This window comes from Manihot esculenta, chromosome 18, assembly GCF_001659605.2.
Source record: "Manihot esculenta cultivar AM560-2 chromosome 18, M.esculenta_v8, whole genome shotgun sequence".
NCBI classification, from domain to species: Eukaryota; Viridiplantae; Streptophyta; class Magnoliopsida; order Malpighiales; family Euphorbiaceae; genus Manihot; species Manihot esculenta.
The window spans coordinates 7008392-7149757 of NC_035178.2; the positions used below are offsets into that span (position 1 = coordinate 7008392).

The 141366-nt window shown below is 32.6% G+C and overlaps 16 protein-coding genes, 1 non-coding gene and 2 pseudogenes across 22 annotated transcripts; 8 read left to right on the forward strand and 11 right to left on the reverse strand.

Annotated features, from left to right (window-relative positions):
• The first annotated feature begins 1682 nt into the window (after positions 1–1682).
• Positions 1683–8516, forward strand: LOC110606748 (small glutamine-rich tetratricopeptide repeat-containing protein). The gene is made up of 11 exons (XM_021745724.2): positions 1683–1965; positions 2389–2645; positions 4202–4235; positions 4495–4631; positions 5027–5093; positions 5381–5480; positions 6916–7079; positions 7380–7426; positions 7518–7568; positions 7842–8234; positions 8356–8516. The coding sequence occupies exons 1-10, from the start codon at positions 1893–1895 to the stop codon at positions 8211–8213; spliced, it is 1302 nt and encodes a 433-aa protein (XP_021601416.2). The 5' UTR covers positions 1683–1892; the 3' UTR covers positions 8214–8234; positions 8356–8516.
• Positions 8517–9731: 1215 nt separating this feature from the next.
• LOC110606154 (long chain acyl-CoA synthetase 9, chloroplastic) lies at positions 9732–17049 on the forward strand. Of its 2 annotated transcripts, none has more exons than XM_043953653.1 (12): positions 9732–9935; positions 10024–10503; positions 10701–10781; positions 11575–11841; positions 12597–12728; positions 12893–13066; positions 13259–13488; positions 14461–14578; positions 15725–15856; positions 15956–16090; positions 16161–16367; positions 16632–17049. In XM_043953653.1, exons 2-12 carry the CDS (start codon positions 10054–10056, stop codon positions 16797–16799), a joined length of 2094 nt encoding a protein of 697 aa, XP_043809588.1. In that variant the 5' UTR covers positions 9732–9935; positions 10024–10053; the 3' UTR covers positions 16800–17049. The 2 variants fall into 2 exon arrangements, with proteins under 2 accessions (XP_043809588.1, XP_043809589.1); XM_043953654.1 differs by having other exon boundaries at positions 9733–9935; positions 10033–10503.
• Positions 17050–19346: 2297 nt separating this feature from the next.
• LOC110606155 lies at positions 19347–20742 on the forward strand. The gene is made up of 2 exons (XM_021744918.2): positions 19347–19723; positions 20275–20742. The coding sequence occupies exons 1-2, from the start codon at positions 19444–19446 to the stop codon at positions 20619–20621; spliced, it is 627 nt and encodes a 208-aa protein (XP_021600610.2). The 5' UTR covers positions 19347–19443; the 3' UTR covers positions 20622–20742.
• Positions 20743–24097: 3355 nt separating this feature from the next.
• On the reverse strand, positions 24098–30772 carry LOC122722360 (annotated as a pseudogene).
• Positions 30773–38071: 7299 nt separating this feature from the next.
• Positions 38072–40422, reverse strand: LOC122722373 (esterase-like). 2 transcript variants are annotated; one of them, XM_043953003.1, is made up of 6 exons: positions 39950–40422; positions 39427–39584; positions 39119–39328; positions 38832–39001; positions 38468–38729; positions 38072–38391 (listed from the first exon to the last, which is right to left on the reverse strand). In XM_043953003.1, exons 2-6 carry the CDS (start codon positions 39527–39529, stop codon positions 38120–38122), a joined length of 1017 nt encoding a protein of 338 aa, XP_043808938.1. In that variant the 5' UTR covers positions 39530–39584; positions 39950–40422; the 3' UTR covers positions 38072–38119. The 2 variants fall into 2 exon arrangements, with proteins under 2 accessions (XP_043808938.1, XP_043808937.1); XM_043953002.1 differs by lacking the exon at positions 39950–40422 and having other exon boundaries at positions 39427–39894.
• Positions 40423–42110: 1688 nt separating this feature from the next.
• LOC122722354 (esterase-like) lies at positions 42111–43844 on the reverse strand. Of its 2 annotated transcripts, none has more exons than XM_043952882.1 (5): positions 43471–43844; positions 43165–43392; positions 42871–43040; positions 42507–42768; positions 42111–42430 (listed from the first exon to the last, which is right to left on the reverse strand). In XM_043952882.1, exons 1-5 carry the CDS (start codon positions 43712–43714, stop codon positions 42159–42161), a joined length of 1176 nt encoding a protein of 391 aa, XP_043808817.1. In that variant the 5' UTR covers positions 43715–43844; the 3' UTR covers positions 42111–42158. The 2 variants fall into 2 exon arrangements, with proteins under 2 accessions (XP_043808817.1, XP_043808818.1); XM_043952883.1 differs by having other exon boundaries at positions 43165–43374; positions 43471–43755.
• A 248-nt stretch (positions 43845–44092) lies between these two features.
• On the forward strand, positions 44093–45604 carry LOC122722388 (putative F-box protein PP2-B12). Its single transcript, XM_043953078.1, has 4 exons — positions 44093–44099; positions 44317–44744; positions 44836–44954; positions 45044–45604. Exons 1-4 carry the CDS (start codon positions 44093–44095, stop codon positions 45507–45509), a joined length of 1020 nt encoding a protein of 339 aa, XP_043809013.1. The 3' UTR covers positions 45510–45604.
• An 889-nt stretch (positions 45605–46493) lies between these two features.
• Positions 46494–47647, forward strand: LOC110606936 (putative F-box protein PP2-B12). Its single transcript, XM_021745951.2, has 3 exons — positions 46494–46889; positions 46981–47099; positions 47175–47647. The coding sequence occupies exons 1-3, from the start codon at positions 46602–46604 to the stop codon at positions 47584–47586; spliced, it is 819 nt and encodes a 272-aa protein (XP_021601643.1). The 5' UTR covers positions 46494–46601; the 3' UTR covers positions 47587–47647.
• A 3821-nt stretch (positions 47648–51468) lies between these two features.
• LOC122722356 (uncharacterized protein At4g08330, chloroplastic-like) lies at positions 51469–53774 on the reverse strand. Its single transcript, XM_043952907.1, has 2 exons — positions 53272–53774; positions 51469–52130 (listed from the first exon to the last, which is right to left on the reverse strand). Exons 1-2 carry the CDS (start codon positions 53757–53759, stop codon positions 51737–51739), a joined length of 882 nt encoding a protein of 293 aa, XP_043808842.1. The 5' UTR covers positions 53760–53774; the 3' UTR covers positions 51469–51736.
• Positions 53775–54782: 1008 nt separating this feature from the next.
• LOC122722350 (photosystem II 22 kDa protein, chloroplastic) lies at positions 54783–56807 on the reverse strand. Its single transcript, XM_043952864.1, has 4 exons — positions 56349–56807; positions 56091–56204; positions 55392–55635; positions 54783–55296 (listed from the first exon to the last, which is right to left on the reverse strand). The coding sequence occupies exons 1-4, from the start codon at positions 56562–56564 to the stop codon at positions 55049–55051; spliced, it is 822 nt and encodes a 273-aa protein (XP_043808799.1). The 5' UTR covers positions 56565–56807; the 3' UTR covers positions 54783–55048.
• Positions 56808–62036: 5229 nt separating this feature from the next.
• LOC110606725 (filament-like plant protein) lies at positions 62037–66899 on the forward strand. 3 transcript variants are annotated; one of them, XM_043953429.1, is made up of 5 exons: positions 62037–62344; positions 63038–63192; positions 64315–64516; positions 64839–66223; positions 66303–66899. In XM_043953429.1, the coding sequence occupies exons 2-5, from the start codon at positions 63082–63084 to the stop codon at positions 66708–66710; spliced, it is 2106 nt and encodes a 701-aa protein (XP_043809364.1). In that variant the 5' UTR covers positions 62037–62344; positions 63038–63081; the 3' UTR covers positions 66711–66899. The 3 variants fall into 3 exon arrangements, with proteins under 3 accessions (XP_043809364.1, XP_043809366.1, XP_043809365.1); XM_043953431.1 differs by having other exon boundaries at positions 64318–64516; XM_043953430.1 differs by lacking the exon at positions 62037–62344 and adding an exon at positions 62535–62957.
• A 762-nt stretch (positions 66900–67661) lies between these two features.
• TRNAQ-UUG lies at positions 67662–67733 on the forward strand. The gene has a single exon. It is a non-coding gene; the product is annotated as a tRNA-Gln (tRNA).
• Positions 67734–68555: 822 nt separating this feature from the next.
• LOC110605898 (TLC domain-containing protein 2) lies at positions 68556–73768 on the reverse strand. The gene is made up of 3 exons (XM_021744576.2): positions 73331–73768; positions 70179–70456; positions 68556–69020 (listed from the first exon to the last, which is right to left on the reverse strand). Exons 1-3 carry the CDS (start codon positions 73584–73586, stop codon positions 68706–68708), a joined length of 849 nt encoding a protein of 282 aa, XP_021600268.2. The 5' UTR covers positions 73587–73768; the 3' UTR covers positions 68556–68705.
• Positions 73769–75679: 1911 nt separating this feature from the next.
• LOC110606528 lies at positions 75680–80876 on the forward strand (annotated as a pseudogene).
• Positions 80099–80542, reverse strand: LOC110606529. Its single transcript, XM_021745377.2, has one exon. The coding sequence runs from the start codon at positions 80540–80542 to the stop codon at positions 80213–80215; it is 330 nt and encodes a 109-aa protein (XP_021601069.2). The 3' UTR covers positions 80099–80212.
• A 1308-nt stretch (positions 80877–82184) lies between the features above and the next one.
• LOC110606314 (defensin-like protein) lies at positions 82185–82712 on the reverse strand. The gene is made up of 2 exons (XM_021745067.2): positions 82616–82712; positions 82185–82526 (listed from the first exon to the last, which is right to left on the reverse strand). The coding sequence occupies exons 1-2, from the start codon at positions 82677–82679 to the stop codon at positions 82357–82359; spliced, it is 234 nt and encodes a 77-aa protein (XP_021600759.2). The 5' UTR covers positions 82680–82712; the 3' UTR covers positions 82185–82356.
• Positions 82713–87982: 5270 nt separating this feature from the next.
• LOC110606313 (defensin Ec-AMP-D2) lies at positions 87983–88724 on the reverse strand. Its single transcript, XM_021745066.2, has 2 exons — positions 88560–88724; positions 87983–88356 (listed from the first exon to the last, which is right to left on the reverse strand). The coding sequence occupies exons 1-2, from the start codon at positions 88624–88626 to the stop codon at positions 88184–88186; spliced, it is 240 nt and encodes a 79-aa protein (XP_021600758.2). The 5' UTR covers positions 88627–88724; the 3' UTR covers positions 87983–88183.
• Positions 88725–97505: 8781 nt separating this feature from the next.
• LOC110606472 (BTB/POZ domain-containing protein At1g21780) lies at positions 97506–99853 on the reverse strand. Its single transcript, XM_021745276.2, has 4 exons — positions 99522–99853; positions 99278–99423; positions 98562–98677; positions 97506–98320 (listed from the first exon to the last, which is right to left on the reverse strand). The coding sequence occupies exons 1-4, from the start codon at positions 99749–99751 to the stop codon at positions 97703–97705; spliced, it is 1110 nt and encodes a 369-aa protein (XP_021600968.2). The 5' UTR covers positions 99752–99853; the 3' UTR covers positions 97506–97702.
• A 7496-nt stretch (positions 99854–107349) lies between these two features.
• Positions 107350–109835, reverse strand: LOC110606420 (BTB/POZ domain-containing protein At1g21780). The gene is made up of 4 exons (XM_021745219.2): positions 109570–109835; positions 109322–109467; positions 108607–108722; positions 107350–108366 (listed from the first exon to the last, which is right to left on the reverse strand). Exons 1-4 carry the CDS (start codon positions 109794–109796, stop codon positions 107749–107751), a joined length of 1107 nt encoding a protein of 368 aa, XP_021600911.2. The 5' UTR covers positions 109797–109835; the 3' UTR covers positions 107350–107748.
• Positions 109836–141366: the final 31531 nt, after the last annotated feature.

Below are 141366 nucleotides of genomic sequence, written 5' to 3' on the forward strand. Positions count from 1 at the left end.
GGGTTTTTAGGGTTATAATCGTTGGGCTTTAGTACTAGTTATTTAGGCCTCAAATTGTCTTTTTATCTGTAAAATTATTTTTACAAGTGATGAACTTTGTATTTTTCCATTAATTTAATGAAGTGGTTCTTTCTTTTGGAAAAAAAAAAACTTGGAGTTTTAATATTCAAAGATACATAATTCTAAATACTTTAATTTTATGTAATATAATTAATTATTTTATTATGTATTCATATATTATCTAAATGTACATAAGTAATAATATTATATTTTATTAAATTATAATATATAATTTTATTTTCGTATTGGTTTCTTTATTTTTTATAATAACTATAACCACTATTTTTTTTGAAAATAATAAGTCCAACCACTTAATTGCTTTTAATAAATCATTTAATTATGTATAATAAAATGATAATTATAATTTTTTTTAATTTAATACAATTACAACTTATATATTATTAAGAAAATAAAAATGAAATTTATTATAAATTTCTTCTCTATTCCTTTTCAAAAAAAAAAAATCTTCTCTATTTTCTTAATAAATTTTAATGACAAATGTATTAAATTATGAAAAATGAGGACCTTGAGCCGATGCATTGCTTTAACCTGATGAACATTCTTAATCACTTAATGGCAAAAAATTCTAAAGTCACCAAATGAATTTTCATTATATTTAAATAAGCAGTACAGACCTAGAAGACTATAATGAACATAAAGAAGCCCAAGGCACAAAGCACCGTATCATTCAAATCCAAGTTTTTTTTTTTTAAACCTAAATTCAAGTACCTGTAAAGCCTCTATATATATATAGAACTAAGAAATAAAAAAACATGCGAAATCTAAGTCTTTCAACCTGCCAATCAAATTTAAAAACTAGAAAAAAACAACAACAAATAGTAATAGAAAATCCTCTCCTTAAACTAGATTGTCTTCAAAATAAAAGAAAATATAAGAAATAAGAAAAAATATTAACAAATAATCTAATCCGATTATGAGAAGGGTAATCCATACTAATAAATTGAGTGGTGGTTAAAAAAATGAGAGAATTCTCTCTATAGAAAAAGAGAAGTTGAAATAAAAACTCATGCAATGGTTCACGTAAAAATTTTAAAAGATTTTAAAATAAGGTATGATTTTTTAAAATATAAATTTATGAGAATAAATTTCTTTAGTTAAACGAAAAGTTTGATGATTATAAATATTTAAAATTCTTTTTTTAATTCATTAAATTAGTAACTAGAAAATTTTCTTTTATATGTTATTTTAATTTACTTTAAAATTTTTCATAAGTACATATTATAAGGACTATAAATTTTCTATTCCTAATTATTGTTGATAGCCATATAGAATCTACGAAATTATATATTTTTATATAATCTAATTAAGATAAAATTTAATTTCATTTTTAAATATTGTTTATTTTGAAGTCTTTTACTTAAAAAACGTATGAGTAATGTGTTTAATAAAGTTGATTCCTTCATTTTATATACTTATTAAAATATTCTTAAATTTTAAATTCATTAAATACTATTCATTTCATTCTTATAGATATTAATATTTTTTAAAAAATTACTAAAACTCTTTTAATTTATTTTAAAAATGAATAGATGAAAATATTGATAATGATAAAATTTACAAACTAAATCAATACTGATTTATTTATGCATGTTTTTATTTTCTTAAAATCATCTGGAAGAGGTGCGGCGTCAACCCTGTGGCCAAACACAGTCTTCACTGGCTTTGAAGGAAAAGGCGCTTCTTCTCGATCAACCCTGTTGCAATCTTCCCTGGTTCCTCATCGCTGCGTTTCTGCTAGAAATAACCTCTTCTCATGCGCCCTTAGCTCTTTCTTCTTCTCGCAGAAACCGCTTTTTGTTCTTTCTCTCGCAATGGCTAACTTGAGAACCGATTCTCCTCTCTCCCGTCGAATCGTTCGCGCCTTCCTCGATTTCCTCGACTCCGGTAATCCCCCCTCTCTCTCTGTGTATTCTTCATATATATGTTGGTATGACATTGTTGATCACTGTATTTTGATTGTATCCTTTCTTGCAATGATGTTAGTCGGGCATTGGTTTAATTCGCCTGATATACTTTATTCTCTAATATTTAGTGGGCACTAGTTAATTGTCTTCTTTAACTTATTGTTCTCGAGGTTTTGTGATCATAATTATCAAGTATTTTCTTACTTCAAAGCTTAAATTCTTGAAATTTCCTGCTTAATTTTGACTAGGGTTTGAGGGTTTTATTTTTTTTTTTTAATATCTAATTGATGTGGTATAGTTCTTTACGTAGTGGTTTATTATTTATTATGCAAGCATTGATCTTTGTTTTCTTTCTTTCTTTTTTATTATATTTGATGTTTTTTTTTTCCTCCATGTGTTTTAGTTGAGCCTGCTCCAGGGGTTGATCTTGAAGGTCTAGAGGTTGTGAGGGAATGTTTGACGGAGGTTTTTAACATTGATTCATCTCCTACGGAGGATTGCATACAACCTGGTTTAGTGGTTGACTTATTTCGTTCACTTGCGGTAAATGAGCCTCGGAAAGTCAATTTGAGTCATGGAGACACTCCAGCAAATACTTTTAGCTCATCCCATGCCGAGAATGCTGTTGATGCTAGTCACTCAGAGACTTCTAGGACTCAGGTTTTTGCCTTTTGTATCGCATTATTTTCTTGCATTCTTTTATCTCCCTTCAGGATGCATGTTAACTTTACCAGTATCACATTGTTTGTCTTTTATATTTTCTAGAACATGTTATTTTCAGATCTTCATGAATACCATCATTGTGCTTCACAATTCATTCCCTTCTATCTCTAAGGAGAAGGCTGATTCTTTCATAATATAACTGGTGGTTATTGTGCCGAGTATGCATTTGTGGTTTCATGTTGCTGTAGGGGGTTAATTCTTTGGCATCAGTGAGGACCTATTTGGGATCTTGTATATCATTGTTGGGTTTAAAGAAATTTATGGGTATTGATGCTGCACCAGCTCCTTCTTTGGATTTCGGGTTCAGATCTACAAAACAAGAAGAGCACCGGGTGGCTTGGTTTTAAGTCAGTAAAGGTTCAAGGGTGTATTAAGTGGAAAGGGTTAATAATGAGATGATCTTACGTACCTGGAGGTTGCCTATATATATATAACTTGTTGGAAATACTATCCTAATAGGATTTGGAGCATGTTATAGAGTTTTGGTAGGACAAAAATTTCGCATTTCACTCTTATTTAGTATTCTATTCATGGCCCTCTTTTATTCGGGCTTTCTGGTTTCCGGGTCCATTCCTTAATGATATGGATATTTTATCAGGTATCATTGTTTAAAATGTATTTAAACAATACTTGCATGTATGAGGTTGAGGTTCTTCATTTATAAATTTATTTGAGAAATGAACTTAAATACAAGAAACAAAAATAAATATCATGAAACATTATATACTACAGTCGTCTGCAGATTATAGATTACAGTGGCTACAGCAGCAATCATACTAAGAATAAAAAATATGGTTAGGATATTTTGTTTTTGGTGATGGAGCATATGAGCATAAAAGAAATATAACCAGTAATCTCATCCAGTTATCTGTTAAGAACTTCCATTGAAAATTGGAAATCCAACACTTCCGTTGCTTGATGTGGTGTGCCATCTTTCCAAATAATTCACTGCTATTCCCCCTACTGATATTCATAACCTTCACCTATCTAAACAAAGTTAGTTCCCTTCCAAGTTGTTCTCCATGTTACCACTATAGTCTCAATTACTTCGTCATCTGCTCCTTGTAAACAAGTAATGTCTTGTTTTTTGCTGTTTGCATTCATAATAAGTTAATAACTGTCATGCTTATGGATCAAATTTTATCAAATACGCATGTATGTTGTGAACTTTTATTCGTGAGGAGCAATTATGGATTATCAAATGGTAAGATAATTAATAATAAAACCGAAATTAGACATTATGATGCTGATAAATAAATTGGCACTTCTGTTGGTGTCTTGTTGTTGGAAATATTTGTAGTTGCCTTTTTATTACTTATTAGGAATTTAGTTTCTATTGATTATTGAATTGTGTTGCTGCACTTTGTTTAAATTGATGGTTAAATTTAAACTGAAATTGCATGTGCACATAGATGCCTTACTTGGTTAAATTTATAATTATGAACTATTATTGTTGGTTTTTAGTTTTAACCATCTTATTTTATTCTAATCAGGGTGATGAATGGACACTACCATCTCATGCAATGGGTAGGCTTATATTCTTTCTTCTCTTGGCACTGCACATGATTATACATTGATTCTTGTTTATCACATGTGCTTTTTGTAAATTAAGATTTGGAAAAGGTATGGCCAATACTATGCTACTCTCATTAATTGCTTAAAGGCTTTTGTGTATGTGTCATTCCTTGAATGGGGTTGAATTTGAGTTCTATCTTCATGATTTGACTGTATAAACCTTTTTAAGTTTGTAATTCATATGTTAATTCATTCTCAATTTTATTGCCAGGTGTATCCAGAGATGAACTCTTTGGGAAATTCTTTGCTGCCCTTGAGAAAATAAACTTTTTCAAGACAACACATGATGGGAACGATGATCCTATCCAACTGGATAAAGCAACAAGTTTGTTTCATGATGCTCTAAATGTAATTTAGATTTCCATGTATACTAGGTGCATTAGAAAGAAAATAATCTATCTATATATATACATATATTCAAGAGAGTGGCTTCAGTATAACAGTAAAGTTACTCCATTTGCAACCTAAGGCACTGATTTGAGCCAGGAAAACAGCCTCTCTACAAAGTAGGGGTAAGGCTGCTTACATTAATCTTCCCAGAGCCTACAAGTATGGGATGCTTCAAGCACTAGATCACTTTTTTGTTAAGAAAATATCCATTATTATTGATGGGTTTTATACCATCATACCTGTCCCTTTGATTTAGCTCAAAGTTTGATATGTTATAAATGTGCCAACTTGTCCTTTTCTTATTCCACTGTAAAGCTTGATTGATGAAAAAAACATATGATATGCCGTATCAGGATATGGAAAAAGCTGGATGCCAATCATTTAACCAGAACAGCCTGGCAGAGACATTGAAGTCACAAGGTGCATATGAGTTTGTAAGCCTTTATGCAAGGAGATGGTTTTGATTTAGAACTTTTGTACGAAGTGTGTGTTATCAATATCTCTAAGCGATGTTTATGGCATCATACATTCTTTAAATGCTTCTACATTTCATTATTCATTGTACTGAGTGGCAACACCAAAGTGGAAGACCAGAGAGTTGTGTTGTCTTGCATCAATACAGTTGCAGTTTAATCGAACTGATTAAATTGTGCTATATCGTCTTCAATGTTTAGCTGATTGTATTGTGATATTGTCTTTGCTTTTAGGTAACAGGGCCATGCAGTCAAAGATGTACGCTGATGCAATTGAGTTGTATTCTTGTGCCATTTCGCTTAGTGAAAATAATGCTGTTTACTACTGTAACAGGTGCAATTAAACAGTTGTTAAAAATTTTGTATTCAAATATCTGCTGTTGCTTCTGTTTTAACAAATTTTGGTTTCATGTTCTTCATGTTGAAATCAGTTCATTGCTTAACACTTTAGTAATTTTCTTCTTTTTATCTGAATACTTATGAATGGTGAAATTTGAACCTCAGTGCTCATGTTAGAGAGTGACAAATACCACTGGACTAGTTAAGAATGTATAACATGTTAGATATTAGATGTTCTGCATTTTCTTTGAACATTTTCTTGCAAGAAGAATAATTACACAAAACGACCATGTGATTTAATGCATTTTCAAGTAGGGTCTTTACTTTAAGTTGTAACAAAAAGGGTCCTATAGTTTTATTCCGTTAGCAAAGTGAGGTTTTTCCTGTAATACCTTGTAAATTTTAATTTACTCTTAATATTTAGTGAAAACTATATTTTAATTCCTGTATTTTTAAATTTAGACCATTAAGTTTTGTTTGACAAACAAAATAATTTCTTAATTTGAACTTTATATTTTTAATTAAAAGTAATCCTTATATTTTATAGATCAGTATTTAATTATTGTAATTACTAAGAAGTCTTTGTATTTATAAGTTAATCTCCTTGTTTATTAAATTTTAATATCTTATATGTGAAAAATAATGAAATAAAAATTAAATAAAAAATCTAATATCTCCTTTTTGTCCTAGTTAAATAAAAAAATCATTGAGAAGGGAAAAGTTAAATGAGAACGAATTCTTTGGACTTGAATTTAGACACATATTATGCTAAGATTCTTGATTTAATTTTTATTTTATTAATTTATTTGACTATAAGATATTAAATTTAATAAATATGTGAAATTAATTAGTAAAAAAATATAAGTACTTATTTGTAAATAATTATAATATTTATGGACTAATATGTAAGAATATAGGAATGAATTATAACTAAAGGGACTATTTTATTATAAAATAAAACTTTATAACTAAATTTAATAAATATATGAACCAAATTATATGTTTTATAAAACTTTAAGGATTAAAATGTAATTTATCCTAATTAAAAAATTATTTTTAATTAATTTTTAAATGCCACATTAGCATTTATTAACGGACTTAAAAAAAGTCTCACTTTGCTAACGGAGTGAAATCACATGATTCTTCTTATTACAAATTAAATTATAGGGCTCACTTGAAAAAGACACCAAACAACAAGATAGTTTTTTGTAATTACTCCTTTTTTCATTTATCAGACAATGATTGAATTTTTTTTGTTTATTTCTTATTTCTAGATCTTCCTTAATGATAAGGTCTTATTCTTGCAGCTTCTGTTGAAGCTATTACTTTATACAGAAATTCTGAAAGATGAAAGCTGTTTCTATTGTGTGTGCGTTTGTGTTTGTACATATTCAAATTTCAAATTGATTAGTATGATGTTTGCATATCAGGGCAGCTGCATATACTCAGATCCAGAAAAACGATGAAGCAATCAGAGACTGTCTTAAATCCATTGAAATTGACCCAAATTACAGTAAGGCATACAGTCGTCTTGGACTAGCATATTATGCACAAGGGAACTACAGAGATGCTATTGAAAAAGGATTTAGGAAAGGTTGGTGACATTGATGCTTAAGAATCCTTGGTACTGCAAACTATTGATTTTTTACTTGACTTGAAACTTTGGATTTTAGTTAATTCAAGTTAAAGCTAAGATGGACAATGTACATACTGGGTGCACAGCTTATATGTGGACTTTAAAAGTTACTATTATGTATGATATCATAGAATATGGCGGAAAATTTATCAGACTAGTGATTCTATTTAGGAATGTTGTTGAAGTTCATTACCTTTAACTTTACCATGCAATACATTAAATAATCTGATATCCTATTTCACATATCCTTCTCTTCAGCATTACTGCTAGATCCTCATAATGAATCAGTCAAAGAAAATATTCAGGTTTAATTCCTTGCTCCAGGCTTCTTTATTTTCTCTTTCTATTCCTCCTATTCTTTAATTTTTAATGTCACTTATTGCCCTTGAAACATAGGTCGCTGAGCAAAAATTGAAAGAAGAGCAGAAACGGGCAGGACGGGATCAGGTATATATATATGCATGTAAATAGTCCATTTGAGAATTCGCTTGTTAGGTCAGTATAACTGTGAGAACAATTCTTTAGTAATTAATAGAGAAGTCAATACTAGCTACTAGCTCAAATCAATAGCTTACACTAACAAGTAAAATTTTTTTGTTATGGAAATCCCTCACTTGTCGGTGGAAAACTGTGGACAAGTTTAAAATTCAGCTTCAGTCGTCATAGTATTCTGAATCTTTTGCTTTGTCTGTAAACCTATCGTCAATCCACACTGTGCAGAATATGAATTCATCCAGCCGTGATAGTCAAGAATTTAATAGCCAGATACCCATGTTTACATCAATGCCATTCAACAGTAATGCCATTCCTGCTGATTTTGCGAACATGTTGCGAAACATGGCGACTCAAGTATACCCAGGGGAGCACCCTCAAGGCAGGCAAGGAGAAGATAGGAATGTTAGTGGATCTGGTGAACCAGAAATAAGAGTAGGTGGAAACATCAATATGAATCTTGGAGAAAACATTCCAGAAGAACTAAGAGGGGCATTGAGATCCATGATGGGAATGTTCTCAGGGGCAGCACCACCATCTCCAACCCAAGGAACTCCTCAAGATACAAATCCAACCGCCGGAAGATCACCCACAAACTAAGTTGTTGCTTCCCAGTGAAAGGTAAAATTCGTTAAACGTTGCAAGAAAGAGAATAATATTACATAGATAATAGTGGTTTCTTACGTGAGTTTTTGCTTTTTGGAAACCTAATAAAATTTGTGGGTTATTGTACACATTGTAGAGTGGTATATTTGAAGGAGGGTGGAAGCATTGCAGAAGGTTTTTCACCATTGAAATGGGATTGGTACAGTGGGGTCTACCGAACAATACAAACAAACAAACAATGTGAAAACTGAATGTTTACAAAGTTGTTCAATATTGCCTTTTATCATTTGTCACGTATATGCCTTTTTTCTTTAATACTTTGAATTGAAATTACGTGGTAAAGCATGGGTTAAATTTGTCACTAATGGTAAAAAATATTAAATTTTATTTTTCGATATCATCTGAAAATATTTTTAAATTATTATTAAAATATTAAATATATTCAACTTTTAGGTTTTGATGAGAAATGATTTTAAGGATAAATTTAAATAAAGAATAAAATTTAATATTTTTTATTTTTTAAAGTTGGCCATGAAATTTTAAATTTAAAAAAATATGCACTATTCCGAACTTTTTCCTTTAATGCTATTCTGGGCGAAGAAAAAAGCGCATGACAATAAGATCCTCAAAAGGGCTAATATGTGTTTTTGTAATATCACAATGATTGTCAAAAGCTATTTTTAATTAAATGTTTAAACTAATTAATTTTTAAAATAATTTATCAAGCAATGTTTCTACTTATTTTAAGATGAATTTACAGTTAAAAGTATATTGTAAATTAAACATCAAATATTAAATTAAACACCTACTCAATCTTGAAATTGCATTAGCACCTTTTAAGTTTTATTCTAGCATTTACAATTGAACAAATTAAATAACTTTATTTGCTTTTCTTTTTGTCCTATCAAACCTAACCATTATTTAATACATCATTTATGTCAAGCATAAATCTTTAAAAAGATAAATAATTATGAATCCAACAAGAAAAATAAAAATTCTGATTTTTTTTTTTATAATTGAGATATAATCATTAAAGAGACAAGTATAAATTTTTTGAGGCAACTTGACTTTTTATTCCTACAAAATAATTGTTTTTTAATAGAAACAAAATGAAGTCACCCACTCAACGTATGCATCATGAAAAAAGAAATTGTTTAAACAATGCAATTTTTAGAATAATCCTTTCCACACTTCTTTCACGCTTTATTTATTTATGTTTTTTGCTCAAACAATGCTATTTTTTACAAACAAATTTCATATGTGGTCCCACTCAAAACCAAATCCTCACAACAAAACAAAATTGACGGATACGATTGGAACAGCAAAGTTCAGCAACTGTTCAGTTGCCATCTGGACCGCCAACACCACATCATCACTCTCCGTCACTCGATTGGACGGCTGAGATCTAACCAAAACTCACGGTGAACTCTACGTGTATGGCCCACTAACAGCCAATTGTTTTGCGCGTGACGAGAACCCCAAAAAAAAAAAAAAAAAAAAAAAAAACAGAAACCACTGAAAAGGAGTTGAAGTTCCTGAAACTCCAACTTCTGTACTCTCGATCTCTCCGCCTGCCACTCCAACTTCACTCTTTAACCCTACCGCTTAATCCTCAAGAGAAATTTTCTCTTTATGTTTCGATCCTATTCAATGCCTTTTCCCTGATTCTTGATTTTCTTTCTAGCTTCAGGATCCTTGGCTGAGAAAAAAACTAAGGTAGATCTTTTTGTTTTTTTTTGGTGGTGATCTCGTGTTCTCATGTTGAACTAACTAGATCTTTGTTGTTTACGGATTTCATTGCTAGATTTTTCAGGGATTATCTAATTGTCGAAGCATGAGTGCTTATATAGTTGGCGTTATCGTTCCTCTTGCCGTCACTCTTTTCTTCCGGAATTCCAAGAGAAGTGCGAAGAAACGTGGCGTGCCGGTCGATGTGGGAGCTGAACCTGGGTATGCTATTCGGAACGCTAGGTTTCCAACTCAGTTAGAAACTGCTTGGGAGGGCGTCTTTACCCTTGCTGCGCTTTTTGAGTTTGCCTGTAAGAGCCACGGAGATAAATTCTTGCTAGGAACACGTAGGTTGATCGCGAGGGAGAACGAAGTGACCCCGGATGGGAGGACTTTTGAAAAGGTTCATTTGGGCGAGTACGAGTGGCTCACTTATGACAAGGTGTTTGAAAAAGTTTGTAACTTTGCTTCTGGGTTGGCTCATATTGGGCATGGAAGGGAAGAACGCGTTGCCATATTTGCTGATACCAGAGCAGAATGGTTTATTTCCCTGCAGGTGCTTATTTATAAACATTGTCCCTGTTTAGCCCCGTCTTCTGGAAAGTGTATTATGAGATTGTTCTAGTTATGCAGCTAGAGGGAGAAAAAAAAATTCTACTTTTTTAGATTTCAGTTAATGCTTTTTATTGGGCTAAATCTTCTCTACTCCTTTGTGTAATTACGTAAGATGGTTAATGGGTTTTCTTGTCTCAGGGTTGCTTTAGGCGCAATGTTACTGTGGTTACCATCTATGCATCTTTAGGAGAGGATGCTCTGTGTCACTCATTAAACGAGGTTCCCTCTCTCTCTCTCTGTTGTAATGGTTGTAGTAGAATGACGTCAGGTGAAATGGCCTTCTAGATGGTAGATGCCTTTTTTTGCTGCTTCTATCCATGTTATTATTATTATTATTATTATTATTATTTATTCAGTACTCGAGAGAACAAATGTAAATATACTGGCTTTATGCACAATGTTAACGTTTATTGCGTGCATCCTATAATAGTGTAATTTAAGTCCAACATGTGAAATTTATAATTTGGGAGGGTAGTGTGCTTCAAACACAGAACTTGCTGCTATGATGCTTCTGTCAATTGGAGCTTTACTGCCTTAGTTCTCTACGGTCAGTTATTTTTCTGAAGCAACATTTTTCAGTTCTTTCTCGTGATATGCTTTAGAGATTGGTGAAGATAAACTTTCAATTTTTACGTGGGAAACTTTCATGTCTAAGTTACATCTGTGATTTTGATATGCTGAGATACAAGTCTACTCTATTACTTTTGACATTTAAAATTCCTTCTTTGGTAATGGCTTCCTAGATAAGGAGAAATAGTAATCTGTATATCTGGTCCATGGTCTGTAAGTTTTTAACTAGTGACTATTTAAAAAAATTAGTTTGGTGATATCTAAAATTGCTGGTCAGTATTATGTTTTGTGAGTTTGATGATTCCCATAAACTGATGCATCCTGCTATTTGGGCATATTTGATGTAAATCTCAATGAATGGCTGCTATTACCATAATTACACTATATTTCCTTCTAATGTGATGTATTATTCATTGTTAATGATATATGTTTTACTTTTCAGACAGAGGTTACAACTGTCATATGCGGGAATAAAGAACTGAAAAAACTTGTGGACATAAGTGGACAACTTCACACAGTGAAACGGTTGATTTGCATGGATGATGAAATTCCTTCTAGTGCATCAGATGAGCAGAGTGGTCGCTGGACAATAACTTCACTTTCTAATGTGGAGAAACTTGGTCAAGAAAACCCTGTTGAACCTGATTTACCTCAATCGACTGATATTGCTGTAATAATGTACACAAGTGGAAGTACTGGGTTGCCTAAGGTTTGGAGCATCTGTTATATGTTATAGATCTACTTTATTATAAGCTTGTGCATGTTCACCTGATTAAAGCCATTGCTTCTCATTGGTTTGTTGTTGAAGGGGAGTAAGTTGGGCCATTATGTGATTTTTGAATGTACGGTTGTATGATGTTTCTATAGGTACCACATCCACGTGTTGTGATTTTGGGCTCTACAAACTTATCATTAGATGTTACCATCTTGTTTTCCCAATCCTCCTTCCTGCTCTTGGCTGTTAACTTTCTCGGAAAACTAATTGGTGCAAAAATCTAATGTGGGTGCAAAGAAAGTACTTTTATGTGCTGCATCTTCCCTTTTAATCATCTTCACGAATTGCCATTTAAAGTTATGTTCATTCTGGAGGGACAAACCTGAATTATAGTTTGTTGTTGCCATTTACACAAAGTGTTTCAAATTTCATGAGCTGCTGAAGTGCACATTCCAGTCATTTGCTTTCATCATCTATCAAAGTTAGGTAGTCTTCCTTATGTAGTGCCCTCCCCATCAGCATCTTAGCTGTGCATGTTGATTTTGTGTAAAGTATGTGGTGTGAGGATTGAAGATAAATATCTCTCTTTTTAAAAAAAAATTCAAGCTATATTGCAAAATAGTTTTATTTTTCCCTTGAACTTATCTGCTTAGAACCTGTCTACGGCTAATTTGGAATTTTAATTAGTTAGTCAAGCTGTATCAGAGTTTACATAATATTTATTTGCTTGCATTCACAACCTTGTACAGGGTGTAATGATGACACATGCAAATGTCCTAGCTGTAGTTTCTTCAGTGAGGACAATTGTTCCTGGTCTAGAGAGCAAGGACGTGTATCTGGCATACCTACCATTGGCTCATATCCTTGAATTAGCTGCTGAGGTATGGAGATATTATTATATAGTTTAATAACAACCGCTGCTTCACATCTACATTCTTTCCCCTTTGAACATTAGAGTGTAATAATCCACACAAGCATGAATAAATATATATAGTTCCCTTATGGCTTCTGCTTCTTTTGACAAATCTCACTACTAATAACGCAGAATATAGTAGCAGGTGTTGGAAGTGCTATAGGATATGGATCCCCTTTGACACTGACTGATACATCAAACAAGATCAAAAAAGGGACAAAGGGGGATGCGTCTGTCCTGAGGCCAACTGTGATGGCAGCTGTCCCAGCAATTCTTGATCGTGTTCGGGACGGAGTGCGCAAGAAGGTTAGGGAATTTTAGAATGCACTCTCTCTCCCTCATATGCGCACTTGTTTACACACACATGCACGCACACACGCATATACGGGTGTGTTCATGTGTGCAAACATATGCATGCAACCATGCAAGAAACGTGTTTTTTGAGTGACAACTTTTATATAGGAACGTGAACTATTTTTTTTCCTTTTAACACCTCAGGTGGATGCAACAGGTGGCCTAAGTAAGAAACTGTTTGACTTGGCATATGCCCGTCGATTGTCTGCACTGAATGGTAGTTGGTTTGGAGCTTGGGGCCTAGAAATGCTGTTTTGGAACTTCCTTGTGTTTAGAAAGGTTCGAGCAGTTTTGGGAGGTCGTATCCGTTTTTTGCTTTCGGGAGGTGCTCCTCTTTCCGGTGACACTCAAAGATTTATCAACATTTGCCTTGGGTTAGTATGGCCTGTACAAAATTTAGCTGAGGGAAAACTGCTGGAGCTTTCCATGTTATCATGCTGCATTCGTACTTTGATATTTTTATCCATGGCTATTATTCAGGTCAAACCAGGGGAAAATAAACTCGATTAAAATTATAAATTAAAGCTAATAGATGGTTTGCACCATAGATTTTTAAAATTATGATTCTGTAAACTCTTAACTTGCTCATGTCATGCCCTTCACTCACTGTGTATTTATGTGCTTGTGTATCTGCAAATGGAAAATAGCGTAGAGTTGTGAAATTTCATTCATTGTTTTTTTCCAACACCTTTTCCCTGATGGTGTGTCAATTTGGATCTTGAGCACCTAACTATTTTATTTAAAAATTTTCAGGATTTAAAAAAGGGTTGGCTTCTTGTAAAGAAGAGCATTTATCAAGTACCTCGGCTTTCAAACTAGTGTTATGTCTTTAAATCTGAAACATAAAGCTATAATTGATGCATGCAACGCACCATTAATTTCTTTGGCAATGTATTGGTTTTCAATGGAGGAGTTTCGACTCTTTCACATTAGAAGGATAGAAGAGATGAGCCAAAAGAATTGACAATTAAAGAGATTCTTCTTAAGTGGTCTTTTATGCTTTACATGGAGGACCTTTTCTAATGCATGCAAAGAAAAGAAAATATAAGTTGGCTTCTTATTGAGACAAAGCCAAAGCTACTGGAGGTTTTGGAGAAATTGATCCACAGTTTTAAATTAAAGAGACTCAAAAGATTTTTTGAAATTCCTTAATTACATCATTAAGATGCTAAATTTATGTTCCAATAAACAAGGAAAAAAGCCATGTATACATAAGTAGATAAAATTGTCCCCATTGGTACAATGAATGCAATAAAGGCGAAGAAACCCATGTTTATCTTCCACTTTTCTTTTGGTTTAGTGTTTTTCCTTTTCCCTGCCTCTGAGTAGTGGTGAATATCATACAGGGCTCCAATAGGCCAAGGCTATGGCCTTACTGAGACTTGTGCTGGTGGGACCTTTTCTGAGTTTGATGATACATCTGTTGGTCGAGTTGGTAACCCAGTCCCTTCTTCATTTATTAAGGTGAGAAACACATAAATTCAGTTAAGTCTGCAATTGGCATGACAATTATACCATTTCATATGCTTCTCATTAGGTGTATATATACACATAAAATAATCACAATAGGTATTCAAGAGGAGTTTATGTATTTTAATTCCCATAGGTATTCACAAGAGGTATTCAATACTCTTCGCCTTTTAGTCTGTCTTTTTAATTTGAAAAAGCAATGGGTGAGGAGTAACAGCAGCTGTCCAAATAGTTTTATGGATTCATGTGTCTTTTTTTCCCCATTTATTTCTTTGTTCTAAATTGTTCTTTTGAGTTCAAACTCTTTGGTCTCATCCATGTGATGCCAAGTTTTGAGCCATAGAGGATGGGATGAGGCTACTTAATTACTTGGAACTTTTATAGGTACGGTAAATACTTTATATGCATAGTCTATAGCGTTAGTAGATTTAGCCGAGTGATAGATGCATTATTAGAAAGTTCTGAAAGTATTACGCAGTGGTGTTTGAAGGAGGATTTTTCTGGTGATTGAAGAAGTTTCAGAATGATGTAAAACTTTGCTATTTGCATAATATTCAGTTTTGGTCTTATTATTCTGAAATTTGAATTTTTCTGAAATGCATATTGTTGCCTAAAGCATTCCTGTCAGTTAATAGCTGTGTATCTCCATCTTCAGTGCTTGAACTTGATGAAGAGAGGGCTCAGCTTCCATTGTAGGGGTTTTGGGTTTTTTTCCCCCTTTCCATTTGGGTATAGCTTTAATTGTGTTTGAGCTTTATGAATCCTCCTTATGACTTGATTTTGTGCATTGTAGATGATAATTCTGATTCTCACATTGCTAATACAATCTCAATTTTATTAGGGAAAAATTAATCATTTTGCAATTGTAATCCTTTCTCTCTATCTTCTATGGCTACCCTATTCTCCCTCTCTCTGAGTCATGTAACATTACTTGATTTAACTTGCAGATTATTAATACTATCAATATGAAGTCTTGTCATGTGATGCTTTCTGCGCAAGATTTTACCTTAGTGGATTATACTTTTGTTTTTGATAACCTTGTATCATAGTTATTGCAATCAGCTTGTAGGATTACATATTTTCAATATTATGTATGCTGATGTTTGTGTATTTATTCCCATGTGTTTTTATTTTTCACAGTTAATAGATTGGCCTGAAGGCGGATATTTAGTTAGTGATTTGCCAATGCCTCGTGGAGAAATAGTCATTGGTGGTCCTAATGTAACAGTTGGCTATTTCAAGAATGAAAAGAAGACAATGGAAGTGTACAAGGTAAAATTTTGAAGTTTCATGGAAGTGTATATTTTGTGTGCCACATGCCTAGGAAAATGTTGTCGTCTGTTGATTATGCCTTTTTCTTCGTGAAAAAAGGTTGATGAGAGAGGAATGAGGTGGTTCTACACGGGTGACATTGGGCGGTTTCATCCTGATGGTTGCCTTGAGATAATTGACCGTAAAAAGGACATTGTCAAACTTCAGCATGGTGAATATGTGTCATTAGGAAAGGTATGAATGTTTGAAGATCGACTGAAACTTTTACCTCGAATTTTCCTTTGGACTAAGGTTTTTCCTACAGGTTGAGGCTGTCCTTAACGTGAGCCCCTATGTTGACAACCTGATGCTGCATGCTGATCCATTTCACAGTTACTGTGTGGCCCTTGTGGTTCCTTCACAACATGCCTTGGAAGAGTGGGCTTCAAAACTGGGAATTGCCTTTTCAGATTTTGCAGACCTGTGTGAGAAACAAGAAACAGTAAAGGAAGTTCAAGCATCCTTCGTCAAGGTATGCTTTCCAATAATCGTTGAGTTCAGCCTTCAGATTTGATTAGGGTACCTGTCAATGCTTGCCGAAATTATTTCCTTCCACTTAACAGTATGAATTCCTAAAATCAAATATTGGAGAGCAACATGCAAGCCTGAGTGTATTAAATTCATCAAACTGGAAAACTGCATTTTTTTAACAGTTAAACTTGGACCAAAATATAGTAAAGATATGATTGGATTAACTTTTCGGATCTGCTAAGTAATTCAATTCTATCATTTGCAGGAAGCAAAGAAATCACGTTTGGAGAAGTTTGAGATCCCTGCAAAAATTAAATTGCTCTCTAATCCATGGACTCCTGAATCTGGCCTTGTCACTGCAGCTCTGAAGATCAAGAGAGAGGCCATTAGGAAGGCCTTCTCTGAAGAGCTATCCAAGTTATATGAATCATGAGCTACGAGAACCTTTCTTTCTTTTTGGATTGGGCAAACCTTCAAAGACAAGTGACTTGTCATTTTTCCTCCTGTTTTCTTTCTTTGTTTGATATCCCCACTTCGTTTGTGCCCTAAATTTTTGTTGCGTTAATCTTAGAGCTTTTCTTTCCCCTTCTCCTCAGGTTGTTTAGACAGCCTTTTTTTGACATGCTGGTGTACTGTTCTCTCAATTTTTAAATAAATTTCATCCACAAGAGCTATAACTTGTACGACTGCTGTATATATAATATATAAGGAAAAGTAAAAAAAAAAATATATATATATATATATATATTGTAGTTTTATCAAATTTTTATTTCAAGATTTATGATTTAATTTGTGTTAAAATAATATATCGTAGTATTATAGCTTTCGTAAAAAGTAATAAATTATAATATAATATTTAGTAAATTTTTATTTTAGAATTTATAATTTAATTTTTATTAAAATAATATCTCATTACTTTTTTAATATAAATTTATGTAATTTATTAATAGTATGATACTATGAAATATTATTTTATTTTAGTATGAATTGAATTAGATTTTAAAGTAAAAATAATTTTTTATATCTTTTTGGTATATATATATATATATAAAGAAAAAACAATACATTCTGCATACTGAAAACCTCTCTATGGGGCCAAATTTCATGGAGTTTACAAAATTCTTGTAGCCTGGTTTTCAAATTTCTCATTTGAGGAATTTGTCAAAATTCATAGGTTCTATATTCCTTGTAGGCGAGGAAGAAAGAAATAGGTGGTGGAATTTGGCATGATATTGTAGAGAAAGAGAGAACTCCGTTATTCTACTTAGGTTGCAATTTATGTAGGGAACCATAATTTAGTTGAAAGCTCAAAACAAGAACCGGGACTGTTTAATTTAATTTAGGTTGAAACTCCTACTCTCTAATTCACTTGTTTGTAGAGAATAATTGCGGCTCATTGTCCAAATTTATCCTCCAACTCTATATTGATGGTCAAATATATTAAATTTTCATTTTCATTTTAAATTGACCTCTAAATTATAATTAAAAAATTAAATAAAATTATCATTTATCATAATTTTAAAAAATCAATAGTGAATAAAAATGATGAGATGAAAAGGTATTATATAATTGAAGAGAAATTTTACAAACCCTATAGGTTTGTGTCACCATCATCAATTTCGTAGCTTGGGCTAACCATTATAAAGAGAGAGAGAGACAGAGAACTCTTTGGCGTTTGCCCCTTGTGGGTTTTCAAAGATGGTTGCACCTAACCCCATTAATGAACAAATTTTTAATTTGGATCCAACCATCCAAAATAGGAGTTAATCACCCTAAATCCCTAAAAATCATTTAATTTCATCAAGAAAAGTACTGGGTCCAAATGATTTATTATTATAGAAGAAAAGAATACTAGGAAAGAGAACGGAGATCTTAAAGTGTGGGAACTGTTGGTTGGGAGAGCCAAAAAAAAAAAAAAAAGAAAAGAAAAGAAAAGAAAAGCTGAGCTTGCAGCAAAGGGTATGGGGTGAAGAAGAAGAAGGAGACCCACAAATAATTCCCACAGCCAAAGGTTTGGTCCAATTGATGGGAACTTGACTTGAAGCCAACCAATACAGAAACACCCCTCCCTTCTCCCCATGTGACCATTAGTTTCCTTGTTTCCATCACTTTTTAAACACCTCCTTTCCAAAGCCTTTTCTTTTTTTTTTTTCCTTCTCCTTTGCTCTCTTTGTATATTCATACATTTCTATATATACCATGTCTCCATAAGAGTGCTCTTGTAGTGCCTTCCTTTCTGTGTAGCACACTGTTTTCTGCAAAAGTGAAGAGAAAACTAATTCAAGTGGCAAACACATTTGTCAATTGGAAATGAAAATTTTCATTTGTTAAATTGCAAGTGTTCATGTTATCATATATACCATTTTGCCTTTTAAGTTAGCAATAAAAAGAAAATTTAAGTTATCAATTAAAAATTTTATATTTACACTCAGAAATTAAAAATAAATGCAATACAATGTAAATATGGTAATTTGTAACTTGTAAGAAATCAGTTTCAATCAAAGTACCAATAAGGCAATAACTTTTTGTAGTTTCAAAATCAATTGGGAGCTGCAAATTTTGACTTCAGCCTTAAGACCCATTCCAAAGTTAATGCCTTTTCAAATTTCACAATATATTTAAAAAAAAAAAAAAACAAATATTTCATTTCTTGGAATTTCTTTTGTCCTTTTCCCATTCAGAATTACTTGCCTTTTTAAAAACTTTGTAGATATCCTTTCTTTTAATTTTAAGGAACATTTAATCCACCATTACCATAAATCTACAGTCATTAAATGTATAATTAATCATAATTAGAATTAATTGTTCCTATTTTCTTATTCAGAAAGTTACCCTAATCCATACCCATTTTGGATAAATGTTAAAATCAAATGAAAAGAGAGGTAATCACATTGTCCAAATTAATAAAAATTGGTGGGCCATACTCATGATAATCTACACTTACATATGATTATATATATATAAAAAAATCTCTACAGCATATATAGACACATGTATATATTTCTCCATTATAGCAACAATTTTTCTCTCCCTTGAAGGTTTAGTCTCTTCTTTAATTCTCTGTGGAACTGCAAGCCATGAATGGGTATAGAGAAGACAATTGCTGCTGCTATTTCCATCCTAAAGAGTCTGTTATAGGAGTTTGTCCTCTATGCTTAAATGAGAAGCTTCTTGTATTGGCTGCAAAGCAAGGCCAAGTTTCATCATCAAGATCACACCAAGCTTTTTCTACCAGGAAGCCTTCCATCAGCCTCTCTAAGATCTTTGCTTTAGGTTCTCTCCTCAACCGCCTCGAATTTCGCCATTGGAAGTCTGATAATAACTCTGATAAATCTGATGCCTCCACCAGCCCTGAAGGTATGTGTTGCTGCTTCTTGCTTTAATAATTTGCAAGACTTCTGCAGTTCTTGTCTGCAGAATTATTGTTTGTGTAATGACAAAAGTAGAGTCAAACTTCTGCTTCTCTCTGCAGAACCAAAGGTGCATATGGCAGATGGAGATGAAAGAATCTTATTCTCTCTTCTCTTTCTTTTTTTTCTTTTCCTTCTTAGTTAATTAAGAAACTTCAACTTAGCAGGTAATTTAGATCATGAAACTAGCAATTTGGGGACTAATTCCTACATGGGTTAATTATCATTTCTTCATAAAATGCAAGTGTAATTACTAGTAATGCATTATTGTCATGGAGAAAGACTTTAAAATTTGAAATTTGAATTAAGGAGGTTAAGATGAGTGGTTCAATATTTTTCTATAAGTTCCAGTGGTCATATTTCTACTGATTCGGTGCGAATTGAATTTAGGTTTGAATTCGATAGATATGATTATATTAATTAATAAATTAATTAAACATGTTAATGACTTTAATTTGTTTGATAATCTGATATTAAGACTATATTATTCATTTGCAGAGTCCTTTATATCAATAAAGTTTGAAGAGAATGGAGCAGCCTCATGGGAAAAGGGCAATAAGGTCAGTGTAGAGCAAAGCAGCAAGTCTTGGAACCATGATTTGAATAGAGAAAACAAGGATGCCAAACAAGGCAAAGACACTAAGGAGACAATGAGCGTGATAGAGCATTCAAAGCCGCGTGGGTCGCTTAGGTGGAGAAAAAGGATTGGTCATCTATTCCAAGTCATCAGATGGAAGAGGTCTAACAGAGGAAACAATGTGTGCCACGTGGGAACCAAGGTGGAAGGAGTCAAGGTGAGGAAAGGGTGGATAAGGACACTGACAAAGAGAAGGACCAAAGAATAAAAGAAAGAAGAAAAGAATTTGCGGAGAAAATGACATTATCATTTTCCTCCCTCTCTCTCGCTTTGGACTGTAAAGTTCTGTATTATTGTGATATACAAGTCAAATTGCTTTACTTCTTTCATTATCACTCTCTACTTCCTACCTACAAAAGAGCTTGCCTTTCAGATTTTTCATTTTCTTTCTTCTCATGAGAATTAAGACAAAAATTTTAACATCTCATATTTATAAAAATATAATTATTTAGAGACTCTCCTAGCCTTTAAGAAATAGTGATAAAACTGCAGAAGCCCATGTTAGGTGCACATTAAAAGTGGGAAACAATGCTGCATAATGAACAAAGGGCCCTAATGCACAGTGTTGGGAACTTGTCTTATAGTTGTCTTGTCTATGTAGGAACATAATATCTCTTGCTTCTTCTTCTAATGGGATTGTAAACTTCCATCAAATTGTAGATTACATGTTTGATGAAATGACAAAATAAGGCTTCATTTTTATTATCAACGTAAGGCCCTTTTCTTTTACTGTTTTGTTGTTTAGTGCCCTTCACTAGTATATATGTAAGGTAGTGCCCCATTTGAAAGCTAGCTAGCCCTTGAGCCTCAGGACCATTTTTTTCTATAGGACCACAGTGAATATTGTTAAGAAAAAGGCTCATATAGAGTAGGCGAAAATGACAAGACATTAATCTTTCTATCTAACTCCATCAATAACAGTACAAGAAGAAGATGGTGCAGATCTAATATTTGTAACTAAGAATATATGCCCTGCAGAAAATTGCTATTTCCACTTCTCCATTTGAATGTCACATTCATCAATTGTTTATTTCATAATATAAATAAAAATATCAATTGGGTATTGATTGGCACAAGTAACTAATTAGCATGATGCAAATTTGAAAGTTGGGGTAATGTGAGCATGTGAATGTAAATGGGGTTTGAGTATAAAAGAAGTTGAGAATGAGAAAAGGAGTAAGGACCCCTAACTCTGTCATCCACCAAAAAAGGAGGGAAAGGAAAGCTTTAATTTCTTTAGTTTTAAGATAAAAGGGATTGTAGGTTATAGGAGATGTGCAAAATTAAGTCAAACAACTTTTGGGAGACACATTGCTTTGTCACTCACAAGTCACAACTCATAAAGATGGCAAAACTCCTATCCACATATCAAAAGTATTCCATTAATAATGGCATTTTAGACTATGGACACTTTGATGGGCACACCCCCCACAACAGAGCATTTGCCCTCTCTGATTTCACACATGAAACCTACCTTTTCTACCCGAATCCACATCAATTGAAGTTAAAATTTAGATGAGGATGTAGTTCTAACCTACTCTTATTTATTCTTATATACCCTGCAGTTCGCTTTTTTAATTTCTTTCTAGTAAACTTTTAAGCTAAACAATTTACATTATTATTTTCTCTTATAGTTATCACTTAGTCTTAATTGATAAATTACACAATGAAATTTTTTTATTTTTTCTAAAAAGTAGAACATATCCCATTAAAAAGATCAAGTTTAGAAAATAAATTTTGAATCCCATAAAACTTAGAAAACCAAAATAACGCCCAAGGCCAAGCCCAGCTTATGGAAAGGAGAAGCCAGTAGAAACTATTGTTGCTCCCTCCATCGTTTTCACTATTCGGTGAGCACCACCTATTCAAATGCCACGACTGAAAAAAAAACATACTAAAAAATCAAAAAACAAAAGGGATAAAAAATGACGGCCTAAAAAATATCAACAACTCCATCCATAAGGAACAAAGAACCTCCAATCGAAGTAAAAACCTCACTAGTAAATATTACAACACGAATGAAGCCCAAAAGCTAGAGCATCTACCATTAAGGCAGCAGATCCGGATGGAAAAATAACATGAAATAACTAGTGTTAAATTTTACAATAGATTTAGACCAAATTTAACTTTTATTATCAACGTCCGATACGATAACTTTTCAGAAAGTAAATTTTGAAACACACCACTTTTTAAAAATGTGATGAGAGTCGCAAATCTATTACAAAGTTTGATATGAAAATTTTATCATTTAGATAGTTAATTTTGCATTTTAATTATTTTTTTAAATATTTTGGATATTTTTATAATTTTATATATTAAAATTTTGTTTTTATTATAAATAGTCTCTCTTGATACTCACTTTTCAATTTTTGAGAAATTTCAATAAAATTTTTCATTTTCTATCATGTTTTTTCTCTTATTTCGTCATAATCAAACGGTAAAATGTGGAATCTTTACAGATTATAAGAGTTTGCAGTACATCTTGAATAAAAAAAAATTGAATCTGAGGCAAAAAAGATGATAGCAACTCGTAGCAAGTCTACTATGCATCCTGTGTACTGATAAAATCCTATACATGAACATATATTTTCATAAAAATTTTAAACTTATCTTATACCAAGCTCGACCTGAATCCTAACGCTAGTAGCGGTCCAGTTTCGGGATCGTTACACAAACGATATTAATTAAAATTTCTAACGGAGTCTAAATAATTTTTTTATCAAAAAAGGTACATACAATTATAAACTTTGGACAAGGGAAAAAGAAAATTAAGTCAGCCTGAATAAAGCAGCCCTATATATGTTGAGCCTCGCCTCACTTGCAATCAAACTCAAAAAATTTAAAACCTAAATATTTTTAAAATAAGTTGATACAGAATTTTAAACTTAATATTTCATCCGTTTTCATTTTGAAAATACAAGAATATTCATTATATTATTGCGAAATTAACTAAAACATGATGTTGCTTTGTATTATATGTCAAAAATTTGTGCATAATTGACATATGAAGAAGGTATTAGTGTATATATATATATATATATATATAAATATATTTTAAGTAAAGGAAACTTGTTTTTAGCTTCTTCAACTCATTAATTGATGTGACCTCTGCTTCTCGAAGCAAAAAAGAAATTATGATAAAAATTGCTACATAGTGTTACAGACATGAACTACATGTGAAGAAGAAGAAGAAGAAGAGGAGAAGTGGGATTGTCGGTAGCAAAGTTATAGGTAGTTGAATCGCTATCGTTGGACAATTCCTAGTTTGTAGGGATGTGATAAAAAAAATTCTCCATGCATTCAGGTCTGTAATTTTATTTTATTTTTTTTTAAATATTTCCTTTTAGCATAATGGATTTTATACATAAGGAGACAGAGAGAGAGAATAGGGGTTCCGGGGGACACTATAAAACCTTCTGCATGTGAAAATTGATCCGATTAGACATTTTTCTTTATTATCTGCTGACTAAAACTCTTCTCTCTTCACACTCTGTCATAGAAAAGCTGAGGCATTATCTGCCATAATTATCTATGGATATATATTCCGTTGTTATTATTATTATTATAATTGTAAGTAAATTTCAATAATTTTAAGAAAATTATACAGAAATTAATTTCCTTGTTTATTAAATTTATACTTTGGCATCAATGAATTTTAAAATTTGATAAACTATGCTAATAAAATTAACTCAACAGGAAAAACAGAAATTGTATTTCTGACCAGAAATGATGTCAAAATGCAATATTATTAAACCTCATACATGACATACTTAAAGGAACAGGTGGTTGAGAAAATGCTCCACTTGAAATTTGATCAAACACAAACTTGTTGGCTGCCTCAGTATAATGAATCCCATCCCAATTGACTCGAACCCATGGCCGATCACACGACCCCACAACTACTTCACTTCCATTCACCACAATTTTAGCTCCACATCCTGCATTATTGCTGTAGTTGTACATTCCTCCGTACCCACAACATGCCATTAATGGAAGCTCAAACCCTACATTTCAAACCCAAATTAATCTAATTTAATCCCAAATAATTAAGATTAATATTTCATGTTTTTGGGTTTTTACCATATTTTATGGGTGTGGTGTATAAAGAATACTTGACAGAATAGACATCGACGTATATGAATGCAGCCCAAGGATAATTCTTCCTGAGATGAACTATGGACTCATTCAGCTTTGCATTAAAGTATTGAGCTAATTCATTGTAAGGTTTTGCACAGCCTGCATCGTCCTTTTCTGATGGAAAATTAGCTAAAATATAAGGAAGACAGCCAATTGGTCCTGTGTTGTGAATCCAAAATGTTCTGCCTCCCAAGTTGTAGATACTCTTCATCAAACACCCACCATTAATAATATAATCTCAATTAAAAAAACTTAATTATCAATCTAATAAGTAGAAGAATAAAATTAAATTTTCAGTATATAATACCTGGATGTTTTCTGAGAACCTGTTCACAACATCTGGAACAGATGCATTCACTTCCTCAATTGTCAAATTGCTCAACAATGCATTTCCAATATCATTTTGACCAATATCAAACGTGTACAAAGCCTTGGGAAAAATTTCTTCCTTGGGCATCAATGTTGCAAACACACCACCTTATTAAAGATAAAGACTAACTATAACAGTTTTATCTATTTGTAACTTGAGTTATAGCTGTATACTTATCTTGTATTTAGTTAGTGATAAGGGTTAGAGTTGTGATAAGGTTTAGAGTTATGATAAGGTTTATAGTTGTTTGAGATAATATTTGTTATTCATATAATCTGTATCAAACTCAACCACTGGTATATACTATATAAATGTATTCTATACAGAAATACAAATACATAGAATTCTCAATATCATAAATCTTCTATATGGTATCAGAGCCGCAATTTGCTCTCACGAGTTTTCTGATCCAATTTTCTTTTAATTAATGGCTTCGTCATCCAATACCGTCATTCAATTAAATGCTCCAACGCATTTTCCAATTAAACTTACTCCGGAGAATTTTCCTGTTTGGAGAAAACAGATCCAATCAACCTTAATTGGTCTTGATTTACTTGATTTTATTGATGGTTCACGGGTTGCACCATCACAATTTCTTTCTGAAAAAGACAAAACAGCCAACCCAGCTTTCGCCTTATGGTTTCGACAAGATCAAATTTTGATCAGTGCTCTTTTAGGAAGTTGTTCCGATACTATTCAACCCTTGATTTCTTCAGCCAATACTGCCAAAGAAGCATGGGATCGGCTTCACCAGAGTTTTGCTAATGTTTCTCGTTCTAGAATTCTGTCCTTAAAAACTAAATTAGCACAGAACTCTAAGGGAACCAAACCGATTGCTATTTTTCTCAATGAGATGAGGGCTATTGCAGATGAGCTTGCTCTTACCCAGAATTCGGTGAGTGATGATGACTTAATTGTTTATATTATCACGCGATTGGGAGATGATTACAGTCCCATAGTTGCTGCGTTAAAAGTTCGTGAAACCCCAATAACCTTTTCTGATCTCTTTGAAAAACTTACTGATCATGAACGATCCCTACAAGAAAAAGATTCCACAACTGTTTCAGCTACGTCACAAGTGATTGCTACTGTCAATTACACTCAACGTTCTGGAGGGCGTTCACACAATCAGAATGGCAATTATAATCGATCTCCACAAAACTCCAATTATTCTGGAAATCGACGTGGTGGTCGTGGTTTTTACTCTAGTGGTCTTGGTCGAGGTTCTTATCGACCTGATGTGGTATGTCAATTTTGTGAATATACTGGGCATACTACTGCTGAATGTCGCAAATTGGCTCGCTTTCTTAAGGAGAATAATATGTCTTTGAAGACTGATACCTCGCATTCTTCAGCACCGATACCTGCAGTTAATGTTACTTCTTCTATGGCTGCTTCTTCTCCACAACAATGGTTGTTTGATAGCGGAGCTTCTCATCATGTTGTGTCGAATCCAGCTTCTTTGCAAAGCTATTCTGACTATGGAGGTCCTGAGGAAGTACAACTTGGTGATGGTAAAACGCTTGCTGTATCACATACTGGTTTTGTGCAAATTTCTACTTACTCTAAGAATTTATCATTGCCTAATGTGTTATGCGTGCCTAATCTGCGCAAGAATTTGGTCTCAATTGCTAAGTTATGTCGCACTAATCATGTTTCTGTGGAATTTTTTCCATCTTATTTTGTTGTGAAGGATCTGTACATGGGGGCGTCTCTACTACGGGGAGAGAACATTGATGATATCTACTGTGCAAATTTTTCCAGAGTTAATTCTCAACGTTCTCAGCTGAATGTTACTACTCGGTGTCTGTCTTTGCTTTCTGAATGGCATCACAAGCTTGGTCATCCCAACAATAAAGTCCTTTTGTTAGTACTTCGAAATATTGGTCTTCAGTCTATGTCTAAATATGTTTCTAGTTTTCATTGTACTTCCTGCTCTATGAGCAAGAGTCATAAATTACCGTTTTTTGAGAATTCTCTTGTTAGTAATAAGCCTTTGCAACTTGTTTATTCCGATGTTTGGGGTCCTACACAAAAATCTATTGATGGCTATGCATATTACGTTACATTTATTGATCACTATTCTAAGTATGTTTGGCTATATCCCATGAAGCAGAAATCTGATACTCATGATTTGTTTATCCACTTTCAGCAATTGGTTGAAAATTATTTTCACACTAGAATTGTTTCTGTGTTCTCTGATAATGGTGGGGAGTATCAAAAGCTTAAGAATCATTTTTTGTCTTGTGGTATTTCACATTATACAACACCTCCACATACGCCAGAGCATAATGGTACTGCTGAACGTCGTCATCGCTCAATAGTTGAAACAGGTCTTGCTATGTTACAATTTTCGTCTTTACCTTCTAATTATTGGTCTCATGCTTTTCAGGCTGCTGTTTATTTGCTCAATCGGTTGTCTTCGTCCGCTATTTCGTTTCAAACACCTTTCTCTAGATTGTTTGGTATGCCTCATAGTTTTAAGAGATTGAAATCTTTTGGTTGCCTTTGTTTTCCATGGCTAAGGCCATATAATAATTCTAAACTTCAGTGTCGTTCATTGCCTTGTATTTTTCTTGGATATTCTCCAACTCAATCTGCATACAAATGTTACGATCCAAAGGCTAATCGTTTGTATTTGTCTCGTCATGTTCAATTTGTTGAGCATATTTTTCCATCTGAAACTTGCACTAGTTCTCATCAATTTACAGATTATTTTCGAGATGCTTCTTGTACAGGTTCGGCACAACAACCAAATCCATCACCTGTTGCACCAACTGCAGTTGCTTCGGTTCCATTGGCAATTTCTATTCCAAGTGATTCTGATTTGTTGGTTTCAAGTACTGGTTCCGAATCTATTACAGCATTATCAGCAGAATCTGATCAATCTACCATGCCATTAATTAGTACTGAGACTCAACAAGTTGACCCTTTGATGACTGAATCTTCTACTACTGATTTAGATTTGCCACTACCGATTGTTTCACAAGACTCAGTTCCAGCTCTTGTACAACGGCAGCAGCGACAAAGGAAGCCTAACTCAAAGTATTTTAATTCTTCTTTTGTTAATCTTACAACTAAATATCCTTTACCGGATACACTCGAGCCAAGAACAGTGAAACAAGCTATGGCCAGTTCACTTTGGCGGCAGGCGATGGATTCAGAGTACAATGCTCTTTTGAAAAATAAAACTTGGGAGCTGGTTCCGAGAGACAAACATCATCTTATTAGTTGCAAATGGGAGTTTCGGATTAAGCGTAAACCGGATGGTACTATTGATAAGTACAAGGCACGTTTGGTTGCCAAAGGATTTCTTCAGGAACCTGGGCGTGATTATTTTGAGACATTTAGTCCGGTTACAAAACCGGTTACAATTCGGGTAGTTCTTACTCTTGCAATTTCTAAAGGATGGCAGTTAAGGCAATTGGATGTAAATAATGCCTTTTTACATGGCACACTTTATGAAGATGTCTACATGCAGCAACCTCCAGGATATGTGCAACCTGAGTTTCCTGATTATGTTTGCAAACTGAAGAAGTCTCTTTATGGTTTGAAACAGGCTCCACGAGCTTGGTATCTTGAACTTACTTCTTTTTTGCTCAAACTTGGTTTTCGCAAATCAAATGCTGATGCGTCCTTGTTTATTTTTTCCTCCAATGGGATTATTGCATATTTTCTAGTATATGTTGACGATATTGTACTTACAGGTAATAACAATCATTTTCTGCATACCTGTGTACAGAAGCTATCTGCTCAGTTCTCTGTCAAAGATTTGGGAATATTAAATTATTTTTTGGGGGTTGAAGTGATTTCTACAGCTGCAGGATTATTTCTTTCGCAACATCGACATATTGCTGATTTGTTAGACCGATTTGATATGGCTGGAGCTAAAGAGGTGAATACTCCTATGTCTACAGGAGACAAGCTCATCTTAAATGATGGTTCTAGTTCGACTGATTCCACCGTATATCGCCAAATTGTTGGATCTCTTCAATATTTGGCAATTACGCGTCCTGATGTTTCTTTTGCAGTGAATCGGCTGTCACAATTTATGCATGCACCGACGCAAACTCATCTTCAAGCACTGAAACGTGTTTTGCGATATCTTAAAGGAACCATACATTATGGCTTATTTCTCAATCAAAATTCCACTCATACTCTGTCTGCCTTCTCTGATTCTGATTGGGGTGGTGTCCTTGATAATGGGCGGTCTACAACAGCTTATGTTCTATATCTTGGTTCTAATATTATATCCTGGAAATCTAGTCGCCAAAAGACTGTCTCCCGATCTTCTACAGAGGCTGAGTACAAAGCCTTAGCCAATGCTGCAGCAGAGGTATTTTGGGTTCAAAGTTTATTACAAGATTTGGGAGTACCAATATCACAACCACCAGTCCTTCATTGTGATAATCTTGGTGCGACTTACTTCTGCGCCAATCCAATCTATCATACTAGGATGAAGCATCTTGCATTGGATTACCATTTTGTTCGCGAGAAAATTAATGCTGGACAGTTAAGGGTTCTTCACATAAGTTCAAAAGATCAAGTTGCTGATGTGCTTACAAAGGCTTTGGGAAGAACTCAGTTTTGTTACTTTAGAACCAAGATTGGAGTCTCCGATGGCGCCTCAATCTTGCGGGGGCGTATTAAAGATAAAGACTAACTATAACAGTTTTATCTATTTGTAACTTGAGTTATAGCTGTATACTTATCTTGTATTTAGTTAGTGATAAGGGTTAGAGTTGTGATAAGGTTTAGAGTTATGATAAGGTTTATAGTTGGTTGAGATAATATTTGTTATTCATATAATCTGTATCAAACTCAACCACTGGTATATACTATATAAATGTATTCTATACAGAAATACAAATACATAGAATTCTCAATATCATAAATCTTCTATACACCTTTCATGCAAATAATTTGAAGCTTTATCAGAAAAACTTACATAAACCAGATTGATCATGGACTTCCACCGCCAAATGAAGTTTAGACTTAGAAACTAGGAAATAATGATTATGTACCTTGCTTCCTTATCAATTGTGATTTGAGTTTGAATTGCAAGAATTGCAGAAGCTGCACGTCTAGAGAGAATGGACTAGATATCCCATGAGGTATAATGCTAGTTGGTATTCTGATTGTGGATCCTCCTGCTGCAAAATTCGCACCATGGCTGAAGTTTGTCCCCATGGAATTAAGATATGCACTCAGATAGGGATGATTCAAACTCTAGGCTGATGGTTTATTCAAAACTTCAATTTCTCAGTAAGTGAAAATCACGTACACTCAATCATAATAATAAATAATTAATTAAAAATAATAATAAAATTACCCGTAAAATCTATAATCAGTCTTCCATCAGAATACCTCTCTGGAGTCATCTGAGCATAAGTCTCTCCATAAGGAGGGTTAGGGGGAAGGAAGGCAGCCGGCATTGCACCGGTATCGGAATTCGAGTCACCGAAGTTAAAGATGGCCGGAAACTCACAGCTTTTCAGAGCAAAAATAGGGTTCAAAATGGTAGCAAAAGCGATAAAAAGAAAGCAAAAAGAGAGATTAGTGCCAGAAAACTCCATTCTAATTAGCAAAATTGAGATAATGAAAGTGGTGGTGAAGGATATGTTTGATTTATATTCACACTCGATGCTTAACCGCTAAGAATTAGCACCAAAGTATCACGCATTTTAAAAGAAACAAATTATTATTATTATTATTATTTAATTTTGGTAAACAGAAATAACTTCATTCTTAAGCTTTACCCAACAGGCCCACTCCTTATCTTTATATACAAGGGACTGGTTTTCCCTTTTACTCGACATCTCAAAAATCGCCGCACCATACCAAAAATATCTCACCACTCAAATTCAGCTGTCAATGGACGCCAGTCGAGAAGCTGACATCTCTGTGTTGCCTGAAGGTTGCATATCAGACGTGCTGTCGTTTACGACTCCTGGCGACGCCTGCACTTTGTCCACCGTCTCTTCTCTGTTCAACAATGCCGCCTGTAAAGTTTAGCTAAGATTGAGATGAAAAATGTAGAGTATATGTTATTTAGATCTGATAAAAGTCATGTATATATACACATCTGGAAAACTAATTCCTAACAAACTGATCTTTCTAGAGTTTTCTTGAATTTCCTGGACTTTCTGGAGTAAATTACAACAGGTTATGAAACGGCGCCGTTTTGGCTTTTTCTATACGGCGCCGTTTTTGCTTCTGAATTAATTCTGTCTTTGGCTGTGCTTGATTCTCCTCTGCGACGTCGTTTGGGGCAGTACATCGTTTGGGGCAGTACATAATATCTCTTCACGCCCCCCGCAAGATAGAGTTGCCCTAATTTTTAGGGAAACTCATCTTGGATAGAAGAGTCTGGAACTGCGACGCTCCTAAGGGTTTCGTGAAGAGATCGGCGATCTGTTGCCGTGAGGGTACGTGCACCGTGGAAATGAGGCCTCTGGTGATCTGCTCGCGGACGATATGGCAGTCGATGTCCAGGTGCTTCGTGCGTTCATGAAAAACCGGGTTGGCCGCGATATGCTGAGCCGCTTGGTTGTCGCAGTGAAGCGGTATAGGAAGTTGTGGATCGGCGTGAAATTCTTTCATCAGGTAAGTGATCCACTTGAGCTCGCACACTGTGAGAGCCATGCTTCTGTACTCAGCTTCTGCTGAGGACTTGCTAACCGTGGTCTGTTTTTTTGTTTTCCAGGATATTAAGGATGGTCCGAGGAATATGCAGAACCCGGTGAGAGATTTCCGGGTCATCGGACAAGAAGCCCAGTCAGCATCGGAGAAAGCTCGGAGCTTGAGATCGTTCTGAGCTGGGAAAAATAACCCTCTTGTTGGACAACTCTTCAGATAGCGAAGCACGTGAAGTGCGGCGTTCCAGTGTGGTTGACGCGGCTGTTGCATGAACTGGCTGAGGTGCTGTGTCGCGTAGGAGATGTCTGGCCTGGTAACTCCGAGGTAGAGTAACCTACCTATTAACCTCCTGTATTTATCTGGTTCAGTCAAAAGAGGTCCTGTTGTGTTGTCAAGTTTGAGTCGTTGTGGTAGTGGGTTGTCAGAAAATTTGGCTTGCATATAACCTGTGTCTTGTATAATGTCTAATAGATATTTCTTTTGGTGAAGAAATAATCCAGTCTCAGAACATGCGATCTGTAATCCCAGAAAGTATTTGACATGTCCCAGATCTTTGATTGTGAAAGCTTTATCAAGGTGAGATTTCATTTCTGTTATATCTTTTTCTGATTGACCTGCTAGAAGAATATCATCAACGTAAACTAACAATGTTAAAAATCTGCCTTCCTTTGTTCTTGTGAACAGGCAGTGATCAAAGGGTGATTGTTTGAAACCAAATTGGTTTAAGCACTGGGTAAGCTCCTTATTCCACATTCTTCCTGCTTGTTTTAGCCCGTAAATGCTTTTTATGAGTTTGCACACTTGTCCTGGTTGAGCTTTGTCATAGCCTTCCGGGGGCATCATGTATAAATCTTCTTCTATATGCCCATGTAGGTATGCATTATTTACATCAAGTTGATGTATAGGCCAGTTCTTGGCAGTAGCAATTGCCATGAACATTCTTACAGTAACCAATTTGGCTACTGGAGAAAAATTATCAGTATAATCAATTCCAAGTAATTGATTAAATCCCTTGGCCACTAGCCTGGCCTTGAATCTGTCAACTGAGCCGTCTGGCTTGTATTTTATTCTGAAAACCCATTTGGAAGCAATGGCTCTTTTTCCTTTGGGCAGAGTTGTTAAATACCAAGTATTATTGGTATCTAAGGCTGTTAGTTCATCTTGCATGGCTTGCACCCAATTGCTATCCTCCTTGGCTTGTGAATAGGACTTAGGTTCACAGTTTATAGACACATTTGCCACAAAACGCAAATAATGGGGGGTAAAAATAGGTTCAGAGGTAAAACAGGGGTAGTTATAGGGAGAATTACCTGTGGTGTTGTTGGGGAATGCACCAGGATTGATAGGACATATAGAGGTTGCCACAAAGTCATTTAGCCATCTTGGTCTTGTAGGTAGCCTTGTGCTTCTCCTTGTGTGTGTAGAAGCTCCTTCTTCTGAAATTTCTGGGGCTGGTTCAAGATTGTCAGGAATTTCTCCTTCATCTTCAGTAGATATTTCTCTTCTGTCTTCAGTTGCAGAATCCTCAGTGTACTGTTCAGTCTCTTCTGTTATTCTTAAAGATTCATGGGGAGGGTTAATATCTGTATGAGGTGACATTGGCATGGTTGGACTTGAGTCAGATTCGGGTATTGTATTTGGTAATACTGTTTTATGTGGGTCATGGGTGTCAGGTTGTGATCTGAATGGGAATATGTCTTCATGGAAGATCACATCTCTGGAAACAATGATTTTGTTTAGGTCTATGGCATAGATTTTGTAGGCCTTCATTCCTGGAACATATCCAAGGAATACTCCTTTAAAGGCTCTTTCTTCAAATTTTGTCTTGTGGGGTAAAGTATTGGTTGCAAAGCATAGGCATCCAAAGGTTTTGAGAAAGTTTATATTGGGTTTTTCCTTGTGCAAACTAGCATAAGGTGTTTCCCAATTAAGTACAGGGCTTGGTAATCTGTTGATGATATAGGTGGCAGTGAGTATGGATTCTCCCCAGAATCTTTTTGGTAGTTTTGACTGAAACATTAGAGCTCTTGCAACTTGTAATAGGTGTTTGTGCTTTCTTTCAACTACCCCATTCTGTTGTGGGGTGTATGGGCATGATTTCTGATGAATAATGCCCTTTTCCTTCAGCCACTTGCTACAATCTTGGTTCACAAACTCTGTCCCATTGTCTGATCTTAAGTTCTTGACTGACTTATGAAATTGATTGTTCACCATAGCTATGAATTCCTTTAACACAGCAGATACTGATTGTTTTTGCTGTAGTAAATATGTCCATGTAGCTCTAGTGTAATCGTCAACTATGGTTAATACATATCTTGCATTTGATACTGAAACTATTGAATATGGGCCCCAGAGATCCACATGAATTAGCTCAAATTGCGATGTAGATGTAATCTTGCTCTTATTAAAACTCAATCTTTGTTGTTTTGCAATAGGGCAGATGGTGCATACATGAGAATCACATTCATTGGCTTTTATTACATTTAGATGCAACAATTTGCTTTTTGATGCATGACCTAATCTTCTGTGCCATACTTCGTAGTTGCTTTGAAGTTGTTGAGATGCCAATGCTGTGCCAATTGTCTTTATTCTGCTGTCTTGATGGCTAAATGATTCTTTATTTAGTCTATATAATCCTTGGTGCATTCTCCCAACAGCCAATGGGTGTTTAGTCACTAGGTCCTGCAAGATGCATTGATTATGGTAGAATTGTACAGATATTTTGTTAGTTTGGGTGATTTGGCTAACAGACAATAAATTGTATTTAAATGTGGGCATATATAGCACATCTAGCAATTGCATATTCTGGTTTAAAGGCACTGTACCAATTTTGGTGATATTTTTCATGCTACCATCGGGTAGGGTCACTACACTAGGTTTATTTAGAGTTCTGTGGTTTGAAAAAAGAGATAGGTCATTGCACATGTGAGCTGTGGCACCTGTATCTATAATCCACTCTCCTATAGTTCTATTTTCATAAACCTTAAAGTAGCAAGAAGATGTCATACCTGCAAACCCAGTATAGTTCACACAATTTGCATCATTGCTGCCGGCTGTGCTCTGGCCATGATTCTTCATGTATTTGATCATCTCCTGCATCAGTGACTCTATGTTCCAATCAACTTTGCCTTGAGTGTAATCATCATTGCTTTCTAGAGGTGTTTCAAACACATGAGCTGCAACATTTTCTTTTCCTTTGTTTTTCTTCAATTTGAGTTCATTGAACCAATCTGGATATCCATTGAGCTTGAAACATGTTTCCCTCACATGGCCTGTAGTTTTGCAGTAAGAACAGGTTCTGTCATCCCTTTTTTTGAATTGATTTTTCCATGTTTTGCCTTTGTTGATCCCTGAAGTGTTTGCTGTCATTGCACTGTTCCCAGCTTCATCATTTTGTGTCTCCCTCTGTTTTTCAATTCTCAAAATCATAGAATATGCTTTGTTTACACTAGGCAGTGGCTCCATTATGAGAATTTGATTTCTCACATGGTCATAAGACTCATTTAAGCCCATCAAGAATTGCATTAATTTGTGTTTGCCTTCTATCTCAGCAAATAACTTTGCTACACCACATTCACATACTAGAATTGGCTCTAAACATGCATATTCATCCCATAATTTTTTTAATTTTGTGTAATACATCATAATGTTGTTGTTTGCTTGACTGGCATTGCTAATTTCTTTCATTAATTGGTACATCAGGGGGCCATTACTGTCTCCAAATCTTTCTTTTAATTTTTCCCATAATTCATAAGCATTTATGGCATATAGAAAAGCCTCAGCCAATTCTTTTGAAAGAGCATTCAAGATCCAGGACATTACCATATTATCTGCTTTCTGCCATTCCTCATAGTTTCTGTCATCTTGATCTGGCATCTTGCATTTGCCATTTATGAATCCTAGTTTGTCCTTTGCTTTCAAAGCAATGACCATTGATCTGCTCCATGTCAGGTAGTTGTTGCCATTTAATGGAGAGCTGACGAGGATCATGCTGGGAGAATCAGAGTTCAGCAACTTCATCATCTTGTCGTCTTTCTCTTCTTTTCCTGGTGTGTTTCCCTCAGTGATTTCTGTCATTATGCTTGTTGAACAGGCTGTGTGGCTTGAGAAAGTAAGAGGAAAATTTCTCAGATCGAGATCTGAGTTTGTTGAGGTAGTTTACACAGGGCAGTAGTTTGCTCTGATACCATGTAAAGTTTAGCTAAGATTGAGATGAAAAATGTAGAGCATATGTTATTTAGATCTGATAAAAGTCATGTATATATACACATCTGGAAAACTAATTCCTAACAAACTGATCTTTCTAGAGTTTTCTTGAATTTCCTGGACTTTCTGGAGTAAATTATAACAGGTTATGAAACGGCGCCGTTTTGGCTTTTTCTATACGGCGCCGTTTTTGCTTCTGAATTAATTCTGTCTTTGGCTGTGCTTGATTCTCCTCTGCGACGTCGTTTGGGGCAGTACATCGTTTGGGGCAGTACATAATATCTCTTCACCGCCCAATCCGACACCGTCTAGGAGAGGTTCCTGCCTGCTGATTTTCGCTCTATTATCAAGTTTAGAAAATAAATTTTGAGTCCCATAAAACTTAACGCCCAAGGCCAAGCCCAGCTTATGGAAAGGAGAAGCCAGTAGAAACTATTGTTGCTCCCTCCATCGTTTTCACTATTCGGTGAGCACCACCTATTCAAATGCCACGACTGAAAAAAAAACATACTAAAAAATCAAAAAACAAAAGGGATAAAAAATGACGGCCTAAAAAATATCAACAACTCCATCCATAAGGAACAAAGAACCTCCAATCAAAGTAAAAACCTCACTAGTAAATATTACAACACGAATGAAGCCCAAAAGCTAGAGCATCTACCATTAAGGCAGCAGATCCGGATGGAAAAATAACATGAAATAACTAGTGTTAAATTTTACAATAGATTTAGACCAAATTTAACTTTTATTATCAACGTCTGATAGAGACTCACGATAACTTTTCAGAAAGTAAATTTTGAAACACACGACTTTTTAAAAATGTGATGAGAGTCCGCAAATCTATTACAAAGTTTGATATGAAAATTTTATCATTTAGATAGTTAATTTTGCATTTTAATTATTTTTTAAATATTTTGGATATTTTTATAATTTTATATATTAAAATTTTATTTTTATTATAAATAGTCTCTCTTGATACTCACTTTTCAATTTTTGAGAAATTTCAATAAAATTTTTCATTTTCTATCATATTTTTTCTCTTATTTCGTCATAATCAAACGGTAAAATGTGGAATCTTTACAGATTATAAGAGTTTGCAGTACATCTCGAATAAAAAAAAATTGAATCTGAGGCAAAAAAGATGGATAGCAACTCGTAGCAAGTCTACTATGCATCCTGTGTACTGATAAAATCCTATACATGAACATATATTTTCATAAAAATTTTAAACTTATCTTATACCAAGCTCGACCTGAATCCTAACGCTAGTAGCGGTCCAGTTTCGGGATCGTTACACAAACGATATTAATTAAAATTTCTAACGGAGTCTAAATAATTTTTTTATCAAAAAAGGTACATACAATTATAAACTTTGGACAAGGGAAAAAGGAGATTAAGTCAGCCTGAATAAAGCAGCCCTATATATGTTGAGCCTCGCCTCACTTGCAATCAAACTCAAAAAATTTAAAACCTAAATATTTTTAAAATAAGTTGATACAAAATTTTAAACTTAATATTTCATCCGTTTTCATTTTGAAAATACAAGAATATTCATTATATTATTCCGAAATTAACTAAAACATGATGTTGCTTTGTATTATATGTCAAAAATTTGTGCATAATTGACATATGAAGAAGGTATTAGTGTATATATATATATATATATATAAATATATTTTAAGTAAAGGAAACTTGTTTTTAGCTTCTTCAACTCATTAATTGATGTGACCTCTGCTTCTCGAAGCAAAAAAGAAATTATGATAAAAATTGCTACATAGTGTTACAGACATGAACTACATGTGAAGAAGAAGAAGAAGAGGAGAAGTGGGATTGTCGGTAGCAAATTTATAGGTAGTTGAATCGCTATCGTGGGACAATTCCTAGTTTGTAGGGATGTGATAAAAAAAAGTCTCCATGCATTCAGGTATGTAATTTTATTTTATTTTTTTTTAAATATTTCCTTTTAGCATAATGGATTTTATACATAAGGAGACATAGAGAGAGAGAATAGGGGTTCCGGAGGACACTATAAAACCTTCTGCATGTGAAAATTGATCCGATTAGACATTTTTCTTTATTATCTGCTGACTAAAACTCTTCTCTCTTCACACTCTGTCATAGACAAGCTGAGGCATTATCTGCCATAATTATCTATGGATATATATTCCGTTGTTATTATTATTATTATAATTGTAAGTAAATTTCAATAATTTTAAGAAAATTATACAGAAATTAATTTCCTTGTTTATTAAATTTATACTTTGGCATCAATGAATTTTAAAATTTGATAAACTATGCTAATAAAATTAACTCAACAGGAAAAACAGAAATTGTATTTCTGACCAGAAATGATGTCAAAATGCAATATTATTAAACCTCATACATGACATACTTAAAGGAACAGGTGGTTGAGAAAATGCTCCACTTGAAATTTGATCAAACACAAACTTGTTGGCTGCCTCAGTATAATGAATCCCATCCCAATTGACTCGAACCCATGGCCGATCACACGACCCCACAACTACTTCACTTCCATTCACCACAATTTTAGCTCCACATCCTGCATTATTGCTGTAGTTGTACATTCCTCCGTACCCACAACATGCCATTAATGGAAGCTCAAACCCTACATTTCAAACCCAAATTAATCTAATTTAATCCCAAATAATTAAGATTAATATTTCATGTTTTTGGGTTTTTACCATATTTTATGGGTGTGGTGTATAAAGAATACTTGACAGAATAGACATCGACGTATATGAATGCAGCCCAAGGATAATTCTTCCTGAGATGAACTATGGACTCATTCAGCTTTGCATTAAAGTATTGAGCTAATTCATTGTAAGGTTTTGCACAGCCTGCATCGTCCTTTTCTGATGGAAAATTAGCTAAAATATAAGGAAGACAGCCAATTGGTCCTGTGTTGTGAATCCAAAATGTTCTGCCTCCCAAGTTGTAGATACTCTTCATCAAACACCCACCATTAATAATATAATCTCAATTAAAAAAACTTAATTATCAATCTAATAAGTAGAAGAATAAAATTAAATTTTCAGTATATAATACCTGGATGTTTTCTGAGAACCTGTTCACAACATCTGGAACAGATGCATTCACTTCCTCAATTGTCAAACTGCTCAACAATGCATTTCCAATATCATTTTGACCAATATCAAACGTGTACAAAGCCTTGGGAAAAATTTCTTCCTTGGGCATCAATGTTGCAAACACACCACCTTTCATGCAAATAATTTGAAGCTTTATCAGAAAAACTTACATAAACCAGATTGATCATGGACTTCCACCGCCAAATGAAGTTTAGACTTAGAAACTAGGAAATAATGATCATGTACCTTGCTTCCTTATCAATTGTGATTTGAGTTTGAATTGCAAGAATTGCAGAAGCTGCACGTCTAGAGAGAATGGACTAGATATCCCATGAGGTATAATGCTAGTTGGTATTCTGATTGTGGATCCTCCTGCTGCAAAATTCGCACCATGGCTGAAGTTTGTCCCCATGGAATTAAGATATGCACTCAGATAGGGATGATTCAAACTCTGGGCTGATGGTTTATTCAAAACTTCAATTTCTCAGTAAGTGAAAATCACGTACACTCAATCATAATAATAAATAATTAATTAAAAATAATAATAAAATTACCCGTAAAATCTATAATCAGTCTTCCATCAGAATACCTCTCTGGAGTCATCTGAACATAAGTCTTTCCATAAGGAGGGTTAGGGGGAAGGAAGGCAGCCGGCATTGCACCGGTATCGGAATTCGAGTCACCGAAGTTAAAGATGGCCGGAAACTCACAGCTTTTCAGAGCAAAAATAGGGTTCAAAATGGTAGCAAAAGCGATAAAAAGAAAGCAAAAAGAGAGATTAGTGCCAGAAAACTCCATTCTAATTAGCAAAATTGAGATAATGAAAGTGGTGGTGAAGGATATGTTTGATTTATATTCACACTCGATGCTTAACCGCTAAGAATTAGCACCAAAGTATCACGCATTTTAAAAGAAACAAATTATTATTATTATTATTATTTAATTTTGGTAAACAGAAATAACTTCATTCTTAAGCTTTACCCAACAGGCCCACTCCTTATCTTTATATACAAGGGACTGGTTTTCCCTTTTACTCGACATCTCAAAAATCGCCGCACCATACCAAAAATATCTCACCACTCAAATTCAGCTGTCAATGGACGCTAGTCGAGAAGCTGACATCTCTGTGTTGCCTGAAGGTTGCATATCAGACGTGCTGTCGTTTACGACTCCTGGCGATGCCTGCACTTTGTCCACCGTCTCTTCTCTGTTCAACAATGCCGCCCAATCCGACACCGTCTGGGAGAGGTTCCTGCCTGCTGATTTTCGCTCTATTATCAAGTTTAGAAAATAAATTTTGAGTCCCATAAAACTTAACGCCCAAGGCCAAGCCCAGCTTATGGAAAGGAGAAGCCAGTAGAAACTATTGTTGCTCCCTCCATCGTTTTCACTATTCGGTGAGCACCACCTATTCAAATGCCACGACTGAAAAAAAAACATACTAAAAAATCAAAAAACAAAAGGGATAAAAAATGACGGCCTAAAAAATATCAACAACTCCATCCATAAGGAACAAAGAACCTCCAATCGAAGTAAAAACCTCACTAGTAAATATTACAACACGAATGAAGCCCAAAAGCTAGAGCATCTACCATTAAGGCAGCAGATCCGGATGGAAAAATAACATGAAATAACTAGTGTTAAATTTTACAATAGATTTAGACCAAATTTAACTTTTATTATCAACGTCCGATACGATAACTTTTCAGAAAGTAAATTTTGAAACACACCACTTTTTAAAAATGTGATGAGAGTCGCAAATCTATTACAAAGTTTGATATGAAAATTTTATCATTTAGATAGTTAATTTTGCATTTTAATTATTTTTTTAAATATTTTGGATATTTTTATAATTTTATATATTAAAATTTTGTTTTTATTATAAATAGTCTCTCTTGATACTCACTTTTCAATTTTTGAGAAATTTCAATAAAATTTTTCATTTTCTATCATGTTTTTTCTCTTATTTCGTCATAATCAAACGGTAAAATGTGGAATCTTTACAGATTATAAGAGTTTGCAGTACATCTTGAATAAAAAAAAATTGAATCTGAGGCAAAAAAGATGATAGCAACTCGTAGCAAGTCTACTATGCATCCTGTGTACTGATAAAATCCTATACATGAACATATATTTTCATAAAAATTTTAAACTTATCTTATAACAAGCTCGACCTGAATCCTAACGCTAGTAGCGGTCCAGTTTCGGGATCGTTACACAAACGATATTAATTAAAATTTCTAACGGAGTCTAAATAATTTTTTTATCAAAAAAGGTACATACAATTATAAACTTTGGACAAGGGAAAAAGGAGATTAAGTCAGCCTGAATAAAGCAGCCCTATATATGTTGAGCCTCGCCTCACTTGCAATCAAGCTCAAAAAATTTAAAACCTAAATATTTTTAAAATAAGTTGATACAGAATTTTAAACTTAATATTTCATCCGTTTTCATTTTGAAAATACAAGAATATTCATTATATTATTCCGAAATTAACTAAAACATGATGTTGCTTTGTATTATATGTCAAAAATTTGTGCATAATTGACATATGAAGAAGGTATTAGTGTATATATATATATATATATATATATATATAAATATATTTTAAGTAAAGGAAACTTGTTTTTAGCTTCTTCAACTCATTAATTGATGTGACCTCTGCTTCTCGAAGCAAAAAAGAAATTATGATAAAAATTGCTACATAGTGTTACAGACATGAACTACATGTGAAGAAGAAGAAGAAGAAGAGGAGAAGTGGGATTGTCGGTAGCAAAGTTATAGGTAGTTGAATCGCTATCGTTGGACAATTCCTAGTTTGTAGGGATGTGATAAAAAAAAGTCTCCATGCATTCAGGTCTGTAATTTTATTTTATTTTTTTTTTAAATATTTCCTTTTAGCATAATGGATTTTATACATAAGGAGACAGAGAGAGAGAATAGGGGTTCCGGGAGACACTATAAAACCTTCTGCATGTGAAAATTGATCCGATTAGACATTTTTCTTTATTATCTGCTGACTAAAACTCTTCTCTCTTCACACTCTGTCATAGACAAGCTGAGGTATTATCTGCCATAATTATCTATGGATATATATTCCGTTGTTATTATTATTATTATAATTGTAAGTAAATTTCAATAATTTTAAGAAAATTATACAGAAATTAATTTCCTTGTTTATTAAATTTATACTTTGGCATCAATGAATTTTAAAATTTGATAAACTATGCTAATAAAATTAACTCAACAGGAAAAACAGAAATTGTATTTCTGACCAGAAATGATGTCAAAATGCAATATTATTAAACCTCATACATGACATACTTAAAGGAACAGGTGGTTGAGAAAATGCTCCACTTGAAATTTGATCAAACACAAACTTGTTGGCTGCCTCAGTATAATGAATCCCATCCCAATTGACTCGAACCCATGGCCGATCACACGACCCCACAACTACTTCACTTCCATTCACCACAATTTTAGCTCCACATCCTGCATTATTGCTGTAGTTGTACATTCCTCCGTACCCACAACATGCCATTAATGGAAGCTCAAACCCTACATTTCAAACCCAAATTAATCTAATTTAATCCCAAATAATTAAGATTAATATTTCATGTTTTTGGGTTTTTACCATATTTTATGGGTGTGGTGTATAAAGAATACTTGACAGAATAGACATCGACGTATATGAATGCAGCCCAAGGATAATTCTTCCTGAGATGAACTATGGACTCATTCAGCTTTGCATTAAAGTATTGAGCTAATTCATTGTAAGGTTTTGCACAGCCTGCATCGTCCTTTTCTGATGGAAAATTAGCTAAAATATAAGGAAGACAGCCAATTGGTCCTGTGTTGTGAATCCAAAATGTTCTGCCTCCCAAGTTGTAGATACTCTTCATCAAACACCCACCATTAATAATATAATCTCAATTAAAAAAACTTAATTATCAATCTAATAAGTAGAAGAATAAAATTAAATTTTCAGTATATAATACCTGGATGTTTGCTGAGAACCTGTTCACAACATCTGGAACAGATGCATTCACTTCCTCAATTGTCAATTTGCTCAACAATGCATCTCCAATATCATTTTGACCAATATCAAACGTGTACAAAGCCTTGGGAAAAAGTTCTTCCTTTGGCATCAATGTTGCAAACACACCACCTTTCATGCAAATAATTTGAAGCTTTATTGCTCAATAGAAAAACTTTCATAAACCAGATTGATCATGGACTTCCACCGCCAAATCAAGTTTAGACTTAGAAAATAGGAAATAATGATTATGTACCTTGCTTCCTTATCAATTGTGATTTGAGTTTGAATTGCAAGAATTGCTGGAGCTGCACGTCTAGAGAGAATGGACTAGATATCCCATGAGGTATAATGCTAGTTGGTATTCTGATTGTGGATCCTGCTGCTGCAAAATTCGCACCACGGCTGAAGTTTGTCCCCATGGAATTAAGATATGCACTCAGATAGGGATGATTCAAACTCTGGGCTGACAGTTTATTCAAAACTTCAATTTCTCAGTAGGTGAAAATCACGTACACTCAATCATAAATAAATAAATAATTAAAAATAATAATAAAATTACCCGTAAAATCTATAATCAGTCTTCCATCAGAATACCTCTCTGGAGTCATCTGAACATAAGTCTTTCCATAAGGAGGGTTAGGGGGAAGGAAGGCAGCCGGCATTGCACCGGTATCGGAATTCGAGTCACCGAAGTTAAAGATGGCCGGAAACTCACAGCTTTTCAGAGCAAAAATAGGGTTCAAAATGGTAGCAAAAGCGATAAAAAGAAAGCAAAAAGAGAGATTAGTGCCAGAAAACTCCATTCTAATTAGCAAAATTGAGATGATGAAAGTGGTGGTGAAGGATATGTTTGATTTATACTCACATATTAGTAAAATGATAAAGGGATTTTGTCCTGAATCTCTTGATCATGTAGCGTTAAGATTTTGTGCTAATTTTTAATGTGCAGATTCTGCATTTCTTGTCCGAACAATCTTTCATTTGAGTTAGAAAACAATATATAATACAAAAAATCCCAAGTCTTCTAAATTGATTTAAACAACTTTGCAAAAAAAAAACGATTGACACCAACTAATTTAAAATTAGAGCTTAATTATATCTTGGTATATTGATTTAATAGGTGGTTACCAACTAGCTAATCACAATTACTAAACTAAAGGTTTAGCTAATCATAATAAGATATGTATAGTACATAATATAAAGATACAGCTTAAACGACATCGTCCAAAAGAAGTTTATGCTACCGATTCAATTTTGAGTTTGATTTGGAGCAGGGTCGAACCGACTCTTTATCGGGTCTAAATTTGATCGAACCACTCGATGCTTAACCGCTAAGAATTAGCACAAAAGTATCACGCATTTTAAAAGAAACAAATTATTATTATTATTTTATTTTGGTAAACAGAAATAACTTCATTCTTAAGCTTTACCCAACAGGCCCACTCCTTATCTTTATGTACAAAGGACTGGTTTTCCCTTTTACTCGATATCTCAAAAATCGCCGCACCATACCAAAAATATCTCACCACTCAAATTCAGCTGTCAATGGACGCTAGCCGAGAAGCTGACATCTCTGTGTTGCCTGAAGGTTGCATATCAGACGTGCTGTCGTTTACGACTCCTCGCGATGCCTGCACTTTGTCCACCGTCTCTTCTCTGTTCAACAATGCCGCCCAATCCGACGCAGTCTGGGAGAGGTTCCTGCCTGCTGATTTTCGCTCGATTATCTGTCGCTCCGGCGATCATCATTCTCTTTTGGCTTCCTCCTCTTCAAAGAAACACCTCTTCTTCAGACTCTGCCAAAACCCAATCCTCATCGACGACGGCAGAAGGGTAATCTTCGTTTTTTTTTTTCTTTTTCCTTCTTTACAACTTCAACCTTTGGTTCTGAGACTGATTTAATTTTAATATACCTGTGGATTAGAGTTTTGTGTTGGATAAATGGACTGGGAAGAAATGTTATATGCTGTCTGCAAGAGACCTCGCAATTGTCTGGAGCGATACTCCCGATTATTGGAGATGGGTACCCGACCCGGGTTCCAGGTTCCCCCCCCCCCTCTCTCTCTCTCTCTCCCCCTCTGTGTTTTGCTGCTCCCATCTATTTTTGTAATTTCTGAAACTGCCGCAAACAGATTTGCAGAAGTGGCTGAGCTTATCGGAGTATGTTGGCTTGAAATCAATGGCAGAATTAATACACAAATGTTGTCCCCAGCAACAATGTATACAGCTTACTTGGTGTTCAAATTAGCAACAGGAGCTTCTGGGTTTCGATCCCAGAATGCAGAGGTCAGTGTGGGACTTGCAGGAAGTACTTTCAGCTTTAAGCGTAGTGTTCTTTTGGACGCAAGAATAGGACGGGGGCGTAATTTGCTTCTCGACAACTGGTTCGGGTCGAAAGCATATGTGCCTGCTGGAGGAGGCGATGGCAGATACCCTGAAGTGAGAAAAGATGGATGGCTGGAGATTAAATTGGGGGAGTTTTTGAACAAGGAAAGCGAAGATGGGGAATTGGAGATGAGTATTACGGAGGTGAAAGGTGGTCACTGGAAACATGGCCTTGTCGTTCAAGGAATAGAGATTAGGCCAAAAATAGAGTAATTAGGGATAATCTTGTAGGTTTATTTTAATTAATTAATAAGAACCATTGTAATCTTTTCGTTAATTTATGATTATACCTAAATGTTTTAATTTTGGATTACAAAACTTTTTTTTTAATGATCATATTATAACTCTTAATATTGAGAGTGATTGTAACTAAATATCCAAATTACTTCAGAAATAATTATAAATTTATCATATAATAATATAAATTATCAATCATTGTATAAAAAGTAATTTTATTATTAAAATTAAATTTAAAATTCTATGTCTGGATATTTCTATTGATAGATTTACATGGGTAAATTATTAATAATAAAATAATATACTATATAAATATTACTCAACATTTAACTTTTAGTACTTCAGGATTGGGATTGTAGTTTTTATTAAAATTAATTCAAATAGTTAATTTATAAATATTAAATTTATAATTTTATCAAGGATATTTTTAGACGTTTATAAATTCTTTTTTTTACTTATATATTTATATATGTGATAGATTTATTTTTAATAATTTGTCAAAACAACATAAAAAACAGTAACAAAAACAAAAGAAAATTTTCATGAAAAATAAATAGAGGGTGAAAATGCAAAAAAGAAAAAAAGAAGAGATGAGAAAAAAAAAACAATAAATATTACATTCATCTCATAATTATTTTTTATTATTTATTTTTTAATTATTTTAAAATTATTAATTAATTTTTTTATATTATAATAATATGTAAATTAATTATTATAATTTCATTTTATTTTAAAAAAATACTTTTTAATATTTAATAAAATTTAATAGTTTAAAAATATATATAATTAAAAAATTAATAAAAAATTTATATTTAATAAAATAAAATGAATAAAAATTATAGATCAAAATTAGTAATAATTAATATAAATTTATAGATATTTTGTACATTATAGACAACTTAATAGTTAAGGTTTTCCATAAAAGTTAAAAAAAAAAAATGTTAAGGTTTCCCCAACAAGCCTACACTTGTCTTTATATACGAAGACTGATTTTTCCTTCTACCTCTCATTCCAATCCAACGGCGGAGATCATACCACTATTCCATCACCCATCCAATTCAGACGTCTATGGACGGCAACGAAGGAACACAGATCTCGGCGTTGCCTGAAGGTTGCATATCAAACGTTCTGTCGTTTACAAGTCCTCGCGATGCCTGCACTTTGTCCACCGTCTCTTCCTTGTTCAAGAATGCCGCTGAATCTGACACCGTGTGGGAGAGATTCTTTCCAAAGGATTTTCAGTCTATTATCGCGCGCGCCGACGATCATCATTCTCTGTTGGCTTCTTCCCCTACTAAAAAGCACCTCTTTCTCAGACTATGCCAAAACCCTATCCTCATCGACGACGGCAAAAAGGTAAGTTTTCTTCTTTTTTTTTTTTTTTCCCAATTCTTCAATCTTTGGTTCTGAGATCTGTAATTTAATTTTGAAATCCGTTTGGTTTTAGAGTTTTGCACTTGACAAATGGACTGGGAAGAAATGTTATATGCTTTCTGCAAGGGACCTTACTATCGTCTGGAGCGACACTCCGGTTTATTGGAGATGGGTATCCGACCCGGATTCCAGGTCCCTCTCTCTCTCTCTGTCTCTCTTCGTTTTCCGATTTCTTTTTCATCTATTTCTGAAACTGTATGCAAACAGATTTGAAGAAGTGGCTGAGCTAATCGATGTATGTTGGCTTGAAATCCACGGCAAAATTGAAACCCAAATGTTGTCCCCAGCGACAATGTATACAGCTTACTTAGTGTTCAAATTAGCAAGAGAAGCTTATGGGTGGCATGCGCCGCCTGCAGAGGTCAGTGTAGGACTTGCTGGAAGTGAAAGCACTAAGAGTCGTGTTTGTTTGGACACAGGAAGAGGACGGAGACTCCACTTGCCAATCGGATACCCTAAAGAGAGAGAAGATGGGTGGCTGGAAGTCAAATTGGGGGAGTTTTTCAACAAGGAAGGGGAGGATGGGGAACTGGAGATGAGTTTTCTAGAGGTGAAAGGTGGTCATTGGAAACGTGGTCTCGTTGTTCAAGGGATAGAGATCAGGCCGGCCAGCGAGTAAATCGTCCGTAGAATTTTATTTAAATTTTCTCTAATGGGATGCACTTGTTTGTGTTTTTGTATCTTGAATTTGCCGTGAAAGTTTTTTCCATGAAAAGCCATTCGGTTCGGCTTAGAAAGTAATGGATAATTAACAAGAGCTACACAAAAATAGCATTCGGCCCATCGGTATAAAATAAATAAAAATTAAAATTTTAATAATTATGAAAATTAAATTAAATTGATTTTAAATAAAAATTATTTTAAATTGAATCGATTTTGAGTTTAGTTTAGTTAAATTTGATTTTTTAGATTTTTGAATAAATTTTTTATTTTTTAGTCTTTATTTTTATTATTTTAAAATTTAATTAAAGTATTTTAATTTTTTATATTATTAAAAATAATATATTATTATATATTAATCCTTTAGATTCGATTTTATAAAATTAAAATTTTAAATTAATTTAATTTGATAAATTAAAAACTGTTTTTTTTATTATCAAAGATGTTGATTTATTGATATAATTAATATGTTACGTAAGGATAAGTAAAACATCTACAATTCATGTACACATGTTATAAGCTCTTAGATCCAAGAGATTAAAAACAAATAAAATACATAAGCTCACAAATAAGTAGAGGTTATAAATTTTTAGACCCAAAAGATTAAAAACAAATAAAACACATAAAGTTCAGAAACAACAAATCCTGAAAATTCAATACAAAAAGACTCGTTAACTTGATGGAGGACGGAGAAGCCCCACTCCAATTTGTTGGATGTGTTGGTCGCCGGAAAAAAAAAAAAAAAACAAGCTGAAGCTCCTACTGCTATAACTGAAGCCCAAAGAGCAAAGGATCATGAATAAGATAAATTGAAACTTTCCTAAAAGGAAAGCCAAAGACAAAAAGAAATATGCAACCACCATATTCATATGATGGATTAGAGAAATCGCACATATCAAATAACGTAAGCCAAGGTGATAGAAGTGTTTTCTTGGCGACTATTCATGTTTACCGAGCTTTGCTCCATGCGTCATCATCAAACTCTTTCACCGGACTAACTCGATAATACTTCAATATCACTATGTGATATTCCAATCTACATATAAAAGAGCATTAGAGAGCAAACCAAAAAGGACAGTAAAAGAAAAGAAGGAGAAGAAGCAAATAAAAAATTCTCCTTCAAAACCACAAATCTGTTTTAAATAATTCAAAGAAAAGCAAGAAAAAAAAATACAAAACACCACTCGGAGGTGAGAAGGGGAAATTTACTCTTCGAGTAGAAGAGATGAAGAAACGTTCTACTACCCAAACGAGGTAGAAGGAACCAATGAACGATAAAGGATAGAAACGATACTCTTAGACTAGTTCTCATACCTTAAGAGAAGAAAATATATCTCTTTAAAATTTCAGAGAGATAGAGTTTTTTAAAAAGCTATTATCCTTTGAAAAATCGATCCAATCCAATATAAAAGAACCGACCAAAGAAAAATCCAATGACCAAAGGTTAAAACTCAAATAATACATAAAAAATAAGAAATTTTAACTTCCAAAGGACACTATTTTTTAACAAAGTCAATAATCATTAAGGAAATCTTCACTAACTTTTACTTAAATAAAATCCTTTTTTTCTCTAATTTAATTCTTAATGAATTTATAAAGATAAGCTAAATTTCCATGATACAAGTGTAAATAATATGAGCTCAAATAAATAAAGTATTCCATTTCATGCATTGCTCATGCATCATGCTAACTTTTATGTTATATAACTATATCATTATGTTTGAAACGTATTCACGCAGATTCAATTTTAGGTGAGTATTTTATTAAAATAATGAATAGTATTATAATTTTTTTTTTTTTATAGTTCATAATTTTCTTTTTTCTTTTTATTTGAACATGTATAAATTGTATTAGAAATTTTTAGACAAAAATTATAAAAATTGGTCTATTTGATTTAAAATCAAATCGAATTGAATAAACTAAAAATTAAAATTTTAGTATTTATAAAAATCAAATTAAATCGATTTTGATAAAAAATTGAATCAAAATGAATCGATTTGATTCAGTTCGATTTGATCAGTTTGAATTTTTAATAAATTTTTTATTTTTTACCGATTATTTTTAATATTTTAAAATTTAATTAAAATATTTTAATTTTAATATGATTTAATCTCTCTATATTATTGAAAATAATATACTATTATCACTAATCGATTCGATTTGATTTTTTAATCAAAATCGAATCGAACTGAAATTATAAAAAATTTTAAAATTAAAAATCAAATCGAACCGAAATAAATAAAAAGTTGAATTGAATTTTTAAATTAATTAATTCAGTCAATTTCTTTGATTTAAACTAAATACTGCTCGCCTAAATTTTATCAATATTTAAGTCAGCTTAGTTTACTTCACAGTTTTCATATGCAAATTCACATAATATTTTTATTTTTTTGAATTAAAAAAAAAAAGAAAATTTTGGAATAACGCTTCTACAAACATAAATTCATTAACGAAACATGTTCTTAAAAAAGGGAAAAAACTTACATGTTTGGTTGTCGAGAAAAAAAAAAACAAAAAGAAGACAAAGATATTAAGACTTCAAATCACATTTTTCAATTTTACATTCATATCCAAACCAAAATAACTAACATTTTATTATTTTTAGATCCAAACACTCATCAATAAAAATAAAAATTCCAAAGTCCCTTCTAAAAATCAGATAAAAATTTTGTATATTCAAACTTCATGTAACGTCCAACATTTTAACAAGCACCAAAACAGAAAACCCATTTTCAAATAATGCTGAAATTTCAAAAATGGAAAGCAAGAAATTTAAAAGGGAATCTCGATCTGCAACTCTCGAACATGATTGATGCTAATAGAGCTTTTCAACAACGTGACTAATAAGAGAAATAATTTCAAATAGTAGTTGTTATGAAGTTACTATTTTTGGTAAAGAAATATATAGAGACCATCTCCTTAAACTTTGTAATGACCGTTTTCATATTTGCACCACTAATTTCTGTAACCTCAGATGAAGTTAGGGCAAGCACATGCTGTTATGAAGATTAGCTTTTTATCCGTTGATTATGTATTGGGATAAATGCATTTAATTAAAAAAAATAATATTTTTCACGAAAACTATTCTGTAAAGATAAGAATAAATTTGGTAATGGGTATGCTTTATTGGGCTAGTGCTGTCCAGCTGATTGAAACAATTCCGTAGTGTGCTGGTCGGAAGAAAAGACATGAAGAAGACAGAGAGCTGATAGAAAAGGAAAAAAGGGTAAAAGAAAGGAACCATTTTTCCCCAGAAAAAGGAAAATTGTGGATCCACACAGCCAAGGTGGTTGTGGATTCAGCATCTCCTTTTAGATTAGGCATCATTGCTGCAAAAAGTAGGACTACATGGGTATCTACTTTGCTTTATTGTGAAAATAAAGATCAGTTTCTGGCATTGCTGCCTTGGCACAGCATAAGACTTCTCTAGCTGATACCTGGAGAAATTTCATTGGTGTTTAGGCCCAACAGCGGCGAGGTAGCTTGTGGGGATGGCTATTGAGATGGAAGAGCTTTCACATTAGGTTGTTCAGCTGAAAGCTATTTTTATGTTAAGAGAATAAAACCATATCCACCTCAACTACAAATCTGTTGACAGCTCAGAGCCACATCACCAAGTCACTCTGACCTGCTAATCCTCCAGCACCAACTTGAAATTATACCATTAAGAATTCATTTCCATATATAATTGAACATTTTCAAGCATCATATTAACAAGAGAACATGAAAGCATGAAACAAGCAGATGTTTCACAATTGTTCTTGACCACAAAAATAAAGAAAGGGAGAGGAACAAAAAGAATTAGCAGCAGAAATGCTAAAGCTTCTCCAACATATACTCATTTAGAAAAATTCCAGAATCACACTATTATTATACAATAAAATCACAGACTGCACACTTGCTTTCTTTTTAGTTCATTTCCAATTCGGCTCTGTACAAGTACCAACTAAACATCTAAAAAACGAGGGTAATTGTAGAAACAAAAATGAAAAGAGGACTCAAAACATGTATACACGAATATATAACAAGAGACTTTCGCTATAGTTATTTAGTCATAGACATAATTCAACTTCAGTTAATATGAATTATTCAAAAACTGCTGGAAAACATTATGCAGAAAGTGGAATGCCAGACCGATCAACAGAAGAAGGCTGTAATGCACGGATTTTAACATCATATTTTCGACTTTTTGATTCATTAACTGAGGATGAATCTGAACCATCTGATACGAGTGGATAAGCTGAGGTTTCATCTTCATAAGCAATTCCAATATTATTACCACATTTACGACAAAGAAGTTTGGTTCTCCGGCGAAACAAACCCCAGGAGTTTTTTGAAAAATGGGGAACGCATTGGAATTCTTCAGCCTGAGTAAATCTGCTCTCATCAATGTCAAAGAATGATATTATCCCTCGTTTTATGGATTTTCCATATTTAGAGCCTATAGTTGAGGTGTTTCGATTGGAGGAGCTTAAGTTCAACTCATATCCACAAGTGCCACAGCTGTATCAAAGATATTCACTATTCAGGCTCCAGAAAAATGACCCATTTTAAAACCAAAAAATCACAACAATCCAACAAAAAGCATTCAAACATTATCATAAATGCATATACACACCAGTTTGTCAATGTTATTTAACAAGGGCAAGTTTATTAGTCTCTCTTGGCATTCCTTCATCACTCTATTTGTCAGTCAAAACAGGGAGCAAACGAGGATAACAAATTGACGTGAGACTTATTTTGCAACCATTTCTACACCAGAGACAAATTGTAGAGAACTTTCATATGGATCATAATGGTTCAAGCACAATCAAATTCTAATGGGTCTAAAAATCGAATTGCAATTCATCATAATTTACTACAATCATAAAAAACCACAAGTATTCAATGATTCGAGAGGCCAGATATATGCTTTCCTCCCACTTCCTTAATCAGATGGCTTTGTGTAATCAATGTGTTCGATCAGTCTGCCATAAACACTAACGGGACAAAGGAGCTAAAATTACAGAGACAATGGTTTTCATACTACCTAACCACTACAACAAAATAATTGCCAACCATCACAAACTACCAGAAAACATGAAGGATAATGAAACTACACTTGACTTTCAAGATGTATGGCTTTATAACAGGAGTAATTGTATGAATCAACAAATTCAGTGCCACATGTACCAGACAGGGCCAGCTCATTCATTTTGGGTCCTCCAGAGAGTTTGCAAAATACAGTGCGCCACAAGAACATATTGCATAACTGAAATTACAAACTTTTACGAATTTCAAGCTCTCTATCACCAACCCAGAAATTTTATGACTCCACATAAACTTGGAGATACTTCTCACTATCAATTTTAGAATTTAATATAAAAGTTATTCAAACCTATCAGATAAGAAAAAGGCTTTATCAACATTCAAATACTCCAAACAAGCCCGAATAAGATCAGCAAGTGAATATAATCCATTATTCCTATACGTAATAGATACCAAATTCAGATCAACTAATTTGAAATCTACCAAAAAAAAAAAACCACATAGAGAATCAATTTCTTTTAAACCAATTAAATTACTTACCGAAAATCCAGCAATAAAAACTATTTACTAAAAAAAGATCCTTATTTTCACTTAGGAAAAGAGAGAGGAAGAATACCTGTAGTTTACGTGTCTAAGAGAAGCAGAGGAGGAAGAAAAAGAGTCAAATTGATTCCCGTTGAGGTAATTTTCCTGAACATCCGCCGATTTCTCCATTGAAGTACCTTGATCAACGGCTACAATCGCTGTTTTGACAGTGACAGGCAACACGAATGTCGAATACTCGCCGACAGCTAATCGAGGAAGAATTTCAAAAGCCGCAAGTAGGTTGCCAGCAAGAGCGTCCCGCCAGAGGAGGGTGAAGCAACCGCAGTTCACGGCAAGTAGCTCCTGACGAGATAATAGATAAAAGGGTTTCACACAGTGCAAAGGCGGAGGAGAAGACGAAGAAGAATCAAAGCAACGAAGAAAGTGATGGTGGTGGCTCCTAGGCTGTCCTTTTCTTTGTAAATGACTCGTTTTAAAACGGAAACTATTTGAGATTTTAATTAAGGATTTATTTCTAATTAAATATTTAATGAAGTAATTAGTATTAATACAGCTCATTTATTTAATTAAAACAAATTATATGCTTGATGGTTTGCCATTTCGTTCCACATGGATAGATGACGTGTTAACCTATACTTTAATATAAAACTCAACTTTAATTATATTAGCTTTTTTAATTCACGTATTTTAGATGATGAGGATTTTTTAGTAAATAAATGGTGATGAGATGGAAAAGTTAAAAACTTTTTTTTTTTTTTTTGAAATGGGAAAAGTTAACAACTTTATATTTTTCACGATTATAATATATATTTTAATTTTGAATAATAAAATTTATTATTTTAATTTTATATATTTATTGTTAAATATTTAATTAAAAATTCCTTCGATTAACTCATAATTTATCACTTGCTAATCTTTTAGCTGATAATTTGTCCCAATATAAGGATGATAATTGATTTAAACAAAATTAATTTAAATATATGGTTATAAATAATAAAATTAAAAGAATAATATTTATTGTATAAAATTAAAAAGTTCAACTATTTGATAGTTAATTTTTTTAATTATTTTATTTAAAATATATCATATTAAATGAAGAATTAAAAAATTATTAAACCACTTATTTTAATATTTTATTGTTTATTTTTAATTAATAATAATAAATATGATTTTTAATTATAATTTATTTTTTGTAAAATATTATAAAACCCTTAACCATGAATAAATTTAGATAACAAAGTAAAAAACATTAATGTATGTCGGCAAATATAAGGCAAAGTACACCGACAATTTTGTGTTCGACCGATCAATTTTCATCATTCATTTGATCTCCATCATCGTTGTCGTCTCAACTCATTGTTTTTTAATTTTTTTTTTTTTTAGGAAGTCAACTCGTAGTTAATATATTAATCTTTGTTATTCTTTCTGCGCAAATATGGTAAAAAATATTTTATCATTGCTTACTTATACCGTAAATTTGTGATAAAAATAATAAATGAGTAATAATGCATTTTATTTTTTTTACCTTAAAATTTTTTTATTGCAAAAAAAATTAATTTTTTTTTTCTTGTCGAAATGATCTACCAAACAAATTGAATTTAAATAACAATTTCATGCTATAACCTCCCACTATTTGGGGCCAGTGTTTCTTTAAGTTGTTTGGGCTGGATTCTGGCTTGAGCCTTGAGCCCAAATCAATTAACCCTTTAAAAGAATTTCGATCAAGCAAGAGAAACAAGAAAGAGATTCAACTCTTAAGAGTGAAGAGTGTTTTTGTTGAATAAATTACAAAGACAGTGTTTTTTTTTTTTTTTTTTTTTTCTACAAGCATATATCAAATTCATCTTCTACTCATCTTCATCTTCATCGGTTACAAACTTGCCAGTTCCAGGATTCAAAGCAGCAACGAAGAAGAAGAGAACGTTGAACAAGACAAGTGGTTCAATTTCACTGACAGGAATTCCAGTCTCTATGTTGAGTTGTGCTAAAGCTCCCTTCCCTGTTATGATTTCTCCAATTAAAGAGAAAGCAATTCCAAGCTGAGCCAATCTTCCCACAAACAGCTCATTCGCTTTTGTGAATCCAAACAGAGGACCTTCAAATACCAACAAAGAAATTGTTAATTTCTTGTATTCAATTGTCAAATGTGTTTGGAATCATAGAAATTGCACAAGCCATTGGTTACATTACCTCCTTCTTTGAGACCCAATGCTGACCTGAAACTTTTTCCAGGAGGGATGACTGCCCCTTCAAGACCAGTCGGTGGGTCGTCGACAAATTTGCCACGATCGCCCAATGCTCCAATGGCTCCAAGCAGAGTGAAGAGGATGAAGAAAAGAAGAAGTGGCTCTGCTTCATAAATTGGTATTCCTGTCTCTAAATTCAACTGTGATAATATTCCTTTCCCTGTTATTGCTTCACCCAACAAGGATGCCTGCAATTTTATATATTTGTTTCCATTCACCATTAAAATATAAAATACATATTAACAATCTCTTTCTTTTTTTCCTCATTTTGTATTTTTCTCAAATGGCTGATGTGCACCAACTCCTACCTCAAAATCAGAGTAGATTCATTATATTTTTTGTTGTCGTTTTTGTTGCATATCAACTTCCAAAGATGAGAAGACTTTTCTTTTTCTATTTTTTTTGGGGGTAACAATCTCTTATCTCTCTTGATTATCCATGATTTTCTCCTTTTTGGTTAAACAAAAGTTTATTGCCTACACAACATGTTTCTGTTCTTCTGCCTTCTACAGTAGAAGACTTGATATAATTCAACTGGCTTTAACACAATATATACAAATTAAAACTTCTGAATTAAAAGCTTACTGCAGTTTCTGAAATATATTGTGGAAAAAAATGAGAAAGAAGAAGAAGAAGAACTCACAGCAAAACCAAGCATAGCAACACGTCCCACAAACAGCTCATTCTGCTTAGTGAAACCGATTCCACCAGAGGTCCCAAAAATACCATCTTCAACCTTGGGCTTTGGTTCAGCAACCTACATATATTAATCAAGAAAAATTAAAACTAAACTTCATCAACCAATTGCAATATATACATACACATCCTGCTAGTTCTAATGGCAAGAAATTGAAAAAAAATAAATAAATAAAGAAAAGAGAAGAAATTTCGGAGTATATACCTTCTTAACAGGGGCCTTGGTTTTTGACCTGAAGAGAGCAACTGTAGTGAATGTTTTAGAGGAGGAAGCAGAGCAGGAAGGAAGGGGATTGTAGAAGATAGGAGACAAGGGTTTAGGCCTTAGTCTCTCAACTTGAAATTGGAGTAAAGGGTCTCTCTTCAAATTCACCACATGTTTCGTAGAAACACCAGACATGAACATTGTGGTTTGAGCCATTAATGCTTAATCCTCTTCTTGAAATTTTTTCTTAAACTGAAAAAGAAAATCTTCTCAACTCTCTTGATGATGGTGATGAAGTAGAAATGAAAACCTACTTCATTTAGTTTCTCAGTTTGACATGAATCGTTTTAAAGGATTGAATGAGTGAGTGAGTAGTAAAGAGATAGATATTTTGTGCATGAGAATGTGGATATGGTGAGAGATGTAATGACGGGCTGCTAGAGTGACCACGTCGCTGTGTACACTCTCTTTTCTGTCGTAATATTTTTTACATATTACACTCAGAAATAAAAATAAAAAACTTATATTGGTGGCTGTAAAAAACACATTATAGTTTGTGTGAGACGATAATGAAAGAGGCGATGGTGGGGAATGAATATGCACATATGAGAGAATTCTCTATCGACAAAGTAATTTAAACAACAAAAATCCACACAGTTGTTGGAGATGCTAACCACACAGTTACAAGCTCATCACGCCACAAGTTAACGCCACCTGGCTTTTGTAACAAAGGACTCTTAAGCCACTCATGATTTGACAACATGGCCAAGTACAACAGTATCATGTCGGATCTACTTGGAATCAAAACTGAAAGTTTAAAAAGGATATGACCTATTAAAGCCCATGGCCTTGAAAACATCAATAGATTCTCGTAAACCCAAAAACCCAACTCCAAGTCCAGCAGACCTGTAACAAAAAATCCTAGAGGATAAGCAAGCTGATGCTGTTTGGGCTGTATGGCCTAGTCACTTTACTTAAAAGTTTAATACCAGTTTTACTGTATAAAAAAAAATATTTTTAAAAAATTGAGTCTAATGAACAAGACGATTTTGATCAACAGAAGTTAACAGCTTTTCAAATCGAACCTTATTATATGAATTAATCTCATCTGCACAATTAGGTAGAATATCGTATGAACAATTTAACGTCGAATCCCACATAATACGGCAAAAATTAAGGACGTAAAACAATTAAAAAAAATAATTAGAATTTGATTTGTGAATGTCAAATGATGTAATCGCACAAATAGCCTATGATGCTTTTTTCATTTTTGTCAATCCAGTAATAATTGGTCATAGTGGCATCCCATTATATATCATTATCATTGCCAAATAATTTATCATATTCTTTACTTTTAACAAATATTCCTCAAATATATATTATATATTATTTTATAATTGATATTGTTATATCATAATTTTTTGAATATAAATTTATAAAAAAAAAACACTAAATGGATTGATTTGGTAGTTTATTCAAATCACTAATAGATGTTGACTATCGGAAAAAATAATATACTAATATTTTATTGTGATTATAATTCTTGACTATGGGAGATAATAACATATTAATATTTTGCTGTGATTATAATTCCATCATTTTAATAGAAGTTGACTATCGGAGAGAATAGCATACTAATATCTTGTTGTGATTATAATTTTATCATTTTATTTGAAATCACGTGTATTTAAATAATTAATTTAATTTAAATTAATGAAAATTAAATTTAATATATTTTAATATTAATTATATTAAGAGAGATTTATTATTTCATATATAATGTTATCATCCGTCTATATTCATCGTTAATTAATGGAGAAAAAGCTAAATTACTCTTCTCAACAACTCTTTTTAACCTTTTTATTCTCTCCCCCGTTTCTACTATAAGCATCCATGTTTTATTTCTTTACACGATCTCTTTGTCACTCTTTCAATCACCTTTTTTTTTTTTCTTTACGGGTGTTTATTTTTACAAGTCATTGCAATTGTTGGTGTCCCCTCTATAGTGGGAGCCACATCAATAGTAGCTCCTTCAGTCTTCGATCGTTGTCTGAGATCTGCATGCGGGCTCCTTCAATTTCATTCTTCTTTTACATTGTTTCATCAACAGTGAATAGCCATTGCGAAATCTCATCCTCCTTCAATATCATCTTTTTTCTCTCTTCTCTGGTGACCCTCCTAATTTAATGTGAGGATATTACTTTTAAGATTATTGATTTTCTTGATTTTAATGTTTTACTCAAAGATGAGACTGCGGAGTGTAGATGTATAATATTGATAGCACTGTATTTAATACGATTGAGATTTTATTATTTTATTATATTTTTTTAATAATAAAGAGAAGCAGCCATATCCAGCGAAGAGAATATGCGGCGCATCTCTTTGTGAAAAATTTTAGGCCACTGGCTGAAATGAGAATAATTTTAAGTTTTAAAAATTTTCTCTAATTTTTCATTTGTTTTAAATGAAAAAAGAATGAAAGATTTTGATTATTAAAGGTTTAATTATACAAGAATATTTTAATATATTTTTTAAAATTAAAATATTAATTTGATAACAATGATAAAAGTCAAAGGTTAAATAATAAATATTTTTTATATTAATAATAAAATTATTTTATGTTAGAATAAAATAACTCTTAAACTAAAAAAGTATTTGAAATTAAACGAGTCAATTTAGCAAAATAATATATGGTCAGTTTATTAATTAGAGATGAGTATTTTATAAAGTTGAATATTTTAAATTAATTAAAAGTAATTTCTAAATATAAATACTTAAAGGGAGATTTATAATTTAGTCCCTGAATATTGCTATTATTAACAAGTCAGTCCCTGTATTTTTAAAAATCTATTAAAACGTCCTTATATTTTCTTTCTGTCAACGAAATAGTCCTTCCGTCATTTTTTCCATTAAAATTAGATAAAGGAGGAGAGAGAAAATTTTTAAAATCCAATTTTACCCTCAAATAAAATCTCTTATTTAGTCCTTGGATATTGCCATTATTAACAAGTTAGTCCCTACATTTTCAGAAATCTATTAAAACGTCCTTATCTTTTCTCACATCTATTAAAATGTCCTTATTGTTTCTTTCCGTCAATAAAATAGTCCCTCCTCCTCCTCCTCCTCCTCCTCCTCCTCCTCCTCCTCCTCCTCCTCCTCCTCCTCCTCCAAAAAGAAGAAGATGATGATGATGAAGGAGAAGGAGAAGAAGAAGATGATGATGATGAAGAAGAAGAAGAAGAAGAAGAAGGAGGAGAAGGAGAAGGAGAAGAGGAAGAAGAAGAAGGAGGAGGATGAGGAGAAGGAGAAGAAGAAGAAGAAGAAGAAAAAAAAGAAAAAAAAGAAGAAGAAGAAGAAGAAGGAGAAAAAGAAGAAGAAGAAGGAGAAGAAGAAGAAGAAGAAGAAAAAAAAGAAAAAAAAGAAGAAGAAGAAGAAGAAGGAGAAAAAGAAGAAGAAGAAGGAGAAGAAGAAGAAGCAGAAGAAAAAGAAGAAGAAGAAAAAGCAGAAGCAAAAGAAGCAAGAAGAAGAAAAGAAAGGAGGAGGAGGAAAAAAAAAGAGGATAATTTGGTTTTTTACTATTTTTTAAAAGCAAAAATAGATAGAAGGACTATTTCGTTAATGGAGAGAAAAGATAAGGACGTTTTAATAGATTTCTAAAAATAGATATCCCTTGCTTAAAATGCGGTAATAGAAGTATATTTGTCGGTGAAATTACTGGTCAAACCCATTTTCTAAATCAACTCTCCAACGAATATATGCGGAGTCCTGTGGCTGTCCATATTCAACTCATATCCCCAATTTACTGATTAAAATAAAAGAAAAGAAATTGATATGATTTTGAGCCCATCAATTAATTATAATTTAATAATATTAAATCATTTTAAAATTATACAAAGATTTAAGTATCATCTTCTACTATTATCATGTAACTTTTTAAGACTTTATTTTATAAATTGATAATTCAATTCTTTTTTTTAACATAGAAATATATATAAGAATCCATATTAAAATATACGAAAAAAATTCCTCAACTTTTAATTGTTCTTCGATTTTAATTTTTTGACACAAAAATTTTTAAAATAAAATCAAAATGGATTAAGATACATCACATATGAAACCGTTTGAAAAATAATTAACAATAAAAATAAAATAATATTTTCAATCTTTTATCGAAAAAATAGGAAATAACAAATTTTTAATAAGATAAATTGGTCCTTATTTTAAATAATTTAAAATGAATCAGATGTAGAATTTTGAACTAATTAACTATAAAATTTGAAGAATTATATAATTATAATTTATTATCTGATTCTATTATGAACATTTTATAAAAATTAAATTAAATTAAAATTAAAAAAAATGTAATGATATGAATGAAAGTTGCGAAAAAATATTAATTATATGACTTTTTAAATTTAAATTATAAATGCATTCACATATTTAGTCTGGTGGTAAATATATTTGAATAGATCTGAAAAATTTAATATTTTACTCTCTTAATTTTTAATCTCTATTTAAAAAAATAATAAATTTAATTAATTTTTAAACATCAGTTAATACAATTTAATTAATAAAATTAGTTTATTAATAAAAGTTATGTGTGAAGCATATAAAATAAAAGTTATTATAAAAAATTTAATATGAAGCATACAAAAACTTGGAAGCATAGGATAAGAGTAGACATTAGATAGGAAGAAAATCAAAGGGGGCCCTCATGCATGATTTATGCATTATATTATTATGGGTTTTTCCTCAACTTTGGACACTCATCATGTGACTAAAAAAGGTTTTATGTTGGACTTTTAAGTCTCTTCAATACCTATTAATGCTACAATAGAATAATTTATAACATACAAATTTAAAAAATTAATAAAAAATAAAATAAATATAAATATAAATTTATATTTTTTTAATTTTTAAAATACACATATCGAAATATAAATGAAATGTGTTAGAAAATTCTAGTTAATATCATAAAAATATTCTATAATTTCTCAAATATTGAGAAATTTTAATTTTATGCCTTAATATTTTGTTCACTCGTCACCACAATTTTCCTAGATACTATACCAATAATTTTATCACATATTCACTTATTACTCTTTTTTTTTATGAAAAAAATGTGTGAACATATAAATTATTTTTTTAAAAAAAATTTAAAATTATTTTATATTTAATAATTTTTTTTGTTACGAAATAAAATCATAATTGGGATCTAAAGAGACCAATTCAAAATCAGTGATAAAATAACACAAAAAAAAATCATTAAAAATATTTTCAAGTCAAAGCTGAATTTTTTTACAAGCCAAAACTACCCATTTTGTATTATGATTTAAATTTATATTTTTTTAAAATTATGATTTTATATATATTATAATTTAATTTTTATAATTTAGTAAAATTGATAGTGTTTATGAAAGCGGATTATTTAGTTATTATAATTTAAAATTTTAATAAATTATTTCTTATATAGTAGATTTTTTTTTATTTTGTTCATAATTTAATTCTAGTAAATTATTATAATTTTGTTCAATTTCTTTTTTTTTTTTAAATCTTGATGAAAAATTTAGGTATTTTAAAGTTTGTTTAATTAGAATATATTGAATTAAATTGAAAATTTATTTTTAATAATAGCAATTAACATGTTTACAAAACTACTTTCACCCTCTTCCCTTCACAGCTTCACATTCACAGTCGCATCTCGCATGCCTTTTTTCCAATTTCTTTTCCCTTTTTCATAAATTATATAAATTCAGTGAAAAAAACAAGAAATAGAAACCCACATCATCTGCTGCCATTGCAAGCAGTCGTTGTTGTTGGTCTATCTGGATATTTATATTTCCACTAACATTCCGCAGATTTTTGCAGGGCCTTTGTTTTCAAAAGTTTTTATTTATTTATTGTGTTTCTTCAATCTTGAATCCATATTTTCTTTCACATTTGCAACTCAACTGGTTCCCATCTGATCTCGTGGGTTTCTTGGGCTTCCAGTCAAGGTATTTCATCTGGGTTTTTATTCCTATAAGCTGTATTATATTAAATTTTATATATTTTGAAGTAATTTGAAAGGATTTTTGGCTTTAAATTTTTGACGAATTGCTGGGTTTTCTGTTTTTTTTTTTTTTTTAATCTCATATTTTATGAATAGCTCCTGTTTCATTGTTGCTGATTTCAGCATCTCTACTCTGGGGCATCTTTTTTTTTTTTTTTTTTGTGGGGGAGATTTGAATTGTTTTGATTAGTTGGATTGTTCCCATTTGTGATTAACAAAATGGGTTCCTGCTGATTTCACTGTTCAATGTAGTTCAAAATCATTCATTTTCCTTAATGGGTGTTGCTGGAGCTAACATTCTCTCTATCTTCTAGATACGAGCTTGCTAGTGATTTTCGTTTTTTCCCCTTTATCTTCAGCTATTTGTAACTGTAATCTTTTTCATTTTTTAAAGTTTTTTGGGGGTTGGAAGGTTATGGGGTGAATTTGAAGCAAAGCTGATAAACTGAGAAGACAAGTCATCTTCTTGTTTAATGTTTGATAGAGGATACAGTCTTTCTGGTTATTAAGACGCTTGCTTCCTGCACCCACCATACGCAATAGAAATTTGTTTCTGGGTAACAACTATTGTGCACTGTGTGAGAGAGCTTGTGGATTTGTGGTTTATTTCATTTTAATTGCGTGCAATTATTTGCAGATAAATATTCTTTGATGAGATAAAGCTGGATCCCAGATTTTGTGATGGAAAAGAGGAAATGGCCTTGGAAGAGGAAGTCTTCGGAGAGGAGCCCTGGTGAAACAGAGAGTTCAGGATCAATTTCTTCCCACTCTGAGAGATTCTCTGATGACCAAGTAGGTGGCTGTCACACAAGAACCACCTCAATTAGGATTTTAACACTGGCTTTTAGCTGTAGTATTCTTCTATTCGGGGCTCTCATACAAGCTTTTAAGTTTTCACTGAAATTTGAAAGATTGATGAATTTGACATCTATCTGTTCCTTCTTACTATATCAGTAATTTTGGTTAGTAAACTCTCTTCAAAATTTCTCACTAGTTATCCCCAATTCATTCATAAAAGGTATTTCAAATAGGAATGTTATTGCAGATAACTGTTAAGAGTCATTTCTTCATTGGCTGTCCTTGAGTTGATTTCTTTCATAATTTCATTATAAGTTGATCTATATTTTCAAGCCTTGCTGTAGGCACCATAGGGTTCTGAAGCACAGCCTTTCAAATTTAGTTTGATGTCAGCACATGTTTAAGCAAGTATCACAGTTTGTACTTGAACATTGTCGTGAAGGGTAATCTAAAAACTTTTATTATATTACAAGCTGAAGAAAACTGAGCTTGGATTAGAGACACAGATTTGATGTACTGTGATAGATACTTTGAGTAGGCATCCAAAACCTCACAAATTATTTATATATTTGTATTTCAGAATTAGTACCGAGTCTTCTTGATGACAAGCTTTGATTTCTTCGTGATTCTAGCTGTAAGTCTCGTAGGAAAACATGCATTGACAAATCCTTCACTGCATCGGTGACAACTTTTTGTGTCCGGATAATGAGGCAATTTACTCCAAGAAAAGAGCGACGATATACTATTAAGTTATGTTGAAGAGTTAAAGCAGTGGAAACTATCCTTGAAAGGTGTATTGCTAAAAGGGAATTAGAAAGACTCAAAGTTTCCTAGGAAAAAAGTTGCCTTGGTCATACTAAAAACATTATAAGTTTTGGGATATCAAATTGTCAAAGGGACCATCATTGATTGAGTATGTACATAATTAGCAGAAAATTGATGACTCGTCCTGTGTTTCTTAGAATCTAACGGGGTGATGTTTGTGTTCATGCTTCACTAAGGATCATTACAGTTTAGTTGGTTGGCTACTGCTTGAGATGGCGCTAGTTTTATCTTGTTAATTGCCAATCTTGTCTCTGTTTGTGTTGTCGATTTCACTTGTTCTCATAATTGAAGCAGGACGCCTTGAAGGCATCCCCAAATATTGATGCTCAACTTCAATCTCCTGAAGTCACATCAAAAACTTCTGTTGAGGATGAAGAAGTCAATGATAGTGTTAAGATTTTAACAGAGAGATTATCAGCTGCTCTTGTGAACGTTAGTGCCAAAGATGACTTGGTAAAGCAGCATTCTAAAGTTGCTGAAGAAGCCGTTGCAGGTAGTTTAATTTATTTTTGGTTATTTATTTAATTAAATTCTAATGTTGAGGATGCACTTCCTACCACATGTTTGTGTATTTTCACAGCAAACTAAAACAATGTGCTCTGTCTTACTCTACTCTGTATGTGTACATAATTTTGCCAAAAGAATCATGTGGAAATGAATTGTCATAACTCTTTGTAAGTTCAATTCTGAAAGATGGCGTTTTTTTTTTACCTTTTTGGGTCGAATTCTACATGATGAGTTTTCTCCATCAGATATGCAGTTTTTTACTTTATTTTGAACTTATGGATATGGAAATTTCATCAATAAAATTTTAGGATGGGAAAAGGCTGAAAGTGAAGTAGCTGCTCTTAAGAAACAACTTGAAGCTGCCCTTCAGCAGAACTCTGCACAGGAAGATCGGGTGAACCATCTTGATGGGGCCCTCAAGGAATGTGTTAGGCAGCTAAGACAAGCAAGAGAGGAGCAGGAAGAAAAGGTCTATGCAGCTGTGGCAAAGAAAACACGTGAATGGGAATCCACTAAAATTGAACTTGAGGACCAGCTTGTTGAGCTGAAGGCAAAGGCAGAAGCTGCTAAGTCAGAATCTCCGCCTAAAATTGATCCAGAAATATACTATAAGCTTGAGTATTTGGAGAAAGATAATGCATCCTTGAAGCTTGAGCTCCTATCTCTATCTGAGGAGTTAGAAGTCAGAATAATTGAAAGGGACTTGAGTACCCAAGCAGCTGAAGCAGCAAGTAAGCAACACTTGGAGAGCATAAAGAAAGTAGCAAAGCTTGAGGCTGAATGTCGTAGGCTAAAAGCCCTGGCTTGCAAATCAACATCACATAATGATCGTAAAATTTCTACTGCTTCTTCAATTTATGTTGAATCTCTCACTACTAATAGTCAATCAGACAGTGGGGAGAGGCTTAATGCAGTGGAGCTGGATACTCGCAAAATGAGTTGCTCAGAGCTATACAAAGCTGAGACAAGTTGTTCAGACTCATGGGCATCTGCTTTGATTGCTGAACTTGATCAATTCAAGAATGAGAAACCTGTTAATCGAGGTCTTCCATCCTCGGCAAATGAAATCGATCTCATGGATGATTTTCTTGAAATGGAACGACTTGCAGCTTTGCCTCAGACTAAAAATGGAGCTAATCAGTCTGAACTAGAAGCTGTTGGGAAACAATCTACGGATGCAGAAAGCTCATTAAGAGTTGAACTTGAAACAATGATTCATCGAACAGCTGAATTGGAAGAGAAGCTACAGAAAGTGGAAGTAGAAAAAGTTGAATTGGAAGAGAAACTGCAGAAGATGGAAGTAGAAAAGGTTGAATTGGAAGAAAAGCTAGAGAAAATACAAGTGGAGAGAACTGAATTGGAGATGGTTCTCACCTTAAGTCAGGAAAAGAATGAAGAATTTCAAACTCAGCTGAAGGAGGCTGAGCTAAAGTCAGCAGAACTGCAACAGAAGTTATCAATGGCAAATGAATCAAAGCAGCACATTGAATCTCAACTTGTAAGCATGGAAGCAGAGGCTCGGACAATGGCTTCAAAGGTTAATTCATTAGAAGAAGAGGTTGAGAAAGAGAGGGTTCTGTCAGCAGAAATTGCAGTCAAATATCAAGCATTGGAAGAAGAGCTATCTCAAAAGAATAAGGAAGTTGAACTCCAGAAATCTGCAAGCTCAAATAATGAACTGAAGATAAAGCAGGTTAATATCTAAATTACTGTCATTATCTGCTAGTAGGCACTCCATGTCCTTTTTATAATGAGTGAAATTTGTCTGACAGGAAGATTTAGCTGCAGCTGCTGGAAAACTCGCTGAATGCCAGAAAACAATAGCATCTCTAGGGAAGCAACTGAAATCTTTAGCAACCCTAGAGGACTTCTTAATCGACACTGCAATCCTTCCAGACGGCAGTGCAGGAGGATCCCTGATGCCTACAGCCAGTGAAGAACCTTGGAAGTTACATTCTGGTGACACATTCTCACCTAAAAAGGATCCCATCTCTTCAAGAACAGCCAGTGAGAATTCTGACCCTTCTGCAAATAAATTTGAAGGGCACTCCCCCCCATCTTCATCGATGTCAACTTCGTCAGCCTCAGCCATGTCAAATCACAGCAGTTCTGAGAAGAACCGAAACGGGTTTGCAAAATTTTTTTCTAGAAGCAAGAATGGAATACAACTAGAGATTTAGCAAAGGATCAAATGATGAAAGAAGGGAAACAACTATATGTTGATGATTGCTTGAATGCAAAAACCAGAAATTTATAGGATGTTGATTAAATGCTATTTAATCAGCAGCACTTGTATTGCTTGATTTTATTATGTATACATGACTGATTACATTCAATTGAAGTAAATTTCAAATGCTTTTGAATGTGTAGACTGTTGTTTTACGCTGCATTGAAGAGCTGCTGTTCTCTGGCTGATTTGAGTTCCTTCTGTTGAGCTATTTCATCATCACACTGCATTCAAAGAGTTGATAAATTATAAGGGCTTCTGCATTACACTTCCAAAACCGAATCATTATAATTGAGCACGTGCAATGGAAAAGCTTTTTTGTTTTTTTAGTAGTTGATCTTCTTATATTTTTTAAACTCACAAATTTTTTATTTGCAGTTTTTCCATCCATCAATGTAGCAGGTTTTTTCTTCTTTTCTTTTCCTTACAAGAAAGTTTTAAGTAGTGAAAACTGATATTTCATGTTGTATAATTCCCTATCATATTAATAATCAATTTAGCCTCCTTTTGAACTAAAAAAAAAAAAATAAAAGAGAAAGGACACAAGTTTCTGTAAAAATTCAGCTCCACTGGATTTATCATTAAATAAGTTTGACCTAAATTTAATATTTATCTTTAAATAAGTTTAATTTAAATTTAGATATTTAGTTCTTGAGTTATTTTTTTTATAAATATATGAATCGATTTGTAAATATTATTATTTAATTTAAAATTTATTAGAATTATAATTGAATTGAACTATTTGAGAGTTATATAAAAGTCAGATTCATTTATTAAATGAACTAAGTTTAACGGATGGAGTTTAAAATGAATCCAATTAGAGTATGAACCAAAGTCCTGCCGATTCTATTACCTTAACCAAAACCTATAAAGTTTAAAAAACAAAAAGGATGGACAAGAACCGGGTTCCATGGTGTAGTGGTTAGCACTCTGGACTTTGAATCCAGCGACCTGGGTTCGACTCCCGGTGGGACCTTTTTTTTATATTATTTAACAATTTATTTATTTTTTAAATAATTAAATTCCAAGTTATGCCAATTAAATTAATTGTATTATGCTATTACCTTCAGCTGATAATTAAATCTCAAGTTTGTGTACTAATTTAAGTCCATTGTACCAAAAAAGTTAAGTTTTTTTAAAAAAACCAATTTGCATGTACAAAATATATTTTTTTATTTGAACGAAAAAAAAAGAAATAAACATGATAAAAAAAATTTTCATAAAAGAATTGAAATAAGGAGAACAATGCAAACAATAATAAAATTATAATTTCACCTTATATATTTTAAAAAGAATTTTTACGGAAATCATAAGTTTAACCTTTCCTTGGGAAGAAGCATTTTCTTTTTTAAAATTTTTTAAAACTTTTCTTAATGAAAAAATAATAAGATAAAAATTACATATATTTTATTTTTTTCGGGTAGAATTAAAATGTAATTTTTTGTATTACTAACTTCTTCAAGATATTCATTATTAATAAAAAACCATATTTTATCAAGTTTATTTTATATTTATTATAAAATTTTAATATTTTTTTCACAATTGTACCATGAATTATTGAATTCAAACAAAATTTATAATATCATTAAATTTAATAGCAAAAAGTAACGTAATAAAGCAATTAATTGAAATTGTTAAAAGAAAAAAAAATTAAAATGGATAAAATTTAAGATTTTGTTTTTACCATTTCTAAAAAAAAAATCATTGAATATAATTCAGACATGTGTATGCCACTACTCCAACAAAACTTTCTGGTCGGCAGAAGACTGTCTGAAAGCAACCATAACAATGTTCACTTGCACACAATTTACAAATCTATTTCCTTTCATCAGAAGATAAAATTACAGTGGGCTAAACCAAAAGCAACCCAACATTCAAACAATTCAAATAAACAAAATTTCAGGAAAAACAAATTCAGGTACACTTCTTTTTCCCCTCATTCTCTTGATTATTCACCATGATTATTGCTGTCTTTAAGAAGATTTCTCTCTCGTTTGAATGCATTAAAAAGATCAATGCCAAGACCAACATTGAGCAGATTCATTCCAGCCATCCCAAACAGAGCAAGTGGCAACTCTACACCTTTTTCAAACTTAGGAGCATCTCTGATTAACTTGATGGTGATGAGAATGTGAGATACACATCTTGCAAAAATGAATGTTACCCAATTAAGAATCCATTCTAACTTCACAATTTTGCTCTTAGCATCCCGAACACCAGCCATCCGTCGCACTTTCCTCACGTGTAGGAAGATTGAATGCAGCTGCAGTTTGAAAACTACTTTAGAAGTGTGAAATTGCAGTGTATGCATATTTACTATAATAAGATCTAAATTGAACAAATTTTGAACTTTGCTGAGCTGTTTGTAATCTTAATCATATCTACTACCATTAACTCTGGTCCTCGCACCATTCTTAAGAGTCTACCTACAGGCTACAACTGCGATTGATCCAAAAAACACGAAAATCAATAAAGAAAAAGCAGAAGAAAGGCCTCCAGCCGCTAAGTTCAATTTGGCCTCTTCTTTAAAAATTGTTGTCAGCAAAAACTGAGGACATGCCTTCCAGGATTATTCCCTTAATTAGCACAATAAGACCTTGGTAGCTCAGATTTTCCCAATTACATATATGCAATATAGAAATGCTATGGAAGCACAAGTTCCACTTTGTCACCAATATGAAATTTTGTTTCCTTGAAATGAAGAGCCATTATGGATCAGAATTTGACGTAATTTTCACTATACACCTGACCTGAGATGGATTAATTTCAAAATTCCAGCATTTAATTTCAAGCTTCACAAAGATGGTCTAAAACCAAGTCAAAGTTAAAATGATTGCATAAGTGAAAGGTATTTGCGAGGCTCTGATACCCTTTTCCATGGTAAAATTTATTGATTTGCAAACATCAAAATGAAATCTAACTATTGTTGTCAGAAAGTGATTTCAGATACAAATGCAGCATACACATTACAGCTTCAGGCTTGCTTATAATGATGGACACATATGACATACCTAATATTACTTTGGATTTGTTAGTTGAAATAATGTTTTGATCATAATCTAAAACATGAATGATGAACCTCACCTGAAAGGCATATAATTTTCCATATCCAAGGGATTCGGCCCTATTTCAATAAGTCTACTTGATGTAAAAAAAAGATTGGCATTAGGGGGATTCAGGGTGGAAAAAGAAATTCCCAACTTGAAGAGAAACTAATTCTCAATTCATTTGTTCCTAACCAATAGTGAAGGATCATAATAAAATCTCCAAATAAAATAAACTTTATTTTCTATCTGTAATTTTTCCCCCTAACATATGTAGTCCTAAAATCACTAAGATTTCCTACATCGCCTTTCTTTATCATTATCTATTATAACCATTACAAAAAGAAAAGGATGGAGAAAGACTTCAGGAAACATACCTCACAAATCAGAGTGAGAATAAGGTAGTTGATTGTGACATTTCGATACAGAGCCAGGGTAAAGCAAATCAGAAGTATGAGATGGTGCATGAGAATGGAAGGGATCAAGCCACTGTATAATCGGTATAGCAGCATATCCAACTGATCATATGCAAAATAACCACACGACAAACACAAGGTAGGGTATGCCCATTCCCATGTACCTCCAACAAGTTGTGAATGCTCAAACAACCCATCTGAACCAGTTTTTAAACACTGATGGACTAAAATGAAAACCACTGCACAAACAGACATTTGTACTGAATCAATAACACAAAATATCAAAAAGAAACGTAAAAGATGTTGCAACAGAAAAATCAGTCTCATTGATAATGTAATAGCTATTTTCACAACCAGAAAAGTTTCAGGGTTGACTAAGTTTCATGGAAAAACATTCTTGAATATATAAGAACTCTACCATGTGACAAAGGCTGCAAAACAACCTATTCAGAAGCACATATTTAGGCTTGATAAATGATAAATAGATATGGTCAATCAATCTGTGAGAGTAGATATGTTCATCCCTTTTGGTTCTTGCTTCAGCGGCCACGCTTCCAGCATAGGCTAATTGGTTACAGGTACCCTAGAAAGATACATTATTGCTCTTTATCATTTATCTAACCAAAAGTCTTTTCTTCAGTCACTGATGAGTGATTGATGAGTTAATAGCGAATCAAAGATTTCAATCCAGACTTATTTGAAGCATGAGTTTTCCACAACATAAACAGCACAGCCCTTGAGGGGCTTCCATTAAGAGAGTATATATCTGATTAACTATGTCAAAGCCAAAATTTGTGAACAAAACTCCATTATCTCCATATGACAAGGGAAACCTTAGTCCAGGTCAGATCTGGAACTGGACCAAAACCATTTCTATCTCACTCAGTCAAAAACAGATCAGTCTGGTTCAAATTGGTAATTTTTTTTAAAAAATAATTATCAGATTGGGTTAAAATGTCTTGAATCAGAACCAAAACCAATAGTATCTGTAATGGAATCAGCTTAGTACATTAGGATAATATTTCCAATAATAATAATAGGGAGATTTACTATTTAGTCCCTGGGTATTGCCATTATTAATAAATCAATCCCTACATTTTTAAAAACCTATTAAAACGTTCTTATTTTTTCTCTCCGTCAACGAAATAGTCATTCCGTCCTCTTTTCCGTTAAAAATAGATAAAGGATGAGAGAGAAAATTTTTAAAATCCAATTTTGCTCTCAAATAAAACCCCTTAATTAGTCATTGGATATTGCTATTATTAACAAGTCAATCCCTACATATTCAGAAATCTATTAAAACATTCTTATTTTTTCTCATATCTATTAAAACGTTCTTATCATTTCTTTCCATCAATGAAATAGACTCTTCTCCTCCTCCTCCTCCTCCTAACGTCTTTATCATTTTTTCGTCAATAAAATAGTCTCCTTTTCCGAAATAGTCCCTCCTCCTCCTCCTCCTAACGTCCTTATCGTTTCTTTCCATCGATGAAATAGTCTCTTCCTCCTAACGTCCTTATCGTTTCTTTCCGTCAATGAAATAGTCAACAAAATAGTCTCCTTCTCCTAACGTCCTTATCGTTTCTTTCCGTCAACGAAATAGTCCATTCTCCTCCTCCTCCTCCTAACGTTCTTATCGTTTCTTTTTATCAATGAAATAGTCAACGAAATAGTCAACGAAATAGTCCCTCCTCGTTCTAACGTTCTTATCATTTCTTTCCGCTAATGAAATAGTCAACGAAACAGTTCCTCATCCTCATCCAAAAAAAAAAAGAAAAAGAAGGAGAAGAAAAAGTAAAAAAGAAAAAAAAAGAAGAATCACCTCCTCCTTTTTAAAGAAGAAAAATAAAAAAAAAATAAAAAAAGAAAAAGAAAAATCGAAGAAGAAGAAAAAGAAGAACCACAGATGAAGAAAAAGAGGAGGAAGAATTGATGAAGAAAAAGGAGGAAGAGGAGGAGAAGAAGAAGGGAATAATTTGGTATTTTGTTATATATTTTATTGACGGAGAGAAAATATAAGGAAATTTTAATAGATTTCTGAAAATACAGAGACTAACTTGTTAATAATGACAATATTAAGAGATTAAATTATAAATCTCTCATAATAATAATAATATTATTATTAAATTGTATTGAAAATAGTTAACCATAATTCATAACTATCCTACGGCTAAACTAAATATTGTTTGTGATTTTCAGTTCAGGTTATACCACACACATAATTTCAAAGGTTTAGCATAAGATTTGCGTTAGTCCTGATTCTTCCCTTCACAACATGTTTGCTTCATTTAAAATATTGAAAAACTTTCAATACCTTCCATAATATTTTCTTTTTCCACCTCAGATCAAGAACTTTCTCTTGTCTACAAATGTTAACTGCATAAGACTTGAAAATTTTTTCCTCGAGCTTCTCTCTCTCTCTCTCAGCTGCTAGGCTTAAGATTTCATCACAGAATTTCTGTTTCCTTGAATACACAACCCCACCCTAAATTATACTAAATGACCGTAATAGATGGAATAACTGTCCCACAAGGTAGTTATACAACAAATAATTCCTTAAACAGCCCTTAAATTCAACCTTCACTATTACACTACCTTACTGATAGTGCTACAAAAAATGTCGAACACCTGATCCGCATTAATTTTCTGGGGCATACAGTACAGGAAACTATTTCATGCTCCTAAATACTATCTCTACACACCCAGTAAGCAACAACATAACCTAAGAACTAACAAATCTACATCAAAACTAAGGTGTTCATGCCTTGTATGACAGTGTAAGAATTTATTAAATTTTACATTTCACTAAAATTGTTGATTTTGTATTACTAATGCCCGAGTACAAAATCTTTTTTTTTTCTCTTACTCAAAGTCATACACCAGATAACAGGGAAAAAAAGAGAGTGATCCTCAATATTTATGGTAGGATAACTCACTTCTATAAGAAATAATTAAACTTAACTAAATAAGAAGAAAAGAAATAATCAAAAGCAAACGAGTTACCGCATACCCACAAGAAAAAGTAAAGACACAAGCACAAACACAAACCCAAACCCAAACTAAAATTGGATAAAATAGAGAAGAAAGAAAAAACATGATAAAGAAATAAGAACCTGAAACGGAGGTGATGGTAGAATGGAGTAGAGAAACAGAGGTATTGACAAAGAGAGGGACACGAGAGACGAAAAATCGAATGAGCCAGTTGGCTATCTGGAAGAAGAAAGTTCCAGCAATGATCCAAAAGAGCTCTCTGCGCTTATTGAATAGAATCTCAAACCAAACTGAGACGAACCACAGAATGAGAGTGGCTAAAAAGAACGGAGCAGCTCTGTTGTCGCTTCGTTTATGAGCGGTCCTGGTCCTTGCCATTTGTGTAGTGGTCAGTCTCTGCCCTGCACACAGGGAGAGAGGAAGAAGAAGAAGAAGAAGAGGGAGAAATTTTGAAGGATTCACAAAATTACTTGGCTGTGGCTTTCTGCTCGTTGGCTGGTGGTAGTTGTGAATTAAAGATTGCTTCTGGCGCCCGCTAGCCCTTGGATCTTGGTTTTCCAAGCACCAATGCATATATATACATTTTTTTTACCCAGAGAAATTTATAATTTAGTTTTTATGTCGGAGAAAACTCGTATATCAGTTTTGAAAAATTAAATAAAACGTGCTTAAAATTTTAAGAAATTTATTATTTAATTATATATTTATATTAATTATTAAATATTTTACTATTTAATTTATATAATATAAAAAATTTATTAAATATTATTTATTTTTTATAAATATCTATTAATTAACTTCATTATATTGAAGACATGTTTAAATTTTTTTTACAGTATTAAATAATTAAAATTTATGAAACTAATTGATAGATTTTTAAAATTTTAATAACATATAAATATATATATATATATATTAAATTAATGAATTTTTTATACTATAAAACTCTAATAGTTTTTTATTAATAATTAAAAAAAATAAAACAAACTGAATTTAATACTGATATTTTATAAAAATTCAAATTAAATTGAATTAAAAAATCAAATTAAATGAGTTATTATAAGAATTTTAATAATACTCAAATTAAAGTTTAAAGGAGATTTTATAAAATAAAATAAATTTGAGTAATATAAATAATACAATATCTAATTGAGGAACTATAGTAAAATTAACCCAATTTTAATTAAGAAATTCTTTGGTTGAAAATATGATATTTTCTGAGAAGTATATTTCATAAAAAATATATATTTTTAATAAATTTATTTATGGAGAAATATAATATAAAAATTAACTTTCTAGAAATTTAAATTATTTTTTTAATTGTAAAAAATAATAATATTCATAATATAATAAAAAAATAATAAATTAGTAAAATTAATAAAAGTTAATTATAAAAGTGCAATTTATCAAATCTTATTAAGTTAATGAAAAAAGGTAAAATGTTTCACTTTAAATTAAAAAATATAAATCAAACATCAGAGATTTTTATATTTTTTAAAAAGTGTTATTTTCTGAATTTATTTATTATAATCAAATAAAATTTAAATTTTATTCATATTTAAAATATTTAAAAATTTTATTAAAATTAAAAAAGTTTAAAGCGATGAAACATAGTAAACGAATAAATTTATAAAAGTTTAGTCACAGTTTTAACCGTATTGGAAAAAATTTAAGGAGTTACGTAGCTATCATTTTTTATTTAAAAATAATTTTTATTTTTTTAAATCTAAATTCACTATAATATGAAAAATAGAAAATTGAAAGTGTGCATCCATCATTTTTTTTTAATTTTTTGGCAGAGTGCTATCCATCAATATTTAAAAAGCCCAAACAGGTCCTATCCACGAAATTTCGTTTTATATTTAAAAAGCCAAAACAGGTTCTATCATGAAATTTCGCACTGCAACGAGGGACTTAGCCTCTGTAATATAAAAAAAATAAAATAATTAATAATTAATTAAAAAATAAAAAATATTTTTGTAAGTATATAATCACTAAATAATAAATAATAAAATATTATTTTAATTTAATCTAAACATAAAACACTAACCCAAACACGACTTCGCAATCCATTGGATCCACCTAAAGCCATCAATCGTATCATAAGATAAATTGGATTTTCATCTCATTTATCATAACTTATAAATCTGACTAGGTGTCCATTTCAACAAAAAAAAAATCTAATTAGGTGGCAAGATACGAAGGTCCACACTTTTTCAAGAATCAAAAAATCCGCCATGTTGGCATGTGGAAGCATGAGGAGGTGCCACGTTATATACCGCGTTCTGCACGATTGTCCACGTGGAAACGCATGGCAGGACAGCGCAGACCGCGTAACACCAACTTCTTATCAACATATAAATATCTCTCTGGAAAAAAAAAACAAATAAATATCTCTCGCCAAAAATCGTCGTTGTTTCTTTTTTAATTCTATCTCCTCGGTTTTTGGGCTCTGCATTTTTTCAAACGCCATGAACACCATTGCTACTGCTTCAGCACTTCCTCTCCCCATTCGTATCTGTAGATCATCTATGCTTAATACCAAAAAGGTAATCCTTTTGTTTTTTTATTTGCTGAACTTACTTGCTTGCTAATCTTGTCGGAAATTTCGGTACTGATGATTTAATTTTTTGTGTATTATATTTTCGCTTTGGTGCCCTAAATTGTGTTCTTTTTATGTTCTTCTGCGACAATCTTATCTTATTACCTACTAAAAATAAATGGAGAACAGTTTGATTCTTTGTATATGGGTTTTTAAGTGGATTTTATCTGCTCTAGTTTAACGGGCACTTGCTGGTATGCATAGAGCACATTTTGATTATGAAATGATTGTCAATGGAATTGTACCTCAGCTTGTGGTGGACTGGTAGAAAAACCTAAAAATTTTTCTTTATCAGGATGAACTTATTTTAGTAATGGCTAATCTAGAGAAACATAATGTTTATTTTGGATAGATTGATTTTTTGTTACCAACTTATATAACTGTTAACTACACATTATATGTTGAATATGGTTTTGGTTTTTATTGTCTTTGCAAAGATTTAGATTCATGCTAAAGCTATAGGTTTCTAGATGCTTATGTAGCTCAAACTGTAATTGATTGTTGTGTTCTCAGGAATCTAGGGTTGGATTCCAGGTGTTTGCAAGTGTTTGGGGCGAAAGGTGGGCCTCCAGATAAGGGCGGAGGTAGTGGGGGCAAGTAGTTTATTTATAATTATATATAATTTTTATATTTTGCCTCACTTATAAATAATATTTTGCCCCCGTTACTCCTAAAATTTATATTGTAAGTAGATATAATTTTATCATTGTCCTCATTTAAAAAGAAAATTCTGCCCCCATTAGTTTATTAAACTCTTAATTATTATAGACTAATAGTTATTTTAGCCCATTATTTATGTATATCTATATAATATAATGTATCTATACATTTAATCCCATAAGTTGAATAAATCATTTGCCCTTCTAAAATTAAATTCTGGATCTGCCCCTGCCTCCAAACAAGAGTTTATGGGGTACCATCTTTGATGTTGAGGATCTGAGGTCTAAGATACCACAATTTAAAGGGAAATTTTTGGATGTAAATCAAGCACTCGAAGTGGCCAGATACAGCATTCAGTACTGTCATTGGCGAGCTCGACAAGATGTTCTTACTATCATGCCTCTTCATGAAAAGGTCTTATATTTTTAACTTCATGTGCTAATGTTTGTCTTTATGACAAATGATATATTAAGCAGAATGGAAGTTCATTTAATTTGGGTAGTGGATACTATAATTAATTTGTATCTGGTATTTTGAATGCTTATTTCCCTCAAAATTCTTATTCATATATGACTCATAAAATCTGGTATCATCTATATTATCTGAGTTTAATTACGAAGCATTTTTTGTGGGTTGTTGACTTCTCGCCTTGAGAAATATGGATGCAGATTGTGAAAGTTTTAAATCCTCTAGGTCGTGAGCACAAGTCTATTGGATCCTTGAGGAAGGAGTTTGCTGAGTTGCAAGAACTAGCCTGAGCTAGCCAACAGGTATGCAGACCAAAAAAGTTAAATAACTTGCATAAATCACCTGAGCCATGAATAATAATTAATTGGTTGCATAGATCCATTAGATTGGGATGCATCTTGTAAATCCAATGAGACCTATGCTCATCAATGTTCTGTGAAGAAAACTCTTCATTTAATGAGATATTGTCTCTTCCTATTCAATTTTATCATCATTATGATGTCTGGCCCATGAATAATGACAGGTTCATATATCAGAAGCAAGGGTTGCTACGGCTTTAGATAACTAGCTCACAAGAAAGCATTAGTTGATGATAGGCTTTTACAAGATGCAAGCACAATGAAGTCTGATCAAACATCCCCTTCTCTGAGTACTTCTTCCCAATCTCTGGACAATGTAAAAAGGAGATTGCCACGGAAAAGTTTGAATGTTTCAGGTCCAGCTCAACCTTACAATTCCCACCTTAAGAATTTTTGGTATCCTGTTGCATTCTCTACTGATCTGAAGGAGGACATTGATGATTTATGTTTTGTGTATCAAATACTTATTTCCCAGATTCCAATCACATTATCTAGGGTCAGCACACAGGACCTCAATTATTCATGAATGTCTCCTTACAAGTTATTTTACCTCTGTTCTAGATTCAATTGATTGCTTTGAGGAACCCTGGGTTGTCTTTCGTGGGAAAGATGGGAAGCCTGGATATGTCCAGAACACGTGTGCCCATAGAGCCTGTCCTCTTCAGTTTGGTTCAGTCAATGAGTGTTGGATCCAATGTCCTTACCATGGTGAGTAAGAAATGAAGGAAATAATTTGAAAATTATGTTCTACATTCAACATGTACTGGAACTGTTCTCATATACAAGGCTGATAATCATAAATTAGCAATTATGCAAGGAAGTTTATATATTGCTAATTCTTGAAAATTGGTGAAATAATTAGGATGGGAATACTCAATGGATGGAAAATGTGAGAAGATGCCATCTACACCATTACTAAATGTTAAGATAAAGCCATTGTCATGTTTTGAGCAAGATATGGGTTTGGCCTGGCAAGTGGCAATGACCCTCTAGCAGCAACACTTCCTTGTTACAGCCTTCTAGAGGTTTTGTAGTCCACAACCATAATTTGTGTGAATGCTTGCGTGAATTTTAATAAGCAGCATGTCATCTAATATACAATTGCTATATCCCTGCCTGTGGCAGATTGTCAGGGAACTTCCCGTGGAACATGGACTTCTTCTGGATAATCTGTTAGATATTGTGCAGGCCCCCTTTGTTCACACATCTACCTTTGCAAAGGGTTGGAGTGTCCCCAGTTTGCTGCTCCAACTTTAATGTTGAAAATAACTATCATTTCAGAAGTATGAGCATGATGTTCCTTTGTTTACCTTTTCAAGATGCACAAAACTTGCTGTCAGAATAAGTAGTGATGAGAAACTGTGTATTTCTTTTGCTCGTGGTCAAAATTCTCAGCTTGGTGAAATTTTTTAACGCCTGCATCTGGGCTCCAAGGATACTGGGACCCCTATCCAATACATACGGAATTCTGACCGCCTTTTATGGTGTTATCAACCATCCGGATCTCAAAGCCCGGGAAGCTAGAGGGGAAAAATACCAGGCAATTAATGTCCAACTCATTTTCACCAACTTCATGTATGCTTGCCTTCAACAAGACAAAAGTCTAGGTTATTATACAGAATGTCTCTCGATTTTGCTGCAGTGCTGAAACACGTTCCTTTCATGCACTATGCATACATTTTGCTGAGCAGGCAGGAATATATATATATGTATGTATGTATATATATATATATATATGTGGATATTAAATTATTGAGAGTATACCTTGATAATTGAATTACTAAATTGAACATTGTTGTCTGGCAGTGCTTCAAGGTCTCATCCAGCTTTTTCAAGTTGTAAAAATTTAGAGATTAGAACTCAAAAACTTTCCAATAAAAAATTGGATGTGCTTGCTATTGGCTAGTGACAAGTGTCTTTTAAGGATGCCTCTTGTGTCCTAGATGGTTGAACGCTTAAAGAATTAATGGCACTTAGGTTCCATGTTTCTGAAAAACTAGCCTTAGGCCAAGAGAGAATGCCACCAATGAGGGTGGGAATAAAAGATTATTAACCCATAAGGTTGGCTTGGTAGTGAAAGTTGCATCCTCTAGGTCTGGTTCCTAGCTTCTTCCATTTGTTTGATTTTGTTGGAGGCTTTTGTATGAAATAGGTAATAAACGAGGATCTGCAGATTGTAGCTGGGCAGCAGGAGCGAATGATCAATAGAGCGAAATGTGTGGAATTCACCAATTTCTCATGATAAGCTAGGAATAAGTTATAGGCTATGGAGAGATGCTGTGGAGAGAGGAGCAAAGCAATTACCTTTCAGCAAGTCAGCGTGAAGAAACCCAAAAACTCTAGGATGATGGATCTAAACTTCAGGGGATTCTTCAAGCATCAGCCCCTCTTTATCCAACTTAACAGCCCTTGAACAGGATTGCAAATAATGGAGCATTGGTAGAGAATGTTGTGCTGTTTGGCTTTTGGTTTCTAAAAGGATATCTCCTAAAGGCGAAAGCTTTTGATTGGCCTGGGGCTGAGCGGGTATTGTTTGTGCATGCAAGTCCTTGCAAGGTATAAGCATCTGAACAGCCATTATTGATGTTGTGTCCAGTTTCTTCATCTGTTTTCATCTCCTCAAAGCCAATGAGGTCTCATGATGATTATTCTTCCATCTACATTTAAGAACGCTGGTGTTTGAAAGGAGGAGTTCTCTGTTGTATCATAGTAAAGAAAGAATTTTCTGAATTCCTAGAGCTGCTCTCTTCTCTGATCTCTACCCATTTTCAAGTTCCAACAGTGAATTGGAAAACAGAAAATTAACACATGAAATTCTCAGTAAGTTGTATTGAAATGTACATAGCTTGATTACAGTTAAAGCAAGCACTGTTATTACAAATCCAAAGTCCAATCTTCCTAAACCCAAAACTCAATTACAGAGAAGACCCGCAAAAAGGACAGAACCTGAACTCGGGCTCCGCAACCCGGTCACAAAAGCGGCACCGCAAGCTCTCCGGAATGGCTGGTGGACCAGTATTTGGAGGTGGGAGAGAAAAGGATCGAGGGAACATGAGACTGCAGTTGTTACAATACACAGCGGGGTCTTTGGCTGGCCATTTCCACACAGGAACAAAGAAGAGCTTGAGAACCTTGTCGTATTCCACTAGATCAGCCATGGAGCCGCAGTTAATGCACCTGCCGACACCTGATTTGAGGACCTGGCGCACCTGCTGCTCCACTCCCCCAACGAAGAAGAAGAACATCTTTTTTCCGCTGTATGTATGGTGGTGCTGGGTTTGAAATTTAGGGTTTTGTTTAAGGGTTGTTCGGCCTTATAGGAGAGGAGGCGGTCGGTGGTTTACCGGAAGGTTCTGGACTTACATAGGTGGTTCTACGACTGGCCATGCGTCATTGCGCATGTTTAGAATTAGATTTTTTGTTTTTTTAAAGACAACATAATTTAGCCCTAATTTATATCACCTTCTCAACTATTAAAATATGAAATGTAAAATCTATATTTTAATTCTTGACTACTTTGTAAGACTGAATTATACTTTGGTCTGTAAAATTAATGAAATTTACATATTAACTTTTATATTTTTAAAAATCCATTATTTAATCATTGTAATTTAAAAAATAGTAAATTGTTTCTACTATGAGAAATATATTTAAATTTTTTCTTTATAATTTAAATTTTATAATTTTATTTATTTCGGTAATTTAATTCATATATTTAAATATGTAGAATAAATTAGTCCTTAAATAAATAATGGTGACATAACTATACTTTTAGGACATGAACTAATTTGTTTATTTTTAAACTTATGAAGATCATTTAATTTATAAATTTTATTAAATTAAGGAATTAAATTATAATTTATTTAATTTTTATTGAATTTTAAATTTAATTATTAAATTTAGCCTCGTATAAAATTAAGGTCATATTAGAGGTACAAAGAGTTTGTCTAATTTGGTTATATCAACTTCCAATTTCTTTTTAAAAAATTTTAATTTCATTTATTTAAATATGATGAATTGATATGATAAATTGAGATTACTAAATGCAAATATTTAATCTCTAGTTTTATTTAATAAAATTTTTTAAGAATATGATTTATTTATTAATGAAATAAATACGGGTGGTTAATGAGAGTATTCACTGGTATTTTGTTTGGAAAGGTTAAAGTTTTTGTGCAGGGGCTAAGTGGATTTTTTTATTGGTTTTTTTTATTGGTGAGAAAGATTAATTCTTCGTTTATTTTTAGTGAGGGTATCCTCTTGAGTGGACTATCATGTTTTTGTCGATTTTGTTCGTGATATCTCTTATTTGTCTTTAATTTTACTGTCAAGCTAAAAATTACTTTTATTAGAGATTGCAGACCGATCATTAATAGTGGTCAGTTGAAGAATAAATATAAAATCGATTAATTTATACTTGTTTAACAAAAAAATATCATGATAATGCTTTCTCTACGCATGTGTATTTAAAATCTTGTGTGATAATTTGAACTTTGAGAGATTTATTTTTTATACTGCTCGTATCTTGACTGGTTGACTGGTTTGAAGTCCTTAATAATACGATTCGACTTTTTAAAAATCGATCTTATTATGACCTGATTGGATCGGTCTATAAAATTATTTTATAATATTTATGTTCTGATAAATATGTGTCACAATTTTAAAAAAATTTTTATTTATATATTATCAAATATAGTTTAATTATCAATATAGAAAGTGAGTATTTTTATTTGTTCATAATAAAATTAAGTTCTTTTATTTATATATTATCAAACACCATCTGTAGAGTTATTTTATAGTTTGTTTATGCTTTAAATTTACCACGAATCGGATATAAATAAACTTTTCTGCAAGAAAGAAGTATGCTGGGGAAGACGAAGACATAAATTATCCAAGGCAAGCCAAGATAAGGTTATTATATTTTAGAGATAATTAAGCAACACTCAATACAAGAACATGATAAGATAATCTTCTTATTCTGAAGCCAACAGATGGAAATTCTATTTTAGATTTTATGGTCTCCACTCTCAAGAGCACTACTCATACTCTCGATCGTAGGCTAACATTGCCTAGTGCAGAAGCAGCGACGACGTGCACCTTTGCAATCTCCACCGGTGAAGCCTTCCGTTTTGCAAACTGAAGCGCAGTTAGTATCACTCAAGCATATTCCCTTGAATTTGTGGCTCTGCGATTCGCATTTTCTTCCCTCCGCCATCATTGGCCCCATCTCTGCCATCATCACATTCACATATATTCTTCTCAAAGCTCAAAAGAAAAATAAATCAAAGCAAGCATATGATGATAAGAATGTAATTTACCAGTGGCCACAAGCAGCAGCAGCAGCAGGAAAACAGCTGGGAAGAGACGCATAGGATGCTTCATTTTGCACTTACCGCTACTGATACAAAGAGAAGATAGGGCAATGCGTCCATACAAGGTCCCTTATATACAAGTACATCACGTGTGATGCATCTATTTTTAAATTTTGTTATATTTATTAAAAAATTTAAAATTCATATTACAGAATCTAACTCATCATACTGTATCTCTTTATAAATATATTTTATATTTTTAATATAATTATTGATAATATAAAAATAATTAATAAAATAAATTAATATGTAGAAGGAAATTAAAATGTGGGTAATAGGGAAAGTAACTTTATTTTGGTAACTTTTTGAAAAATTTAACTAATTTAACGTTATTCATGGCTTTCTGATGTGTGTTTAGTCTCTTTTCTGCTTTTCTGACACTACAGTCTGTGTCCTTTAGCTATAGGTTCACTGCATTGCACATGTGCACCCACGTGGCTGTCGATCATTTGGGGCTGTCCATAGCCCCACTTCTCTGTTTCAGTCCCGTGACGGACGATTAATGATTGAAATTTTGAAATTTTATAATCTTAAAAATAATTTTATTATTACTGATTTAAATTCATTTATTTTCGATAAAAAAGAATAGAGATAATATAAAATAAAATGAAAATATGAAAAAACTTTATACACTCTATTACATGATTGAAATTTTGAAGATTTTTAAATCTCTAAAAATCTTATTTTGTTTAAAAATCTTACTTGCAAATATGAATATTTCTTTACAGATTAAGTAAAAAAATGAGAAACTTACCCTTATTTAAAATAAAAAAATTTAATTTAATTTAATTTTTTCTATTAAATTTTTTATTTAAAATAAAAAAATCAATTTTTTAATTTATAAAGTTTTTATTTTTAAATAAAATAATTTTATACATGATATTATAAGAATTTATTTAAACCTTTTATTTTTAAAAAAATCGTAAAAGATTAACAAAGAAAATTCACAAAAATTGTGGAAAGATTTTTCATATGTGACAATATTACACCATAATAAAGAAAAAGGAAAAATGTTATTTGGTCCTTATATTATTCTCTCAAATTATTTTATAAGAAAAAAATTTAAATAAATTCTTTCAAAATTATTCATAATTTTATATGATAAAAAATTTTAAAGTTAAAAATTTTTGAATTTTTGAATTTAAAAAGAATTTATGAAAAAAATTTCAATTAAATTAAATAATTATAAAATTTTTGATTCCCAACAGTGGAATACATTTAATTAGTTTTTGAGTGTTAGAATTTAAAAAGTATAATTAGTATATGTTAATTTTAGCCATTTAATATTAAAAAAATTTTAAATTATTTTTGCATTGATTAAGTAGTATATAATTTTTTAAAATTAAAAAATCGATTGATATTTTATATTATAAAAATAAATAATAAAATGTTTATCTATTAAAATTAACAAAATTATTAATTAATAAATTTTTTAAAATTAAAAAATTAATCGATAAAATTCAATTAAATAAATAAATAGTTTTTTGGAGCAAGGAAATTTATTTTCAGATAGCTGATTCAGTTAACAAACTAGCAATTTTTCATTATTAATTAACTTTTTTTTTTTTGCTAATTTTTTTGAGATGATAGTCAGAAGAATTTATCTTCCCCTTTTTTTTCGCCTTTATTCTCTTTTGTTTGAGAAAGGAAAGATTTCTTTTCCTAATCAGCATATAATTAAATTAATCGAATTAATAAATTTTAAATTTTAAATCTATAATATATATATATATATATCGTGATTTAATTAATTTAAGTAATTCTTAGCAACCCATATATAACAGAGTGGGATGGAATATAAAGCATGTTTATATTCATAAAAATAAAAGAATTTGTGTTTGGTAGGATCAAATAGATCAATAAAAAAACGTGGTTTGAAAATCAAATTTTGAATAGCTTGGTGAACATTAATTTTGGAGTCCGAATCTTTTAAAGGAGTCAAAATTTTCATAATTTTATTGCTTACCAATTTTGAAATATATGTTTAATCAAGATTTTTTTAGGTGCATGCCCATCGATAATTTTTCTTTTTTTAAAATAAAGAAAAAAATAGCATTAAAAATAACTAGAATACATCACTGAGAGACTTTTGAAAAAAAGCTTAAGAGGAAAAAATAAAAAGTCCCATGTCAACAGGTCCAACTCCAAGCTAAGGAAACCTCAACCATTCTAACACACAACTCTAAGGCAAATTGGAGCACCAACCCAAATAAGAGGGCACCGAATGGAAGAGAACTTTCAACCCAATGAAGCGCCACTTTGCTAAGATTGTCGAAAACAAAAAGCATTAAAGCACAAAATCACCGGAGTCATTAATAGTTGAAAAGGGCCACATATAAGCGCAATTTCATATAGGTGTAAGAGGACCGAGACACCGATGAAGGGTGATATCGTAATACCCTTTACGGTATATAGAACTCGCAAGATCCAGTCCTACAACAGCCATAAGCCTTAAACAAAAATAGAGTCTCTACCATCCTTGACCTGCATAGAAATAAATAATAAAAAAAATCGGACATGCATAAAAATAAACAACAAAAAAAACCCAACATGCAAAGGTAAAGCAACAAATAGATAACATCGAAAATACATATCAAATAAAAGCTCTCGCAATGAAGTATGGATTTAACATGAAAAACCTAAAAGATAAAACAAACTATCTACAACCATTCAGCAGTGCAGAGAGTAGAGTCGCACAGCTGGAAGGAGAAAACAAGAGCTTCCCCGGTCAAAAGCGGCAAAGAAAGCCAATATTACACCGGCACTAATGAGATGGAGAGAAAACTTTTAGATAAAAAAATCAAAAGGAAAAAAACTTTTGGTCACTCTATTTTATATATGTTTATTTCATTTTCATCGATAATATTACACAATTATCTCATGCTCTTAATTATTTGAATTAATATGTTGTAATGCAAGATTGAATTTTATAGATTTTTTTTTTGAAAGGACAATAAAACTTCATTAATTCAAAAAGAACATAGAAACAATGTGAGGGATATCAACCCAAACTCCTTAATCTGATTCAGAATATGCCGATGTTGCTAGAACGTGAGCGATATCATTCGCAGATCTATGAACAAAAACACACTTTACTTCCTCATAACTAGATAGAAGCAGTTTACAATTTTGAACCAAAAGGTCAAAAGACGATAAATCATCCAACAAAGCACAATTAACTGATATCACAAGTATCTAAGCATCCAATTCGAAAAAGACTCGATCACATCCACACTCTTTAATCTAGCTTAATGCTTCTCGAAATGTTATAATTTCACCACACTTTGCATCTATCTGATTATAAAAAGAGCATGCTCTAGCAGTCACAAAACTCCCATCATCATGGCTTCGAAATAAAGTGAAATAATGAGGATTTAAGGTTTAATTATTGTTATTAAACAAGTTAGGCACGTTATTGAAAATTTAAAGGTACATTGGCCGATAAAAATAATAATTTTATAATTTTTTACATTTATATTTTTAATTTTTAATTTTAAATAAAAAATTTTAATTTTTAAATTTATTATAATTATTTAAACTTTTAAAATTAATTTTAATTATATTTAAATTAACTTACATATTTTTATTACATAAATTAAATTTTAATTAAGATTTTAAACTTTTAATTATATAAAATTTCTAAATTATATAATTAAAATATTTAATTCTCTAATACTCAAATAAAAATTTTAGTTGAGAATTTTAGGTAATTAAAAGTTTAAAATTTTAATTATAGTTTAATTTAAATTAATTAAATTACTTATATGATAAAAATAATAATATATGATGTGTTATACGAATTAATTTAAATATGATTAAAATTTAAAAAATTACTATTATTGTAATAAATTTAAAAGTTAAAACTTTTTATTTAAAATTAAAAATTTAAATTATAAATATAAAAATTCGTAAAGTTTAATTTTTTTTAGTCAATAATATCATTTTAAATTATAATTATATAAAATAATAATATAACTTTTGATTTTTATTATATTTTTATTGTTTAAATTTATTGACTACACATAAGAAAAGAATAATTACAATCCAATAATATTAGTTTACGCACATACATATTTATTTTTTTGAAAGCAACGCACATACATATTTTATGTATGAAATTAAAACAAAAACAAAATACAAATAAATATTAATTTAATAACAGAAAGTTGAGTTTAATTTTTAATAATAAATTTATTGGGATAAATAAACTCATTCCTTTGATTTTTTCCTGTTAAGGCAGTGTAATTCAAAAGTTTGAAAAATTTATTTCTAAATTAATAGTGAAAATTTTTTTGATTTGAAAAAGTTATTGATAAATACTGAGTTTTGGATATTTTGGTCGCATTACATTCACGTAGGACGATCGAATCATAGCCTCATCAAAACTCATTGTAGAGTCCATCCATTAGCGTGCGGCCCTGACTTTATGCAAATAGACCGAGTAAAGTAGGACTAGTACCTATTAAAGAAAATTTCAACTCAACCGACTTGGCAACGGATCAATGGGGCAAAAGACCCGTATACATCCGGATTATGTCTATACGGCGCTGAAAGGAATTAAATAGCCATATAATGATGAAAAATAATACAGTACATTTATATATACGGCTCCAGGTGATAATGATAGGATATACAGAATCATTACAGGACAAAAAGAAAAAAAATAAAAGAAGAAAGACTCGAACCAATAAAATTAAGTTCACAAATATGTACTTTGAATCTACCCTTTATTGGATTTCAGAACATGACTCGTAATAAAATTTAGATAAAAATTTTATAAAATTGATATTTTGTATTTTTTCTAGCTCCCTTTAAGAAAAAATATCTTTTTATTTATAAAGAATTTAAAAGAAAGATCCAATTAATTGTTGACAAGTGTTATTATTTTATTAATTATTTTTTTTTTCAATTGATGACATGAAACTCTAATCAATTTATTTTACATATATTTAAATAAATTTATTTAATAGAATTAATTTAATTAAAAATTATTAAATAAAATTTATGTGATAAAATATATTTAATATTTTATAATTAAAATTTAATTTTTTTATTCCCACTATTAGCTATGATTTGAAAATTTTATCATAGACTATTATACGCTTGTATTAAAAAAATTTTATATAAGTTTTTATTGTCAAATTGTTTCCATAATATGAATAAACAAAATCAGCGAGTATATATATATTATCTTTTTTTTTTAAAAAAAGAAAGTTTTATAGTACACATGCAATCATGTTAATATGATATAATTTCTCCAATTAAAAAACAAAAATTTTAAAGTTTGAACATGGAGAACTGAGACAGCGGAGATAGGGAAACAAAATCACAATCTTATTAAGAAAATAGAGACATGAAGCCAAAACAAGGTTAACACGTAATCTTTCAAGGATCACATAAAACAAACGCAACCAACTGGAACCATAATCTTAATTATTCCGACACACAAAGAACCTCAGTGAAGAGAATAACCTATGACTTAATTCCTCTCACTGTCATAGATATTGAAAGAAACTAACAATGCTTAGTACAGAAGCAGCGACGGCGTAGCCCTCGGCAGTGTCCTGCATGGAAGCCTTCAGTTTGGCAGATGGCAGCGCAGTTGCTGTGCCTCGTGCACATACCCTTAAATCGATGGCTCTGTGACTCGCATTTCCTTGCCTCAGCCACCATTACTGGCCCCATCTCTGCTCAATCCCCAACATATATAATCAAATATTAATTAGAAAGACACATATATTCTGTAGGCTAATTCATGAAAGACGTGTGTGTGTGTGTGTTATGCAAGCATCTCATTATTAATTTGAATATGGACTTTTGTTCATGGATATGCAAAAGCTGCAGGGAAGAAAAAAAGTAAAATACTAGAGGATGGGGGGAGAGTTATTACCAGTGGCCACAAGCAGCAAGAGGAGGAGGAAAACTGAGGAGAATAGGCGCATTGGAGCCTTCATCATCTCGCAAACACACACAGACACAGAGAAAGAAAGGGGCTAATTACTGCTTTGATGGCAGCCATGCATGCAAGGGTTTAAATAAATTTTGTGGGTGTATCAGATGATGAATCACCATGATTTTCCTCATCTGAAAAAAATAAAAGGAAAATCAAGTGACAGATCACAACGTTTTCCTTCCATGATCCCCCCATAAAGTGAAAAGATCGATATACAGGTAAAAAGAGAAAGATTGATTTTTTTAATTTTCCCTCCTTTTAATATTGGATCGATTAAGTTATATGTTCCAACATGAATCATATGGAAGATTTAAAAATTTTGAGTTTAAGTAAATTGAAATTAATTATATAAAAAAATTTATGTACTCAGTAGTTAAATTAAATCACTTAATTTTTATCTCTCTCTTCAAATTAGATTATTAAAACGGATTGTTCTCTGTATAATTAATTAAGCTTTATTCTTGTGAGTTTGATCATAGAATAGATTTTTGGAAAATAAGAAATAAAAATGGAGAAAATTATTAAAATTTTTAGAATGAATTTTTTGCATTTAATTAATTGTGAATATATATAAATTGATTCACATATAAGTAATATTCCAAATGTTAAAAGGGTTTTCCACATGCAAAACTTTTTTATCTTTATTTTAAAAAGAAAAAGAAAAAGAAAAGAAGTAATATTGATTTGATTTGTTCTGTGAATCTGCTTTTGAGCACACCTCTTCTGACGATGAATTCTTTGGCTGTATACATCTCTTCCTTTCTTTTATTTCATTCCTTTTCTCATCACAATATTCCTTTCTCCATGTAGACACTATTACGTTTTTATGTTTGAATATAGTTAATTAAAATATTAAATTTACCTTTAAATTATATGATAGGATGAAAAATATTATTTTAATTTAAATTTATTTTAGAAATAAGTATAAAATTATTAAAATAATAATTTTAGATAATACTTTAACAGCAATTTAAAATCATTATAAAAAATTTAAATTTTCACTATATAATCATATATATTTAAATGCAAAGAAATATGAAAGTAGTGGTGGGGTTTTCAGGAATTATCTGGCAAGGAACAGTGGGTGTTGGTGGTGAAAGAATCCTGCCACATGCATGTGATACTTGGAGATGGATGCCATCATGCTCTAGAATTTCCAAGATTAGGTAAATTAGTTGTTTAATTGGAAAATTATGTAATTTAAATATGTTGCTGAAACCAAAATAAGGATGGGTCAGAGTGAAATTGTACTGATTAGTTAATTCTGTAAAATATAAAAAATAAGGTAAATATAGAAAGTAGGGTGGTGAATGCCCTCATCACTCTAACATTTAGTTTAGTAAATTGAAAAAAATGGTGAATAAAAAATTTGAGATTATTCATGCAAGAAAATTGTATACTTTTGTTTTTGTGATATTTACCTTTTATATCATAAGAAGTGAGGTTAATTATAGTATTTCTTGAAAATTTGATAATAATGTGGCCGGCTCGTTGGTAAGAGATCTTCACTGGCTAATTAGTTGAGAATCGTGTGATCGCAAGCATAAAAGGGATTTGCTAGATTGTAACTGTTAATGATAATTTTCTTATGAAGTCTCCCTCTGTAGCTGAGAGGGCGAGTCTTGACGAACTGAATCGACCTGACCCGAGGCTGACCTGAAGCGCTTGAGTCTTCTTGTCTCTCGATTCTTGGCAACATAGTTGTCTAGGCCTTACTTTCTACGGGTAGGACCATGTATTGAATTATCAGATCCTTGTCACATCGCCCTGTCTTATGGTAACAGCTCACTATCTATTTTGAGCGATTGCTGTGTAACATCATAAATCCCCTGCTAGTCTTTGATTCTTTAGATTCGAAGATAACAGTTGTCTTCACGATTTGGGGTATGTGGCTTGTTTATCGAACTGAGCGCATGATGTCCTTACTTTTTTTTTTACTTGCCCTACCGACTAGTCAGGTCCAATATCTTGTCTAGCAAAAATTGATCTGAATTCCTTGACGAGTTTTCGGGCTCTCTCTAGCACCAACCAACCCTGGGGATCATTTTGGCATTTTTCAGCCCGGTCGAGCTTCCAACTCTGAGAATCTTTCTAACATTTTCTAGCCCTTGTGAGCTCGTTAGCCTTTTCCAACCTTATCGAGCTTCCGGGCATTTTTTAGCCCTGACATACTTTCGAACAATCTTGCCTCGACTAGCCCTGATGGGTTTCTAGTCATTTTCCTCCTTGCGGACTTTACTCGAGTTTTCAGGCATTTTTTCAACTTTATCGAACTTTCAGACATTCTCTGACCCTGATGAGTTTTCGGGCATTTTTCAGTCCTGGTAAGCTTTCAGGTATTTTCTAGTCCTGGCGAGCTTTCGAGTATTTTCTCGCCCTGACCAGCTCTGACTGAATTCTAGTTATTTTTCTCCTTGTAGACTTCTGTAATACCCGGCTAGACTCCGGTATCGAAATTCCCACCGTCTGGTGGAATCTCGGATGTCGGAAATCTCTAGAAGGGTAAAAATCATGTTTTTATAAAATGTTTTAATGTATGTTATGATCTTAAGTAAGAAGGAAGTTGAGTTTTGAATGAAAAAGACCATGGAGGCATTTCCAGGTTCGGCCGCCGAACGTGGGATGGTTTAGGGGGGCAAGTTTGGCTTCCGAAAGTGGCTCAGGTTCGGCCGCCGAACTTGCATGAGTTTTGGAGGCACCTCAGGCTGCCGAATGTGGTTTGGCCAGCCCCTATATAAGGGCTCCATGGCCGAAACGAGCGAGTTCTTCTCCCTATTTTTGGCCAACGGTGAGTCCATGCTCTCCCATGGTAGATTTTTGATATTTTCCTCCAATTTCTCGAGTTTTAACAAGTTTTATCTTGATTTGAAGATATTTGAGCAAAAAGAGCAAGTTTTGAAGCTTGGAGACCAAAGAGTTGATTTCTCCCCATCTCCAAGCTAGGATCGTCTTTCCTCTCGATCTTCAAGAGGTAAGCTTAGATCCAACCTTCCTTGTATGTTTTAAATAATTTTTATGAGATTTGTGGGGTAGAAATGCATGTTTAGGGTATTTTTGAGTTTATGGGTTAATGTTGAGTTTTTGAGCAATGTGAATTGTTTATGTATGTTGGATGTGTTTTGGTTGGGGTTTAGGATAGTTGAGACCCCTATATGCTTGTTGGCTTGAGTTGCTTGTTGTAGAATAGGTAAATGCATGATTGAATGGTTTGGGAGGCAAGTGTGCATGAGTGGAGGCTGAGTTCTGCCTTTGGAAGAACTCAGGTTCGGCAGCCGAAAGGACTTTCGGCCGCCGAACCTGCCTGTGGAGGCCAGCCTTTGGCTGCCGAACCCTGCCCCCGAAAGTGGACTTTTGGCTCTGGAGGGACTTTCGGCCGCCGAAAGTGCCGCTGAAGGTGTATGACTTTCGTCTCTGGAGGGACTTTCGGCCGCCGAACCTGCCGCCGAAAGTGCCCTGTCCAGCCTTCCTTTGCATATTTTCTATGATTGTTTCAAGGTGTTTTAAGGGGTTTTTGGGGAGTATTTTAGAGTCATGTTCATGTATGTTTGGTCCTTCATTTGAGTCCACCTGTGTAGGTTCGAACCCAAGGAACCGAGGACCCCAGCAGTGAGTCAGCTGCTTCTGTGTCTTGTCAGAGCTAGCCTGAGGTGAGTAGAATGACTCTTTACGTTTTTAAGCAAATAATGAAAGTTTTAGCATGATTCACGCATCATGAATGACATGAGATATATTAGGTTGTTTGCATTAGAATTCATGAATATGTTGCATTGCATATTATGTTGTTGATGTGGATGAATGTTGAATGATCCCTTAGCCCTCGTATGAAATGATATGATGATGATGATACGGTATGGAAGTCCAGGAAGACCCATTCTACGTCCCTGGCAGTATGTAAGAGAAAGTCCAGGAAGACCCATTCTACGTCCCTGGCACATTGGAATGTTATGACATGTTATGTAAGGGAAAGACCAGGACCCATTCTACGTTCTGGCACTATTGGATTATGTAGAGGGCTATTGGTGACAAGTTCATCCTTAATGTGATTTGTTTGTGATGTGATGCATTTCATGAAAGCATGAACTCTTAATATAATGTTTTATTATTCTGCTCACTGGGCTCTTGTAGCTCACCCCTTTCCCTTAATCCCCCAGTTTTGCAGGTACGGGATAGACCAGGAGGTCAACTAGAGTAAAGTCATGGTTATGTAATAGCTAGTGGTGGACATGATAACTATTGAAATGTAATGTAATGAATAGTATTGAACAGTCATGTAATGTAATGATGTTTATTGAGGTTTAGAGTTGTACTTGACCCTAGTTTGTATGTTAATCCCTTTTGATACATGATTTTTCAAATGTAATGATTTAATGACGTTTATGTTTAACTAAGTTTAATGTATGTTATGTTACCCCACTGGAGCATTTGATGAGGGCTCTAGTGTGGGGTTTATGCTCATGAGTTGTGCATACACAGGTTAAACTTGGTAAAGGAAGGAAAAAGTTCAAAATTTTTATATATGTGTTGGTCATGTATGGGATTAAACAGGTATACAGGATGTTTGTTAGGCTTGCTACGGGTTCCGGTGGCCTTAAGCCGATCTGGATCCTAGCACCGGTAGCGGTCCGATTTTCGGGTCGTTACAACTTCGCTCGAGTTTCTAGACATTTTTACAACCCTATCGAGCTTTTGTGCATTTTCTAGCCCTTACGAGCTCTTTGCAAACTTCATTTGCTCACTTAACAGCCCGTTCTGCTTTCGTCGATAGTCAAAAAGTCTCGCCTGCCTACAATGGGATTTCCTCCTTTACAAAAAGTTTTGAATTTCTAAGGGTTATTATAAGAACAGTGACACATGCTTGGGAGACTTTCTGTGAGATGGAACCAATGTTCTCGGTCGTGTGGCTTGGCTCATACCCTCCTTATGGCTTGGGCATCCAATGCTTTAGAATCTTCTTGTGAAATGGGACTAACACCCGGTTGGTCGACCTGGTATAACTCGTCTTATGGTCTGACATGAGCTGCCTTGATTAGTGGGTCCGATGTCCAGTCTTCTAGCCTAGTGAGTTTCCGCCTTATAGCCTGGCATGAGTGTTTTAATTAGTGAATCCAATGCTCAGTCTTTTGGTCTTATGGATTTTCGACTTATGCCTTGATTTAGTGGGACTAACATCCGGTCTTCTGACCTGACGAATTTTTGACTTATGGCCTTAGTTTAGTGGGACTAACACTTGGACTTTTGGTGAGTTCCCACCTTGAAACTTTTATTTAATGAGTCCAACGCTCGGATGGCCTGACAATTGTCTTATGGCCTGTTATGATTTTATTTTTGTTTTCATGGTTTAACGCCTAGATTATAACTTGACTGAAGTTGCCTTGTGACCTAGCATGTGATGTCTTGTTATGCGGGACCAACGTCCGGATGGTCTCGTGGCTTGTTAAGAATTTGTTTCTGTTTTCGCGGTCTAACACCCAAATTATGGTCTGATTGAATTTGCCTTGTGACCTAGCATGAAATGTCTTGTCATGAGAGACCAAAGCCCAGATAGTCTTATGGCCTTTTATGAATTTATTTCTGTTTTCACAGTTCAACGCTCGGATGATGGTCTAATTAAAGTTACCTTGTGACTTGGCATAAGATGCCTTATTATGCGAGACTAATTGTGGTCTTTTATAATCTTTTCTATTTTTTTCTTTTATTTTCTCTCATTTTCCTTAATTTTCTTTTTCCTTTTCATTTTCTTTTATTATTCTCCCTTGTATCAATTAATTTTTATTTTATTTCATATTCTTCACCTTTTTATTTTTTTTTCTATTTTCTTTTAATTTTTCCCTCCATTTTCTCTCATTATTTTTCTATTTACTCTCTTTTTTTTTCTTTCATTAATTCTCTATTTTATCCTATTTTCTTCTTTTTTTTCTTATTCTCTTTTTTCTTTAATTTTCCACTTTTTCTTCATTTTTATCATTATTTTATTCTATTTTCTTTTTTTTTCCTTATTTTTTCTTTTATTTCCATTTTTTTCATTCTTTCACTTTTTTAATATTTTTTTAAAATTTTCTCAATCTAATTTTATATTAATTTTCTCATAAAATTAATAAAATTTAACATATTAAAGTTAATATTTAATATAAAATATAATAAAAAATTAATATTTTAAATATTAAAAAAAACAGATTTAATAATGAAATATAGTTTCGATATATATTTTTAATATTTATTTTTTATTTTTTATCAAATTAATAACAAATATTTATTTACAAATTAATTTTATTTTTAAATATTTTTTATTAAATTAATAACGAATTTAAAATTCATTAACAAATTCAATTATAAATCCATTATAAAATTAATTCATTATTAAATTAGCAACAAAATTTATAATAATGAATTTTAATAATAATTTTTTTTATAAATTAATGACAGAAACATCTGTTACTAATCTAAAAATATCTTGCGTTGAATGTTTTTGTTATTTGTGAATTCTTTAATGGGCGATACTTATATTTTTATACTATTTCATATTAATTTATTAAATACTTAGTTAAAATTATAACTTATTAAATATTTAAATATAAATATTATAATAATTAAATATAAATTAACCATATTACTAATAATTAATAAAAAAGTTAAAAAATACTTCCAAAATTTTTTAAATAAATTCTAAATTTTTATAAAAAAAAAAAAATTAAATTATACTCATTTAATTTTATCAATTTATAAAAATTTATAGTATAATTAATAAAATTTAAAGTGATTAATTTTTTATTTTTTATTTTTTATTTTTTATAATTTATCAATAATATGATTATTTTATATTTAATTATTATAATTTTTACAAATTTAAAATTGAATAGCTTACCATTTTAATTTATTTATTTAATAAATTAATTTTAATTAGCATGTAAGTATATATCCGGTCTTTTTTTAAACGTACCTATAAATATACAAGATAAAAACAAAATACTAAATAAATCGATCTAATGATCTCTCTAATTTTAAGTAGGAAGATTTATAATTTAATCCCTAGATATTACCATTATTAACAAGTCAGTCCCTGTATTTTTTGAAACCTATTAAAACATCCTTATGTGTTCTTTCCGTCAACGAAATAGTCTTTTCGTCCTCTTTTCCGTTAAAATTAGGTAAAGGAGGAGAGAGAATTTTTAAAATCTAATTTTACACTCAAATAAAATTCTTTATTTAGTCCTTAGATATTGTTATTATTAACAAGTTAGTCCTTACATTTTCAAAAATCTATTAAAATATTTTTATCTTTTTCCATATCTATTAAAACGTTCTTATCATTTCTTTTCGTCAATAAAATAGTCTCTATCTTTTCTCATATATATTAAAACGTCCTTATCGTTTCTTTCCATCAACGAAATAGTCCTTTCTCATCGTTTCTTTCCGTCAACGAAATCGTCTCTCCCTATATTTTTAAAAATCTATTAAAACGTTCTTATCGTTTCTGTTTGTCAACAAAATAGTCCCTAACTTTTCTCACATCTATTAAAATGTCCTTATCGTTTCTTTTTGTCAACGAAATAGTCCATATGTTTTTCTTTTATCCTCCTCTTCCTCTTCCTCCTCCTCCTCCTCCTCCTCCTCCTCCTCCGAAAAAGAAGAAAAAGAAGAAAAAGGAGAAGAAGAAGAAGAAGAAGGAGAAGAAGAAGAAGAAGAGAAAGAAGGAAAAGAAGAAAAAAACGAGGAAAAGAAGAAAAAGAAGAAGAAGGAGAAGAAGGAGAAGAAGAAGAAGAGAAAGAAGGAAAAGAAGGAAAAGAAGAAGAAGAGAAAGAAGAAAAAGAAGCAAAAGAAGAAGAAGAAGAAGGAGGAGAAGAAGAAGAAGAAGAAGACGCAGAAGGAGAAACAAAAGCAGAAGAAGAAGCAGAAGAAGGAGGAATAATTGATGAAGAAGAAAAGGAAGGAGAAGGAAGAGGAGGAGAAGAAAAATAATGTGGGATAATTTAGTCTTTTACTATATTTTTAACGGTAAAAATAGACGGAATGACTATTTTATTGACGGAGAGAAAAGATAAGAACATTTTAATATATTTTTAAAAATATAGAGATTTACTTGTTAATAATAGTAATACTCAGAGATTAAATTATAAATCTCTTTTTTAAGTAAATAAATCTAGTACGATAATAAAAAATTGACTAAAAAATATCAAATACTTTGAACGGATAAAAGTTTTTTTTTTTTTTTTTTTTTTTTGAAAAATCGAAATACGCATCCTTTTGAGGACTGGGCCACGAATGGATAGTAAACTGATGCTACACTTTTTTTGTATTTCATATTTTCGCTTCTGTTAGTTTTTTATATATATATATATATATAAAAAAAAGCACAACTGAATTTTAAAAAACAAATGTTATTATTTGAGTGTCTAACAATAATCGTACTTGTATGTGAGCAATGTTTTTCGCTTGCTCTTAGTCTGTTCTTTCTTTTTCTCTCATATTTTTTTTTGGTAAGAGGGATTTATATATTTTTAGGGAATGAATGTAATATTTAATATACATTTTCATATTTACAATATTTTTTGCATTTAAAATCTATATAATATATTAAATGTTAAAAATATATAGTTGATATAAACATATTAATGTTCAGTTGTACACAATTATGTATATAAAAAATACAAAATTAAAATAAAATATTCACAATTGAAACAACTTATTTAATATTTTTTTTTCTGTTAGAAGTTACATATTTAATGAATTAAAATCATGTTAAGTTTTATTTTTTTTAAAAAAATATTTTTCATATTATTTAGTGTTTAGAACACTTAAAAAAAATTAATCAATAAAAATCTATTTTTTTATTACAGAAAAAAAAAATTATTGTAAGAAAAATAATATATTTGGACAGGACAATGAAAATGACAGCACCCGATCCAATTCAAACCCAGAACAATATTTTGCATTAGTTACTACTGTACAAATGAACCTTCACACTCTGAACACCAAAAACAAATTAACAGCCAAGTAATTATTAGTTAAACTCGATTCACATGGACTCAAGATACAAATTTATGAGACCCATTGATTTTTTTTAGATCACTTCAAAGAGGTTTTCACAAGCTAAATACTAAGGGCTTCCAAACTGTCAGGACTTCTTGGAACATTTCCAGCACCAATTCCTTGTCTGCTTGCTCAAAAAAATTATTGATTTCTTCTCTAACATCATTAATCTTCCCAAAATCAAATAAATATGTCAAGCATCCTTTCTTCAGTTTGTCCAACTGGTAAAGCCAGGCCTCTTGCAACCTCTCAAGTACATTTCCAGAATCTATGTCTTCCAGGAGGCTCTCCTCACAGGCATCTTTAAGATCTGCAATATCATATTTGTTTGCGGCGTCAAGCAACTCTAACCGGTGCTTCCAGAAATCCTCTCGTTTAATGGTTCCGTACATGTAATTGAGAAAAGCCATGCAAGACTCCATTGACATGTCTTCTATGTAGATCGTAGAGGACTCTTTTTCCTTCAGGTCATGATAGAACATGCTCCGAAAAACAGGTGAACTGGCACAAAGTATTGCTTTATGTGCTCTTAAACTGCCATCTGCAGTGTGGATGGTAACATCAGCATAGATGGCCTCATCCAGCATGCGAGATAGACATCGATGTGTGCTTTGGTTTGAAAAACACTGCATCACACCGTCACTATGCCAGATGGAACAGGCCTCCTCACCCTGTAATTTCAGCAAGGAAAGATCAAATGTTTAAGCCTCAAGGAAGAGAGTGATTCTACTAATTAGCAGACTCTTAGAAATATGTGTGTGTAAAATCGATTAACATACAATTTTATTAAATGTGCATGTTTCATTCTAGATTATGCTTGCTTGGACATGAACCGACAAGGGTATAACTTTCATGTAAAAAACATCACCATATATGCAGAACATGTACACATGACAAAGTAAAGGAACTCACATTCGAAAGGCAGACCTTGAGGTCTAGAAACTCGACATCAATAGTGAAACGGCCATGGAAGGTGGAATCAACAGGCCAGACAAAGTCATCACATGTCCGCAGCAATCTCTCCTGAACTGGATGATGAGTGTTACATGTCAATAACTGTTGTGCTCATGTCAACTATAAGCTTTCAAACATAGCATACAGGAAATTCACTATTATTTATAGGAAGCACTGAGCAGGTGAGACGGAGATTATTATATCATCACTATTATTATGTCGATAATGTATGTCTGACAGGTACAATGTCAATCCAGATTCCATGTTGTGCCGCTGAGAGATGAAGCAGTTATCAAAACAAAATGCCCAATGATTGCATAGAACTTCCACATATCAATTTAAAACATTAACAATCAATGAATACCAATAACTCAGAAGCAGGAAGCAGGGGCTTCCATGTTGTCATCAAGAACAAGAAGAAAAGTTAATACAACAGAAAGACATCACAAGCCTAATCAACTATGCAAGACTCTAATCCTCAGAGTAGTTTAATTTTGGGATAGAGGCATGAATTCTATCACAAACACATGTAAAAGATGATTACAAAAAAGCTTGGGTCTCTTTCAACGTGTGTTGGCTTTTTCTTCTAGAAATTCAGAGAAGTCCCATATCAAGACCTCAAATGAAAGTTCACTAAAAATTTTCAGACGAAAAGGAAAATCACAGAATCATACCAGGAGAAGCATAGGTTCTGGGGTTAGCTCCAGCACTATAAACACGAAGAATAAATTTAGCAATAGGAGATTGCTCTTTGGAAGCTGGAGATGGCTCTGGAAACAAACGAATGTAGAGCAATCCATTCCTCTCCACAGACAACTGCCTGTTAAGACAAAATAACAGACACACAAATATTAAAACATGCAATGGAAACTCAATTAAGACAATGAGCAATATGGGTAATAAAAACGGCATCCTTACCAGTTCCAGATGCCTAGCTTAAAAGGGTCGGATGTTTTTAAAGAACAAGGACCGAAATTCTCAATCCTCCATTGAGCTAGTCTTGAGATCGTCTCCACCTTTGAATCAGCTATCACTCTGTGTGTCGGGTCTTTGAAACTTGAAATAGATGAGACTATTTTCTTGTAACTCTGGGAAAAGTTTACGTTTTTTTCCTCGTTCTCCATACACAAACTGAAAGAAGGAGCCATTTCTTTTCTGGGTAGAGCAGATTTTCTTCTACTTTTCTTTTTGTTTTTTTTTTGGAGTAGTTTGCTAGAGCAGATTTTGTTGTATTGCTTATGCTTTTCTCCTTAGAATTCAAATCTATATAAATAAATTGAAGAAAGTACTTTTTTTTTCCTTTAATTTTTTAATCCCATCTTTATGTAAATTTTTTAAAGGAAAATGTTTAGTGAGAGGAAAAATATGTTTGTTTTTAAAATTTTGTATATAGATTTTCTTAATATATTAGAATTAAAATCGTATAATTAATATTATATATGAATTTAGGATCTTACAATATCATGGCAAAGTTGACGATGGAATGTTCTGCCATCATTATTGACAATATTATTATAAACAAATATGGAATATATAATTAACATTTGACATAGTTTATTATTCATGAAAGTTATGTTCAAATTGTAACATCATTTTATCATGAAAAATAATTTAATTTTTCCTGCAAACGTATACTACCATCTAGAAGCATTATATCATCGTCTTATTGGTCAATTTATATATATATATATAAATAATGAGTTTTGTTATTATAAACTTAATTATATAGGACTATGAAATTAATAATATTTACTTAACTTAAATATTTTAATAAAACAATAATTAGACTCATCTATTTATGTAAATAAAATTAATAATATTTATATAGTTTTGTTGTATATCATATTTTTATTTCCTTTAGTCTGTTAGCCTTGTTTTCCTTTAAATCATGAAGGGATAAATGAAATCAATGTTTTATATATGTGGTTTGTGATTTTTTATTTTTTATTTTTTATGTGTGTATAAATCTCTAAGGTAAAAGAGAAATAATGAAGTAGAGTAAAAGGAGTGATATACATTGAATGGATAAATAGCTTTTTTAATGAAAAAAATAGAAAATACATGCACACACCATTTTAAGGATTAAATCACAAATGGATATATATACTTTTGTTGTATATCATATTTTCATTACTTTTTATATTTTCCAAGCTTTCCTTTTTCATAAAACAACAAATCAAATACTAATGTATGGGAGCAATGTTGTTATTATTATTATTATTATTATTATTATTATTATTATTATTATTATTATTATTATTATTATTATTATTATTATTATATTTTTAAAAATACAATTGTAGCTGGTGACACATATTTCTTAACTAATGTTAGACACTTTTTTGCATATCATATTTTCTTTACCTTTCATATTTTCACTCTAGCTTGTTGGCCCTTTTTCCCTTTTCCAAAAGCACACCCAACTTTTTTTAAAATAATATTTTAATTACTATCTTCTTATATTTTATTAAATTTCAATTGCTAAACAATATAAAAAAAATTATAGGATTAGCTTTTTATTTCTTCCCTATCAATATATCTGTACAATTATATAAGATAGAGTAAATTATATTTTGATTCTTAAATTTTAGTATAATTAACCGATCAATTTCTATATTTTTAAAATCAAATACTTAAATTTCTCTATAATCAATCTATTTAAATAGGTGATCCTTCCATCCAATTTTGCTGTTAAAAGTGTGAAAATAACTTTATTATCCATTTTAAATGAGCAAATTATACGTTATTCCTTAAATTTTGTCATAATTAACGGATCAGTTCTTATATTTTTCTCCCTTGGGTAGCCAGTATTTCTCCCAGATTTTATTTTTCTCCAAGGCATCCATCTCGATCTCCATTGCTTCAATCCATCTCTTATCCTTCTGGGCCTCTGTGGCATCCTTTGGTATCCATTCTAAACAAATATTTTTCTGTAGTGTGATAAACTGAGGTGATAGATTCTCTCATCTCGTAATATTTGTCATAGGATACTTAAATCTGGCTGTCTCGAATTCTGGATCATACCTCCTGGGTGGAACTCCTCTGTTACTCCGAGGGAGTAGTACATAGTGGCCTGTTTTAGGAGACTCAAGGGAGATGGGTTCAGTGGTAAAGTTATTAGAGAAAGGAGAGGGTTCAAATTCATATACCTCAGTGGCGTATTCCTCAGGATATTCTACGGTGGCAGGCTCTGGTTGTGGCGTTGAGATTTAGGAATGTACTAGATGATCAGTGTCTCCAAGTTTTGGTGTAGACTCAGGAAGGGAAAGTGGATGGACAATCTCTGACTCCCTCTGAGGATTTTCTGACTCTCCCTGAAGATAACTAAGCCAACTTGGAAGTAGTGGTTCTATTGTATTCTCCCCCTCACTGCCAATTGTGTAACAGCCCGACCCTTTCACCGGTACTGTTACCGTTCACGGCCCAGGGCTATCCCTCGCCTGGCCTCGTGCCACTTCGGGCTTTCCACTGGAGTCGTGAACAGCTTTTAACATCCATTCACCCTCACGGGTTCCTGGCAGGATTTGTCCCCTTGCACTACAAGATTTTTCTGGATTAGTAACAGATTTTTCCGTTACTAATCAATGAAAAATCCGTTACTAACCAGTTTAGTAACGGATTAGTAACGGATTTACATCCGTTACTATGAACCTCGTTGCTAATGCAATAGTAACCGATTAACAATCCGTTACTGATTTAGTAACGGATTTAGTAACGGATTTGTAATGAAATTTAGTAACGGATTTTAAATCCGTTACTAATTTAAAAAAAATTAAAAATATATAAATAAATTGCATCTGTTACTAAATTTAGTAACGGATAGAAATCCGTTACTAATCCGTTACTAATTTGATAAAAAAAATAAAAAAATATATTAAATTTATATTCCATTATTAAATCTATTGTTAATTTTAAAAAATATTTAAAAAATTATATTAAATTATTAATTTATTTCATTTTTTTTAAATGGAAATAATTTATTTCATTATATTTTACATTAGATAATAATTTAATTATGGTAAACTATTAATTTTTTCATTGTATTTTATATTAAATATTAACTTTAATATTTTAAATTTTATTAATTTTCTCAATTTAAAAAAAGAAAAAATGTGAGAGAATAGAAAAAAATGAGATATAAAAGAGAAAATAACAAAAGAAAGAAAATAAAAGAAAATAATGATAAAAATGAAGAATAAAAGAAAATAATGATAAAAATGAAGAGCAAATAAGAAAAAAGGGAAAATTAAAGGAAATGAGAAAAAAGAAGAAAAAATAGAAAAAAGAAAGAAAATGAGAGAAAGATGAAGAAAAAAATGAAGAAAAAATAAAGAGAAAATGAATATATACAAAAGAATGTAAAAAAAAAGGTTAGAGTATATATATGAGAGAAAAGAAAGTAAATGAATGAATAATGAAAGAAAATGGAAGGGAAAATGATAGAAAGTGGAAGAGAAAATGAAAGAAAATAGAAGAAAATGAAAGAAAAAATATGAGAGAAAATAAAACAAAAATCAAGTGATAAAAGGAAGATCAATAATGAAAGAAAATTGACGAGAAAATTGAAGGAAATGAGAGAAAATTGAAGGAAATGAGAGAAAATTGAAGAGAAAATTGAAGAGAAAATTGAAGGAAATGAAATAAAATAAAAAAAAAATGGAGTTAATAATTAAGAAAAAAAATAAGATAAGGGAGAAATGAAGAAATGAGGAGAGAAGAGGAGAAAGAAAATGAATGAAATGAAGGGAAATAAAATGGGGAGAAAAAAAATGAATGAAGTGAAGGGAGACAAAATGGGTGAGTATATAAATACGCGAATTAGTAACGGATTTAGTAACGGATTAAATCCGTTACTAAATTTTAAAAAAAAAACGCGGGCAAACAAAAATAAAAAGGCGGTATTTTATTTTCTAAAATAAATTAGAAATAAAAATGCGGGAATTTAAAATAAAAGCGCGGTATTTTATTTTCTAATTTTTGAATCAGTAACGGATTTAGTGATAGATTATATCCGTTACTAACGGATTTAGTGAGAGCTCTCACCAGACTATTCCCTTAAAGTGGGAGGTTAAGGGTTCGAGTAGTGGGGGAGGCGACCTAATTTCCAAAGGGAAATTTGGGCCAAATCCACTTGGGGAAGGATGCGATGCAAGAACCCAAGGGGACAAATCCTGCCAGGAACCCGTGAGGGTGAATGGATGTTAAAAGTTGTTCATGACGCCAGTGGAAAGCCCGAGGTGGCACGAGGCCAGGCGAGGGATAGCCTTGGGCCGTGAACGGTAACAGTGCCGGTGAAAAGGCCGGGCTGTTACAAATTGGCTAAGAGAAAAAATACTCGTCTTTAAGAAAAGTGCAGTCCATAGTGGTGAAGAGCTGTTTAGAGATTGGATCAAAACACTGATAACCCTTTTTATGGACACCATAACCGAGGAACACACACTTAGAGCACATGGATCAAGTTTAGTGCGATGTGATTTAGGAATGTGAACATAGATTGTACAGCCAAAAATTTTGGGTAAAAGGTTTAGATGAAAAGGGATGATGTAATGAGAAGACAAGGTATGCAGTGGAGATTAGAAATTAAGGACCCGAGTCGGGAGTCTATTGATGAGGAAAATAGAAGTAACAACTGCTTTGGACCAAAACTTAGAAGGAACCCGACTTCAAACAATCAGGCTTGGGTGGTTTCAAGGATGTGCCGATTTTTTCTTTCAGCGACCCCATTTTGCTATGGGGTATAAGGACAAGTAGTTTGGTGAATGATCCCATTGTCCCGAAAAAAGGTTTGAAGATGATTGTTGACAAATCCCCCCCATTGTCAGACTGGAGGACTTGAATGGTGCTGTGAAATTGGGTTTTAATCATGCGAAAAAAGTCACAAAATTTTTCAGCCACTTCGTATTTATGTTTCAACAAGTAGATCCAAGTAACACGAGTGCAATCATCAATAAATGTAACAAAGTATCTATAATCATGAGAAACAATTTCTCAGAGCAGGTCTCCATACATCAGAGTGTATTATTGAGAATGGAGTGTCAGATTTATTTGCGAAAATATGATAAGTACTCTTATGACTTTTAGCAAGCACACATGAAAAACAAATAGGGATATCAATGGATTTACATTCAGGAAACAAAGCACGAAGATATTCATTTGAGGGATGGCCAAAGCGCCGGTGCCAGAGCCATAACTGTCGGGTTGAATACCCTTGAGCTAAGTGAGCTGACCTAGTGCTCGAGACCTCCTCCACATAGTACAATCCATCTTTCTCAGAACCACGGCCTAGTACCGTATCCGTATGAATATCCTGCAAAACACAAAAATGAGAATATATGAGTACTTTGTAATTTAACTGCTTGGTGATTTGACTGACAGAGAATAATTTGTAAGATAAGAAGGGTACATAGAGGCAGTTGGAGACATTTAAAGTGGAGTTTATAGAAACAATACCACCACCGATGACTGGAAATGAGCCACCGGTAGCGTTTAGGATATTGGATTTGGTGGGTGGAGCTCTGGAAATAATATCTGAAGGATCATTGGTCATAGTGTCTGTGGCTTCTAAGTCAAATATCCAACCACTAGTACTATGCACATTATTAACATGGCCAACCCAATTATTTATAGTAGGGATAGAAAGGTCATTTGACATTTCCAACCCTAAAATACCTCCTTCACTATCAGTTGAGGCATTTGTGCCTCCTTCTCTTTCGGTTCCACGTAGTGCCGCTGTAACCCTTGAACTCTGTCCGTCGCCGGAGCTTGCTTTAGTTTGCCCGATCTGGCCGCTGCGGCAGGCGGCCATTTGGTTGTCGCTGGCAGCGGCCACTGCTATGTTCACTATGCCCTGTCCCCTTCCTTTTTTCTTATGAGCCTTATTCGCCTCCCACCACTTCGAGTACCCTATGATTTTGAAACATCCGTACCGTGTGTGCCGAGATCCGCCACAATGGGTGCATTTTAAGCCGATTTGTCATCCTGAAGTGATGACTTGTCTGTGTCTGACCGGTTTTTCGCCAATAATCCGGCACCCATAAGGTCGTGGCCAACTGTCGCCGGCGATGGGGAAGGAAGATGGATAGCACGATGCATATTTTCACCATGAAGTCGAGAGTAGGCATCATCCAAGGACGGTAATGGCTCTTCGTTGAGAATTTCTCAACGGATTGGGTCGAGTTCCAACTGTATCCCGGCCGAAAAAAGGTAAAGATGTTCCTCCTAAATTTTCTAGTTCCGGATAATGATGTTAGTGTCCCCTTCGATTCTGGTTGGTTGTCTTTCATCGATCTCGGTCCAGATGGCCTGGAAATCATTGTATAGATCCTCCAGCGTGCTTCCTTGTTGTGTTAACTTGTATGCCTTAAGCTATACCTCATAAATAACCAGTTTGTTACTGCCTGCATTGAACCTGATTTTGAGAGCATCCTAAAACCCTTTGCTTGTCTTGTGTTGCAATAGATTTGGACGGTGCTTTTACTCTACTGTCTGGATCATCCATCCTTGGACGATACTATCATTGGCTTGCCATAGGTGAATGGTCGGGTCTGTTTCTGCTGGAGGGGGGATCAGTCAAGTGGTTTAATTCTCCCCTCTCTATAATAAACATCTCCATCGTCTTTGCCAAGACGACATAATTGGAGTCATTCAACTTCACATCGGACGGCAGCTGTGCTGAATCAAGGGTAATTTGATTTGCTGATTTCTAATTTTTATTTTGGCTATTCTGAATTAACAGAAAGAGTTTGTGTGACAGGTCTGCTATTGGATCAATTACTGCTTGGAATTGATAGGCTGGACTCTGGTTAGAAGAGTCGGCCATTGCTGTTTCTCGGTTAGAGAAGGTTGGGAAAGGTATTCTGGCAAATGATGATTGCAGGAAAAATCGGCTAAACTTTTAGACCAAAACCCGCTCTGATACCATCTAGAATTATAGAAAGAAAAGTACTTTTTATTTTTTTGCTTTCTGTGTAATAGGATATAAGGATTATATAGTACGAAATATGATCAATTATACTTATGATTATATTATCAATCATCATCTAAAATCATGTTAGGATTATACTAACTATGGTAATATTTAATCACTGATTAATTACAATTATGACATAATGTTCTTTCCAACACTTATCCTAAAAATTAAAATTACAGAAGAATCTATTTAATTCTGAGCGATTGCAAAATAAATTTTTAAAAACGGTGTCCAACACAATTTAAATTTTATTATTTTATCTTATTTTTTCAATAGATCTACTATAAAAAAAATTTTAAATAAAAAGGAAAAATGGGAGGTGGAGAGGAAAGCCATTCTCCGAACAGTCAAGAAAGAGATGGAATGACATGAGATAGAAAGACTTTACTACTAGGAGAAAATTGAAACTAAATTGAGAGATTCTCTTTCTAAATAGAAACTAGAGAGAAACCTTTTCACATAGACTTTTATTCACTATTAAAAAAAAATTATTCAATGGTTTTTTTCTGTTAGAATCCATTTCTATATTTTTAGACTTTATTTTTCTATATATATTTAATGAATTAAAATCACTGTTATATTATGTTATTTTTCCCCATCTCGCATGTGATGTTACGTTTCATAATCACATGTTTCATAATTGATGGATGGTTTTTAGTAAGCATAGAATTTTTTTTTTTTTTTCCTTTAAGGAAGAATTAGATGAAATAAGGAGAATTATAACATACTCTCACCTTCATAGTCATCATATTTACTCCTAAACTTGTAAACTTTTAAATAACTTACCTTTAAAATTCAAGTCAGCTACATGTACATCAATGCTCTGCTGAATAAGTGAACTTCATTAAATATAATGACTTCTTGACTCCCACCACCACCGGATTGAACTCTGTGGCCAAGAGTAGAACATCCTTTAAAGTTCAAAGTACCATTCTTTTTACTTCTAATCTCATTTGTAAGAACCAGTAGATAGATATTTGAAAAATAATATCTTTGGACAGGGCAATAAGAATGAGCACCTCATCCAATTCAAATCCAGAACAATATTCTGCATTAGTTACTACTGTACAAATGAACCTTCACACCCTCAACACCAAAACCAAATTAACAATTCGATCCACGTGGACTCAAAACATGAGACCCATTGGTTTTTTTTATATCACCTCAAAGAGGTTTTCACAAGGTAAATACTAAGGGCTTCCAAACTGTCAGGACTTCTTGGAACATTTCCAGCACCAATTCCTTGTCTGCTTGCTCAAAAAAATTATTGATTTCTTCTCTAACATCATTAATCTTCCCAAAATCAAATAAGTATGTCAAGCATGCTTTCTTCAGTTTGTCCAACTGGTAAAGCCAGGCCTCTTGCAACCTCTCAAGTACATTTCCAGAATCTATGTCTTCCAAGAGGCTCTCCTCACAGGCATCTTTAAGATCTGCAATATCATATTTGTTTGCGGCGTCAAGCAACTCTAACCGGTGCTTCCAGAAATCCTCTCGTTTAATGGTTCCGTACATGTAATTGAGAAAAGCCATGCAAGACTCCATTGACATGTCTTCTATGTAGATCGTAGAGGACTCTTTTTCCTTCAGGTCATGATAGAACATGCTCCGAAAAACAGGTGAACTGGCACAAAGTATTGCTTTATGTGCTCTTAAAGTGCCATCTGCAGTGTGGATGGTAACATCAGCATAGATGGCCTCATCCAGCATGCGAGATAGACAACGATGTGTGCTTTGGTTGGAAAAACACTGCGTCACACCGTCACTATGCCAGATGGAACAGGCCTCCTCACCCTGTAATTTCAGCAAGGAAAGATCAAATGTTTAAGCCTCAAGGAAGAGAGTGATTCTACTAATTAGCAGACTCTTAGAAATATGTGTGTGTAAAATTGATTAACATACAATTTTATTAAATGTGCATGTTTCATTCTAGATTATGCTTGCTTGGACATGAACCGACAAGGTTATAACTTTCATGTAAAAACATCACCATATATGCAGAACATGTACACATGACAAAATAAAGGAACTCACATTCGAAAGGCAGACCTTGAGGTCTAGAAACTCGACATCAATAGTGAAACGGCCATGGAAGGTGGAATCAACAGGCCAGACAAAGTCATCACATGTCCGCAGCAATCTCTCCTGAACTGGATGATGAGTTTTACATGTCAATAACTGTTGTGCTCATGTCAACTATAAGCTTTCAAACATAGCATACAGGAAATTCACTACTATTTATAGGAAGCACTGAGCAGGTGAGACGGAGATTATTATATCATCACTATTATTATGTCGATAATGTATGTCTGACAGGTACAATGTCAATCCAGATTCCATGTTGTGCCGCTGAGAGATGAAGCAGTTATCAAAACAAAATGCCCAATGATTGCATAGAACTTCCACATATCAATTTAAAACATTAACAATCAATGAATACCAATAACTCAGAAGCAGGAAGCAGGGGCTTCCATGTTGTCATCAAGAACAAGAAGAAAAGTTAATACAACAGAAAGACATCACAAGCCTAATCAACTATGCAAGACTCTAATCCTCAGAGTAGTTTAATTTTGGGATAGAGGCATGAATTCTATCACAAACACATGTAGAGATGATTACAAAAAAGCTTGGGTCTCTTTCAACGTGTGTTGGCTTTTTCTTCTAGAAATTCAGAGAAGTCCCATATCAAGACCTCAAATGAAAGTTCACTAAAAATTTTCAGACGAAAAGGAAAATCACAGAATCATACCAGGAGAAGCATAGGTTCTGGGGTTAGCTCCAGCACTATAAACACGAAGAATAAATTTAGCAATAGGAGATTGCTCTTTGGAAGCTGGAGATGGCTCTGGAAACAAACGAATGTAGAGCAATCCATTCCTCTCCACAGACAACTGCCTGTTAAGACAAAATAACAGACAGACAAATATTAAAACATGCAATGGAAGCTCAATCAAGACAATGAGCAATATGGGTAATAAAAACAACATGCTTAATTACCAGTTCCAGATGCCGAGCTTAAAAGGGTCGGATTTTTTTAAAGAACAAGGACCAAAATTCTCAATCCTCCATTGGGCTAGTCTAGAGATCGTCTCCACTTTTGAATCAACTATCTGTCTGTGTGTCGGGTCTTTGAAACTTGAAAGAGAGGAGACTATTTTCTTGTAACTCTGGGAAAAGTTTACGTTTCTTTCCTCGCTCTCCATACACATACTGAAAGGAGCCATTCTTTTTCTTGGGTAGAGCAGATTTTGTTTTTCTAAAAGTTTTATCACGTTGTTTATGCTTTTCTGTTTAAGAATTCAAATCTATATAAAGAAATTGAGGAAAGTGTTATTTTTTGCTTTAATTTTTTAATCCCATTTTTATGTAATTTTTTTGAAGGAAAATGTGAAGTAAGAGGAAAATTATGTTTTTTGTTTTATTTGTATATAAATTTTATTGATATTAAAATTAAAAATCATATAATTTTAACAATGTTTAAAAAAGATTATACATGAATATGTGATCTTAACGTAACACAGCAAAGTTGACAAGTGAATTTCTCCCCAACCATTTATACTTTTATAATATTTTGGCAGGCATAAAAATTTAAAATTTTACAATTTATGTTTAATTATAATTATAATTATAATTATAATTTTTAATTTTAAATAATAAAATTCTAATTTTAAATTTATTATAAATATAACTAATTTCCAAAATAATTTATTTAATTAAATATAAAAATTTAAAACTTCACGGCTAAAGCTTTTAATTTTATACCCGTACTTTTAATTTTTTTATGATTATAAATTCTTTTAAAATAATTTTAATTAATTTTAAATTAGTCTATGTGTTATATTACATGTTATTTTTTTATTTTTTAAATATTAATTAAATATATATATAACTAATCAACTCTAATTAATTATATATTCTAAAAACAGACCTTTGTTGTTTTAATATTTAATTTAAACTCTAAAACTCTTAATTAAAATTAACTAGATTTAAAAAATTTATTCAAAATAAAAATTTCAAATTTACATTAGAGATTGTAACAATAAGAATTAAATATTTTTAGGATGTATAGTTAATTAAAATAAGAAATTATTTATATAAATTTAATTAATATTTAAAAAAAGTAAATAAATAACACATATTTACTAGTTTAAATTTAATTAAAATTATTTTAAGGGTTATCTATTGTAACGATCTGGAAATCGGACCGTTACTGACGCTAGAATCCAAATCGGCTTAAGGCCGCCGGGACCCGTAGCAAGTCTAACATACATCCTGTACAAATGGTATAATCCCATACATGATCAACAATTACATTAAAACTTTAAAACTTTTCTCATACCAAGCTTAATCCTGTGCATGCACACTAACTGTAAATATAAAACCCCTACTGGAACCCTCATCAAATGCTCCAGTTGGGTCAACATTACATATTAAGTTTGGTTCTCAACATATATCATTATAAAACCTAATAATATACAGATCATGTACAAAAGGGATCAACCATACTCTAGGGCCAAGCACAATTCTATCATCAATATACATTACAAGACTTTACATAATTTTACAATACATGTCCACTACTGCTATTACATAGACTTTACTCTAGCTGCTATCCCGCGCTACCTCTGACTGGCCCTGCAAAACTGGGAATTAGGGAGAGGGATGAGCTACTAAAGCCCAGAACAATAAAAACAATTTATAAACATATGCCATCATGGAATGCACCACATCACAAGCAAATTACATCACGGATGGACTGACCCAAAAATCCCTCTACTCTGTGCTCGGCTCTCAAAGAGCTCCTCAAGACTTCATTACTAGAAGGCTAAAGGATCGTCCTGTTGTCCATCCACACCAACAAGTAATAATGCAATGCACTGCGTCATATTCGTGAATACTAATGCAATACATCCTAACATATACATGGCATTCATGATGCATGTTTCGTGCTAAAACCTTTCATTTAATTTAAAAAATATAGTTCAGTTCTACTCACCTCTAGCAGATGCTGGACTAACTCTGAACCAGCTAACTCTGTAGGCCTCCTTGGTTCCTCGGGTCCGCTCCTACAATGGAGGACTCAAATGAGGGACCAAACAACTCTAACATAACTCTAAATATCTCCCCAAACCCCCCCTCCCTAAAACACCTCAAACATGCATGGAAAAACAGGCAAAGGAAGGCTGGACAGGGCACTTTCGGCGGCAGGTTCGGTGGCCGAAAGTCCCTCCAGAGCCGAAACTCAGCCACTTTCGGCGGCATCTTCGGCGGCTGAAAGTCCCTTCCAGAGACGAAACTCATGCATGTTCGGCGACACCTTCGGCGGCCGAAACTCCCCTCCAGAGCCGAAAGTCCAACTTTCGGGGGCAGCGTTTGGCAGCCAAAAGCTTGCCTCCACTGGCAGGTTCGACGGCCAAACATGGCTTCGGCTGCCGAACCTGAGTTCTTCCAGAATGGCAGAACTCAGCCTTCTCATGCACAAACAGCCTTCCAAAACAACCCAAAACCTCACATGCTCTCTCCCAAACATGCATACACATTTCCACATGCATAAAGGGCATAAACTAGCTTAAACTCTCAACATAACATCACATAAACAAACATTGGGCATAAAACCCACATGAACCTTAACATGCACATCTACCTACACACAAGCATCAAAACTTCTTAAAACTTCATTAAAACATACAAGAAAACAAGGATCTGCACTTACCTCTTGAAGATCGAGAGTTGGTGCGATCCCTAAATCGGAGATAGGAGGAAACAACTCCTTGGGTCTCCAAGCTCCCAAAACTTGATCTTAAGCTCACAACTTCAAAACCCAAGCTAAAACTTGTTAAAACTTGAAAGATTTGAAGAAAGAACATGAAATCAACCAAAGGAGGACATGAACTCACCTTAGCTCGAGAATGGGGAGAAAACTCACCCATTTTCGATCTGAGGGCCTTTTATAGGTGGCCGGTCAACCACCTTCGGCGGCCTAAGCTGTCTCGGCGGCCTAAGCTGTCTCCACAGCTCCACCACCTTCGGCAGCCTAACGAGCCCCCTAAACTATCACATGTTCGGCGGCCAAACTTGAGGTTCGGCGGCTAAACCTGGGTTCTGCCTCCATAGTCTTTTCTTTTCAAAACTCCATTTCTTTTGCATTTAAAACCATAAAATCATGTGAAAACATTTTAGAAAACACATTTTATCCTTCTAGAAGGCTCTGACATCCTTGAATTCCAGATTCCGATAGAGATTCCGCCGAAAAGTCGGGATTTCGATGTCAGGATCTAGCCGAGTATTACATCTATAATTATAAAAAATATTTAAATTATAAAATTTAAATAATATATTAAAAATTTTTATTATAATCATATTTAAATCTAAAGTTTTAGAGTTTTATATTTAATTGAACAAATAATCCTATAAATTGACTTTTGTAATCAAAATTGAAAGTTTTTATTATAATTATAATTAAATATAAAATTTTAATATTTAATGTCCAATAAACTTAATATTTATTATAAATAAATATTTATTTTAAAATAATAAAAACTTTTTTATCTGTAATGGAAATTGCATTACATGATTGCAAGTTGCTAAATGAAAAAATTACAATAAAGTAATATTCGGTTTAAATTGAAAAAATCGATCGAACTGAATTAATTTAAAATTTTAGTTCGATTTTTTATTTATTTCGATTCGATTTAATTTTTAATTTTAAAAATTTTAGTTATTTCAATTCAGTTTGATTTTATCATAAAAAAATAATAATAATAATATATTATTTTTTGAAAATAATATAAAGAGATTGGATCAATATTAAAATATTTTAATTAAATTTTAAAATATTAAAAATAAAGTGTAAAAATAAAAAAAATTATTAAAAATTTAAATTTATAAATCGAATCGAACTGAAGTAGACCAATTCGATTCGATTTAGTTTCTGATTAAAATCGATTCGATTTAGTTTCTAATTAAAATCAATTCGATTTGATTTTTATAAATACTAAAATTTTGATGTTGGATTTAATTTGATTATAAACTGAATGAACCGAATGTTACCCGTAAGTATTACCACCAATAAGATGGGAATTCATGGATGGGAGAATATATAATTAACATTTGACATTGTTTATTATTCATGGAAATTATAAGTTTAAATTGTAACATCATTTTATCATGAAAAATAATTTAATTTTCCTATAGTACACGTATACTACCATCTAGAAGCATTATCTCATCATCTTGTTAGTCAATTTTGCCTTTTTCATGAGGATTATATATGATATATGTATATATATTTAAATAAATAATAAGTTTTATTAGTATAAACTTGATTCTATATGAGGATGAAATTAATAATATTTATTTAAATTTATGTTAATATAAATATTAAACGTAACAATAATTAAATTTTTTATATAAAATAATAAATGCATAATTCTTGTGTTAATAAATTTAATATTAAATTATTTTTTATGTGTATATATATTTTTAAGATAAAAGAGAATATCATGAATTGATTTGAGAAATTTAATACTCTAAAGTTAAAATATAAAATTGTTTGTGTTGAATGGAAAGTTTACTCATGAAATAAATAATTATCAGAGTTTTATTATTATAATTAAGCTTGATATTATATAAGAATAAAATTAATAATATATATTTAAATTTATACATTGATTTAAATAAATATCAACATAAAATACTAAAGATAACAACAATTGAATTCATTTTTGGATAAAATCATAAATAAAATTAATATTTTATGTTGTTTGTAAATTTTTTATATATGTATAAATTTATCACATAAAAGAAAAATATCAAATAAATCTAACACTACAGTATCGAATCATCTAAAAAGAGTGCATACATTGAATAGAAAATAAGTTTTTTTTTAAATAAAAAATTAGAATACATATTATAATATTTTATAAATAAAAAATCTTAAATTTTAATATTTCATAAATTACCTAATTAATATATATTATAATATCAAATGATTTGCAGACCATATGTCAAATTATTTTTACTAATTTACTTCAAATAAGTAATAACAAAACCATTAATCATAGTTTTGCAGACGATATGTCAAATTATTTTGACTAATTTATTTTAAATAAGTAATAACAAAACTATTAATCATAGTTTTCAAACTTATCTATGGTGATAGTAAGTGAATTTGAGTAAATCTGAAAGATATTAAATTTAAATATTTTAATTTTTAATTTTTATTTAAAAAAATATAATTATTTGACAGCAAATTTTTTTAAAATAAATAAATATTAATGTCTAATAATAAAGTAAATATAGTTAAGTTTTTAATATTAAGTAGATATAATGACAAAAAAATATCCTTCTCTCATTTTACTATTTTATTTTATCAAATTATAAAGTATTTATTTTAAATTTTTTGTTAAAAAATCATTTAACACGTCATTGTGATATCTCTCTATTACGATAGTGAAATTCATGTACAATTCATTACAATTTAAAAAATCAAAATTTAATTAATAAATTTTTAAAATTTAGAGTATAATTATAATTTTTTTAAAAAGTTAAAGATTTTTTTATTATTTTTAATAAAATTAAAATTGATAATATTAAATAATATTATTATAAACTTTTTAATTTTATCAATGTATCAATTTTATTTTAATTTAATTCTAAATTAACTCATCTTTTAAATTATGAAATATAATTAATATATATCATATACTTTTTTAAACTATAATAATAATTTACACTTTTTTAAACTACAATAATAATTAAAAAAATTTTAAACTACAATAATTATTATTATAAATTCAAAAAAAAAATTAACATGTGAATTAATTTTGAATTAAATTAAAATAAATTAATGTACTAAATAATTGATAAAATTTAAAAATTTATAATGATAATGTAAATTATTTTTTAATATTATCAATTCTAATTTTAGAAAAAAAAAAAAAAACTCTAAAATTTAAAAAATTTTCAATTTTAAATTTTAAAAATTTACTAATTAAATTTTGATATTTTAAATTTTAATTAATTGTATTTTGAAATTAGTTTACGTTATAATTTTATTAAATTTTAATAAAAAAATTTAACGTTAAAATGTAATTAAAATAAATATAAAAAATAAGAGTTAATTTGAGAAGTATAAAAATATAAAGTGTAAATGTAAAAATAGAAAAAAAATTTTATTATTAACTCTACTGGATGGATAGGGGTCAGCCTTATTCGATTCAAATTGAAAAAATCGATCGAACCGAATTAATTTAAAAATTCAGTTTAGCTTTTTATTAATCTCAATTCGATTTGATTTTTAATTTTAAAAATTTTAATTATTTTAGTTTGGTTCAGTTTTAATCAGAAAAAAATTAAAAAAAATCGAACTGAACCGATTAGTGATAATAATATATTATTTTTTGTTGGACCTAAATGTCCTAATCCTTGTTTTGATGATTAATAAACAATTGGTGTGCTACTAATTATTTCCAAGAGTGTTTGTATTGAGCTTGCAGGTCCCTATTGAAACAAATGATATTGCTTCAATCACAAAAGTGAAAAGTGCCAATTTTGGAAGCATACTACAAGGAAGGGATCATAAAGTATTTTTATTTATTATGCTTGTCATTTTATTCATTGTGAATTTCAAGTAATTAATTGTGATGGCTCAAGGGTTTCTTCATTTCTAAAAGTTCTTTTAGATATGGCCATTTTTTTGAAGTACTTGACTTTCAGGGACCAAAATGAAATTTTCCAAAAGAAGTGATTTTGAATTTATTTTTCATCAAAATGAAAGATCTAAAAATATAGGTTGCAAAAGTTCAAACGGTTTGAAAAAAGGATTTTTACAGCCTAAGTTATGATTTTTCAAAGATTTAAAGAATTATTTTTTGCCCCCCCCCTAAAGTCATCTTTCGGCTTCCGAAAGTCAGGGACAGAAACGAAAGTCCCCTATGTTCGGCCGCCGAACATTGACTTTCGGCCGCCGAAGGTGGGTTTTCAACCAGCCCCCTAAGTGTAACCTTCGGCTTCCGAAAGTGAGGGACAGAGACGAAAGTCCCACACCTTCGGCCGCCGAACATTTAACCTTCGGCCGCCGAAAGTGTGTTTTGGGTCTGCCTCCGAAGCCTAAAGTTTGGCTTCCGAAAGTGAGGAACAGAAACGAAAGTCCACCATGTTCGGCCGCCGAACATTGAGTTTAGGCCGCCGAAAGTTCAGTTTTAAAGGAATAGTTTCTTCGCCCCAAATGGTTCGGCCGCCGAACTCTAAGCTTAGGCCGCCGAACCTGAGTTTTTCTGGGCACGGTATAACGGTTATTTCTGAACATAAACGGCTCTATTTGCATTTAATGCACCCCCAACGGCCATATTTATGATAGAACTATAAATACAACTTGTTTTTGTTGTTGTTAGGTTACAACAACCATCTAAGCAAATATTTATTGAGATTACAGCATTTTTATTCTCTCTCTCTCAAAACCTTGAGCCAAAGCATTGATTTCTTGAAAGCTTGTTTTGAGTTGTAATTGGTTGGTTTCTCTGAGTGAGTAAAGGTTGATTGAGAGATTCTGTTGTTGTGAGTGTGGCATTGAGCAAAGAATTGCTCTTGAGTGAAAAAGGAGATTTGTAAAGAGCAAAGGCTTGCTCTAAGATTGTAAGGGTTTTGATCTTCACCCAAAGAAGATTTGATAGTGGAGTTGAACTCTCAAGTGGACCTTGAGGAGAGGACGTAGGCTTGGATAGCTGAACCTCTATAAATCATTGTGTTGATTTTTCTCTTCCCTACTCTCTTCTAATTTCTTGTCTTAGCCATTAAATTTTTTATAAACCCAATTCACCCCCCCTCTTGGGTTGCCTCAAGGGACAACAAGTGGTATCAGAGCTAAGTCTCCCTTTCTTGAAGATATAATTATCTTGGAGTAAAGATCAAATGGCAGCCCTCAATTCTCAAGAAGGTCAATCGGTTGTGAGACCACCTTTCTTTGATGGAAATGACTTTCTATATTGGAAAAATAGAATGTATTATTTCCTTAAATCGGAAGGAGTTGATTTGTGGGACATTGTAGAGAATGGGCCTTTCTTTCCCACAAGATTCATTGATGGAAACCAAGAGCAAAAACCTAAGAGTGAATGGAGTGAGCTAGAGAAGAGAAGGGTAGCCCTCAATGACAAAGCCATTCACATCTTGTTTTGTGCTCTTAGTAGAAGTGAGTACAACAAAGTGTGCATGAAGTCCACCGCCAAGGAAATTTGGGATGCTTTGGTTGTCACTCATGAAGGTACCAATCAAGTCAAGGAAAACAAGATGGAATCCCTCATCTATCAATATGAGTTGTTCAAGATGAAATCCGATGAAACTATTAGCCAAATGTATGATAGGTTCATTGAGATCATTGGAGGGATGAAATCTCTTGGGAAGACATTCACAAATGAAGAGTTGGTGAAGAAAATCCTAAGATGTCTACCTAAAGAATGGCTACCAAAGGTAACTTCCTTAAAGGATGCCAAAGACTTGACCAAAGTGCAATTGGATGAACTCTTGGGGAATCTCATTGACTATGAGATGACTCTAAAGAGAGAGCAAGTGGAGGAACCTAGCAAGATGAAAAAGAACATTGCTCTAAGGGTAGCCTCCGAAGATACTAGTGAGGAAGAAGAAGAGATAAGTGAGGAAGAATTGGCCTTGGTTACTAGGAGAATAAGGAAGTTGCTTCTCCAAAATAAAAGGTTCATCCCAAGGAAGAATTTTAGAAAGGAAAAGGGTGAATCAAGCAAAAAAGAAGTAGTCATTTGCTATGAATGTAATAAGCCGGGTCACTACAAAGTGGATTGTCCCAAGTTGAAGAAGCCTATCAAGAAGTTCAAGAAGAAGGCCTTCAAAGCAACATGGGATGAGTCAAGTGATTCCGAAGAAGAGGAAGTTGGTGATGAAATTGCCAACATGTGCTTCATGGCTCTAGAGGAAAGCTCCGATGAGGTAACCACTCTTGATGACTTTACTTTAAATGATGATGATGTTGAGTTTTCATATGATGAACTTGTAGGTGCTTTAAAATTGATGAATGATGAGCTTGAAAAGAGTCATAGGAAAAATAAAATTTTGAAATGTGAGTTAGCTAGCTTTAAAAAGGAAAGTGAGAACTCACTTAAGGAACCTTTACCCTCAAATGATTCTTTACAAAAATCCTTAGATGAGCTCTCACTAGAAAATAAAAATTTGAAAAATGAAATCCTTGAGTTGAAAAATTCTCTTTCAAAATTTTTAAAAGGCAAGGACAAACTTGATGAGATTTTAGACTCTCAAAGGTCTCCAAGCATCAAGTATGGCCTTGGCTATGATAAATCAACTCAAGCAAATTTTTCTAAAACCGTTTTTGTTAAAGCTACCAACTCACATGAACCTAAGGTTTCTAGCTCAAATGGAAATGTGCCTAAAGTTTCTAGTAGTAATATGTCTATGAGGAATGCACCTACAAGGAATGCACATGTACACCAATCCACTAGTTACAACACTCATATAAGACACACACCTAGGCAATTCGCATATAAGAGAAATAATCATTATAGAACACACACTTCTAGTTCACAAAATCACCACTCTAATCATATCTCTTGCTCACATGCTTTTAATAAGCAAAGGAGAAATGGCCTCATGAGAACTCAAACACACTCACTCACCTATGGACCTAGAGTAAGAAGGTTCAATGGTCATTGTCACTATTGTGGCAAGTTTGGTCACACCAACTATAAGTGCTCTATTAGAAAATTGCATCTTGGATATGGTAGCATATGGAAATTGGATAGTGGAATGACTAACCCCCAAGGACCCAAGTACATTTGGGTACCTAAAAGTGTTTGAATTCTTTCTTTTAGGTGTGCTTGAAATCCTCAAAAATTGAAAGCAAATGGTATCTAGATAGTGGATGTTCAAGGCACATGACCGGAAACTCAAATCACTTCATCTCTCTTGAAAAGAAAGACGGAAGTGGACAAGTAACCTTTGGAGACAATGGAAAAGGTAAAATTGTTGGTATAGGTAAAGTCGGTAAGGAAAACTCTCCTATTCTTGATAAAGTTCTATTAGTTGATGGTTTGAAGCATAATTTGTTAAGTGTGAGTCAATTATGTGATAAAGGTTGTAGAGTTATCTTTGAGCCAAAATCATGTTTTGTGTCTAGAATGTCGGATAACAAAATATTGTTTGTTGGTGAAAGAGTTGAGAATATTTATCTTATTGACTTACAAGCTATGACTAACCAAGATATGAAGTGCTTTGTGTCTATTAGTGATAACTCTTGGATTTGGCATAGAAGGCTTTCTCATGCTAGCATGGATCTCCTCAAAAATTTGAGCAAAGATGAGCTAGTTGATGGTCTTCCAAAGATCAAGTATGAAAAGGACAAAGTATGTGATGCATGTCAAATGGGTAAGCAAGTTAAGAGTTCCTTTAAAGCTATTAACAAGGTAATCTCTTCTAGACCTTTGCAACTCTTGCATATGGATTTATTTGGTCCAACTAGAGTAGCTAGTCTTGGTGGCATGCATTATGGGTTTGTTATAGTTGATGACTACTCTAGGTATACTTGGGTTGTGTTCCTTGCTCATAAGGATGATTGTTTTGATGCTTTTAAAAGTTTTACAAAGAAAGTTCAAAATGAAAAGGGTTTTCAAATTTCTTCTATAAGGAGTGATCATGGTAGAGAATTTGAAAATGAAAAATTTGAAACTTTTTGCAATAAGTTAGGAATCACTCATAATTTTTCATCTCCTAGGACTCCCCAACAAAATGGTGTTGTTGAAAGAAAAAATAGAACTCTTTTAGATATGGGGAGGACTATGTTAAGAGAGTATAATTTACCTACTTATTTTTGGGCGGAAGCCATAAATACGGCTTGTTATGTTTCAAATAGAGTTTTAATTAGACCTCTCCTAAATAAAACTCCTTATGAGCTTTGGAATGGAAGGAAACCTAGAGTTAGTTATCTTAGAGTTTTTGGTTGCAAATGCTTCATATTGAAACAATAAGGATAATCTAGGCAAATTTGACTCCAAAACCGATGAAGGTATCTTCCTAGGATACTCTATTTCTAGTAAATCATATAGAGTATTCAATAAAAGAACCTTGATAGTTGAAGAGTCAATGCATGTTGTTTTTGATGAATCTAATCCCTTTGCTTCTAGAAAGGAGGTATCTTGTGATGATGATCTTGTAGGTAATCTTGATGAGTTGACCATTGAAGATCCTCAATCTCATGGAGATCAATGTCAACCCAAGGAGGATTCAATAGATGCAAAGGAAGATGAAGTTGGACTTCAAGAGCAACAAATGCAAATTACACAAAGTCAAGGAGTCCAACATGACTTGCCAAAGGATTGGGCCTACAAGAAGGATCACCCCAAGGATCAAATAATTGGTAATACATCACAAGGGGTAACTACTAGATCCTCTCTTAGACATGTATGTAATAATATTGCATTCATATCTCATATAGAGCCTAAATCTATAGATGAGGCTATTGGTGATGAGAGTTGGGTTCTTGCTATGCAAGAAGAACTCAACCAATTTGAAAGGAACAAGGTTTGGACCTTAGTGTCTAGACCAAAACATCACCCCACCATAGGCACCAAATGGGTGTTTAGAAACAAGCTTGATGAAGATGGCAATATCATAAGGAACAAAGCTAGGTTGGTAGCTAAAGGCTATAACCAAGAGGAGGGCATAGACTATGATGAAACTTTTGCCCCCGTAGCTAGATTAGAAGCCATTAGAATCTTGCTTGCATATGCATCATACATGAATTTTAATCTCTTTCAAATGGATGTGAAAAGTGCCTTTTTAAATGGTTTTATTGAGGAGGAGGTTTATGTTGAGCAACCTCCGGGGTTTGAAAATCATGCCTTTCCAAATCATGTTTTTAAATTGTCTAAAGCTTTATATGGTTTAAAACAAGCTCCTAGAGCTTGGTATGAAAGACTAAGTAATTTTCTTTTGCAAAATGGTTTTTCAAAAGGCAAAGTGGATACAACTCTTTTTGTCAAAAATCATGAAAATGACATCCTTGTGGTACAAATATATGTTGATGATATTATATTTGGTGCTACTAATGTGTGTTTGTGTGAAGAGTTTTCAAAAGTTATGAAAAGTGAGTTTGAGATGAGCATGATGGGAGAACTCAAATTCTTCCTTGGGCTTCAAATCAAACAAGCTAAGGATGGCATCTTCATCAACCAAGCCAAATACACAAAGGAGCTAATCAAAAGGTTTGGAATGGAGAATAGCAAGCCAAGTAGAACTCCAATGAGCACAAGCACCAAGCTTGACAAGGATGAAAAGGGTAAGCCTATTGATGAAAAGCTCTATAGAGGTATGATCGGAAGCCTTTTATATCTCACCGCATCTAGACCGGATATCATGTTTTCCGTATGTTTATGTGCACGTTTTCAATCATGTCCTAAAGAGTCTCATTTGCATGCCGTTAAACGCATTCTTAGATATTTACATGGCTCATTGCATTTGGGGTTATGGTATCCTAGAAGTTCATCCTTTACTTTATGTTCCTACTCGGATGCCGACTTTGCCGGAAGCATTCTTGATAGGAAGAGTACCTCGGGTACTTGTCAACTTCTAGGACAATCTCTTGTTTCTTGGTGTAGCAAGAAACAAAATTCGGTTGCACTATCAACCGCCGAAGCCGAATATGTGGCGGCGGGTCTTTGTTGTAGTCAAATCCTTTGGATTAAACAACAATTAAGAGATTTTGAAGTATCTCTTGATCACATTCCTATTAAATGTGATAATACAAGTGCAATCAATCTAACCAAGAACCCCATTCAACATTCTAGAACTAAGCATATTGACATTAGACATCATTTCATTCGTGATCATGTGTTAAATGGTGATGTTGTTCTTGAGTTTGTGGATACAAACAACCAACTTGCTGATATTTTCACTAAACCTTTGAATGAAGAAAGATTTAACTTCATTAAAAGGGAATTGGGAATGCTAGATGGTAGTTGTTGAGTGTATTTTTTTTTGTGTATCTTTTTGAAAGCATGTCAAAATTGTTTGTTATTTTAAAACACAAAGGGGGAGGGGAAGCCCAAAAATTCCAGGTTCGGAGGCACTTTCGGCCCCCTAACCTTCAATTTCAAGGGCAATATGAAAAGCGGGAACTTTTTTTTTGTTTTCTTTTCTTTCTTTTCGGCCGCCTAACATTTTATTCGGCCGCCGAACATTATAAAGTTCGGCCGCCGAAGTTTATATTCGGCCTCCTAAAATTGCCCAGGTTCGGCCGCCGAAGATTAGTTCGGCCGCCGAAACTGCGCGTTCCTTAAAAACCCCCGCGACAGCTCATCATCTTCCTCGCGCGACTCTCTCTCTCCCCGAAGCTTTCCCTCTCTTCCCCGTAGCTCTCCTCCTCTCCCTGTCCCAAATCGCCCGTTTTGAGCCCCATTTTCTTCAAAAACTTCCATTTTTACTCTGTTTTTCCCTCTGAAACACCAAAAATCAGCTTCGTCTCTTCCCACGGAACCCATTTCGAACTTTTTCATTTGGGTAAGTTTTGTTTTCTCTCTCTATTTTTCTTTATTTTTGTTTATTATTTTCTGTTGATTTGATCTTTAGGGTTGTGATTTTATTATGTTTTGTTGGTTTAGAATCTGCTGAGTATATTTTTTATATATATATGATGTTGTTAGCTGGGTTGGGTTATTTGGTTTGTTTTGGTTTATTTTTTTTGGTTTTGATTGTAGGCATTTTTTTCCAGTAACTAATTAGCTGGGTTAATTGATAGCTATATTTTTCAAACTGCCTATTCTTGCTTTGTTTTGTTGCTCTTTGTTGGCTGAACAACAATTAGCTGGTTATATACATATACTCTGCCTATTTTTGGTGCTGCTCTCTGTCAGCTGGGTATATATATACATATACATACATATAATATTCCTTTTGCTCTCTTTATAATGCATTTTGTTAGCTGGATTGAGTTGGTTGGTTTTGTATTAGACACTTGTTTATGTTTTTGTAAACGATGGAGCATCAGAATTTTTCTCTGGTTTTGAACATGACCTTGGCTCTGAATATGGCATTGGTGCAGTTACTGATTAGCTGAGTTGTTGTGATTAGCTGTGTTATCTTGTTAGCTGGGACTGTATATATCAATGCATGACTGTGATGCTTATTGGTTGGCTTTTGTGTGCTTATGGGCTGAATTTTTGTTTATTTTTGTGGCAATGTTGCTTATTTTTCTTCTTCTTTTTCTTCATATGCCTCTGTAGTTTTTGTTTAGTTAAAATGGGTAGAAAATCCACAGCCCGTAGACATCCATATTTTAGAGGTCAATCCAGTAGAGCTCCCAGGTCTCCCTCCTCAGACCGTCCTGCCTCACCACCCTTTGAGTTCCCTGTAGTTAGAGAGCAGGATCCAGCTTTTGAGCCTTTTTCTCTCAGGTTTGTTCATCCTGGGAGAACAATCCATGATAATAGTGTTGAGCTTTTTCGCACTCAGGGTTTCCTACAGCCCTTCATTGTTCAGGGATGGGACCACCTTCTTATCACTCCAGCAGACACCCATCCTAGGATTGTTAGGGAGTTCTACGCAAACCTACACACCTTCACCCGTCACACTCCCCCTCACCTAGTCAGTTTTGTAAATGGTCAGAGAGTTTACCTCACTCCTGACATCATTGCTCGTCACCTAGGTGTCCCCAACTCTGGGGCTGTTGTCTCCACCACTCACAAGTGGATCACTGGTGAGGTCTCTTCCCTTCACCAGACTAGGGTCATTTCAGGAGACGTAGATCGTGAGGAGCCCTCTAGGCTTAAGGCCTGTGACCTCAACACTCTCCCCAAAGTTGTTCACCACATCGTCACCTATGAGATTCTCCCTAGATCGGGTCATAGGACTGCACTCTCCTACTCTGACATGTTTGTTGTGTCTTGTCTGCTAGAGGGCCGAGCCCTTAACCTGCCACATATTATGATTCACTCTATAGCAGACTCCCTTAGGCTGAGTCGAGGCTGTCTCCCCTTTGGTCGTCATCTTACTCTTCTTCTCCGAGCCTTAGGTGTTGACCCAGGTACCGAGTCGGCCTTACCTTTGTCTAGTGAGTACACCCCCTATACTGAGGCTACCCTCCACCACATGGGTTTGACTAGGAGAGGCAATGAATTTTATAATTCTAGGAGAGATTTTGCAGCTCGCAGAGCAGCACATGCAGCAGCACAGGCTCATGATGGTTCTGATGAGGAGTCAGATGATGCTTCTCCTACTGATCTTGAGACAGAGCGAGCTCCCAGAGGCGATGCTAGTACCGGGCGGTCCACCGAGCAGGGTACATCTTCACGGACTGCATCTGATCTGTATGATGCCATGGGTCGTCTGGAGCTGCAGGTTGCTCAGATATTTGATCGCCAGGCTCAGATGTCTGATCACCAGACTCAGATATCTGATCGCCAGACTCAGATGGAGCAGCAGCTAGCCCGACTTACAGACCAGCAGCAGACCATGATCGAGCAGCAGAGACAGATTTTGCACTTCATTCAGCAGTCATCTGGACTGCCACCTCCTCAGCCGCCTCAGTGATATTTTTTGTTGTTTATCTAGTTGCTGTTGTTCTTTCCCTTCTGATATTGTGGTATTTTTTTTTGATGATGTCAAAAGGGGGAGAGATGGTATTACTTATGTATACATTTGATATTTTTTATGGATATTGGCTATTTTTATTTGACTTGTTTGGATTAAATATTTTTCTCTCTTGGTTTGTGGATATTGTGTGTATTCATTTGAGATGCATTTTTGTTGGGACTCATTCATTCATATAGGATCCATTACATCTCATAGCATTGCATTGAGTCAAAACCTCCCTTATGTGCCTTCTCATTTATTAAATATGGCATAAAGTATTTTTGATAGGGGGAGCACATTAAGGGGGAGAATTTTTTAAAATGCACACACTACACTTATGATTACTATCTAAGTTTACCAATTGTTTGTCATCATCAAAAAGGGGGAGATTGTTGGACCTAAATGTCCTAATCCTTGTTTTGATGATTAATAAACAATTGGTGTGCTACTAATTATTTCCAAGAGTGTTTGTATTGAGCTTGCAGGTCCCTATTGAAACAAATGATATTGCTTCAATCACAAAAGTGAAAAGTGCCAATTTTGGAAGCATACTACAAGGAAGGGATCATAAAGTATTTTTATTTATTATGCTTGTCATTTTATTCATTGTGAATTTCAAGTAATTAATTGTGATGGCTCAAGGGTTTCTTTCATTTCTAAAAGTTCTTTTAGATATGGCCATTTTTTTGAAGTACTTGACTTTCAGGGACCAAAATGAAATTTTCCAAAAGAAGTGATTTTGAATTTATTTTTCATCAAAATGAAAGATCTAAAAATATAGGTTGCAAAAGTTCAAACGGTTTGAAAAAAGGATTTTTACAGCCTAAGTTATGATTTTTCAAAGATTTAAAGAATTATTTTTTGCCCCCCCTAAAGTCATCTTTCGGCTTCCGAAAGTCAGGGACAGAAACGAAAGTCCCCTATGTTCGGCCGCCGAACATTGACTTTCGGCCGCCGAAGTGGGTTTTCAACCAGCCCCCTAAGTGTAACCTTCGGCTTCCGAAAGTGAGGGACAGAGACGAAAGTCCCACACCTTCGGCCGCCGAACATTTAACCTTCGGCCGCCGAAAGTGTGTTTTGGGTCTGCCTCCGAAGCCTAAAGTTTGGCTTCCGAAAGTGAGGAACAGAAACGAAAGTCCACCATGTTCGGCCGCCGAACATTGAGTTTAGGCCGCCGAAAGTTCAGTTTTAAAGGAATAGTTTCTTCGCCCCAAATGGTTCGGCCGCCGAACTCTAAGCTTAGGCCGCCGAACCTGAGTTTTTCTGGGCACGGTATAACGGTTATTTCTGAACATAAACGGCTCTATTTGCATTTAATGCACCCCCAACGGCCATATTTATGATAGAACTATAAATACAACTTGTTTTTGTTGTTGTGAGGTTACAACAACCATCTAAGCAAATATTTATTGAGATTACAGCATTTTTCATTCTCTCTCTCTCAAAACCTTGAGCCAAAGCATTGATTTCTTGAAAGCTTGTTTTGAGTTGTAATTGGTTGGTTTCTCTGAGTGAGTAAAGGTTGATTGAGAGATTCTGTTGTTGTGAGTGTGGCATTGAGCAAAGAATTGCTCTTGAGTGAAAAAGGAGATTTGTAAAGAGCAAAGGCTTGCTCTAAGATTGTAAGGGTTTTGATCTTCACCCAAAGAAGATTTGATAGTGGAGTTGAACTCTCAAGTGGACCTTGAGGAGAGGACGTAGGCTTGGATAGCTGAACCTCTATAAATCATTGTGTTGATTTTTCTCTTCCCTACTCTCTTCTAATTTCTTGTCTTAGCCATTAAATTTTTTATAAACCCAATTCACCCCCCTCTTGGGTTGCCTCAAGGGACAACATTTTTAATAACAGAGAAATTAAATCATATTAAAATTAAAATATTTTAATTAAATTTTAAAATACTAAAAATAAAGAGTAAAAAATAAAAAATTTATTAAAAATTAAAATCGATCAAAACTAAATCAGACTGATTTGATTCGATTTGATTTTTAATCAAAATCAATTCAATTCAATTTTTAAAAATATTAAAATTTTAATTTTTAGTTTATTCAATTTTATTCGATTTAATTTTAAATCCAACTGCTTACCCTAGTGATAAGTAGGGTATTATGAGAGAGAAATGACTTCTGAATTTCCTTTGAAAATTCTTAACTTAAAAATAAAGATAAGACAATATTTTTAAAATGAATTATTTCAAAAAACATAACAATATATACTATATAATTTTTTAACTCACTTAAATTCTAATTTATTGTTAAAATAAAATGAATAATTTAGATAAGCGATTATCAACTCAAATAGCTAATTAAATTATCTTAGAAAATATAAAATTTTTAAATTTAAGAGAATTAATTTAATTTAAAATCAATAATACCATCTCCTTCCCCTCAAGCTAAAAGAGGGATGAAAAAGTTCATTGAATTGCTTGCTCCACTTTGCTATCCAAGGCTAAAGGAGTTTGGGCTTTAATGGCAATGCAATGAACTAATATAATTTTTTCTTTTTCTTTTCAAATCACTATCAGGAATATTTTTCTTTTAAATATATTTTTTTTCATCTTATCCTTATTAGTGCAGTTAAGATAACTAATTAAAAAAATGGAAAATTCATTGAATTTTTTATATGGATCCAATGAATTTAGGAACAATTAATAAATTATTATTATTTAAAAAAATAAATTGTAAATTTAAAATAATTGAAATATTGGTTTTTCACACTAATGTTTCCGTTAACAGTTACTTTTCAACAAGAGCGAATAATAATAATAAAAATAATCATCGACGCATTTTAATGAATTTTAAATTAATATTCTAATATAACCTAAAAAAAATCATAAAAAAAATTAATTATATCAATTTATTATAATATAAATTTTTTAAAATAAATATACTAAAATTAACATTTTCGATTCCGTATGATTTTTTCTAATTTTAATTTAGTTACTTATATATATTTTATAATCGCTCATAATTTATTTTTCTAACACTTTTTTATGTCTATAAATATAAAATTTTAGATTATTAGTATAGAGTATTAGTTTATTTTTATAATTTAATATATATTTTTTAAAACACCAATTACTGAAGGACATTTTGTCATTTCTAATATATTTTATATTTATTTTATATTTTTATGAAATAATAATAGTAAGAAATAAAGATTCAATGAATTCTAAAATAACGAATATTTTTTAATATTCTATGAAATGTATGCATTTTATATTTATTTAATAATATTTTGTGAAATAATAATAGAAGAGATAGATTCAGTGAATTTTGAAATAACTATTGATTATAAGTATTTGAAAATTATTTTTACTAATATCATTTCAATTTATTTAAAAAAAAAACAATTAACCTACCTAATGCCATTTTTGTCAATATTTGATTTGTATCATTATATTATTATATAAATTTAAATATAATAATGATAATATAAGAATTTTTTATAAATTTTGAATCAATTGATAATAAATATTAATTATAAATATTTAAAAGCTTATATTATTTCTTTTACGTGTATTTTTTAAGAGGATGATACTTTTTCTTTTTCAAAAATTATTATTATTATTATTAAAAAATCTAATCACTAACCACTGCCTTTTGTATATTAAAAAAAGTAGTTATACCTTCTAGATAAAAAGTTTATATTCTTTTTATGAAAATGTCACTAAATATTTAACATTTACTAAAATACAAAATAAATAAAATAAAATTACACTTTTATAAATAAAAAATTTACAATAATTTTGAAATCCTAGGTTACATTGTATCTAGTCTTATACCTGCAAAAATTACAAGAAAATGTTAATGTAGAATAATAATTACCAAAAATATTATAATCATGTTTTGGATGAAATTTTCTTCTTAATTTTTTAGAATTAAAAAAATATAAAAATATTAAATTGGAAAAGAGACTATAAGTTATAAGCTCATGGATTCGACGTCAGCCCGTCCTAGAATAAATGACTGCTATTAATTAACATTATTTGAATTTTTTGGTGTAATTATTAATTAATTTCGATTATTTATAAATAAATTATTCGAATTTTTTTTATTTTATAATTAGCTTCTATAATTGTTTTTGAAAGGGTGACACTTTTTCCATTTATTTTTTTATTATTGTCGCATATTTTTATTTTTTTTGACATTTATGAGACATAGTTTTATATTTTTAATTTAACATAAAGTATATCAAATCAAAGAAAAATAAAAGCAAATCTTTAAAAGTTGTACAAAATCTTTGAAAGTTCTACAAAATCTTCTGGACATAAGACTTTATTATATTTGCACTGATATATAATATATTTTATAAAATATATTAAAAAATATTTTATTAATTAACTCTTTTATATTAATAGTATTTTAGATTTTTTTATAGTTAAAAATTAAAATTAATAAAAATTAATTAATAGAGTTTTTAAATTTTAAAAATATTTTAATATATTTTTTAAAATTAATAAATTTTTTATATGATAAAAATTTTGCAGTAATTTTTTCTATTAATTTAGCTCAGTGATTATAAACTCCAATTAAAAAATAGTAAAAAATTATATAAATAATCTAAATAAAAAATAAATATTAATGGGCTTGATTTGTATTTAGACTAAATAATCAACGAAGCTTCTGTATGATCTAGACAAAGTTTCCAAGTTTTGGGCTTATGCTGTTGTGGACTATATTGGACTTCTCCTTCTATGGGATTCTTGAAGTGTAATCATAATTTTTTTTTTTTTTATGAAAAAAAATCAGAGTTTTGAATATTCACATCCAAATGAAATATACAAAAAAGTTTGAGTAATTAAGGAATCTGTTTCGCTAGTGGTCTTATGTCCAATAATGACAAGTAGAAATAAGAAAGAAGATTTTCATTTCAAACCATCTTATCTTAATGCTATTTTATTGGAAATTTTTCTTTCCTTGTTGATTCCTTTTCGCTGTTCACTTATTTTCCATTTACAATCGATTAAAAAATTTTAATTAATGGTGTGGAAATTTCAATATAAAATATTTAATTTAATAATTATTAAATTTATTATTATATGATGTCAAATTTATATTAAATTCATTTTTACTCCTTTATCTCATTTAATTATTATGATCTCAATAATATTCTCCTGATTAATATTTTATTAAAAAGTGAGATAATTAAAAAAAGTGAGAGATGGGAAAGAGGTAAGGTATTTTTTTAAAAATAATAGATATAGTTATTAAATTAGGTAAAAATCAGAGTAAAATATTAAAATTAAATAATATTCTTTAACATTATGCAATCAATAAATTATTTAGATTAAACAAATTTTAAAAAATATTGACAAAAGTGAACATAAAAATATAATATTGTGTTGAAATTGTATAATATTAAAAAAAATATAATTTTAAGAATAAATTACTAGCTCGATTTCTATATTTTAAAATTAAATATTTAAAATTAAAATTAAAATTAAAATTAAAATTTAGTTTTTATAACGCTCTGCTGGGAATTAGGATTTAGGATTTGTGCAGACAAAATCCATAATTTGGGTCTAAAATTATGAATTATGATTATTCAAATTAAGTTATGGTAATTAATTAAGGTGTGATTTTTAAAACAGTAATTTTAATAAGGATCAAAACATGAAAAATTAAAATAGAGCCATCATATCCTACGTGGGAATAGACCACCATTTCAAATGTGACAGACAGACAGACAGACATTTGATTGATAGCCATAATTATATTTTGTTGTTAGTGATTTAAGAGCTAATTAATTATAATTAACATCTGCCACATAGCTAATCCTGTCTTTAGTGTTAGATTAATGATTTTTTTCTTTAATTGATACTACTTGTGGATCTATCCATATTTATTATTATTTTATTTATTCAATAATTTTTATTATTTTATTTTTTCATATATATATATATATATAATATTATTTTTTTATTAACTTTTCAATTATATCCATATTAAAATTATAAAAATTATTAATTGATATGAATTTCAACATTTGAAAATATAAATACTACAGATATAATATTTTACTCATACAAACATTATATTAATAGATTTTCTTCTAAAAAATTTTTATCAAATTGCAAAGAAATATAGAATTATATTTATTATTTTGAATAAGTCAAAATAACTGAAAATAACACATTAATGAAGAAACAATTTATTATGACTCTTTGCCCTCTGAGAAAAACTTTAAAATTAATTCATTGAATATTTATATTATTTATTTAAGTAAATATATTAATATATATAATATTATAAAAATTAAATAAATAACTACTGTTATTAATTTTAAATTTAAAAGATTTAATTATTAGTTATTATAATAATAATTTATTAAATTTAAATAAATTTTAATATTTAAAAAATTTAATTATAAATCAATAATCTGTATGTGTAATAATTGAATTTTGAATATATTTTTATATTATTTAAGGGATTATAGAGATTATTTAATATATTTTTTATTTTAAAATTTAAAGTTGATGATGATTTTATTATTTAAATTAATTTTAAGTTTATTTAAATTTGAAGGTAGATGATATTTTATAATTTTAAAGTATGAAATAATTTTATTATTTAAATTAATTTAAAGTAAAAATTATTTGAATTTTAAGATATATATATATTAAAAAATAATTTTTTGGCATAATAGTACTTAAATAATATATTTAAACATTTTGAAAAAAATAATTTTGATAATATAAATAAAGAGATAATAAGAATTATATTATAAATTATAAATTAAATATTAAATAAATGCTAAAAAATATTATAAAACTATTAGATACTATATTATACATATAATTTTCATAATTATATTATTATATTTAAATTTTAAAATTAGTAAATAAATATTTGTATTTTCATTTATATAAATATTTTTAAAAAAATTAAAATTTTGACATAATGTATTAAAATAAATTTTAATTTTGACAATATTAAATTATTAAATAATAATTTCAGTTTTAAAAAATATAATAAACTTTACAGCAAAAAGAAAATTTATTATTTTTGATGATGTAATAATAAGTTATTCATTTTACTTCTTAATTAATTTTAATAATTTTCAATAAAATTTATAAAATTTAAAATACTGATCATATTTATTAAAGATAATTAAGAATATCATTCAATCAATTAAAATATATTAACAAAATATTAAATAATTTTAATAACAAATTTATTTAATTTATACAAATGACATTAAATATTAAAATATCATATATACATATGGAGAGAGGTTCTCAAGATGAGTCAGTTTCACGTTACGCATATTTATTCGATCAGAAAAATAGACCTCATATGCAAGCTGAGCTTAAGAAAGGCTAGTCACGTAAAAAGAGAAAAGATGACACACTAAATTATTTTGCAGTGCTGCCTGCATGGTATTGAAGGAATTAAATGTTCGTCTGACGTAAAAAAATAGTCTGATACATTGGTACATATGAATCTGAGTGATAAAAATATATAATATTATAGTAAAAAAATGATTACACTTCACTAGCAAATAAAAAAAAATATTTTTTTTTCTATTTAAAATTATAAAATCACAGTAAATTTTATTGTTTTAATGTCAAAATATCAATTTATTATAATAATAGATTATTAAATTTTATTAATAAAAATAAATAATTTATACAATAGAATATCTGTGCAAAGCACATTCGAAAAATCTAATAATTTTAAAAGTATTGCGAATGGCACAGGAATTCGAACAGTTTCTAATAAAAGAGATGCAATTATTGGATTAACGTTTGAAGGCTCACAACACTCTTCTTTCCCTCATGATTTTCTGTCAAGCTTTTATAACAAGTGCAATCAAATGCTTTCCCACCATGATATGATTGATTTTACGACTTAAAGATAAGAATGAAATAAATAATTTCCTTATAATTTTATTAGGTTAATTTTATTTTTTTTTATTATCAAAAAACTAAAATCTCAGGATGCATATATTTTGTCCATACGATTTTACTGAGAGGATGTTTAATATTATCGTTGTAATTATTGTGGGGAAAATAAAAATATTATTTATATAAATAATATTAAAAATTATTTTATTTTAATTATAAAATATAAAAAATAAAATAATTTTTTTTTTTCTAAACTTCATTATCATACATAACTTATGTTTACACTTAAGAAGGAAGTTTTATAGAAATGAAATATTGTCAAAGATTATTTCAAAAAAAGAAAAAGAAGAGAGAGAATTTTCAAGATCTCAAAATCTTTAATTTGTGATTGAAATAATTTTTAATTTTAAAATTCATTTGCAATTTTCTAGCTCTTTGATTACGTGTCGTTTCTTTATTTTATTTTGTTTAGTCAAATTCACAATCTTCTTTGAAAATGAAGGCACCAGATCAGCCTTTTTGCAATGTAACAAGAGAAAATTTAAAAAAATAAAATAAAATTATGAGTTATGGATTTTTATTCTTCCTATTTTTGTGCTGAATGAATATTTTTTCATGGATCACACTTGACACTTTGTTAGTGAGATCCTTGTGAAACTCACACATGATGCAATTTTTCCATATATTTTCATAACATCATGTGGCCACTACACTTTAAAAATATAAATATACATATTCTTTTATTTTTATTTTCTACTTTCACATGAATCATACACGTTCATTATCAAATAGTATGATATTTTTTATTCACTTAATATATAATTTAGTCTTAATTTTTATATAAAAAATTAACTGACACTTGAATAAATATTTGTTATTAAATTTTGAAAAAATTACTTTTTAATTTTTAAAATATACCCTAATTAATAAATTTATATTTTATTTTTAAAATCTAACACTTTCATCTCTATATTTAATTCTATTAAAATTTAAATTCTTCCATAAAAAATTTATATTAAATCAATAATCTATACCTAGTTAAAGGAAATATAATCTCAAAAATATTCTTATCAATAATAAAATAAAAAATTATTATTTAATCTCTATGATACGGCGAGTCTCTCGATTTTGAAAAATATATTAAAACGCATTCATAGACAAGTTCGGCGGCCGAAACTACCTTCGGCGGCCGAACTTGAGTTCGTCCAGAACTCAGCCCTTGAGCATACAAGCCTCCCAACCTTCCAAAACAAACCAAAACCTCACATACTCTCTCCCAACCATGCATACACACTCCCACAAGCATAAAGAGATATAAACCAGCATAAACTCCTCAACATAACATCATATAAGCAAACATTGGGCATAAAACCCACATAAACCCTAACATGCATATCTACCCATACTCAAGCATTAAAACTCCATAAAACTTACTTAAAACTTCATTAAAACATAAGAGAAAACATGGATCTACCCTTACCTCTTGAAGATTGAGGGTTGGTGCGATCCCAAGCTAGAGATGTGGAGAACCCAAGCTCCAAACGTCTCCAAACTCCAAAACTTGAACTTTGAACTCAAAACTTCAAAATCCAAACTATAACTTGTTAAAACTTGAAGTATTTGAAGAAATAACTTAAAATGAACCAAAGGAGGACATGAACACACCTGAGCTCGAGAATGGGGAGAAAGCTCGCCCATTTTCGGTCTGAGGGCCTTTTATAGGTGGCCTGGTCGACCACCTTCGGCAGCCTAACGTGCCTCCTAAACTCATGCATGTTCGACGGCCGAACTTGAGATTCGGCTGCCGAACTTGAGATTCGGCTGCCGAACTTGAGATTCGGCTGCCGAACCTGGTTTCTGCCCTCAACACTTTCGGAAGCCTAAAGCACTCCCGAAACAGCCCTATGCTCGGCGGCCGAACTTGAGGTTCGGCGGCCGAACCTGGGTCCTTCCTCCTTGGCCTATTCTTTTCAAAACTCAATTTCTTTTGCATTAAAATCATAAAATCATGTGAAAACATTTTAGAAACACATTTTACCCCTCTAGAAGACTCTGGCATCATCAAAATCTCATATTCCAACGAAGATTCCGTCGAAGGGTAGGGATTCTGATGCCGGAATCTAGCCGGGTATTACATATGTATTAGGCTGTTGCATTAGATTTCACGAAGATGTTGCATTGCATAATTCGTTGTTGATGTGGACGGACTAAGGCGACCCCAATAGCCCTAGATATGATATGTTAATGAAGTCCTGAGGAGCCCCACCGAGGGCCGGGCACTAATGAAGTCCTGAGGAGCCCCTTCGAGGGCCGGGCACCATGTTATGTTACAGAAGTCCTAAGGAGCTCCTTCGAGGGCCGGGCACAGACAGAGGGAGTTTTGGAGGTCATGTCCATCTGTGATGTGAAATGATTGTGCTGTGACGCATTCCATGAAAGCATATTTTATGATTATTGTTTTCCCTATTCTGCTCACTGGGCTTTTTAGCTCACCCCCCCCCCTAGGCTTGCAGGTCAGAGGTAGTCCAGGAAGACGTCAAGAGTAAAGGTTATGGCTTTGTAATAGATTAGCATGTTAGTGTGGACATGTAATGTAAATTGATATAATGCATTGTAAGATAATGTAAGGTAATGTAATGTAATGAAATGTAAAGTAGAGTAATGGTTTAGTACTGTGCTTGGCCCTAAGGTCTGGTTAATCCCTTTTTGTACATGATGTATGTTATGATTTTTATTGTTGAGATGTGAACCAGGCTTGATGTATGTAATGTTTACCCAGCTAGAGCATTTGATGAGGGCTCTAGCATGGGGGTTTTTATGTTTACAGTTATGTCGCATACGAATCAAGCTTGGTATATGAAAGGTTTTAAAAGTTCTTATGGAATGTTTGATCATGTATGGGATTATACCAGTTGTACAGGATGTATGTTAGGCTTGCTACGGGTCCCAGCGGCCTTAAGCCGATCTGGATCCTAGCGCCAGTAGCGGTCCGGTTCCCGGGTCGTTACAACAGGGGACTTTCGGCGGCAGGTTCGGCGGCCGAAGGTCCCTTCAGAGCCAAAAGTCAGGCACTTTCGGAGGCAGGGTTCGGCAGCCGAAAGTCCTTCCAGAGACGAAAGTCACAACCTTCAGCGGCATGTTCGGCGGCCGAAACTCTACTCCAGAGCTGAAAGTCCAAACTTTCGGGGTGGGTTTAGGCGGCTAAACCACCCTCCTTAAGGGGTTCGGCGGCCGAACCTGAGTTCTCCCAGAAGGCAGAACTTGATTCAACCTTAGTTCTCCAGCCTCAAAAAACTCTCCAAAACATGCACAACTCACCAACAAGCTCTCAAACACATGCATATACCTTTCCTCATGCATATAGGGGCTTAGAACTAGCTCAAAACCCCAAAAACAACACATATACACACATATGGCTTATGATCAACTTCAAAACATACCTCAAACATCAAGAAAGGTGAGGATCCATGCTTACCTCTTGAAGATCGAGAGGATTGATGGTCTAAACTCGGAGATGCAAGGGAAAATAGATTTAGAACCTCCAAGCCTCACAACTTTGCTTCTTTGCTAAAAAACCTCAAAACTAACATGACAACTAGTTAAAACTTACTCAACTTTGAAGAAAACCAAGAAATCAACCAAAGGAGGTCAAGAACTCACCTATACCCGAAAAGAGAGAGAAAACTCACCTCAAATCTGGATAAGGGGCCCTTTTTATAAGTGGCCGGTCAACCACCTTCGGCAGCCAAAGCTGCCTTCACAGCTCCACCACTTTCGAAAGCCGAACTTGGCCTTCGGTGGCAACAAAAACAAGCCACCTTCGGCAGCCGAAAGTGAGGTTCGGCGGCCGAACCTTGCATTTCCCTCCTTGGTCTTTTCTTTGCAAAACTTCAAGTTTTCTACATCAAAACACTAAAAACATTCACAAACATTTTAGAAAACCTTTCTTTTACCCTTCTAGGAAACTCCGACATCCTTGAATTCTAAATTCCAACGGAGATTCCGCCGGAAAGTATGAATTCCGACGCTGGGGTCTAGCCGGGTATTACAGCTTCGCCTACTGATCCTTTTAATGGCTGCTGCAATGTTTATCGTACCGCATTTAACGCTTGCCGTCGAAACCACCTTTATAAAGGTCCATTATCTTCTCCAAGTATCACTTTTACATTTTTCTGCAACTTTTTTTTTCAAAAAAATTCACTCTACGACTCTCTTCTCATTTCTGTTAAAGTCCTTTTCTATTTCACGGTAACTTTATTGTCCTTTTAATATGGAAAGGAATACCTCTTTCTCCTCTAGCGGGACCTCGATTTCCAGCTTCTCCTCTGACAGCCCCATCCGAGTGCTACACCCATTATTCCATTGAGGGAGACCTCCGAGAGTGAGGGTGGCTTCCTTAGTGATATCCCGTGTAACGACCCCAAAATGGACCGTCACCGGTGCTAGGATTCAGATCGGCTTAAGGCCACCAGAACCCATAGCAAGCCTGCTATACTCTTTGAGTACCTGTAAAATCTCATACATAGTCATACATTTTCTGTGCAAATAAAAACTTTTCTCTGGACCAAGAATTAACCTGTGCATGCACTATCTCTGTACTCTGTACCCCTGACTAGAGCTTGCTCTAGATGGGTTAATTCATACCTGTTAAGCCTAGTTTTTCATATACTCTAATAACAGACCATGCATACAAAAGATTTACAACACAAAATAACGAAGTCAAGCTCAATTCTACCTGTATACACAATTGTTACATCTCTTTAAATTTACATGTCCACTATATGCTATTACAAAACTCTTCTCTCTTCCTGTACTCTGCTGGACTTCCCCTGTACACTGTACACTGAACCTGTAATACTGGGGTTAAGGGAGTGGGATGAGCTCTATAGCCCAGTGAGTAGAACAGTAAAACAAGTCATTACCACATGATCTGATGGAATGCATCACAGCACAGACAATCCACATCAAGGGTAAACCTGTCACCACATAGTCCCGGTAGCTCTGCCGTGCCAAGGCGTAGAATTGAGCACCTGGTCTTCCTGTTATATATGTATATACGTGTATATAACACCTGTGTACTTACCATTGCCAGGGCGTAGTCAAAGGCTCCTGGACTTTTCTATACATTGCCAGGGCATAGTCAAAGGCTCCTGGACTTCTCTATACCTGCCAGGGCGTAGTCAAAGGCTCCTGGACTTCTCTCAGAGACTATTGGATCATTCAGCATTCACCCACATCAACAAATAACTATGCAATGCAACATATTCGTGGATTCTAATGCAAACAACCTACTGCATACACATGATGCATGACTTATGCTAAAAGCATTTCATTTCTCAATTAAAAGAATTAAGTTTAGTTCCACTCACCTCTGGCTATCTGGACTGACTCTGCAGGCTCTGTAAACGCTGGAGCAGTACTCAATGCTGCTCTCTCTGGTTCCTCTGGTCTGTGCCTACACAGATGGACTGAACTGAGGGACCAAACTAGCTCAATACTAACTCTATAGAACTCCCCAAGAACCCCTTAACAGAGCCTAAAACAATCACATAAAGCATGCAAAAGAAGGCTGGACAGAATACTTTCGGCGGTAGGTTCGGCGGCCGAATGTCCTCTCCAGAGCCGAAACTCAAGCACCTTAGGCGGCGGAATCTCCATTTTCGGCAGCCGAACCCTTTCGGGGGCAAGGTTCGGGGGCTGAAACACACTCCAGAGACGAAAGCCTCTAACCTTCGGCGGCCGAAGTCCCCCTCCAGAGCCGAAACTCAAAACTCTCGGGGGTGAGCTTTGGCAGCCGAAGCCACCTCTTCAAGGGGTTCGACGGCCGAATGTACCTTCGGCTGCCGAACCTGAGTTCATCCAGAACTCATCCTCGACGGCAACCAAGCTCCTCAATCCTTTCCAACACCCAAAACATGCATAACACAACTCCTCAACATACATATACTCTAGTATATGCACAAAGGGGTCCAAAACTACCTAAAACCCCAACAAACAACACATATAACGTATCTAAACATGCTTGCACCCATAAACCATCAAAAACACACTTTGAAACCGAATCATGCAACTCTACCCAACAACTCCATAAACCCTCTATAAATCATCAAAAGAAATTCAGGATCTTCACTTACCTCTTGAAATCAAGAAGATGAACGATCTGAACGAAGAGATATGGAGCAACTCTCCTTCAAACTCTCCAAACCTCAAAACTTCTCTTTTAGCTTAAAACCTTCAAAACAATATGAAAACCAATCAAACCTTTGCAAGATTTGATAAAACCATGAAAAATACCCATGGAGGACGTGGCCTTACCTCTGGAAGTGAAAAGACAAGCTATACATACCCATTTCACCGACTGGAGGCGTTTATATAGGTGGCAAACCGACTTAGCTTCGACAGCCTAACCGCATGCAAAACCATGCAACGTTCGGCGGCCGAACCTGAGCTTTCGGAAGCCGAATCTAAAGCACTTTCGGCGGCCGAACATTACCTTCGGTGGCCGAACATGGCAAAAGCTTCCTTGGCCTTTTCTCTCATCCTATTCCACTCCAAACTTTTAACATACGTAAAAACGTTTTAGAAAACCTTTCTCTTACCCTTCTAGAAACCTCTGGCATCCTCGAATTCCACCGGACGGTAAGAATTCCGATGCCTGATCAAGCCGGGTATTACATCCTGTCCGTCTTCTCAGATAATGACATGGATCGTTTGTATAATACCTATCACATTCCTCAGGATTCTTTTTGAATTTTTACTCATTCTCCTCGCGTTCGTGCTAATGACTTGATTCCTGCTGGCGATACTATCATGGTTTTTGAGGATCAGTTGAAGGTGGGTCTTTGTTTCCCTTTAGACTCTTTCTTTGTGGAGGTCCTTCAGTTTCACAAGCTTTCTGTAGCTCAACTTCATCATAACAGTTGGAGAATCTTGGTAGCCTTTCAGTTTGTGTGTTTTAACAATCACATTAAACCTAGCATAACACTTCTCTCCCAGCTATACCAACTGGGTACTTGTAACAGCCCGGAACCGAACTGCTACCGGCACTAGGATCCAGATCGGCTTAAGGCCGCCGGGACCCGTAGTAAGCCTGCTGTGAACTCTGTGTACCTGTGAAATCCCATACATGATCATACATTTTCTGTAAACATTAAGACTTTTCTCTGTGCCAAGGCTTAACCTGTGCATACACTATCTCTGTACTGTACAACCCCTGCTAGAGCTCTCATCTCTGCTCTAGGCGGGTCTAATCATAGATTGTTAAGCCTGGTTTTTCATACATATACAATAAAATCATGTTCATAACAGACCATGTCTATAAAAAAAGGATGACAACTCATAAGGTCAAGCATCATTTATACAACATACACTATCTGTTACAATTACATGTCCACACTAGCTATTACATAACTCTTCTCTTTATCTGTACCCTGCTGACCTCTCTGGACTCTGTACCTGCAAGACTGGGGTTGAGGGAGAGGGGTGAGCTATACTAGCCCAGTGAGTAGTACATATAAAACATGTTATAAAACATGATCTCATGGAATGCATCACAACACAAGTAAATCACATAATCTCAGACGGACTAATTCAAAATTCCCCCACATTGCCCGGCCCGCGAAGGAGCTCCTCAGGTCTTCATTCAGCACCCTATGGTACCGTGTGCCCGGCCCTTTCAGGGCTCCTCAGGTCTTCATTTAGGGGGCTAATGAATCCAAGCTACGCCCGATCTGTACATGCACTGATTAATGCAACATCTTCATGCTCACTAATGCAATGCTATACATATGGCATAAATGATGCATGAAATATGCTAAAAATGTTTGAGTGCTCATAGTAAAAGATTTAGTTCAGTTCCACTCACCTATGGCTGACTCTGTACTGACTCTGTAGGTTTTGAAGCAGTGCTCACTGCTGAACTCCTTGGTTCCTCTGGTCCGTTCCTACACAGGTGGACTGAAATGAGGGACCAAACTAACTCAAGACCATCTCTAAGAAACTCCCCAAAACCCCGCTAAAGCATCATAGCACAATCACATAAAACATGCAAAAGAAAGCTGGACAGGGCATTTTCGGCGGCAGGTTCGGCGGCCGAAACTCCCCTCCAGAGACGAAACTCATGCATGTTCGGCGGCACCTTCGGCAGCCGAAAGTCTCGTCCAGAGACGAAACTCAACCTTCGGCGACACTTTCGGCGGCCGAACCTTGCCTCCAGAGACGAAAGTCCAAATGTTCGGGGGCAAGCTTTGGCAGCCGAAACTGCCTCCACAAGGGGTTCGGCGGCCGAACCTTCCTTCGGCGGCCGAACCTTCCTTCGGCGGCCGAACCTGGTTTTGCCCGT

Excerpts from the sequence above, each read along its gene's own strand:
- LOC110606748 (XM_021745724.2), top strand. The coding sequence starts at position 1,893 with ATGGCTAACTTGAGAACCGATTCTCCTCTCTCCCGTCGAATCGTTCGC. Across the intron at positions 1,966-2,388 it reads CCTCGATTTCCTCGACTCCG|TTGAGCCTGCTCCAGGGGTT; the intron begins GTAATCCCCCCT and ends CATGTGTTTTAG. Across the intron at positions 4,632-5,026 it reads TGTTTCATGATGCTCTAAAT|GATATGGAAAAAGCTGGATG; the intron begins GTAATTTAGATT and ends ATGCCGTATCAG.
- LOC110606154 (XM_043953653.1), top strand. The coding sequence starts at position 10,054 with ATGAGTGCTTATATAGTTGGCGTTATCGTTCCTCTTGCCGTCACTCTT. Across the intron at positions 13,489-14,460 it reads TTTATCAACATTTGCCTTGG|GGCTCCAATAGGCCAAGGCT; the intron begins GTTAGTATGGCC and ends AATATCATACAG. Across the intron at positions 16,368-16,631 it reads TTCAAGCATCCTTCGTCAAG|GAAGCAAAGAAATCACGTTT; the intron begins GTATGCTTTCCA and ends TATCATTTGCAG.
- LOC110606155 (XM_021744918.2), top strand. The coding sequence starts at position 19,444 with ATGAATGGGTATAGAGAAGACAATTGCTGCTGCTATTTCCATCCTAAA. Across the intron at positions 19,724-20,274 it reads TGCCTCCACCAGCCCTGAAG|AGTCCTTTATATCAATAAAG; the intron begins GTATGTGTTGCT and ends ATTCATTTGCAG.
- LOC122722373 (XM_043953002.1), bottom strand. The coding sequence starts at position 39,670 with ATGGAGTTTTCTGGCACTAATCTCTCTTTTTGCTTTCTTTTTATCGCT. Across the intron at positions 39,329-39,426 it reads ACTGATTATAGATTTTACGG|CCCAGAGTTTGAATCATCCC; the intron begins GTAATTTTATTA and ends ATAAACCATCAG. Across the intron at positions 38,392-38,467 it reads CACCACACCCATAAAATATG|GGTTTGAGCTTCCATTAATG; the intron begins GTAAAAACCCAA and ends TTTGAAATGTAG.
- LOC122722354 (XM_043952882.1), bottom strand. The coding sequence starts at position 43,714 with ATGGAGTTTTCTGGCACTAATCTCTCTTTTTGCTTTCTTTTTATCGCT. Across the intron at positions 43,393-43,470 it reads ACTGATTATAGATTTTACGG|TTTTGAATAAACTGTCAGCC; the intron begins GTAATTTTATTA and ends GAGAAATTGAAG. Across the intron at positions 42,769-42,870 it reads GGTTCTCAGCAAACATCCAG|AGTATCTACAACTTGGGAGG; the intron begins GTATTATATACT and ends TGTTTGATGAAG.
- LOC122722388 (XM_043953078.1), top strand. Across the intron at positions 44,745-44,835 it reads TCATCGACGACGGCAGAAGG|AGTTTTGTGTTGGATAAATG; the intron begins GTAATCTTCGTT and ends CCTGTGGATTAG. Across the intron at positions 44,955-45,043 it reads GTACCCGACCCGGGTTCCAG|ATTTGCAGAAGTGGCTGAGC; the intron begins GTTCCCCCCCCC and ends TGCCGCAAACAG.
- LOC110606936 (XM_021745951.2), top strand. The coding sequence starts at position 46,602 with ATGGACGGCAACGAAGGAACACAGATCTCGGCGTTGCCTGAAGGTTGC. Across the intron at positions 46,890-46,980 it reads TCATCGACGACGGCAAAAAG|AGTTTTGCACTTGACAAATG; the intron begins GTAAGTTTTCTT and ends GTTTGGTTTTAG. Across the intron at positions 47,100-47,174 it reads GTATCCGACCCGGATTCCAG|ATTTGAAGAAGTGGCTGAGC; the intron begins GTCCCTCTCTCT and ends GTATGCAAACAG.
- LOC122722356 (XM_043952907.1), bottom strand. The coding sequence starts at position 53,759 with ATGAGCTGTATTAATACTAATTACTTCATTAAATATTTAATTAGAAAT. Across the intron at positions 52,131-53,271 it reads CTTAGACACGTAAACTACAG|CTGTGGCACTTGTGGATATG; the intron begins GTATTCTTCCTC and ends TCTTTGATACAG.
- LOC122722350 (XM_043952864.1), bottom strand. The coding sequence starts at position 56,564 with ATGGCTCAAACCACAATGTTCATGTCTGGTGTTTCTACGAAACATGTG. Across the intron at positions 56,205-56,348 it reads CCAAGGCCCCTGTTAAGAAG|GTTGCTGAACCAAAGCCCAA; the intron begins GTATATACTCCG and ends TAATATATGTAG. Across the intron at positions 55,297-55,391 it reads ATTGGGTCTCAAAGAAGGAG|GTCCTCTGTTTGGATTCACA; the intron begins GTAATGTAACCA and ends TGGTATTTGAAG.
- LOC110606725 (XM_043953429.1), top strand. The coding sequence starts at position 63,082 with ATGGAAAAGAGGAAATGGCCTTGGAAGAGGAAGTCTTCGGAGAGGAGC. Across the intron at positions 64,517-64,838 it reads TGCTGAAGAAGCCGTTGCAG|GATGGGAAAAGGCTGAAAGT; the intron begins GTAGTTTAATTT and ends ATAAAATTTTAG. Across the intron at positions 66,224-66,302 it reads ATGAACTGAAGATAAAGCAG|GAAGATTTAGCTGCAGCTGC; the intron begins GTTAATATCTAA and ends TTTGTCTGACAG.
- LOC110605898 (XM_021744576.2), bottom strand. The coding sequence starts at position 73,586 with ATGGCAAGGACCAGGACCGCTCATAAACGAAGCGACAACAGAGCTGCT. Across the intron at positions 70,457-73,330 it reads TACCATCACCTCCGTTTCAG|TGGTTTTCATTTTAGTCCAT; the intron begins GTTCTTATTTCT and ends CTGTTTGTGCAG. Across the intron at positions 69,021-70,178 it reads TTCTCACTCTGATTTGTGAG|CTGCATTCAATCTTCCTACA; the intron begins GTATGTTTCCTG and ends TTCAAACTGCAG.
- LOC110606529 (XM_021745377.2), bottom strand. The coding sequence starts at position 80,542 with ATGTTCTTCTTCTTCGTTGGGGGAGTGGAGCAGCAGGTGCGCCAGGTC.
- LOC110606314 (XM_021745067.2), bottom strand. The coding sequence starts at position 82,679 with ATGAAGCATCCTATGCGTCTCTTCCCAGCTGTTTTCCTGCTGCTGCTG. Across the intron at positions 82,527-82,615 it reads GCTGCTGCTTGTGGCCACTG|AGATGGGGCCAATGATGGCG; the intron begins GTAAATTACATT and ends TGATGATGGCAG.
- LOC110606313 (XM_021745066.2), bottom strand. The coding sequence starts at position 88,626 with ATGATGAAGGCTCCAATGCGCCTATTCTCCTCAGTTTTCCTCCTCCTC. Across the intron at positions 88,357-88,559 it reads CTTGCTGCTTGTGGCCACTG|AGATGGGGCCAGTAATGGTG; the intron begins GTAATAACTCTC and ends GGGATTGAGCAG.
- LOC110606472 (XM_021745276.2), bottom strand. The coding sequence starts at position 99,751 with ATGGCTCCTTCTTTCAGTTTGTGTATGGAGAACGAGGAAAAAAACGTA. Across the intron at positions 98,678-99,277 it reads CAGAACCTATGCTTCTCCTG|TTCAGGAGAGATTGCTGCGG; the intron begins GTATGATTCTGT and ends CTCATCATCCAG. Across the intron at positions 98,321-98,561 it reads TCAAGGTCTGCCTTTCGAAT|GGTGAGGAGGCCTGTTCCAT; the intron begins GTGAGTTCCTTT and ends CTGAAATTACAG.
- LOC110606420 (XM_021745219.2), bottom strand. The coding sequence starts at position 109,796 with ATGGCTCCTTTCAGTATGTGTATGGAGAGCGAGGAAAGAAACGTAAAC. Across the intron at positions 109,468-109,569 it reads AAGCTCGGCATCTGGAACTG|GCAGTTGTCTGTGGAGAGGA; the intron begins GTAATTAAGCAT and ends TTGTCTTAACAG. Across the intron at positions 108,367-108,606 it reads TCAAGGTCTGCCTTTCGAAT|GGTGAGGAGGCCTGTTCCAT; the intron begins GTGAGTTCCTTT and ends CTGAAATTACAG.